Here is a 124,856-nt window from a genome sequence, read left to right on the forward strand (position 1 = left end):
ATGTAATCACTTCTTTAAATTTAAGAAGAATTCAGATTAACTTTGAAGTAGGGTAATATAGATAGGGTTTCAGTGTTTCCACTAGGAAAAGTTACCATAGTCTGTCATATTTGTATTAAAACCAAAGTAATCACAAGTTTAACCATTGACGGCTCTTCGTTACAATGGTTAGCTTGTACCATGTTGCTAAATATGAATGGCTATATAATGAAAAATAGCAGACTAAGCATTTGGAATCTATAAACTGGCATAGTTAGTAAAAATTAGTTTCTTTCACTAAAATATTCTTTAATGTCATTTCTATTAAACCTTGCATGTCATTTATTGGAATATATTTGTAATGATGGATTTGTAATCAAGTTACAGTTTAGTAGGCCAACATTTAAAATACATTAACTTCAAATGTAAATGCTAAATCTTTAAAGCTTGACAAAGATTATTAAAACATAATTATTTAAAATGCACTTTAAAATAGATAATTGAACATTGTTACAAAGTGCACTTTTTTAAAAGTGTACTTAAGTGTGTAAATAAACAGTAATTAAAGTACACTTAAGTGGCTTTTTAATTCATTAATATTATATTATTTAAAAGTACAGTTGTTGGATAATTTTTTAATAGCCTTTTGAGAAATAAAGTACACTATACAAATGCACATTCAAAACAAATAACCGCTCTTCTTTTCACAAAGGAGCTCAATCCAGTTGAGAAATTAGATTTATGGTTTGGTAGTAGAAAAGTGAGATTTTAGAAGAGTTTTTTTATTTATTTATGTACTGAGGTAATGAGGATCTCTGGCCAAGGAGGTCCGCAAGTTCCTCGTTTCTAGAGGAAGCTTCTTCACCCAGTTCCGGTTTCTGGGACTTTCTATGGGGGCTTAGTAAAGGTCTTGGGGACAGATGCCGCAAGTTAAGCAGCTCTTGACTACTCCTTGCACATTTCCTCCCTGCCTCCTTCGGATTTCCCCAATCATGAGAGTTTTGTTTTGTAAGTTTTATATAGGCCTGATCTTTTCCGTTCTTCACTGTTCTGTTTAACAATCTCATGAATATTTATGACATCTCATCGACGCAGCAAAATCAGCTGAGCTCCTACTGCATACGTTATTCTGTGATTCACGAATTTACATCTGTCAGTCCTTGCACTGTTATCCCACACCCGCAGTTTATTGGAACATCTCAGTTCCTTTAAATCATCTAAATTCTGTCATGGCCAAATGGTGAGAGGGAGACCAGCGTTGGACTGTGGAAAAAAGAGCAGATGTGACAAATGTCAATAACTGCTGCTGGTGGGTTACACATGCATATCCTCCAGTTGGCAACACCGTGTGAACCATAAGGGCTCTCTCTCTCTCTCTCTCTCTCTCTCTCTCTCTCTCTAGATATTGGGTTAAAATGCTAATTTGGGTTAAAATGTTGATTTTTAAATGATCCTTCGTGTGACATGCACAACTATTTAATATTCAGTCTCAAGAATGGGCGGCCAGAGACTGTTTATAAAAACAGATAGAAATGTTTTAATGGAGTATGGCTTGACACTTAACAGGAAACTTCTGAAACTGTTTTATATTTTACATATACTGCCTACATCTGATGTTACGGCCATTACGTTAGTTTTTCCAGTGTTTGCAGAAGCCTCTGGAATGTCCTGTAGGGGTTGGCATGGTCTATTTTTGGAAGTACATGAATGTGAGACAGAATTAGACTCAGGGTGTTCTGATGAAAAGCAAACTGAGTAAGACTTTTGAACTGTCCCACTTGAAATATGTAAAATGTAACTTATCTGTATAAGTAATCTATAGTTATCTATATTACCCCCCCCCCCCAAATAGAATTTGGAGAGACTGCTATTAAAAGTATTTGCATAGTTCTCTTTTGAAACTTGAATTAAATGCTAATTCTATCAAATAAACTTTATAAATATGTATTTTTCTTGATCTTATTACTGGACGGGAGACCGAGATGTCACAAGACTGGTCTCAAGATGCAGTAAATATCCTCCTTCTTGGGATTCGTGTAGAGGGTGAAGAAGGCTCATGTGAGATCACAGACATCAGCAATATAGATGGCGAGGCCTCTATCAACAACCGCAAAGGGAAACTCATCTACTTCTACAAGTGGGTTGTTAAGGCCAATTGGACTGGTGAAAGTTCTGTTTGCACACTCAACATAATAACTGAATGAAAGATGTGTTGTTGTTGCTGTTTTCTTATAGGAACAAATAAAATGGGAATCAAATATGAAGGCACTGTGGAAATACCAAATCTCTTTGATGAAAATGACATGGATGACTTAGACGTAACTGAACCTTTCTCCCAATAAAAGACTCTTTCTATAAGAGAGAGCATGTTGAATAAAAACCTAACTTATGTTTGTTTGTACAGATTTGTGTTACATTTTGTAAAGACCTGCCAAGCACACCAAGCCAAGCACACCGCTGACTTTACCAACAGAAAAAGCATTCAACAAACAGAATCAGGAGGCACAAGCCAAGGTCAATGATTATGAAAGACACAATAATGATATTCAAGTTACTTTCCTTACCTGAAGAGTTGTGTTGTGTTTTGTTCTTAATAAAGAGGTAGGTTTGATTCTAACTTATTTTTTTTTTTGTCCATACAAATGCAATTAAAGCAATAAATGTGTATACTGTATATCCTGGTGTTCTCTTTTATGCATAGATTATTTGATGTTGAACTCACTTGCTCTTTGTCTTTTCATCTGTGTAGATGTTAAAGGCATTTACACACCTTGCTGCTTTTATGGATGGGTCCTCGGGTGGAAAATTCAGACTACTGGAAGGACATGTTTATGGGCAGTTTGCAGAACTGGTGAGAATGAACTTTTTATAATAATTTTAATTTGGTTTGATTGATTTCTCTGGTGAGAATTTCACTTGATTCTTATAGTATATTTCTGTAATGAGTTTTTAAAAAATGTCCTTTTCCCTTTAGATTCCAGACCTTGAAAATGGAGGTTTTCAAGTTGGCCAGCTAGTATGGTTTATTTATTGTATATATTCATGTAGTATTAAAATTTCTTTATGAACTCACATGCCATTTTAATGTTAGTAATCATAATAAATGACATTTTACTTTTCTGTATTATTTGTTTTGTATATGTTAAGGAAATTCTATGAAATGTGTTGCTCATTGTTGATTGTTTATAGCCAATGTTCATTACTATCACTGGATCTCTTTGCTTTAATCTGAGTAATGATTTCTTTCTAATTCTCATTCAGGACATGCAGCAACTGTCACTTTAAACTTTGTGAATCAAGGCAGCGAGACAGAGCTGATTCTGGAGGCCAGAGGAGTTCCCAGCAATGAGGAGGAAAGAATGAAAGAGGGCTGGCAGAGATACTATTTTAATGCCATTAAACAGACGTTTGGTTATGGAGCACGACTCTGCTAAGCCAAAGCTCATGTCATGCTGTGCCAGGAACTCGGGACATAATACAAACAGATGAAAAAAAGACATCTGTGTACATGAAACACTTGTTGTATACCCTGCCTGCACCAGTTAATTGCTGGATGCCCACAAACATCTGTGCCTTTACAGTGAAAAATAGGTGGCTGGATTCTTTTTTTTTTTTTTGCATTTGCATTTGCATTAGAGAGCTTATGTCATGTTTGAAAAAAGTATGTATGTTTGAATGTTATGTTAAAATACATTGTCAAATCTGTGTTGTAATAAAACAAGAAATAAATGTTATAACTTACAAGAGCCTCAGAACCTGCTCTCGAACCATTATATCTCTTATGAGTGTGGATTATTTTGGACTATTTAAAATATTTATTTCTAGTATTTAGAATAATAATAATATAATATTTGATATTTCCCATATTGTTTATTTCACACACAGCTGAGAGAGAGTCAGCTGTCCCCCCAAGGCGTTCCCACATCCTGCAAACTGTCGTGTACACTTCTGCTCCGTTCGCGTACTCTTGTGTGTGCACATCTGATTGGTCAACTGACTCTTGGAGGGCAGCGATTGGCTAATTTCTCCGATTCCGTTTCCTGATTGGTGAAGCCGCGGCGGATTAGGAAATAGGGGGTCAGTCAGTGAACAGAAATACGCTGAAACACGAGAAACGCTATCGACGGCTGAACTGTTAACTTATTGTGTTGCTGAATTTAATCAAATTTGCATTTGCCTTGGGAAGGTTATTCCGGGAATCGTCTTGGAATATTTTCATGGTCCGCGACAGACACGGCATTAGTCTCTGAGAAGTGTTATTTGTTTAGCTGTGCTAGCTGTGTGCAGAGGCTGTCACCGAGTTAGTTAACGTTACATTATTGAGCTGCTATCTGAAAATGCTTTGATAAAGGTGTTAATGTCCAGTTTATGCGAATGGGTTGGTTTATTATAATCCATTTTTGCTCTTGGGAGAAGTTTCTGGTTGGTTGGCTCGCTGGTCAAGTTCTATAGCTAGGCGGTTATGCAGTCAGGTGCAGTTCACTGACAGATTTATATCTAAATGGCTAGCTAGTACAACAGATAGTTAGTGTGCAGATTTAACTAAGTCAGATTTTTAGGCGTCCACTGCGTTTTGCACACTCTGGCAACATGAATCCCACAAAGAAGTCTTGTCTGCTCCTTATTTTGGTTTTAGCAGTGACTTTGGAAGTGATAGCTGGTGGTGAGTCAGAGGCTCTTCTTGAATTATGAGGAAAATGTGTGTTTATTTAGACGTTAACCAAAATGTAAAGCTATTTAACATTTACATTCAATATATTATCATGTGCTGTAAAGTGTATATGAGCTGTAAAATTGACTGTTTGGCATCTTGATTGCAGAAGTACTAACAGATGATGAAGTTGCAGAGGGTGGTGAGTCTAAGGTAAGCATTAAAACATAATGACATATTATCAGAGCCATGTAACTTGCACTTGGGTAGCAGTGTTTTGTGTTATTAACAGAAATTAAACTCCATGTTCTCAATGTAACGTTTATGGATTTAAAAGATTACTGTATACACTATATATATATATATATATATATATATATATATATATATATATATATATATATATATATATATATTGTTTATACAGTAATATTTTAAATCCATACACGCACATATGCGTTCAACTGTCGTACTAATGTTTTCTGTTTATGGATTCGTCAAAATCAGAGCAAAGATGGTAATGATGGCTCCAAATTTGTGGTGGGGCAAGCGTATGTCCCTAAAGATACCCAGGCTGACAGCAGTACAACAGACAATGAAGTGGAGAATGAGGTTGAGGGGATTGAACAGGAAGACCTTCCGAGTCAGCCTCCTCCACAAGAGGAGCGTCATAAAGAAGGTGAGTAGATCCAGATGGGGTCTGCAGGTGCTTCCTGAATAAGATGTAGTATTCTGGTTTTGTCGGTAGATTTCTCTGTTCATTTAGCATAATTTTTATTCATCTCTCTTTACTACTCAGCTAATATTTTGCTCCCAGATTCAAGGTTTTGATATTGTTTGTGTCATACGTCACTTATCTTTAGGTTTTTATGGCATAAGATCTTTCTTTGTTGTTCGCCATCTCACAGCTTGCAATGTTTGTTAAGAAAAGAAACCTGCTCACCCATGCGTTCACGTATGTAGTTGGTTTCCTGTGAAAGTGTTTGGTTATTGTGTCATTTTCTCATTGGTGTTTATCATAGTTCCAGTGGTGATTGGTGGAACGGCCTCCGGGGAGCCCTGCGTGTTTCCTTTCCTTTTCCAAGATAAAGAGTTTTCGGAGTGTACTACTGAAGGCAGAGTAGATGGGAGGCTGTGGTGTGCCACAACGTACGACTACAACACTGATAAGAAATGGGGCTTCTGTGAAAGTGAGTGAGCTGTTATTGGTAGTGTACTTTATATAATAAAAATGAGTGATATTGTTTCATATTGTGAATCTACAGCCTACATGAAAAATGATATTACTTTAGTTGAAAGTTCTTGGCATGTTAGTATAAAGCTATGCTTACTCATCTGTATAATTAGCCTAGATATGAAGAGATCAGTGCTAACTTTGCTGACCTTTATTAATCAATTGTGATTCGTAGCACTTGCAGTTTTTATACCAAATGCATGTGTAATTGTGTCCATCTGTCCTCACAGCGGAGGAACAGGCTGAGCAGAGGAGGTTGGTGGAAGAGGCTGAAGAACAGTACCAGGACACAATTAAGATGATTAACAGCACAAACCGAAGGAGCCAGAAGAAAGAGTGAGTGCTGTGCAGCCATATATATATTTTTTTTTTTCTTGCAGTGCACTTTCAACAGTTTTCTTATTTGTATGTCTTTAACCTACACTGTCTGAAAAATTGTGCAAAAACTGTATTTTAAGACCCAATTCAATTCTAAGGGAAATTGATCATACCTCTTCATTTGAAGTGAGGTTCCCGAAAAATCTTCGTTTGAAGGGTTATCTGGCCCTTCCCCCTACCCCTACCCCTCCAGCCAAAATAGAATTGAGACACCCCACCCCTTCACATGAATGCGCGAAAAGAAGTGAAGGGGTAAGGGGTAGAATTGGGATTGGGCCTAAGCCCGTAGCCTGTGCAGTACCCTCAAAGATACACCTTTGTAGCTTACTTACTCTTAAAGAGTGAGTATTTGTACCTTAAAGGCACGGTATGTAATTTCCATCGCTAGAGGGTGCATATTCAAATCAAACAAAGGCGTAGTTTGATGACGCCATGATTAAGTGTGGAATCATGGGAGCTGCATCTTCATCTCCACAAGTGATGCAATCTGACAGGACTCGGGCAGAAATCATGTTCATGGATGAACTAATATATTAAAGATTTATTAACGTCACTGTAGTATGAAACAGGATGGGGCTGAAAGCTGTGGAAGCGAAACGAACCCACTGGAGCGATTGCTAATGAGAGACTAGTGCGACACATGACTCGAAAGCAGCAGAGCTTTTATAATGCCACAGTCGACTGCTTCTGCTCTTTCCGGTCATGTGTATGTAGGGTAAAGCTGCACTGTTTTATCGTAATAGCTGCATTAGAGTTCTGTTATAATGCTACTCTGTGCATTTACACGGCGGCTGCTGTGTATATAACAGAGATTATATTTCTGTCTATACGTGTATCTAAACAGTTCCTCACCTGTCTAATAAAGCACATAACATATAAAAGCATTTGCTAAATGATTATTAAGTATTGATGGATTGTGATTTTATGTTTGTGTTTTTGTAATTTTTTTTTTGTTTTAATTTGTTTTTTGTGTAGTTTTGGTTTCAGTATTGGTGTCAAAAGTATCAACATAAACTTTAATCACACTAAATTCAAAAGTTTAGGGTCAATAAGATATACTTGTGTTTTAAATTAATCAAATTTAATTCAGCAAGGATGCGTTAAACTGATCAAAAGTGACAATGATATTTAAAATGTTGCAAAAGATTTCTTTTGAACTTTGTATTCATTAAAACATCTTGAATGTATCCGCAAACTGTTTCTACAAAAATATTACAGTACTGTATTGAATCCTGAGCATCAAATCAGCATATTAGAATGGTTTCTGAAGAATCGTGTGACACTGGAGTAATGGCTGCTGAAAATTCAGCTTTTCCATCACAGGAATAAATTACACTTTGAAATGTATATTAAAATAGAAATTTAAATTCTGACAATATTTTACAATATTACTGTGTTTACAGTATTTTTTTCAAATAAATGCTCCCTTGGTGAGCATGAGAGACTTCTTTCAAAAGCATAAAAAAGTCTTAACAACCACAAACTTTTGAATGGCAGTGTATATTCTTTATGTTGATTTTTGTATTAAAGGTTGTATGACAGACTCCTGAAAGTTGCAGAGATGGGTCATGCCAAGGCCATGGAGAAGGTGGCATATGCCATGCTGTTTGGAGACTACTTACCCCAGAGCATTCCTCAGGCAAAGGAGATCTTTGAGGAACTGGCACTGGAGGGCTCCCCTAAAGCCCAGACTGTAATAGCAACTGTTTATTAACTAAATGTCATCTTTGTATGTTTATACTGATGCTTTTTTTTGTCCCGTGACTCATTTCAAGCCATTTTGTTTGGTTTTTTTTTTTTTTGTGTGGTTGTTGTATCACTGCTGTGCTATTGCATCAGGAAAACTTGATTTATAAATAAATATATATAATTTTTTTTTTTTTACATTGAGGACCCATTCAATTTGTGTTCAAACAGGCACTTGGTTTCCTATATGCTGCAGGATTAGGGGTGAACTCAAGTCAAGCGAAGGTATTCTCTAATTACATTTATCTAGAAAGCACAGCATCCTTATTTTAAATGTAAATGTTTAATTTAAATGCTTTATTTCATCTAATTGCAGGCATTGGTGTACTACACCTTTGGAGCTTTGGGTGGAAACTTAGTAGCACAGATGGTTCTGGTAAGAATGATTCTCTGTCCTGTATTTCAAACAAGGGAGGATCTTGTTCCAGCTAGGAAAGTAGACTTGATGACTTGCTTATCGTATGTGTCAAGTCTTCATTTGACTTTGCATATATCAAGTTTAGTGTCTAAACAAACCTTCAGATCTATTGAAATTGTGACCGACATGTTGGCTCTGTTACATGAAGCAAAACTGAAACCACAGATCCTGTTGCACCATAATTTATCCATGACTACTTTCTCAATTAATTGGTGCTGCGTAGGCTTGTGTGGCCTGCATTTCCTGGCTGTGCCCTCTACTATATGCCATTCTTATTTTTTTTTTTCTTTTCTCAGGGCTACAGATATTGGGGAGGTGTTGGGGTTCCTCAGAGCTGTGAATCTGCTCTCACTTATTACAGACTAGTGGCCAATTACGGTAAGTCTTGTCACATTTCTATGCAGTCCTCATACATGTCTAAACACGTCTAATTTCAGCACATCATTAAAAAGTTGTTATCTGGATCCATGGTGGCCACTTGAAAAGATGATATCTTGTTTACTAACTATAATCATGGTCTCTATGCTTTTTTTGTTCCCCAGTCCAAAAAAACTATGTTTGAGACTTTTCTCAGCAGTGTGAACATAAAAAAAACTGTAAAATGTCTGACGTCATTTATTTTTAGTTTGAATTTTGCTCCTTCTGCTCACCTGTAATCACTGGTACTGCTCAGTTGTTCTCACTCATTCCAGATCTGAATTAAGTGATTAAGTCTTTTAATATCAAAGTAACCTAAAGCAACTTTTTTTTTTTTTTTTTTTTTTTTAGTGGCCAGCGATGTGTCCCTGACAGGTGGCAGTGCAGTACAACGGATCCGGCTCTTAGATGAAGTGGAGAATCCTGGTTCTAGCAGTGGAATGCTGGAGGAGGATTTAATCCAGTACTACCAGTTCTTGGCTGAGAAAGGAGATGTACAGGCACAGGTTAATAAAACCATTTTGATTGGTCTAAGAAGAATTTCACCCTGTTACATTATTTGAAGTTGAACATAGACTGTATCACTGCAGCTATTTTATCTTTTTCATATTTGGTGTTAATGGCCTTGTGTTGTACTTGTATTTTTGATTATTACCATCACATTTTAAATTTTTTGTCTAGGTGGGTCTGGGCCAGTTGCACTTACATGGAGGACGAGGTGTGGAACAGAATCATCAGGTAATTTTTCATGGGCTCTGCCAACTTATGTGCATTTCGTCTAATGATTTTATAGTTACTTTCTATTTGTCATTATTTTCAGCGAGCATATGAGTACTTTAACCAAGCAGCAAATGCAGGGAACACGCATGCAATGGCATTCCTTGGAAAGGTATAGACTTAAGCCTTTTTTTAGTTTTCCTAGACTGTAACTGAATGTTGAACCTCACATTCATTGAATGGTGAATCTCACTCTTGTATTAACTCTAACTCTGATTCTGTTGTCTCAGATGTACTCTGAAGGCAGTGAGTATGTGCCTCAGAACAATGACACGGCTCTGCATTATTTCAAAAAGGCTGCTGACTTGGTGAGAATTTTTTTTGATTCAGAAGCTGTTTATTTTCAAATGTTCTCCTCTAATCTGTCATTTTTATTGGCGTCTTTAGGAAATCCGGTTGGCCAGAGTGGCCTTGGTATGGCTTACCTGTATGGAAGGGGTGTTCCTGTGGTGAGTTTCCTGGATGAGTTTAACTGAACATTGTGCGATCACTGAAAGACCTTTTGAGTTATTTTTTCTTCTCAATCCTGCAGAACTATGACCTGGCACTGAAGTATTTTCAGAAGGCTGCAGAGCAAGGATGGGTGGATGGACAGTTACAGCTGGGAACCATGTACTACAGTAAGTGTGTAAAGGGATTGCATGTGAATAATTGTGTGGACAGTTTTTGCTTTCTTTTTTTTTCCCTTCACTTCTGCGTCTTTACCTTTCCTGCTGTTACAGCAAAAGGAAAAATAGTCAGCCATTTATGACACTAAGGAACAGGTTTTATTGAGCCAGTAAAGGCCATGGAATATGTTCATTCATGAGGTTCTTTACCTTTCTTTCATCTTGAATGTTAAATTTGATATATAAATCATGCATTAATTTACCCAAAAAGTTTAATACTCGTATTTTCATAGCAAATACAGAAGTGTGCATATTCCCAACAATTGCTCAGCCCATGCCTCAGAATATAGAACAGTACGAAGTGTTATTGTTATTATTGTTGTTATATTAAATCATTTTAAAATAATTTTATCAGACATTCAAGTAATTTTACCAGACATGAAAATTTTCAAATGATAATAGTAATAACAACAACAAATATTGCTGATAATTTTTTATATTTAATAGACTTTTGTAAAATAAAATTGAAAACAAATAGAAAAGCCATTTAAATTTATATTATGAATTTTTCAAGTGTTGCTCTGCTCTAAAAATGCTGCTTCAGAACGTTTCTGTTTTTCTATTCCCTCTTTCTACCTGCTTGTCTAGCTCACTGTTCCACCACTTCAATAGCGATTTGTCTCATTTTTATCTTAAATCACAGCTGACTCCTTTTAGTTTGGTTGCCTAGGTGATTGTTGCCATGACAAACTCCTACCTGCATTCTGCTTTGACATGATCTTGACAAACATTGAGGACCGAGAAGTGTGTTAGTCATTTCAGCTGGTAGGTGTTGAGAGTATTAAAAGTGCATTCATGACTATCATTTTCTTCATATTTTAGATGGAATCGGGGTGAAACGTGATTATAAACAGGCTCTTAAATTCTTCAACCTGGCTTCTCAAGCAGGTCACATCCTAGCCTTCTATAATCTAGCCCAGATGCATGCCACAGGGACTGGGGTCATGCGCTCCTGCCACACTGCAGTTGAGGTGAGGCATTATTTCATCATGCATAGCCATGTTTCAAAAAACTTTTCTGATAGTTGACGATATTTGTATGTTTGTGAGACCAGCTCTTCAAGAATGTGTGTGAGCGCGGCCGATGGTCTGAGAGACTCATGGCAGCATACGGAAGCTTTAAGGAGGGCGACATGGACTCTGCTCTAGTACAGTATCTACTGCTGGCTGAACAGGGCTATGAGGTCGCCCAGAGCAATGTGGCCTTCATCCTCGATCAAAGTGAGTCAGTGCTCTGCCACTACCACCAGAGGGCACCTACATCCATATTATTTGTGATATTTTGTCACTTGGTCTGAGCCAGCACCAATGTTTTTCTCATCCTTTAAATCTGCCCCTGACCATAATCTAAATTTTGTAATAAAGCACAGATTTCCCTTAGTTATGATTTAATTTAAAATTGGTTATTTTTAGGCTTGGAAAAGTCCTGGATGTATGGCTTTTATATTTTATATAGAATATACTTTTCCAAGGAGAATATAATTATTATTATTTTATGTTCTGTTCTAAAATATTTTAAATATAAATGTGTTCTGAAATGTTTTGCTAGATAATCAGCTAGATGTTACTTTTAAGAAATTATTACAATTAAAATGTCATTGAGATGCTAATGAAAAACTGCCCTGGAAATCTCTATATTATGATTTTTTTTATTTTTTTAAAATCATAATTATTAGTCATCGTAAGTGACTGGAAAATAAGTTATGGAAATTCATGTGTAAACATGTAGCAACACTTAAAGTACACAGAATCTTTGTGAAGGTAAAGCAGTCTGCACAGAAAGCCTTCATGTTTACTGTTCCTTGGTAAATTAAAACCCAGCTAAATTAAGCCATTTCACGTTTGTAAAAATAAATCTTGCTCTGTGTCTGTGTGTGTCTTTCAGAGGGGTCACAGATTTTCAATGAAAATGAAACGTACCCACGGGCTTTGCTCCACTGGACCAGAGCAGCTTCTCAAGGTTAGACTGTTTTCTTCAACCCACAGTCACTCTAGCAAAATGCCAAAGTGCTTTGATGACCTTATAATAATTATAGTGAGACAAATATAAGTGCTTACTACATGGCTCTCTCAAATACTTGATTCTGATTGGAGAGTCGCAGCATCCTGCTGTCTCACATTTCAGTATCATTGCTGTCACACTGTGACAGTTTTTTCATACTCCTATTACTTTCATATTATTCTTTGAATAAGTTGATTAAATATTGATAAAATAATTTCACTATATCGCGCCCATTTATTTACTTGGTACACAGCTACGTAATAAGCAGGATAATGTAAAGTCATACAATTGTTGCAAAGTAAGCTAAATTTTATATATATATATATTATAGAAATTATATGTATTATATTTATTTGGCTCTATGAAGCTGTTGAATACCCAGGACCTCTGTAACATTATCAGTTTTATCTTATGTTTTGTTCACAGGCTACACAGTGGCCAGAATCAAGCTGGGTGACTATCATTTCTACGGCTATGGCACTGATGTGGACTATGAGACTGCAGTCATTCATTATCGTCTGGCCTCTGAGCAACAGCACAGTGCACAGGCCATGTTCAACCTAGGCTATATGCATGAGAAGGGCCTTGGTATTAAACAGGTGAAATATCTGTGCATATTTAATTGTAAGATGTGCACTATCATTCAAAAGTTTGGAGTCTGTGAGATGTTTTTGAAAGAGGTCTTAATGCACACCAAGGTTGCATTTATTTGATCAACAACAGTAAAATGGTGACATTATTTATTAAAAATGTAACATTCCTGTGATGGCGAAGTCTCTAGTGTCTAAGTGTTGAAACCAATTATGCTTCTTAGCATTTTTCCGCAAACCGAGATGCATTTTTCAGGATAATTTGATGAATTAAGTTAAAAAGAACAGCAGTTATTTGAATTGGAAAACTTTTGTAACATCATAAATGTCTTCTCTGTCACTTTTGATCAGTTTAATGAGCCCTTGCTAAATAAAAGTATTAATTTCTTTCTAAAAATTTTTTTACTAACCACATTTGATCTGTAACACAATTTTTATTTTTTTTTATTTTTTTATTGTTCCCCCACAGGACATTCATCTGGCTAAACGGTTCTATGATATGGCTGCAGAAGCCAGTCCTGATGCCCAAGTTCCTGTGTTCCTGGCCCTCTGCAAACTGGGCTTCGTTTATGCACTACAGTACCTGCAGGATCTCAATGTAAGTCACATCTGTCAGTGAGCATCCTCCTGAAATCTGATTAGTCTCTAGTCAAGGAATAACCAATAACATGAATCTTTTTTTCTTCAGCTGAAGGAGCTTCTATCTCAGGTGGATCTTGACCAGTTACTGGGTCCAGAGTGGGATCTCTACCTCATGACTGTCATTGCTCTGCTCTTGGGCACAGTGATTGCATATCGGCAGAGACAGCACCAAGCCTTACCCAGAGCCCCTCCAGTGCCTCCTAGACCTCCGGGCCAGCCTGAGCAGCCTGCAGGAGAGCCTGAGGAACAGTGAGAGATCAGGGTGGAGGTGACCGAACAGGACTAGGATACGGGAGAACAAATTGAGGCCCATTAGCATCTCTCTCTCGGGACAGCCGCTGACACCTACACCCTGCTTTTGGGTTTATAATCCTATAAACCCCAGAAGAGCTTTCAGGACTCTCGTTGCCCTGTCCATTCCCTCTTTAGTCTTTTAACTGTGGCTTGGAGAAAAACTAGACGAACTTCTACAATATCTTAAATGTGCGCCTCAGGGTTTTGCCAGGTGAAATAACATTCGTGCAAATCAACGCTCACTATGTGGGGGGAAAAAGACAATGCTGAATGAACTCCATTAGTTGTTTCTGCTTTTTGCTTGCCACTGTGCTAAAAGCCAAGGATCGAACCTATTTTGTGCAAAAGGACAAAAGTAGTTTTCACTAGCACATGATGTAGATTTCACTGTCTTGATTACAATGTGCACAGTTACAGATGAATAAACTACACAGTAAGTAGTATAAGGTTAGCAATCTTTCAAAAGGTTTTTTTATTGCCATAAACACTCACCTTGCCAAATGTTGAATCATTGAGATGACTACAGCCCTTGATCTCCTTTTATTGTTCCAAAAGTGTGTCTGTAGGGTGTTTTTTGGTAAAGATTCAGTGCAATTATGGCTGGTGCACAGTGTTTCAGATTTTTGAAGCTCTAGTTACCTCAAACCTGATTTTTCAGCAGTCACTCAGCCTTTCCAAAAGTTTCCAAAATGGGTCTTAAATTCCTCTGCATACACAACAAATATTTTAATTGATGAATGGGTTGCTGTACGGCTATAATGTTCAGTTTTTGGTATTACAAGACACCTTTTTCCTTTTTTATTTTAAGATCAATACATTGCTCTCCGAACTATTTTTGATTTTCGTGTAAGATCTGTAGCTCTGTGCAATCTAACATCAACGTCCTGAAGCTGATTCATTTGTTTTGGGACGTGGCTACTTGTGTGCTAAATCTCAGTTTTAGGTTCTTTTTCAGAGGAAAAATATTTCGGATCATTTAAATTGTGAGCATGTCTAGAATGTTTGAGTATTTGGCGATGGTGTCTGCTGTTTCAGGTAAAATAGCAATACCACAACGTGAAAAAGTCTGCAATGTAAATGTATGTATGTGTATAGGACGTAAAGATCTGTTGTTCTTACAAAGATTCACCAGAGCATTAGATTGTTTTTGCAGAGTTCTCACAATTCAGCAATGGTTTGAAGCTATGAAAGTGATATATCAGATTCTTCTATGTTCCATGTCAGTCAAATCACACATAATACTGAGATAACAACGGATGAGTCTTAAAAAGGGAATAATTACAGTTTCAAATAGCAATGTTTCTAAATAACTAATAAAAATCAATGGGTTCACATCTGAATGTAATTTCCTATCTTAATATAATTAAACCTACAAATGCTATTCAGTCCAAACAAACATCCAGTGCGCACAACATCTCTTATTTCTCTCTGAAAGGGTTCCTGGTCCTCCTGATCTGCATTGAGCTGTGGGTCTGTTGCTCCCAGGCCCCAGTGCAACATGGTTTCCATTAAAGCTCTCTAAAGTTGTGAATGGTCACCAGTCCTCTGGCAGTTGCATGTGCGCCTGGATCATGCTTTATGTTGGTGGGCATGAACTTCGTCACTCAGCTGTTTTGGGTGGGGGAGATAAAGGGGCACTGATATAATGGCCCCGTTCTCTCTGCACGCACATCCATTGTGCTAACCCGCTTGGAAACGCTCCACCATGGAGTGGCTTTTCATTGCCGTGGCAACCTGCTTGCTAGTCCTCTGTCCTGTCAAAGGTAAGTGCTAGAAGCATCCTGACCTGGGAAGATAAGCTGGAGCGCAGGGCCCACGTTACATGTGTGAGACTGATTTAGGATGAAGGAAGGAGATGTTTGCGTGGAGCCATGTTGAAGGCCTTTGTGCTTGTCAGTGGAGGCCAGACTGTCATATTTTGACTTTTTTTAAGCCCAAACTGCTCATGGATCTTAACATTTTTTCCGGTGACGAGTGGAGGCTGGAATATGAGGAAGGACTCCGTCACTACAGTGAGGAAGCGCTTAGAACGGTGCGTTTGTGTATTGTGATGGAAATGTTGAAATGTTACATGAGGTCATAAATACAACCTTCCGATTGATTTATCTGTTATAAATCATAATGTAAACATCTTTTTTGGTTTATGGTGTGGTCCGTGGCCTGAATGATGTTTTAGTTGTGACATCACAGAAACAAGCTTGTTATTTTGTTACAGGAGTTTCCTGAGAAGACCAGGCCAATCAGTTTCAAACACCCACCTTTCATGTGTCCTGACATGAGCCCCTCCTCTTCTGTGCCCACCTCAGGTAGGCTGGTCTAGGGTCAGTGTTTTGTCCACATTGTGTAATCAGTAGTGTATCAGACTATATGGTCAAAGTTGTTCATACAAGCTTCCAGTGCTAGTCATGAATAGGACAGTTTATAATTGCATTTCTCACATTTATTTTGAGGCTGTTTGGTCATTTTTACCCAGGTCCTGATGTTTATCATTGTTGATGAATGTTAGCTCTTGTTGTACCACAGGCAAACTTCATCACATTATAATTTTTAGATAATGTTTTGGTGCCTGATCTTCTGATTCACTGTATCTCTATTGCAGTTGAGCTGGTGAAGGCAGCGGATATTAAAGTGATCGCTGCCCTTGGGGATTCATTGACAGTGAGTGATTATTTACTCTTTCCTTTATTCAGTTTAGTGCACTGTTGATGGACACTATTCATTAGTTAGCTGACAACAGAATTAATTCTACACTATCTTTAATCACATTCATTCATAGGTCAAAGATGAAGTAAACAACTAGGGATAATTCACCCAAAAATGTCAATTCTGTCATCAACACATGTAGTTCCAAACCTGTATGATTGTCTTTCTTCTGTCGAATACAAAAGAACATATGAAGAATGCTGGTAACCAAGCAGTTTTGGTTACCATTGACTTTCATTGTTTGGACAAACAAAAAACAAAACAAAACATAGATTTCTCAAAATCACACAGGTTTGAAACAACATGATGGTGTGTAAATGATAATGGAATTTGTATTTTTGTGTGAACTATTCCTTTAAGTAAAATAAGAACAAAATAATTAGTAACTGATGCAGTTACTGATGATACAGGTGTGTAGCGAATAAAGTAATAATAATAATCTCTAATAATAGTAATTGTCTCACTTGTAGACAGCCATTGGTGCAAATGCAACCACAGTTCTTGGCATACCTATTGAATTTCGTCACGTGTCTTGGAGGTATTACTAATACTTTTTATTTCTGTATTGCTTCTACTTTTAGAAATAATGTGACTTCTATTTGCCAATAAAATGCTCTTTTTATTGTGATTATTCCATATTTAAACAGCATTGGTGGCTATGGATCCTTTCAAGATGTCATTACACTGGCAAGTACGTCCTTTTGCCTTTATATCAGTCATATTTTGAATTAATAATCAGAAATCTTCATAGTTTGGCTGTGAAATTCTTTATAAAAGGGCTAACTGTTCTGTGCTTATGATTTAGACATCATTCGACTCTTCAACCCCCACTTAGTGGGACCTGCCCCAACCAAGACGGTCCATGGGACCCCAGCTCCCCTCTGCGAGACTGGATTTAACCTGGCTGTAACCGGACACAACACCTTGTAAATGCCAGTACATCATTAGTCATTCTTCATAAATGGTTGTTAAAGATAAAGCACTTGAAAATATGCCATCAAGATGTTTTTACTTTAACTGTATTTTTAATTTTGCTGTGGTGTTTTATCAGTTAATGATATTAATTTTGTTGTCTTCCTAGTAATCTTCCTGAACAAGTCAGGCATTTGATTGATACATTGAAAACATATGAGGTATGTGCATTATTTTGTTACAGTGCATTTGAATATGCTGTTTCCAAAACTACAAATACAGATGGTGAAATCTTGCCATTATTGTGATATTTCCATCTTTTGCTACAGGATATTGACTTTGATGAGGACTGGAAACTGTTGACCATTCTAATTGGGATGAATGACATCTGTGATTACTGCAAAGACAAGGCATTGCTTACAAAGCTGTTTCTTTGGCAAACTACAGACAGAAGATTCTTCTACAGTATTGACAAATTTTGTTCACAATGTCAAAGCGGAAACTAGAGCAAGCTTAAAATAAATGTTAAATTGATTGTGAACACATAGATGCTTGTAAAGATGATCATTAACAGCATGTCTCATAGTAGTTGTACTAGTGCTTTGAAATGTGTTTGCTTTTTTAACAAACAGTAGTTCTAGCCTATAGTCAAAGTGCTGAAGTGACCTTTAAAGATTCTGTATTCAGATATATTGTCCTGTAGGAGTGTGTTTTTGGAGCCTCTAAATTAATGTTCTCCGTTTATACACACAGTCCCTGTTTTCAGTGGAGAACTTTGTCCATTACATGACTGTGTCCTTGGAAATGCTGATGAATGAGGTAATTTTTGAGATTTGGGCAGAATCTTTTTTTTTTTCTATCAATGATAGATTGAACTGAATGTACTGTACCATATATCTAAAATTGGTCAAAAGTGAAAGTAAGACTTTTACATTGTTATAAAAAAAAAATCAAATAAATGCTGTTCTTTTGAACTTTTTATTCATCAAAGAATCTTGAAAAAAGTTTTCACAAAAATACTAAGCAGCACAAAAGTTTCCATCATTAATGATAATCATAAGAAATGTTTCTTGAGCACCAGATTAGCGTATTAGAACAATTTCTAAAGGATCATGTGACACTAAAGACAGGAATAATGACAGTTATTTTGCCTTGTAGCAATAATTAACACAATTACTGTTTGTACTGTATTTTTGATCAAATAAATAAAGCCTTGGTAGTATATTTTTGAACATTTTCTGCAGGTGTGCTGGTGTGTTGGTTGATGTTGTACGTGTTCTGGATATTGAGGATGTGGGGGATGAGGGAAGTACAGAAACCCACGCCAGGATGTCTGCTCCAAAGGTACAGGAAATTAAATCAAGCTTTCAAAATTGAGAAAAGAGAGAAAATGGTGTCATGGATGATGACTGCACATGAAAAATGCTAGTCATTCTTTAACTGTCTTTAAATGTTGATGTGTAAGTGCTACAGGATCATTTCTCTCCTATCCAATGCTCTGATCTCTCCAGGTCATTCTGCTCCTGTCTGATAAATCCAGCTGCGGGATCTGCTGATCTGAAGGAGCTGGTTGGAGTCAACCTAGAATTCCAAGTGTGTTTGCTTTCACAGTTATCGATACAGTTATATAATGAATCTGTAATTTGCTGATATGATGCTGAAGGACATATCTTTCATCTCAGAAAGCACTGGAGCAGCTCTTGTACACTGACCGCTTCTTTAAGAATGACTTTGCTGTAGTTTTGCAGCCGTTCCTGAAACACGCAGATCCTCCAAGACTCCCTGTGAGTAGTGACCACTGACTGTTTACTAATTACTATAATTTATAGCACTTTGCTGCTAGTTTTACATTAAGGTTTAAATGGTAAAGTTTCCATTAAAATAGGAATCTGCTGTTCAGAATTTGTGCTTTATATTTTTCTCTGATTAGAACGGGAAGATTGACATGAGCTTTTTTACTCCGGACTGTTTCCAGTTTGCCTTTAAAGTTCATGATGAGTTGGCAATGGGGATTTGGAAAAGGGTGGTAACAACTTTAACTCTGAACAAAATCACAAAGCTCCAAAAAAAAAAGAATAAATAAAATAAAATAAAAACATAATTTAAAACATTTAGGATGTAAATAATATAAAATTAAGAAAATATTAAATGAAACAATTTAAAATATAAATATTATAAAATTAAGAAAATATATAATATAAAATAAAATGGAAAAGAAAACTGATTAAATAAAATAGTATAGAAAAAAATTAAACATCATTTTGATGAGCAGTGCAGCGCATTTAAGGCACAACAACTGATTATGTGTCATTGTCATACAGGCACAGAATGTCAGTCTAAAATCTTTTCTCTCATTTCTTGTGTGCCAAGTTTCAACTTGAGGGGGAAAAGTTCATGGTGGAGAGCTTTTCAAACCCTATTGAGCTCATTTGCCCCCCTGTGGTAAGACATGATTATAAGTGTAATCTTATTATGCCATTATGTCACTGTAATTACATGATGTGTTGGATTTTCTTGCTAATTCCAATGTTACATGCTTTAAATGTCTTTCATGCTCAAACGGACAAATCCCAGAGTCATCCGTACATTTACACCAGACCCAGTGCTGTAAAATCAGGCCCATCACTTCCCGTAATGCCCCAGTCAGCTGGCATCAGACTAACTGTTCTCTACCTCATCTTGGCTTTCCTTCCACTGTGGTTGGCTGTTAATCTGGCCTCCTTGTAGGACATCCATATGGAGTATCGTGGTACATCATGTCTGCCCACCCGATGTTCTACTTTGGCTGGATATCATTGCTTTGATGGTCTCTGAAGCACTGAGGATCTATTCTGTGACTTGAGCCACTGCAGGATGCTCCATGGTAAAACTGATAATGAGGGAGTAAAAGATAAATAAGTTATCAAAGATGAGCAGGAAATTGGAGTTGGCAAAATATGAAGGCTTGGTTACAGTCAATATCATATTTAATTGCTCTATAGAGTTGCAGTGGAAATGGGAATATTGAAACCTCAGAATAGAAAAATATATGCTAATGTGATGACCTTTTTTGATATACCCAACCAAAATAGCACAAGAGCAGGTGCAAAGCCACTTTTAGCTCAGCGTAATGTTGCTATAATAAATTTAGGTATGAAAGGTAACTGTGTAAGCTAATTCCGGATGGTTTGAATAAAATGGCCAGAGGTTATCCTGTAAACTCATTAATTAAGCCTGTGCAGATAAAAGAATTGATTGTTGAGTGAGAACAACTGTTTTGCTTCGAGAGCATGGTGAAAGTAAACTGTTTGAGAGCTTCTTAATGCCCGCAGTAATAAGATAATTGCTTTGGATGCTGCAACATGAGAAGTGCTTTTGGTCTTCTCAAATAAAGCTTTCAGTAGGGGCACTTACCTGTTTTCCTTCCTTTTTTTTTTTCTTTGAAAGTACGTTTTTACTTAAGATATGCTCTTTCTATACAGCTGAAAGTTCTTCATTACCAATCAAAGAACCCGTCTTTATAGTTGTACTTAAAGGTGTTTAGCAGCTCCTAAAGTTTTTTGGAAACAAACAAATAATTATAGCAATGGAATTATATTGGTGGTTTCTTCACATTTATGTAATAAATATGTTCATGTTTTGTCAGTCTGATTGTCTGCATTTGACCAAATTTAGCTGAGTGCTGCATAAATATTATTATCATTCAAAGCAGATGTGTTTTGATCCACTTTATACCTCAGAACTGTCAGTGTCTAGGATTGCTAATATTAGCCTGTGTTTCTGTTTAAAAGCCTTTTAAAAGAAGTACACAACAAAGAAACTATCTGCAGATGTTATATTTTGCCACAGGGAGTAATGTCTGTCATTAATGCTTAAAATATAATCTCATTCGGTTGATTATTTGCTATCCCTAAGATCACAAAAGTGAATTTAAGGCTTATTTGTGAATGTCCTGCTTCGCATATCAATTTACCTTTAATCAATTTATAGTTATGGACTGTTGTTTAGGAAGAGTAATATTTGAAATGCTTTTGGGGCTTTGTATTGTACATATATATTGATTTGCTCTCCTGTATTGACAGCTAATGCAAAACTATTGCCTTGATAAATATTAATAATGAAGATGTCTAAGAATATGTGGTAATGCTAATGGCGACAGTCTTCTCTCAGTAGTAAACCATAATGGGAGAGTTTTTTTTTTTTTTTTTTTTTAATTTTTTTTTAACTACATAATACATAAAATGTAATCTTGTCATTTCTAGAAAAGTAGTTATGCAAATTACTTATTTTGTTCAACCATGTACATTATAAAATATATCTGGTTGAATAAAACAGCAACGTTAAGTTTTAAATTTTTCCACAGGGAAAAAGTAGAGTTTATGCATTTTAATATAACTTAATATAAATTATTGCAAACCTCAGGAGCAAATGTGACATATGGTATTTTTTTTTTCTTTTTCAAACTGATGCAAACAGGAAGCAATACATTGTTTCCTCTCTGAAGGATATTAGATGCAATACAGCACAAGCACGTACTCATACTCCTACTGACTGTTCGATTTTCATTCAATTTTAGTGTGTCCAGAATAGAGAAATTGCATTATCTTCTCATTACAAATCAATGGTCAACATGTCTGCTGCCTTGAATTTCTTGCCTTTCTGCAATGTATCTGTTTAACTCAATATCATTTTCCCCAACAGGGGTAAAATGTGTAAACAACTGCTTCTAATGTGCACATTATCAGAGCCCACTAAGGTAGCCTATGAATAATATCATAAATGAAGTCTGATTGGCTCGTTTAGATGCACATTGAGTGGCTGATATATTATTTTCATGAGCCACAAGGACATTTATTCATGTATTGCAATTAACAAAGAAAACTTATTTCAATCAAAGCAACCTATTAAACATTAAAGAATGAGTGGTAAACAAATAATTAAGCTGAAACATTTTATCAGATCTGCACGTGAGGAGCTATAGCTAATGCTGTATAAGTAATTGCATGACGCTCTCCCGTATCTAATAATCTGCTTCCTGCTCACATGTACTCTCTTTCATCCCCTGCCACTCTCTTTCTAATGCATCTTTACTGTACTCAATAAATTAGTTGGTGAGGAAATCACATATGGTTCCCCTGAGGTCCATCATTTACTGTATGCCCATGTTTAATGCAGTCCCTTTTCTAATTGAATTACTTTCTGTATTAAATAGCAGGCGCTACTGACTGACTTCTGTTTGGTATTCAGCAAAACGATTCATGCCAAACAGCCAGCTTCATTAGGGAACAAATGACTACAATGTGATGTTTTTTACTTTATTTTAGTGGAAATCATGATCTTGATGTGCTCAAAGCCATTTTATTTGAGTAATGCTTGGGATCTTGATGAACTTCAAATAATAAGACATCTGTGTGGGTGATATATCTGATTGACATCAGTTTCCTAAAGCAGTTTTGACCCAAATTATATTTTGGGCCCTTCCTTGATTATAAATTTTGATTTAAAAAAATAAAATAAAAATTAAGCTACAGCCTTGTTTTGAAATGCCTAGATTTGGAGTTTCAGGTAAGGGTGATGTTGTAATAAGAAGATGCTTATGCTTTTGCTTGCCTTTAGTCTCAAGCAGAATATTAATAGGTTAAAAATCAGATAAAGCTTAATGATGTGATGCATTTTAAATTGAGAAAAATGGGGGGGGGGGTTAATGGGGGGGGGGGGGGGTATTTATTCAGACGACCCAACACACCCTTCTACAAAATATGGGACCCCAAATATTGAAAAGCATTGTGTATATTGTGAATTATTACAAAGTATAAATAATACATTTAAATAATTCAGCAAAATGTATGAAATTAGAGTAAAAGCAGTTGTTTGCATCCGTATATGCATATAATAATAATTAATATTATTGTAAACTTTTTGCCTATACTATTTAGTGGATGGTGAACTAAGCAGCTGTATTTCATACTGATGTCATTTCCTCTCCATCAAGTCTCCTATATAAAGGCGGCATCGCTGCGGTAGTGAGTAGTGACATTGAGGCGTTGTGATCCGGCGAAACAAATAATAGCAGGCGCCTTTTGCGCATAATGCATCCATAAATCAGCCAGTGTTTTCATTCACTCCGAGGGAAGGAAAGTACTAACGTTAATTCGCTTTCCTCTTTCACGACGGTTCATCACTTTTAAACAGAACGGTTGCCTGCACTTCGCAATACGAAAATGATCGCACGAGGATGCGCTGGTCTCGTGTTGCTGGTGAATTTTGGTAAGTGTGCAAGATGTACAAATAACCACGTAACGTGTTAAGTTATTGTGGGAATACTTAGTGGCATTTTGGATGATGTATTGATTCTGTTGACTGTACATTTAATACATGTGAGCTGTGCAATGTCTCTGTCAGCACCAAGGACAGCGGATTAAACACTTGTGAGGAGCACAAAAGGCTTTTCACATTTGACAACGAAATCGTGGTTTATCTTGTTACATGCTTTACTGTGGCAATACTTCGTCTTTAGTAATTAATCATCTTAGAGATTTCGCATTGTAAACCCGGGGTTAACGTTCTTATTTACATAGGCTATCTATAAAGTCATTAACATTAATTAGACAATACAGCAAGCGACCAGTTTTGATAACCCGCATGTCTACTGTATCTGTGTAAATCTCCCCACGTAGATCCACACTAGTTGATTTCTAACCTACCGTTTACCGTCGTTGTTAGCAGCGCGTGAAAGTTTACATGAATTTTAATGAGATGAGCTCTGAAGCAGTTTATGATTGGTTGTCTGTTGCTAAACGACTTGCCTACCTTTGTTACTTACCCAAAAGATTAAAACTAGATTTCACCCAGGGTTAAAAAAAGAAGACATTTAGTTAACCCAGGTTAAGTATAGGTTGATTTGTTATATAATAATAATAATAATTATTATTATTATTATTATAGCATTGTGTTTTTGCTTATCAAAGCTATCTGTCTATTTCTAGTCTTCTCGGTACCTGTCTCTCCAGGTCACATGGATGATAAGGATGTGAAGGTATGAGTTTATAAATCACTGTCTTAATAAACAAAATGTTTGAGTTTAGCTTCACTACTGTACAGTATTATTTTAATGTGTATTTGGAGCAGCCTTTTGGACCATAAGGATGCACAGAATGGCAGCAGCCATAGTCCATGTTGTCAGGAAGTGTGGAGGAAAGCAGCATAAGTGAGACAGTGACTCAACAACACGATTTCAATTTAGTGACAGCTGGTGCCATGTGTGCTTACTCAGATGAGGCTACCAACTACAGATGACTGCAAACTGTGCTTTTTAACTACTCTATGATGAACTGAATTTAAACTTAAATTGAAGTTGGGTTGCGCTCATTTAACTTAGCTGAGCTGGTCACATGTTTCTTTCTTGTCCTTGCTGATGAGAAACGCCTTAAGAGAGGGTCTGTTTTGACACTAGAAAATTCAGAAATGTGTGCAAATCTGAAGTATTGGGGCCATGTCAAGTTGCAAACAGATGCAGTTCTTCTCTGTAAAATTATAATGCCATTTCAGCAACACTTTGGCCTTACTGAGAGAGGCTGTTTTTCCCTGACAGCAGAGAAATGTTTGACTTTGGGGCAATATGGCGCCAAACAATACACAGAGACAGGCGAGAGAGTTGAAAGCACTGAGGAGGAAATGACATTGATTGAAAGTGAAATGTAAGACAGTAAGGATGGCTAGATATGGGGGGTTTGAGATATTGTTGGCATGCTGCATCTCTGTCCTCTGTCACATTGATCTCATGAGTGTGTGGAGTCCATATATACACACTACCGTTCAGGATGCATTACATTTATTAAACACATATTTGAAAGGATCATGTGACACTGAAGACTGGAGAAATGGCTTTTAAAAATTCAGCTTTGCCATTGCATGAATAAATTACATTTAAAAAAATATTCAAATAGAAATATTATTTTAAATTTTAATAATATTTTACAGTATTACTTTTTACTGTATTTTTAATAAAATAAATGCAGCCTTGATGAAAATAAGAGACTTCTTTCAAAAACATTTAAATAAGTCACCAACACCTAATTTACAAAATAGTTTAAAAATGTCCAGCCATTTCCTGTCCTGATCTTTCTCTGTCTTTGTTTAGGTGATGAAGTGTATTGTGGAAGTAATTGCAGATGCTCTGTCCAAGCCTCATCCCATCCCAGTGTCCCAGGACTGCCTTGAAACCCTCAGCGCTGGTGAGTGCCTGTATTAGTGACACCTGGACTACTATTATTTCCATATATTAATCTGCACTTGGGTGCACTTATTCCTTATCATCAGCAGTGCCTTTTCCGATATGATCAATATATGCCATCATTGCTGGTGTGAATACACGTTTCTTATAGTCGAAAGTTAAAGGGAGAGTTCACCCAAAAGAAAATTGTTATTAATTACTCACCCTCATGTAGTTCCAAACCCGTAAGACCTTAGTTCATCTTTGGAACACAGTTTATGGTTGGAGGAATCATAGTGTGAAGTTTTGGCGTGCACTGTTCAGTGACATTTCAGGGTCTTTTTCCTTAATACTTTAATAGTTAGAAAATCAATCATTCTATTAGCAAGCCAGGTATTGTTTCTGAGATGACGCGTACAACAGTGAAATCAAACACCCTGTGAGAGGCTTACACAATGAGTCTAGTGAAGGACAGAGACTGACAGAAGGAGGAGGAGGACCGATAATTTGAGAAAAGCAGAATTTAATTAACACACTGTCAAATATTATTATTATATTATTTATTATTTAAAAATAAATATTTTTAACAGGAAAAGTATATAAAATTGTGATACTAAAAAAAATTACTTAACTGTTAGTTACCTTATCAAATACAGTAAAATTATGTTATATTATAGATAATAATAACAACAACAACAATAATAAGATAATTATTATTATAACATTAATTTTAAAAAAGTTAAAAAAAAAGTTGATTTAATTTGAATCTTAACAAAATATTGTTACAATTATAATTATTATATTTAAAAAAATAAAAAGTATTAATCACCTTATATAGAATTAACCACTTTATGATTCATAGGGAAACGGACATTCTCAAGATTCACTGTTTAAACCCACCTTTTTATTATTAATACAGTAAGAAAAATAATTAAATGGTTCAAATAAGTTAGTGTATTAAAATTGTATTATTAAAAAGACATCACAGTTAACTAAAACTAAAACTGAAAAAACATAAAAATTAATACTTGAAATAAAATAAATGTTAATTGAAATAAAATGTGTATATATATATATATATATATATATAATTGTTTGTTTTTATTTTAGCCAGTTGCCAAGGCAACATTTCTCATTTAGTTTAACTTGATGCACTAAAATAACTAATGATAAAATAAGACTGATATACGGACACCAAAATGCCATCCCCTAATGCTTGTCCATTATATGTCAATTCTGTATTTTTTTGCAGTAATATTCTGGCTACCACAGCTGTCAGTTTTCTATCCTAATTTTAACAGATTGTGAAGAAGTTTGGCAGAGAAATAAGGCGACAGACATTTTGAGAGAGAGTAAGGAGTCGAGTGAATAGCATAGCCACAGAGTGAGCAGCCGACTCTGCATTCACTCTTTGTCGGTCAGCAGAAAAGGAAAAGCATGACTCAACGTTAATTCAACGCAAATCTCTCCTCTCCCCTTTTTTATTGCTTTCACTTTCTTTCTTCTCTCTCAGTGGGCCTGATGATTAATAGTGCTGCTCAGGAGAAGGCTGTACATTTCAGGGCAATTAATGCAAATAATGTAAAAATAAAGTAAAGTGCTGACTGCAAAAAGTAGGGTTTGGAGTTTGGAACTGTCCGTGAGGTGTACTGTGTATTTTCCAGATGAGAGGCTTGTGAGCATCCTGCGCCACCGCAGCTTTCTTCAAGAGCTGCAAGATATCGCTGTGGAAGGTAAGAGGCAGATGCTTCAGATCCGATTGGGACAGCATGAACCAACTCTCTTTCCTATGGAGAAATGCTAATGGCAGCAGAATGATAGTTGGCTGCTAATGGCTTTTTTGGCAGCAGTAGGTCATTTGAAATGTAGAGCAGATAATTGTATACCACTGCTGATGAACTCTGATAGAGAATCCATAGATTCTGTTTTATTGCCAAGAAGCTGCTATGTCCACTTGTGACTGTGTTTCAACCAAATTGCTTCTCAGGAGCCAGTGAAAGAGCACAGAAACACCTAGGAGACACACCTGATCATGTGACCAGCCTCTCCAGAGACATGAAGAAAACTGCAGGTGAGATGAATCCACTTCTTAATTGCTACATGACTCTATGCTAGTTCGTTACATCTTTCTTTATATTCCCATACAGAAATGTCATATATGCCATATATGTTACCTATAAGGTGATTTGTATGGTATAGATAAATGTTAATATATTGTTCCAATTTCTAATAGGTGTCACGTTTTTACTTCTTATGACAATATATGGTCATTTAATATATATGACCCTGGACATCAAAACCAGTCTTAGGTGTCAATTTTTCGAAATTGAGATTTATACATAATCTGAAAGCTGAATAAATAAGCTTTCCATTGATGTATAGTTTGACAATATTTGGCCGAGGTACAACTATTTGAAAATCTGGAATCTGAGGGTGCAGAAAAATCAAAATACTGCGAAAATCGCCTTTAAAGTTGTCCTAATGAAGTTCTTAGCAATGCATATTACTAATCAAAAATTAAGTTTTGATATATTTACGGTAGGAAATGTAAAAAAATATCTTCATGGAAAATTATCTTAACTTAATATCCTAATAATTTTTGGCATAAAAGAAAAATCAATCATTTTGACCCAAACGATGTTTTTGGGCTATTGCTAAAAATATACCCCAGTGACTTAAGGCATATATATATATATATATATATATATATATATATATATATATATATATATATATATATATATATATATATATATATATATATATATATATATATATATATTACATTTGCATATGGGTTGTTGTGTGTATTTATTTATTTATTTGTGACCCTGAACCACAAAACCAGTCTTAAGTCGCTGGAGTATATTCCATTTTCCATGAAGATATTTTGTAAATTTCCTACCGTAAATATATATATAAAAAATTGATTAGTAATATGCATTGCTAAGAATTCATTTAAACAACAAGCGATTTTCTCAGTATTTTGATTTTTCTGCACCCTCAGATTCCAGATTTTCAAATAGTTGTATTTCGGCCAAATATTGTCAGATCCTAATGAAACATACATCAATGGAAAGCTTATTTATTCAGTTTTCAGATGATGTATAAATCTAAATTTTGAGAAATTTACCCTTATGACTGGTTTTGTGGTCCAAGGTCACATTTATTAACTTTTATGTGCAGACTTATACATACTTTGCATATACGCGAAAAAAGAAAACATGCTAGCATTGCTTTTCACCCTTCGAAGTACAGTAGACAGTCATCCAGTACTCTCAAAGAACATTTTAGTGTGAATCACTGTGTTCTGCTCTATAGAGCTGCACTTTGCAGCATTCTGACAGAATCAGGGCAGAGGGCACATCTGTCTCTTTAGTATGAATTGTTTTTTGTTTGTGAAATTGCACACTACCAGTGGTATGATCCTGAGCTTGTAAAACTTCTTATGCCCACCACACAGGACTTCTGTTTAAGTATGTCATAGCTCAAGTCTGTGGGCACAAATGTGTGGGTGCTAAATATCATTTGCTAGTGTCAGACTCAAGTAAAACACTGATTATGTTTTAAACTACCCCTTAATTTGTGAGTGGGTTGTTGTCAGTGTACTTTTCATTTGACCGCATCCAAAAGTGCTGACCTTGAAAATTGTGTCATCTGTTTCTATCATTTGTTTGCATTAAAAATACATTTTCATCCTAAGCAGTGCATCCAACTCGACTCATATAAAGCCATGTAACTCTCCTTATTCAGGGAGGTAAGCAGTCAGTGGTCACAATGTGACCTTTTTCCTGAGGTTAACATATTGGGAACACACCATCTATATGTTCTTTTGCAAGTACTGCACTGCTGAGGTCAGACAGATTGATCCAAAGAAAAAACATTTAAACAGTCTGTTCCACTTCCATTAAAAGGCAGTGTAGCAGAATTCATCACAAATGAATCAAACCTAAAGGCTTAGAACATCAAGACCTGAAAGAAACAGAAACCAATCTCAATAAAAGAATAACACACATTATTTAATAAATGCTGAAATTAACATTAGCTAAGATTAATAAATGCTGTAGGAGTATTGTTCATGCTTAGTTCATGTTAATTAAAGTAGTTAACTAATGTTAACTAATGAACCTTATTGTAAAATGTTACTGAGGAATCAAAGTTTCCTAAAAGAAAAAAAATCTTAAAATATATCACATTATATTTCATATATGAATCAAACCTGAAGGCTCTGACCTGAACCAAATCCAGTCTGAATAAAAGAATGTCACACACTATATTTTTCACAATTATTTATTTATTTGTTTGTTTGTTTTCATATATGAATATATTAATTTATTATAATATATGAATGCACCAGAAAGCTTTGAACGAACACAAATCTGAATAAAAGAATAACACTATATAATTAACGCTTTACCATCCTACAGATGATCAGTCAATGTTGGTTGCCATGGATAAACCAGAAGAAGATGCACAGAAGAGAGGAGCAGGAGAGAAGAGCTCCAGAGAGATGGAGGAGACAGAGCAGGAGTCTCAAAAACTGAACCAGATTGCTGAGGAAGAGGAGCGTGAAGAAGAAGATGAGAGTCTTGGCAAACACATTTCCAACATAAACTCGGAGCAGAAGAGAGAGTCACAGGAGGAGGAGAAACAAGAGGAGAAGAAACACTCCAGCTTGGAAAAGGAGAAGGAAAATGATCCGGTTTACCATAAAGATGGTAATGATGAATGCGATATGTGGCATGCTATATGTACTACTTTCTGAGTTTATCTTTGAGTTGAAAGCCTTATTCATTATGATATGATGTAACAAGCAATATTCTGACTGTAGATTAGGTGTAATGGTAACGCATGACCGGCCTGGGACCTCTCAAATTCAGGGACCTTCTGCTGAGAAGCTTGTGATGGCTCGACACCTGGAAACAAGCCACTGCAGATGTACAACTGATGGATGAATAGTGCTTGAATGTGTGCCAGAAAATTCTACCACAATGTGAAATACACAAAGAAATGAGAAATGTCACTTGTTCCAGACTCCTCCACAGAGCCAGCAGAACACAATGATGTTCAATACTACTAGATTTTCTGATTTATTCCGAATCTGACACTCTTGATTAAATTAATTTTCAATTAATTTCATTCCAGTTTGATTCATTTGGGTGTATTCCAGCTATAATGTCCACTTTGCTTAAACATGAAAAAAAAAAAAGATCTCTCTGCTAATGCTGTAAATAACACAAGGCAGTGTTTCAAACTGATAGCTTTTTAAAATGTTTAAATATTTATTAAAAGAACTGACTCAAAAGAGCCATTAATTTCAAGAATCAGACTACACTGATTGTGCTGTATGTTTTTGATTCACTACCAGCTCATAAGAGTCATTATGAGCATCAAACATCTCAAAATTGTTATTTGGCCAGTACATTTGTGACATGGCCTCAAAGTCCATGATCAGGTGTGAACAGCTTTAAGCCCAGCAGATAGTGCTCCCACTAACGATTTGTCACTCGCCTACATGATCAATAGCAACATATTCACTACTCCTTGAAAAGTGTGACTATGAGTAACAGGGATGTCCATTCAGTTCATTTAACAGACACTAACTTATTTCGCTGAAGAGGTTGGGAATAACAGCAGGACACCACAAGGTTAAAAAGAGTCAGGAGGGATGGGGAATGAGGATTGATAGTGGAATTTAGCAGTGTTTCATGAACAGGACGGTGTGACAGTGACTTCTTCTATGAAATGAAATCCATGCTGCACTGTGGCCTGCTGAATTGATTCAGTAATTGATGCTGGAGGCCATCCAGATCAGCCAGCTGCCTGTGGCTTGTTAAAAGTGGCCCTCAGATCTCAGAGGAACTTGGTGAAAAACATTTTAGGTTAATTTGTTTTAGTGTGTTTGTTAATAGAAGCAATGATTTGGGAAACTGTGTTCATTAGTACAGATAGAAGGACAGGACAGGGGCTTATATTTCAGGATAAGAGGCATCAAGCAGTGAGCCGTGAGCTGGCAAGAGTAAGCTTTTCATTTAGAAGAGTGCTGGGTTCGCTGATGCTGCACTGAAGTAAATGTGTGTGTGTGTGTGTAGAATAATGAAAGAGAAGACACTGAGATAGAGAAAATAGAGAAGATACAACATAAAAATGATAACTTTGTTCCATTTCCACACTTTGTTCCAGCCACAGATGATCATGAAGCGAATCCCGACGTGAAACAGTCCATCATGGAGGACAGCAAGGAGCACAAGGGAGCTGAAACGGAGAGAACACATTCAAAAGAAGAGCAGGAAGAAGAGGAGGAGAAGAAAAGAGAGGTTGGAGTGAAGCGCTGGAGTCGTGTGAGAAAATTGTCCCATAAGAGAGTAGAGGCAAGCCCAAAACTGGATGAGCACCGGGAAGCACCACACCACTCTAAGGAGAGAGAAGATCAAGAGGGGGAGCTGTGGAGGAGCCCAGAGGAGCAGGAGCTGCAGCTCATGGCACAAACTCAAGCACAGGACAAACGAGATGAAGAGGGCAGCGGCAGCAGAAAGACAGGGGTATGAAACTTAGTTGCTCTAACCTGTTTTCTTAAAGGTTAAAAAGGTTGTGGAGCACAAAAGTAGAATTTTCTGAAAATTCTTCACACGGCTCTTTCAGTGAATCCATGGTTCATTGTGACCATGTTGGTCAAGCTCCAAAAAGGACAAAAACAAAAACCATCATGAACATTAAAATAGTCCATATGACTCTAAATCATCTGAACTCATACTATAGTTTTGTATAGATATTTTAAATTTAAACTGTTTTAAACTGCAATGTAAAACTACATTTTAACAGTTTCAAATAAGTTTAAGGCATCACATATTGTACAGTATGAAAAACTATTATTCATTTTGATAGTCAACAGTTTGATCATTTTTTTTTCTTTTTAAGTATTAACTTTGAGTGATGACAAAGGTAATCTAAATGTAAAAATAGGGGTAATGAACATGCATAATCGAATGACCAACATCGGCCAGTATATTTATTTGTAATTCTTTAATATCGGCAGATTTTTAGAGAATTATTCCTTGATGCTCAGAAAATGGGGTCAGAATGTTTTTGTGTGTGTATGTGTGTGTGTGTTTAAAGAAATTACTGAAAGTTAGAAGTTAGAAGAATGCTTAAATTCATCAAAACTTATCATAAAGACATTTACAATGTTAGAAAATATTTCAAATAAATGCTGTTCTTTCAAACTTTCTGATGATTAACGAATCTTGAAAAAAGGCATCACAATGTCCACAAAAATATTAAGCAGTAGAACTAGTTTCAGAAGTGATAAGAAATGTAAAAATCAGCATATCAGAATGATTTCTGAAGAATCATGTGACACTGAAGACAGGAGTAATGGTTGCTGAAAATTCAGCTTTGCCAGCATAGGAATAAATTACATTTTAAAATGTATTAAAACAGAAAACAGTTATTTTAAACAATTAATTTTACAATATTATACATGCAAATAAGAAACTTATTTAAAACAATTTTACTGACCCCAAACTTTTTATTATGTATGTATACGTGTAAATGTTCATAAAGCATTTAAAAACTCATTAATGGCCTGAATTTCTCTCTTTTGTCATCAGGATGCTGAGATTGAAAGTCTGGCTGCCATTGAGTCTGAACTGGAGAGTGTGGCTCAGAAACTTCATGATCTGAGACGAGGCTGAGCCGCTCCAGCTCTTCTCTTTCCACTTTGCCCTTCATCTCTCCTTCAGTAGAAAGGCATGTTAACTGGAGATGAGGCTCTCACCCTCTTGCTCAGTCCACAGCAGTGCAAGCTCTTATCTCAGCGCCGCAGATTCTCAGCTCATTCCCTCCATGTGTAAAATGAAACCTCAAAGTAACTCCTCTGATGTCAAACATTCAGAGGTCCCTTCACTTTTTCTCCCAGCTCCTCCGCTTTGCTTTATTGTGCTTGTTTCCTGATGAAATTTGGGCATTGGAGTACACTTAATGTAAAACATATGCCACTGTGAATTATCACACTAGGTTGAAATTTTAATATACATAAGGCTACAAATCTGAAAGGTTGCTCCTGATATTATGGAGTCTTATGATCCGTAGGCAATAATGTTTTTATTAGATATGGTGACACTGTTATTAAATGCTTTTTGGGATTCAAGAAAATAAATAAAGATCAAAAACAAGTGTTTCGAACTGATTCCACGCAATGTGCAACGTGTGCTTCTGAACTAAAGCTCAAAGCGTCCCATACAGCAGAGAAACAATCAGTCAAAGAATTCTCATAGCTTAAGTTTGGTTTTATTGTCCGTTTCATTCTTTAATGTTTTTAGAGGCTTTTTTTCTGTCTCCAAAAGAAAGAAAATTAACATATTTACAAAGTATACATCATGTTCAAGTATAACGTAATTGGCAAAAAACAGACTAACAAACAAATTACACTGTCAGAACGGCAAGTTTAACATTTATCAATCATACTGCAAAGATAATTCACCCAAAATGCAAATTCTGTTATCATTTGCTCACCTTCATGTCTTTCCAAACCTGTGTGAATTTAGTTTCTCTGTGAAACATAAAAAATGATATTGAAAAATGACTTTCATTGTCAACAAAAACAACTGAAACATTTTTCATATCTTCTTTAGTGTTCCACAGAAGAAAGATTGTCATACAGATTTCTAAAGACATGAATTTAATTTTTGGGTTAACTTTTATTGGGTGAAGTTTGTTAATTTTCTTTTTCAATCAATGCAATGCATAACCCCATACAATCTCATAAGCACCTGCCAGATGCTTACAAGGTTTTCAGACCATTCAGATATGAAATGATAAGCCTTAAAAAATCTTACTCTTCAGTCTTTTTAAAAAAGCAAGCAGAGCTGCCCTTGCTATGTTTTAAGAGATTAAATACCAGCAGATTGCTTCAGACAGCATTAAAGGTCTTCAAGCTCTCTCATTCAGCCAGTATTTATGATACGCGGCAAGCAGAGAGGCCTTAGTGCCAGCTGGACACTTATTTAAATAGTGCAATGTCTTACACCCAAATCATGACACCTATTTTCCTTTCAAGTAACTCATCAGTATATTAATATCAACAATATTTTTAGTTCCTCCCATGAACCCCTTGTTCTGCGAATCAAGTTCAGTCCAACATTCATAAAAAAAATCTAATCATGTACATTTCCAAGATCAGGTCACCCTTTCCAAATAGGAAATTAAATAAATGAGTACACAATCAATACACATTCAATCATATTCTACACAATTCACATTTGGCACAAAGGAATTTTCTACACACCTACCCTTTGATAAGCGTTCATTTGTTTTGTGAACAGTAATGAAATATTCTATTGCATTGGCTCTCTGTGTCACTGCGAGGATGTCTCCGCTGCTAAACTGGATCTGCTGTGGTGGTGAAAGTTTGGAGCCATGCAAGTGCCGCCACAACTCAGTCCCTGATGGGGACCCTTCTTTATCCCCTCGCTGTCCATCAACCAACTGCTTTCGCTTCCCAGCATGCCACAGTGCATCCCGCAGGCCACAGATGGGCTCTGTGCTATCCCATTCACTCTCGGATGACCGCACGCCGCTCCGTTTGAAACCTGACCTTGCAGGACGCTGGTGATATGACTCAACAGGCCATCGAAAAACTCTGGGACTCCCTCATAACCTGGGCGAAAAATAAAGGTGGTTTTAGAAAACAGTAGTTAATGGGTTTCTTGTGACTGGTGCTGAGAGGCAGATTTATAAAAGGAAGATATCATCTGTTGTCTTACTCCTGCAGTGTCATGGGACTCACTGGATGTACCACTGAGAGATATGAAAGTGCTGTTCCCTGCTAGATACACAAGATCACCATGGCAACAAGCAGAGAGAAAGCCAGGTGGCTTTTAAACATACTGAGAAAACACAGCTGTGTCTGCAGATACTATTAGAGTCTTGAAATCATGGGCTTCAAATGTACTTTTTTCCATCCTTCTACAATGTTTTACACCTCCTTTTGGGACTTAAGCTGAACAATGATGTAGAGCTGAACCAAAATACCTTTATAGAGTGAGCAGAGTCTATTTAGTGTGATGGAGAGCCACAAAATGTTCTACTATATAACACAAAGGCTATATATATATATATATATATATATATATATATATATATATATATATATATATATATATATAATATATATATATATATATATATTAGGAGTTAATAGAACTTGTGTAGACTACAGTGAAAGAAAAGACAAATGCTGTGATTATCTTTTATTTATACCTTCATTGTCTATATTCTCTAGTTTGTTAATCAGTGTAGTATATGTTGTGTTCGGAGTGTTTGGTAAAAGCGTTCAGTGAAATGGCTGATTTGTCAGACTTCCAAAAAGAACAAATCTTGCTGAAGCATCTTTAACAGCTTGACAGCCCAGTCTTTGGTGTTTTAAGAATAATAGTCTGTATGATTATGACTGTATAATCAATCGTGTCAGCGAAGAAGAATAGTAAGTGAAAACCCAAAGTAAATAATAGGGGAAAACACAACAGAAAACAACTGGACAGTTGAAGAATCAAGGTGAACTTTAACGTCTGCTATGGCCAAATAAATCAGCTGACTTAAATACCATCAAACCACAGTGGATAGTTTTAGAAAGAAAAGTGAGAAGCAGATTTCCGCCAACATCATAGAAGCAAATGACAGATGTTTCTGTAGATGACATTCCACCAGAGTTTTAATGGCAAATGTTAGTAAAACACCTTTATACATCAAAATTGTATTTAAGCAATACAATCACAAAAAAATACCTCTTCATTACTCTACACTGACACCATGTGGTTTGTTGGCATTACTGCACTTACTGTTTTTTTGTTTGTTTGTTTTTTTAGAGTTCAGTGCATAAAGATAAGATAAAAATATTGCCCAGTCAAAGGATTATGAGGAACTGCACATGCCTGGGAATGCGTTGATGTCGATGACGGCGTGCTGGCCGGTCTGGTTGTTGATGATGATGTCAATCCCAAACAGAGAAATACCAAGGGCCTGTCGTAACCTTCTGGAAATTTTCTGAATGACATCATTGCTGGGCTCCCGGTACTGGCCCTCCATGCTGTCCCTCTAAAGGAAACCAGAAAAGGGACAAAAAATATGAAATGTTTGTTGAACATGTACAGCTATTCATTGTGAATGCCAATGTTTCTTATTATTCTAAATGAATTGAAACAATTTAAGAATTTCATGTGAAAGATGACACATACATTTAATAAGGTTAGTGTAAAAATGTCCATATATAATGACAACCGTTTTTTTTATATATACAGCAACTCATTTCTACCTCTTTCCAGTCACAGAGCACTTTATTTTGAAAGAGTTGTTTAAGTGGGAGAACATCTGTAACTTAGTCCAGATTGGGGGAAATTGTAATGTTTAATAATTGATTTTATTATGTATTTTTTTTTTTTTTTTTTTGATTAAAAAAGTAGATTTTTGTTTGTATATGCTGTCAATTATAGTTCTTAGAAAGAAATCAGAATTGGCAGGTCAAACTTAAAAAAAAAAACAAAAAAAAAAAAAACTATCGGCTAAGAAAATGGCAATCGGTGCATCTCTACTTTTTAGTTATACACAAACATTTGATACATTAATTTAGATATGAACAGGGCTGTATTTTAGATTAAAAATAAAATAAATGTCTAAACATTAAACAATGTCTAAACATTGGGTTTTGTTAATGTTTCCAGGTATTTAAGCCAAACAGTGTAATTTTTCTTGGCTTGGAGAGGTTAAAGCAGTAGTTGAGTTATATGATGCATGTTGACTTACGCAGGTCAGGTCAGAAGAGGACTCTGGTTTGGACACATGATGACTGTTGAAAGATATTGCTCTCCTGTCTAGAAGATGAACAACACAACTTGTTCAGTTTTCAAAGAAATATTTACACTTCTTTCCAGAAATTTGGGGTTTAGCAAGATAAAAATAAATAAATAAATAAAAACTTTTGTCAGCAAGGACGCAATAAATTGATCAAAATATTAAACAGAGAGCACAACAGTTTTCAACATTGAAAATAATAAGAAATGTTTCTTGAGCAGCAAATCAGCATATTATAATGATTGTGTGATACTGAAGACTGGAGTAATGACTGCTGAAAATTCAGCTTTGCTAACACAGGAATAATTTACGTTACGTTATATTGAAACAGAAATATTCAAATAGATATTGTAATAGTGTTTGACAATATTACTGTTTTTACTGTAATTTTTATCAAATAAATACTGCCTTTAAAAAAAATCCTAACCCAAACTGCTGAACAGTAGTGTATACATAATAAATGTTATTTTTTTTTTTTTAATTCTTTTTTTTGTTTTTTTGATATATTTTTTTTGTGTGGAGAAATATCCAAATTTTTGTTTTTGTCTTTTTGTAGTTTTTGTGAAAAAAATGTGACAACTCTCCAACAGTGAGTGTGATTGGCCTTCGGGTTGCATACAATTCACCAAACCACACTGGCATCTGAGACCAAAATCTTTGAGATGCTTATTTAATAAATACCAAGTCAAAGACAAAATAAACCATTCCTCTGTAAGAGAAGGAAAGGGTCTAAACATCAGCAACATGTGTTGACAGAATGGTCTAGAAGGCTGGGAGGCCCTCGCCATCACACGGACTTGCTCACGAGTGCCATTAATGTCAATCTCACTTTGTTTCTGATACAGCTTTCAAACATAAGGTAACCTTATAAAAAGTTCCAGACTTAGTGTGTTTGTTAGGATATATGCTTGTGTGGATGGTTAAAACTAGCCGAAAGAGTCCTGACATCTACGTTTCTCACCTGGCACCCTATAAAGTGTTTTTATTGGCTTTGATGCCGCCTGGGGAACTAGTGTCCCATGTGTGACGCACACAGAGTGCAATTTACAGATTTGTCTTTATTTCTACATGAACGTAAACCTTGATGAATGCAAAGTAGTGCATAAAAAACTATAGCCTATTCACTATCCTTCAAAAGTATGTCGTTGAAAGAAGTCTCTTATGCTCACAAAGACTACATTTATTTGATACAGTAATATTGTAAAATAATATATTAAAAAATGTAATTTATTCCTGTGATGGCAAAGCTAAATTTTCAGCAGTCAGTGTTCCAGTCTTCAATGTCACATGATCCTCCAGAAATCATTCTAATGTGCTGATTTGCTCAACGATGCTCAAAGTTACAGTATATCAATGTTGAAAATGCTGCTTAATATGTTTGAGGAAACATGATCATTTTTCAGGATTCTCTGAAGAACAGAAAAACAACAGCATTTATTTGATATCAAAATCTTTTTTGTCTTTACTTGCACTTTTGATCAACTTAATGCATCCTTGCTGAATAAAATTATGATAAAAAGTGTTTTTGTGACTATAATTTTTTGCAGTAGTGTATTTAGCACTAAGGAAAATCTATGGAAACCATTTTACTTTGATTTATGATTCAAATGTAAAGCACAATATTTCTAAACAAATTCCATTCATCAGATACTTTGAACCATCTATCATAGGGATGTTGTGTGACTCAACTGACCTGTGGGTCCAGATGGGAAATTTCTAATAGAGGGCCGCTGCACCACACTGTATGCCTCTCCCACTACAAAAACCTTATACAGCACTGCGTTATGGTTGATAAAGCTCTGGATGACACATGGGGGCTTGATGTCGTTCAGATCTTCCTCACTGAAGATGATGGCCATCTATTGAGCAGAAACCAAATCAACATCAGGTTAATAATTAACATGAAATACACAGATACTTATTGTGATCTTGAAATGTGAAGGTGCAAATGAGAAAAGTCAAATACAATGTATGGACTGTACTTTCATGACACTAACACTTCCACACCAAAACCCCCTCAATCCATGTATGTTCCTTGTCTTTCCTTTAGCTAAGTAAACCAGTGTGCTCACAGTCATAAAACACATGACCATCAACATGTTTGCACAAACACAGTCGTGTAGCAGTCTGTAGTGACACATTAATCTAGTACGCCCCTCATTGTCAACACTGTAAAACAGAGTTACTAATGTCTTCAAGCAGTATTCTGAAGGAATGTGAGTGATCGGAGACTTTGCCTTTACATTAGTTACAGAGAATCAAAGATATGGTCACCACAGCAACGGAGGCTGCACCCCTGTTAATCATCCACAAGGATAGCAGGGTTACGTGTGATTCAGAACAATGAGAGCTTCACATTCACTCTCTCTTTATGCGATACGTGTCAAAATACTGTGCAATTGATGTGGTTTTTATTTATTTTTTTAGCTTTTTTTTTAGTATCACACTTTCAAGGCAACTGAAATGAATCACTGTGGCCTTTATGAAGCAAAAGTGGCCACAGCATGGTTGAAATATCAAAGAAATATAATGTGTCTGTTTTTATTAATACTACTACTACTGCTACAACTAATTACACCTTTCAGTTCCCTAGCTTTACTAAAATAGAAATCCTGCATGAAAAATGTTGATACTCAAGCCCAAAAGTAATAATTCTAATGAGACACCACTTAACATAAGACATTATTGACTAACATCACGTAGCACCTCTTATGTAATGGATCTATATAGCACTGTGTTCTACAGCACTTATCTCCTGCTCATTATGTAAGATATGAAAAATTGCACAGGTTACAGAAGAGTAAAGTCTCTTACCTCATGGGAGTTGATGCCATGTGCTACCTGGGTTTTGCAGACTGCAATCAAACAAAAATAGCGTGAAATGTGGAAATATGAGAGAAAATATATAAGAAAAAGCTTTTTTGAAATCTGAAACCCCTTTTCTGAATTAGATGAGCCGAATCTATGTATGTAAATGGTCATGAAGATTACTGGTGATTTTAAATGACATGAACTTACTGAAGGGAAATGTGATTCCATGTTTCTGAAGCTGCTCCAGAGTCTCAGTGCCACATTCACTCTTGAGGACCATGAACGGAGGTGAGCAGATTCTGTCATCTACAGAAAACACACATGAGCAGATGCGGATCTATTAAATTATTTAATAATTCATAAAAAAATGCATTTCATACATATAATGACTTGAATATACTTCTTTAGTGTTGAGAATGTTTTTCATTTCTGGATTAAAATGTAGTTTGATAAAGTCAGTGTGATATAACTGCACTGATATCATAATGAAGAAAAACAGACAAATTAAAAGAGTGAAAATCTTGAAAATAAATAAAAACAAAAAAAAAAGCTCTTTTTTTTTGAAAACCCTCTCTAGGACAATTCAAAGTTAAAAAAAATATCAGATAATTTGACAAAGCAAGGTGCAATTTTCTAAACACTTAATGATAAATAAATAATTAAATAATTAAATAAATAGCACTTTTACCTTGAAATTATATTTAAAAAATGAAAATGATTATTAGGATTAAGTTAGCTGTTAATGATTCTCTAAATACTAAAAAAAAAAAAGGATTATTAGGATTAAATATTTAGGAGTTAATGATTCATGATATAAGAAATAAATAAATAAAAAAAATACTATGGAGATTATTATTATTATTACTATTATTATGAGATATGAGAAAGATTATTAGGATAAAGTTGGTTGCTTTTTTTAAATATTAAAATTTAAGATTAGATTTAATAAGATTTAAACATCTAAACTCTATGTCAATGTCAAGAAAACATTGATACTGTAACTGTCTTCTTTACTCTTATGGATCTGATCATGATTGCCCACTCTGATTCTAAATCTTGTTTGTAAAGGTCTGGGAGAAATAAAATATACTAATAGTATATTTCTTGGATGTGTTTTGATTTCATCTTACCTTCTCTGGTAACACTTTAGAATAGGGAACACTTATTCACTATTAACTATGACTTTCCCTCAATAAATTCATAATTTGCTGCTTATTAATAGTTAGTAATGTGGTTGTTAAGTTTTGGTATTGGGTAGGATTAGGGATGTAGAATAAGGTCATGTAGAATAAGGCATTAATATGTGCTTAATTACTACTAATAAATGGCTAATATTCTAGTAATATGCATGCTAATAAGCAACTAGTTAAGAGACCCTAAAATAAAGTGTTACCCCTTCTCTCTTTATCTTCCTAACTAGCATTTCTTTCTTTCTCTTTCTTTCTTTCTTTCTTTCTTTCTTTCTTTCTTTTTACTATCTTTTCTCAAACCTACACACACAAATGAAAACCTAACAGGCCAGATGACACATCTTGACAAGATTAACTAGCACACCCTGAGCATAACTCCTTGAAGACACCAAGTTTGGATGGGGGTCTTGATGATGTGTGGCCTGCACACATTTTAATTGATGACTACACTTTATACAGGATAATATTACTACTGGATCCATGGAAACATTTAAAACTAAACCATTGAGGTATCTGTGAATTTTCAGCTTGCTTTTGATCTGCAACCATCAATTAAATCTTATAAACAGCTTCTTTTCCAAGACTGAAAGCAAAGTCTATTTATAGCCGCTTTTCTTTGTTGGGCAGCTCAGCGTATTAAAGCATCACATTTTACATTAGAGAAGGAGCATGAATCCATTTGATCAAACAAGCAGTAACCTTTAAAGTAGCCACAAACACTGAATACAGCAATGTGATGTGTAACATTCAACAATTTACATTTAAACACTTCAGTTCACATGGACTCGACATTGCAGTTGATTAGCTCATGGAAAAAATGTGTGTCATTTAACAAAATCAATCACTATTTGCACTTGTTTATAGAGACAAACATGCATGTATTGGGCAAGTGAGTTATTTTAAAAAGGATCTTGTGTAATACCGAGGGTATATGAGCTGTGTTATCTTTCTTTTCCCAGAATCCCTTGCAGTGTTGTTTTATAAGCTAATAGCCATAGAGGCAGTTGCCTGGTGAGTGGGCCCGAGAAAATAGTCACTCCCTTTGTATCCTAAACAGAGTCGTCTCTTTCTTAGAGACTGGGGAAACACCAAGGCAGATGGTTAACTTCACGCTAACCCTCAGCTGACACTCCTGTACCCACACGACCCTCTGGAGAACATTGATGTTCTGATAAGGTTTTGATTGGACAACGGCTTCTCTGATCTGATTGCAAGAGATTTCTCTGTGAACAATTTTGAAAGCATGGTAATTTTCGCATTTAAAAATCTTTTATATAATAAACTTCATATCTAATGGGGTCCAAAAGGCCACACTGTCACATTGACCACACAAGATCAAAAACCTCATCAGGTTTTAAACTTGTGGAGTTTATGCAGCTTGAGCGTGTCTGTCTTTAAAGCAAAAGAGGGACAAATCAAAGAAGATATTATATAATTCATGTAAATTTTAATCTGAGCAACTGCTTGACTCAACTTTGTATCCGGGACATTAAAAATGCTAATAAAAATGTTTGTACTATATTATAAAAGAATGCAAATTGGAACAGTCCCAGACATTAAAGGATTAGTTCAGCCAAAATTGAAAATTCTGTCATTTATTACTCACCCTCATGTCTTTCCAAACCTGTAAGACCTTCGTTCATCTTCGGAATACAAATTAAGATATTTTTGATGAAATCTGAGAGCTTTCTACCCTGCATAGACAGCAACACAACTACCACATTCAAGGCCCGGAAAGGTAGTAAGGACATCATTAAAATAATCCACGCATCAGTGGTTCAACCGTAAAATGAAGCTACGAGAATACTTTTTTGCACAAGGAAAACAAAAATAACATTATTCAACAATTTTTTTTTTTCGTGTCAGTCTTTGACACGCGTTCATAAGAGTACCATGACACATGCTTGAAAGACTGTTTTATGAAGACTGTTTTATGTACATTGTGCATCTTCCTCCGCTTGTAAAAAAGGTGCAGTGCATTTGGGTTCTACGTCAGAACGGCGGCTCCTGCGTCAGCAGCATCGTCACACACATGCCGCATGGTACTCTCGTGAACGCATGCCAGAGAATGACACGGAAGAGAAGAAATTGTTGAATAGACTAGTTATTTTTGTCTTCTTTGCGCAAAAAGTAGTATTCTTGTAGCTTCATAAAATTATGGTTGAACCACTGATGTCACATGGACTATTTTAATGATGCCTTATTACCTTTCTGGGGCTTGAACATGGTAGTTCCCTTGCTGTCTCTGCAGGATCAGAAAGCTCTTAGTCTCACGTAGCCAGACCTTCAGACTGACAGCAGAAGGTCTGGAAACCTTGGCTGCTTTGAATGGCAAGGCCCACCCAAGAGGCCATATGACTGACAGATAAAACAACCAATCACGTTTTGTTTTGTGCCGCGTCACGTTTAGGGGCGTGGAAATGTCCCCATAATAACAGACCATGTGTAAAACTCTTGGATGTATTTTAAAGATTCTATGTTGCGAACTTTAAATGTTTCACATACTTTTGAAAATCCAGTGTTTAGTTGATCCTGATAACCGATCATTATTTGTAAACATGACGGCTTGCTTCTAACATGAGGGGCTTTGGCGCCACGGCATATTTGTTTTCAGGTGGAACATTAAAGAACGCAACATGCACGTCTACCAGAAATCCTGCATAATTCAACCAATCTGATGACAACTTCGAAACTCCCGAAGTGTTTCCAATTTTGTGTGCCATATGCATCAGACGTTCTGCCAACGGTCTGTAGGCGTGACATCTGAGGCTGAGACTAAAAAGCTTTCGGATTTCATCAAAAATATCTTAATTTGTGTTCCGAAGATGAGTGAAGGTCTTACAGTTTTGGAACAACATGAGGGTGAGTAATAAATGACAGAATTTTCATTTTAGGTGAATCTTTATCCCTTTAAGACCCCTCTTTACACTACAGTTCAAAAGTTTTTTTATAGAATACTTTTATTCAGTAAGGAAGCATTAAGTTAATTAAAAGGGACATAAAAACATTTATAACATTACAAGACAGAATTCTATCTCAAATAAATGTTGTTATTTTGAACTTCATCAAAGGATCTTGAAACAATACTTTTTTAGTAATAAATTTGATTTAAAAATATATTAAAATAGAATGTGGTTATTTTAAATTGTAATAATATTTCACAGTGTTGTTCTTGCTGTATTTTAAACATAAAAGACTTATTTCAAAAACATATAAAAAACTGTACCAACCTCAAACTTTTGAACTGTAGTGTATGTGTAGATACTTATGTGTGGAAATCGAGCGGCAACCTCGCGCTCTCTCTCGTGAAGCCAATAAGGAAGTGACTAAAACTGTAATTCATCGACTGTCCGCTTGAGGCTGGCTGCAAAAGGGAGTCAGTCCCATAGACTCCCTATGTTAAAATGCCGAACTTTACAGCAGAAAAAAACATGTTTACAGCCTGGTGCAAAAAATGATTTTGGTCTACATTGCTAATTTTGCCCTTTGTGACAACTGTGAGGGGGGTGAATTTTTTTTATAACTCATCCGTTTAAATTATATTAAGCCTTAAAGTTCTGCATAATTAAGGGCGTGGCCACTTGAGTGACAGGTGGATTGCCGCTGTTGAGAATGCCGTCGAGCTAGGTGGGCGTGGCTTTAGCAACCAGCTCCCGCCTTTTTGCCCATTTTCGATTATCCGGGAGAGTCGCGCGGCAACGCGCTGCCAAGATGGCGACAGCCCGCTCGGCACACTTTGAGCTTCAAAACCGCTATTGAGGAGTCTATGGGGGACGTCACGGACACTACGTCCATATTTTTTTTACAGTCTATGGTGGAAATGTTAGGGCTGTATATTTTGATGGAAATCCTTAGGCACTACACTATTCACACAGCTGGTGATTCTGTTGGCTTGTAGTGAGCCAGCAGGCCTCTTGTTCTTTCTGTGACCAGTGAATGCAGCTTGCAAGCAGCACAAAGAATTAACGACTCAGCAGCTATAGGACATAAGCCCTCCATAAGCCTCACACTACCCCGGTGGAAAGGCAAAACCTTCCCTCCTCATGTTAGTCCACCCATGAAGAACAAAGGAGTATCTAAAGACCTGGTTTCCAGAACCATTTACAACATTTAGAATTAGTGGAAATTCTGTAAACGGTCTGGTCTACATTCCAGCTTAGCACGTCTAACTCAACCAACCACAGTTTGTTTTCTCTTTACGTGCCATTTAGTGGTGAGCTTAAATAAAATATATAGTTGGATTGCCCATTATTAATAAATGTATTTAGCACAGCTGTATTTTGTGTGATTAAATCACACACGTGTATAACCATGTATTAGTGATGCAGACAGACCTTGCATGCATTCTTCAAGTTTATGGATTAGCTTGCATGACTTGCAGCGGTCCAGCAGGGTACGAATGGCTGGAAGAGGGTCAAGAATCACTGTTTCAGGATGAGCATCTATGTAGTCCTGAAGAGAGGTCAAAACACACAATTCATGAGTTCTTGCTTTGTATACACAGCAAAATGAAAGAACAATGTTTTAAATGTTTAAATGTTTAAATATTTATAATAATATATATTGTTGATTTATATTAATATTAAAATATTATTATTAATAATGAACAAACTATTCAAATATATACTATTCTATGTTTTGTTTATTTTGTATTAAAATATAAGAAGTGAAGAGCAGAAAAATGTATGACCACTTGAGCTGATTTATCTATTTACCTGGACACGCTGAACAAGTAGCAGAGACTCTGTGACATTTTGGTCAGCATCAACAATGTGGTCAGTCAGCTTGTGGATGATGACATCAAATGGACCCTGCTTCTCTATTGGTTGGCTCAGATCCAGCTAGACCCGGAGAACAAGACCAAGAGCTCAGTAAACATCCACAAAACATTTTTAGCAATAACCCTCAGAGAGATTTCTAATGTCAAAATATGAATAGGCAGAGAATGTCTTTTTTTCTCAAAATGCACCTGTGTGTATTATCCGTATAATGAGTATCAGCAAATTAAATTTAATAGGTTGACAAAATAAACATCATGCCTACATTTTGAAATTCCACTTTTGCCACAAAGTTCTGTTTGCTCAAAGGGGACAATTCAAGAACAGATAATTATGACGTGATGCTAATTGTGAGGTGTGATCTGTGCTGCCACTCATTACACTCATTCACTCATCCATATAAAGAAAAGGACATGACTCTCAGGTCAACAATTCACAACAAGGAAAGGGGAAAGGGGCCATGTTTCTAAAAAATCTATTTCTGTATAGCTAGGAAATGTACATTCGCAGTAATTTGTATTTATAAATATAGTGGTAAATAGTATAGAAATGGTCGACCATCCAGTGTATGACAGATAGTGCAATGTATTCTGAAGGTTTTACATGCCATCCAGTATGGAAAATTGCTACTTAGGGTACGCAGAACGTGTGGTCACTTTGGGTTTAACCTTTGGGGATGAGAGCATATTTCTCTTGGATCAGACCACAAAGGTTTGTGGCAAACATCAGAGTCATTTGTATATGCCCTAGGCAGTTAAAAGGGGATGGGGGGATCCCTAAGTGCACTTTTATTTAAAATGCTTAGACCTAGTCCAGAGTCTCTCTTTTAAAAGCAGCACCAAATAAATTTAGTATGGCCCACCAGAGGTAATCCTAACGGGCTTATTATCTTATTCCCTAAATGGCCCTGTTTCAGATGACAATGTCCTGAAATATTCTCATAGCCAGTGCAGATATGTGACAAGCTATTTGCAAAAACACACAGATGACACACAGATTCCACACAGACACCACATGACACTTCAGTGAAAAGACACCTCCACTTCCTTTTTGTAGAGGATATTCAGCTGATACACATCATCTGATATAAAGCATGAGACAGCCATGTGTTACATCACATTAATGTTGTTGCACCATTTAATTAGCTTTTTAAATAACTATCAGGCAAAGAGCTTCACTGCTTTCTGGATATATTGAGGCCTTATGTGCTTTAATAGAGTATTGCTCTTCCATCTAACACACTTCTTCCTGAAAAACAGAATTACATTTCTAACTTGCTGTTACTTCTGTTGCACATTTGATTGTTGATCAAATAAAACATTATTTTGTTTATATATTGCTTTTATTTCTGTTGAGATTTGATATATAAGATGCCAATTGTTATTGTTATTTTGGCTTTATAAGAATATGTGGTCACTCCCATTACACTCAGGTTATTATATTTGTGAAAAGATTGTGGGTAAGTTCTTGAGAAAGTGTAATTATCTTATCTCTATGGTGGTGACATGATGAAACTGCAGTTTTTAAACTATATGTAAATGTACTATGAACCTATACAATTATTTAATAAGCAAAGTAGGACAGCCTGACCAGAGAAGGCAGAGTGTGACAAATAGTTTTTAACAGTTTATACCCACAAACATTACACTCGCTAAATATTCAAAGCATTATTTTTTTAAAAACATGATGAGATTAAACCCTTGATTGATTTTAGTGGATTAATGATTAAATAGTCACATTATCTTAATCAAATTAATGAGACTCCCCTGTCTAAAATGATCAGCCCATGGACTGATTGCTAGATAGTTAAGTAGTTTAGAGACCATATAAAATCTATGACTGGGTGCAGCTGGGTAGATTATTGTATGAGGTGTAAACAGGTCAAAGTCTATCCTTTACTCTCTTCGGTTTCAACGGCCTACATGCTGTGGATAGCAAAGACGTGTGCATCCTGGGAGTGTAGAAAAGCCCTCAGCGTTTCACTCAGCCAGACAGCTTCACTGATAAATGTGTGACTCATAGTAAAGGCCCAGAATGAGGGAACAAGGGCCTTGGTTTAGTCTACCAGCCTTCACACCCAAGTCCCAAAACAAAGCAAGGTGACTCTGCTCCAATAATTCCCTTCACTTTCCATGGCAAAACAGTAAAGACTGATGTTTGTCCCTAAACATACATTTATTTTATTTATTTTTGAACCAAAGCTATGCCTTGAATTCTACACTTGCAAGCAAATCTACACCTCATTTCCACTGCAACCTGCTTGGTTTGTTATAAAAGGGCCCTTTACGGATCTCAGGGCCATCTCAGTTCCTCTTTAACTTAACACAATACAAGGGCATATCCTGCTTGAATGTGCAAATACTGTCTTCATACAGTATGTTCACTGAAAACATTACCACAAAGAGCCAGTCATTTACAAGTCACTAGATTCAGCAGGTTTTAAAAATCTTAAAACATATCTTAAATATTACATATTTATTCTAACTGTAAGACTCTTTTTTTAGATTTTCAAAGTGGTCTCAGAGTTTCGCAAGAACAGTTCATGTTCTGATCACCACTAAAACAGTTTTTGTAGGTATAAGAAACTAAGGACATCTGTAGAAGACAAAAACACTCTTGACCCTGAACAAGCCAGTGTTCCTTACTAGGACAAAATGCACACATTGCACGTGAATCTATTTACAGCACCATTGTTATCAATAAGGACAGGTTGGGTTTAACCTACTCTCCAAAAAATCATCCTCTTGAATTGGACGCTTAAACACCTATGTGCACCATGCTGTCCCACTGCACTAATGTCCTCAGCTTGACCTTACAGAAATACTTGATAAGAGGAAAAATAACAAAGTATAATCTATCAAGACAATGCTTCAGCTTAGACTATAAATGTGGTTTATATCAGCCTGATACGAAGAAGGCTAATCAGTGCAATTTCCATGCAATTTTGTAGAAGCAAACTTATGTTTTGTTCTGTTAGGGCTATATTAGGCTCTGGGCGAGAACAGTTTTGAAGCAAAAAAAGAAAAAAAAGTCTCTATAAACTGTTTTTACTGGCATTATTCAATGGCAAAGTAAAAAAGCTACAAAAAGTTCATGCATAACAGTACGAACATTAATAATATAGCATTACAGTAAGCAACACCAACCCTGTTAAACAATGCACTCATTGTTATGCAATACATACCTCAAAATGCACAATTCCAACTGCATGCAAAAGTGATTAACTGTGTAGTAATGCAGTAATAGTACGTAACACTCTCATGGTGAAATTTTGAATTTAAGTGTCCCCAGGCACACTAACTTCATTTTCATTTGAAATGAAAGGCATGTTTGTAACGTTTTGGGCAGATAATGACAAGCATATTGTTATGATACTGTGGAAACTGCCTCACATTAATAGACAGGCTTTTTGTGTCATGGAAAAGCCATTAAAAAAAATTGTCATAAGGGTTTCTTACCTGGATCATCTCTATGCCTTGTTTCCTGGAAAACAAAAAAGTGGAAAAACAAACTATGAATATTTTATATTGATTCCATATGAGTCAAATAATGTTCAACATGGACTTGAACTTGGAATTATGAGAAATTCACAACAAGACAAATTATTAGGTTTTTATAAGTTCAAATAGAACAGGGAAAAATCCTGTTATTTGGCAACCCAAAGGGGGCTTTGTCACCTAAAGCTATCCCAGTTTAGCTTTGGACTGCTGTCTCTCACACAAATAGGACAGAATTCTCCAAATTCCCTCTCATAATCACAGGCAAAAAGCAACAAACACATGCTTAAAATTAAGTATCATTACTGTCCGTTTCCAGACAAGGCATTTATGCTATTGATAAAGCAAACTAAACACTCTTTAATCATATAATGATCAGTGTGTCTGATTAGTTCTTGTGCTGTGAGAACATCTGTATCTTTCCAAATTCATGTGTTGGGCAACTTTAAGTATTCTAGTTTAAAAGTCCCTGAAATAACAATAAGCACATCTTTTTCAACAGCTGACAAACCTGCTGTGATTTAACAAATGTAGCACTGTGTGGCAGTTTATCAGTAGTGCTGAGTCAGTAGTTTGTTTCTAAAGCCTCAGAACTAGGTGAAAATATCTTAGCATTTCATCAAAGGTCCCAAGACAAATATGCCAGCCAGTATAACAACAAGACTAGGTAAAATTCCTTTGAAAACCGGTTATCTGTAGGCTAGAACATGCTCATGAAAGAAAGGTGAGCACATTACATTAACTCCGAAATGTCAAGTAGCCCACACACGGTACTTCATCCGCACAGATACCCATCTAAGGCATGTTCAGTGCTTCCCTCCACAAACACAACATTTAAAGCTTTATAGCCATATTAATGACAATGCAATGTAAACTTGAATAACTAAGTAACATGGCTCAGCTTTGAATCAGTAAAGTAACAGGCACAGTCTTGCTGCAGGAATGCAGGGACTCAAAAAGAGATATGCAAGCAATGTTACTCTAAATCTGTGAAATCAAAGACTGCCTGCCTGCCTGGTGCTTATCCAGGTAACTGGTGAACTTTGTCCAGGCCTTTGTCTTTTTTTTATGGACAAAAATTCCACAGATGGTTTTATGGCCATCTAATTATAAGAATCCCAGGACAGTGTTACAAGTTGTAGTTTTTTATAAGCAATCTAGGACAGTTCATAAGGGACTCCCTCGAATAGTAAATGCTTAGATACTTGACAGGTAGATTGACTATGGTGACAAAGGATATCCATGGTTTCATGATTGGTTTCATATCGCACACCCCTAATATGATGGATGCAATGAGAGTGTATAAATCTATAATGACTTGCATAAGAGTAGTGGTTTATTGGGGATCAGGAAGAGAGTTAGAGTCACATTTTTAGAGAAGAGTGTTCAGAAAATACTAACTGCAGAGATAACAGTGAGAAATAGTGAAGAAATAGCTTTTTATTACACTTTGATTGGAATCAAATATGGACTAACCCAACTTTTGGGTTAAAAAATTTAATTTATAATTTTTACCCAACAGCTGGGTTAGTCCATATTTGACCAAAGGTTGGACTGAAACAACCCAGCATTTTTTAGAGTGAAGATGAGGCAATAGGACATGAGAAGGTGTGATGAATCATGTTTCCTGTATCGTAAAACACTAATTAACACTAAGGGCCACTTCAATTCCCTATTATTAATCTGAATTACACATTCAAGTTTTGACACCTCAGCTCCTTTCAAAAATAAATATCTAATTTTCTTAATATTAAATGGCAAGAAGGCTATTTTTTATTCCATAAAACAAACTAGAATACATTTATTTTTAAATTAGTAGTTAGCAATCTAAACAGTGACTCTTTTTCAGTGTCACTAGCAACTATTTATTGTCACTCTAACAGTGTCAGATAACTGTAATACTAAAATATAACTCTCCAATTGTATCAAATAGCTCCAATAGTGTAAAAATACTGTGAAATAATTATTCCATTGTTATACGTTTTTGTCTATATGTGGAGAAGATGACAATGGAATAGGTGCTAGGAGCTATTTAATAAACATTTGTATATTCTATACTAACTATTCCGATTGTTTACATTTTACTCTTAAGTAGCCATTGAAATATGACAAGTAAAAACACTTACATGCACTTAAGTATACAAAATAGTATTTAATAAATAAGTACTAGTACCTAATTAATAGTGACTAGTAGGTACCAGCAACAAATGGAAAAGTCTGAAGTGAATAGTATTAATAGCTAAACAATCACTAGTCAAATAAAAAAAAAACACTGCCAACTAGTCACTAAAGGATAACTTTAATTTAAAATGACCACTAGTAACATAAGCAGAGTCTCGTTTAAAACTTGCTGTGATTATGACCGGCTCTTGTCTCGCGCTTACGCACCTGCACATTTCCACGAAGGTCTGGAAACTGAGTTTTTTAATCTTCTTCTCGCTGAGCCAGTATCCAACTCTTTTTCCTTTCACGAACGTCTGCATCTCTGGAGAGACATATGTCAGTCCAAATGTAGAGTTTATTAATAAAGAAATCGACCAGCAGTTTAAATATTGTAAACCAGTTGTGTAGTTGTGTGGTTAATGTCAAAAGATAGCCGAAGGTTTCTTGAACGCTTGTTTGAACTTACCTCAATGTGTTCTGATCAGTTACGAGTCTCTCTCCTTTAGGTCTTGTAAAGTCCAAGTTACTGGTTCAGACTGTCGTCAGTAGTCCATCCAGGATTGCTCGTGTCCTCCAGAAATCGAGTCCCCTCTGTCTAAACACTGTTCGATTTTATGACAACTTCGTCATATTATTTATATGACACTAACACATATCTACATAACAAACACATCATGACACACTACAGAATGAAACCGGTGTCCCTGGTCTAACCTCACATATGAAAGCTTGTATATCCAAATGGTCCGTCCATTTCTCGGCAAACCTGTTGATTAACAATGTAATGTTTATTGGCCATTTGGACAGCAGCGAAACTTATTTGCCAGGCAGGCACACCCTCTTTCAGAGGCGGGCTTTCTTCACTGGTAAAACTTGCGTGGTGTTTGCGAGGTATCTGCTCCTCGAAAGTTATTTCATTCATTCATTCGTGTTTTCTTGTGTCAGAGTTTAAATCTTTCACAATAAGAAATGAGAGGGATATAAAACAAGAGGCGCAGTGGCTTGTTAGAATCTATATCATGTAGCCTATGTTATTTGGTGAAATACCTAAATTCTTTGCGATTTTGCATTGAGAAATGTGATTTTTGATTTGTTTGACACTTCTCTCATGAAATTTGTCACAAAGTGAAGAGCCATAATCCAGCTTTGCTTGCAAATACTGAGAAGCTCATTTTATACCCAAGCATGATACCCTCATCTATTACCAATTCACCTGCTTACTGTAAACTGTTTCAAAACAGTTTAATTGGGATAATCTATAACCTTTTCACTTTTATTTCGCCTCTGTCACAACATTTTTGGAGTGTGTTGCAGCCATCAAAATCAAAATGTATTTATGTTTACAAAATACAAGTAGCCTAAGTATAAGTTGGTCAGTGAAAACTTTGGAAATCTTTTCCAAATTAAATAAAGGTTAAAGAGAATTAACAAATCACATATTCTTGATTTTATTGCATTTTTGCAATTTGTTGTTAAAGTTGCTTTTCTAATAAATTAGTTATTAATGGCCAGTATGTGTATGTAATGTACCGTTAAGTGTAATATAAATATATATAATATAATATAAATATAATAATAATGTAATATAAATATAAAAACATAAAAAGCATGTGTGGGGTCACTGTGGAGACCAAATGTCCCAACAAGTATAGTAAAAAAAAAAATGCTGACCTTGTGGGATTTATTTATTTATTTTTGATCCCCATGAGAAAAACAGCTTTAAAATCTCAAAATTATATATATATATATATAAATAATTTTGTCATCATAAATTTGTTTTGGTCCTTTAAATCTCTTGTAATTGTACAGCAGTCTTACAACTGCTGCTGCCATGGATGATAGTGATTTGACCTCTGTATTGAGTGTGCTTGGTTAAACTCACCCGTGCTACAGCACACAGGTGTGACTGAGATGCTCTGGGGGGCAGTACAGTCCTTTGCGAGGTCAATAATCAAGGCGCCGAAGATTCACGGGAAGTTCCCGGATGTTGCTCTTCCAGGAAGTGTGTCTTATGACAACAATCCTATGATAACGTTGTGTGTTTTGACTTGAGAAACATATTGTCTTGAAAACCGAGCAAAATGGATTGATCGTGTGATCAAAGTAAGTAACTCATGTGTCAAAATCATGTGTTTGGTCGATATAATGTGGGCGTGTCGCTTTGTAATGACACAACAGTACGTTACTAATCAAACAGCTTTGAGAAATCTCCAGATGGTGAGGTTTCTTGTGTTTCAAGGACTTCCTCTTTGTTTATTTGTTAATGTTTCTTGTTAGAGTTTTATAATTAGTTTAGGGTTGTGTTTCGTACAACATCAGGGAAGCTTATTTGTTTTGGAAAATGTTTTAAAAATGAAAATATTTTACTTTATTTTGCATATGAGCTAGTATATTTAAGAATTATTTAATAACAATAATTGTTTATTTTTTCAGCGATGGTTTAAATTTGAGCTGTTTTAATGTCTATTTCCTGAACCTTTAGCAGGGATCACATGATTTCAATTCATGTAAGTGTTTGGTTTCTTGTCAGCATTTGCATTTTCTATCTTTGTTTGTCTAGAGAAGAGCATGGAGAATGATGAATTTCCGTCAGCGGATGGGGTGGATAGGCGTCGGACTGTACTTGTTGGCCAGTGTCGCTGCAGTGTATTATATATTTGAGATCAGCCAAACATACAACCGATTTGCACTGGCACAAAAAGAAGGGGAGGCTGGAGCGCAGACGAAATGGTCCGGAGATGCTTCTTCCTCTTCCCCATCTTCAGCCTCATGGATCGTGACTCTGAAAACGAGACTTCTCCTCCTGCCCTTCTGGGTGTGGGCCACCATTTTCCTCATTCCGTACCTCCAGGTGTTCCTCTTTCTTTACTCCTGCACAAGGGCGGACCCCAAGACTGTAGGATACTGTATTCTGCCCATCTGCCTTGCTGTTCTCTGCAACCGTCACCAAACCTTTGCCAAGGCCTCCAATCAGATCAGCAGACTGCAGCTGATTGACACTTGAAGTGATTGTTAAAGAAGAGGGGGCAGATTTTGGTCACACAGTTTAGTGTCCTTGGGGTTGGGTAATACAAAAGTGCATTCATAAATAAAATTATTTTTTAAGGCTTGGTCCTTTTTTTTTTTTTTTTTTTTTTTTTTTTTTTTTTTGGTGTAGGAATTAAAAGGGGAATGTGTTTAGGAGTCTTTTCTTTGTAATGTTTGTTTTTCTTTAACAACTAATTGTTTGAGTCACTTGCAATTCCCCACCAGTTTTTATTGTGTATTTTTAGCACAAAAAACTGGACTATAAGTGATGTTTCATACTCTTTCAAGCTGAATGGCAAAATTGGTCCGCATTTTAAGTAAAAAAGATTTATAAAGGGATCTAGAAGTATTTTCCATGTCAGCTCAGCACAGAAGTTTTTTAGAAGCTTTGTCTTTAATTAACTGAAAAAAAAATAAAACTTTTATATTTGAAATAAAATTTGATAAATGAAATCTAAGAAACCTAAATGGAGTCAAGTAAGCCATTGTCCAAGATGTGGAGGATGTTGATGGGGCTGCGTACTGAACTCTGTGTGCTACTTGAATTACACGTCTAATGGTGAATAGATTTACTATAAATCAAGATGAACAAAGATGTGGACAGCTGTAAATGTTTCCGTACTATGAGGCTAATGGATTTGTAGTGTCACTTTAATGCTCCAGGCTTTTGTTCTCAACTCCAGTGGACATTTTATTAAATAAGAAAATGCTTACAAGTAGTGCCACATATGTATTTTCCAGTTGTTTATAACAGTGTCTGTCTTTTCATTTGTTTTGAATAAACTGCACTCAAGGCAGGGACAAAGAAAGGAGTTGTTATAAGGAAACTTTTGTATTAAAAACGATCTGTGATGAATTCACTTTAATATCAGTATTTTTGTTGAAGGATGATTTTTTTGTCAGCTCTAGACATGGAGTCATTTTTCCTATTCTTTAATTTGTGTTTATTTGACAAATACTAATTTCCATGATTATAGTGATAATCAAGTATCCTCAGAGAAAAGACATCTGTGTTTCAGAAAACAAGTTGTTCGTATCCATGCCTGTGTGGAATAGTTGTTGAGGGACATAAGCATCATTTTACAGTGTGAATAATCTTATCTTGCATAAGAAATGCAAAGGTTATTTAGACTTGTTGGGTGTGGTAGGGTGTCTGGCACAAGACACTGGGTATCAAACTTCTCGACTTCAACCTGTGATGCAGATCCAAGTGTTTAATTTTTTAAAATCACTTCTTTTGTGGCGATAGTGTCTTTGATCATATGTGGATGATTTAATGCATTTGTTGAAATGTTCAAATAAGGCAAATCATTTTTGTCTAAAAGGGCTTGACTGTGAATTTATAATGTTTAATTGGTATTATAACTTTCCATTGCAATCTTAATACACTGTGGTTTGAAACAACTCTGGATTCTGAACAAAAATCAATAAAGAAATGTAATGTGCACTGTGTATTCTTTTGAAGTGTTACACTGATTTTCCAGACAGTTTGAATCCAGTTTATTGCACAGTGGTTTATTACATGCTGAAGAAACCGAAGTACTGATAACAACTGTCAATTTATAACTTTTTATAACAGGAAAAATTTATTGATAAAACAGTTTTCCCTTTTGCCTTTTAGAGTAACCTGAAGTTATGAAAAATAATTAAGAAATACATAAACAAAATAAGGCAAAATTCCAACATCAAGGTTTTTCATGTGCTGGAGGGTACTGATATAACAACACTCCTTTATAAAGGCCATAACAATACAATGACAGCTCTGAAGATCATGACCGCAAAGTCTTTATCCGCTTCTTTGGAGGTTCTGACTTTGACTTTTTGGTGGCCGTTTCTGTGGTACTATCCTCTTCATCACTGTCCTCATCCTCTTCATCTATAACATGGATTTCAAAAATAGAAAGAAATTACGAAATTAGATAAAATATAATGAATAAAATACTAACTAATCTTAATTGTAATAAGAATATGGAAATAATAAAGTATTCTAAAGTAAGTAAATAGAAGCCAGTTGTGTCATTGCTTAACATATTTGCTTGGCAAAGTACAGAAGACAGTATCGGTCAAGTTAAGCAGCTCGCTGTCATCTGCACTGAAGGGCTCTGTGGTGCAGTGCAGTCATTACATAACTAAGCAATAACGCACTAAAAGCCAGATCAAAGGGTTGGTAGCTAAAACTAAGAGGAGAGACTTTTAGCCACCGTCAAAGTCTTTATTGTATGATTTTACAATAAAGTCCATCTTTTTGATTTAAGTCTGTTGCTTTCCCATCAGAGGTGTAAAAAGTACTCAAAAATTTTACTCAAGTGAAAGTACAAGTACTCAGTGAAAATTTTACTCAATTAAAAGTACAAGTATCTGGTCAAAAACATACTTGAGGAAAAGTAAAAAACTACAACTTTAAATTGTACTCAAGTATTAAAAAAGTAGAAGTACTTTTTTTTTCTGACAGACATACAGAAGAATGGTTAAAGGGAGAGAACGAAAAAAAAATGCAATGGCACAGGCCAAACATGTATATTTAGTTCAACAACAACAATTAAAATGAAACACAGCCGAACACCAAAAAAAAAAAAAAAAAAGAAAAATACAGGGAAAGGGATTAAAAGGAAACTCCATCCTTTCCACCCTCATGCCATCCTATATGACTTTCATTTATCAGATGAACACAAACTAAGAGTTTTAGAAAAAAAAAAATTCTCTTTCTATAATGCAAGTGTATGGGACATCCAAAAATGACACTTCAAAAACTATACACAAAGTGAATGACAGTAACTCATGCAACCCCTGTTAATGAATCACTGTCTTCGTAAGTGAAAGGATAGGCATATGTAAGAAAAATACAAGTACCAATATTTTAATCTTGACCGTCATGTTCACTTTGTGTGCTTTCTGAAGTGGTCCTGTACCCTTGCATTATATGGACTAAAAATCTTTGCTTGTGTTCATGTGAAGAAAGAAAGTCATAAACATCTGGGATGACAGAGGTTCAGTAAATGTTGAGAGAATTTTCATTTTTGGGTGAACTATCCCTTTGAAGAGCAAGATGTGATGGAGAGGCTAGAAATATATTCCAGACAGAAAACAAGAATGTGTTGAATTAATGAGGAGAGTCATATAATTAAAACATACAACGTTAACGTTTTTAAAGGCCACTTTATTTGTGTTGTCTATTCAACGTCACTGTCTAAAAGGACAATTAATCTTTTAAATGTTTATTTGGGGCATTTAGTGTTTTTTTTTTTTCTTAGCAAATATTGATAAATAATTATTTGTGACTAATTAGATTAATTAATGAGAAAAGCATGTAATTATTAAGATTAAAAAAATATTCACTGACAGTCCTAATTCCTACTTAATGTTTCATATAATGACATATTGTAAATACAACTTATCCACCACCTGCTAAGAACATCACTAAACATGAATTACAATTAATTTAGCATACAATGATTATTTAAACACTTTTTTGGAGATTTGTAACATTTAGCAAAAAAAAATCCCACAAAAATATTAATTGTATTTAAATTCTCATCACTGATTTTATTTGCACTCAATTTTGTACATTCAGCTAATATATTACATAGCTAATAGCTCTATCAAAACAGAACAAATAATGAATGAACTTTTTTTTGGGGGGGGGGGGGGCCGCAACTGCTACCTCAATATGCTTCCTCAGATTTGATGGTGAACTTTTGAAGGCAGACATTTACCTGATGAAAGTCATAATTGAAGTAGAAATGTGTGTGTTTGATGCATGAAAACAATGATCATTAGTTCTCACGTCAGGCACACACGTTTGAGCTTCTGTTTACCATATTTAATGTGCAAAAGATAAAATAAAAATATAATATACTTTTCAAGATGAAATAAAATTGTAAGGAGTAAAAAGTACTGTTTTTTCTTCAGAAATGTAATCAAGTAAAAGTACAAGGAGTCAGTTTAAATTGTACTTGAGTAAAGTACAAATCCCCCAAAATAATACTCAAGTACAGTAATCAAGTAAAATTACTCAAGTATTTTACACCTCTGTTTCCCATTTAAACAACCCAGTCTTCATTTTAACAGCTTACCATCTACATCTGCTGTGTTGTTTACCGCTGAGCCCCTTTCTTGTTCAACAAGAGCCGTCAAAACTTCAGATATATCAGCATTTAATTTCTTAATGCCAGTTATCATTGATTTCAAATTGCCATCTACTTGTACTGTAAACTGGTTTGTCTGTCCATCTCGGTACTTCAGCTCTCCCTTCAGCTCGCACGCTGCCATATTTGCAGGAACACACTGTAACGCGGTTGCCAGATCCCACAAGAAAACCACTCAACATGGGCTAAAAAATGGAGCATCTAAAAAATTATTTATAAAATAGAATGGAATAGAGTACATTACAGGTTTACATTAATTAACTTCAAAAATCTTTAAAATATTATTATCAGTAATTACATAATTTTACAAAAAATAGCTCAAATATTTCAATATACAACTGGTCATCTAAATAAATGCAAAAGACAACAAAAAGGCAAACATAGGCATAAACATGAACAGAACTATATAAAAATGTAACAATGGAAGAATTTATATATATATATGTATATATATATATATATATATATATATATAGGCTATATATAGGTAATATATAGGTATGCTTTAAAAATTTATTCTGTTATAGTTGCAAATTACTTAATGAAAAAAGTATTCAGTAAAGTAATGCAAGCACCACAATATATAAGTAATGTAAATCTGATTACGTTTGGATTCCTTCAAGGTCGCATATGTAAATATAGTCAAGTTAAAGCAATATCATAAAAAATACTTCTATTTATTATTATAATATTATATTTTTATTATTTATAATTGTTACATTATATCATCCTGACTATCAGAAGAACAAAAAAGATGAATTTCAATATGTTTTTCATGTCATCACATTGTTTAGAGCATAAGAAAAAATGAAGGAAAAAAAAACACTTTTTTGAAAAATGATATTTTATTCATATGTTATGCTATGTCCTCTGTAGAGGACATCAGGACTTTTTTTTACAAAAAGTCCCATTTTTTAAATAAATTAAAAGACATGAATAGACATGAAAAGGCAAAAACTATGATTTTTTTTTAATTCCCCAATCCATTTAAATTGTTTATACCAAACTTTGAATAAAAATGATTCTCAACTATGTTATGAAAGATATAACAGAATGATTTGATATACCATTTTCATTCATGCAACATGTGAGTAAAATGGCCATTAACGGGTTGTCCCATTATGTACAATGTATCTATAAACTGTATGTTATTTGCATATTAATTTGTTTTTGGGGCAACATCTAATGAAAAAGAAGTGTAATAATGGGAGTAACAATTGGCAAAATTTTCATAATAATATCTTATATTTCATAGGAATATGAGATAGGAATATTGAAATATAATTTCTTTCACTATTCATTTGAGGTGTCTCAAAATGTGTAATAAACATGCATTTAGTCCTGGTGTCCTCTACAGTGGACATGCATGAAACCAATGTCCTGTTTGATAACAGAAAGTCATATTTTGATTCAAAAATGTTGATTTATGACAAACAATTGGAAAATTAGTCCGATTTAAATGATCATTACAAAATATGATTATATTTCCATAAGTGTGTTGATTTTTATCACTAAATTATCACTAATCGGTATAATAAGTGGACATGGCAACACTGATCTACCCTTTGAACTCTGACCTATCGAGTTGGTTTTGCGAAAATCATATTTTTTCTGTTCATCCGGAATCATTGACCTAATGTGGGTGTGATGTAATAATAAACGTCAGTCAGAAAAAAATAGCTCTGAAATAATAAATTCTATTTACAACTCTCGCAACTCTCCCGCCAAAACATCTTATATTTGCATAAACCGGAAGCAGCATTGGTTTTGTTATTGTCAAGCCCGAAAAATTGTTCGGGTAAGTTAATGTCAAACTGCATGACACTTTCCCACATCTTCCCTTTAGTTCTGTTACAGAGGACCCGCTGTCTCCAGTCAAACGGGATCTCGTTGACAGCTGAGTTCGTTCGTGACTCGTTTCGTGCCCTGGAACAGGAACTAGAAATATTTTTTTTTTGCGCTCGTCTCTTCAAGGATGGCGGCAAATGATGGAGAGGAGGAGGCTACTGTATCTCTGGTGGACGTCTTGGAGGAGGATGAAGAGCTGGAGAACGAAGCCTCCGCTGTTCTTGGAGGCAGTGATTCAGAGAAATGCTCGTATCCAGAGGTTTGACGTCTTTATGTAAACGCAGACCTTTCATAATATCAGTTTTTAGCATGCGGATTAAACATTGACACAGACTGTTTCATCTCGGTTTTCAACATATATCTTGCAAATTGTTTGTAGGATTGTTTTGATTTGGGTTTAGCATAAAATATTATTAATGCGTCGATGCTGCGTCTGTATGTTGGAAATAAACGTTATTGCATTAACAGATAATAGCAGGATGCCTTTTCAGTGCGTTTAACAGTAACGTAGTTGCCAGCACATGCAGAATGCACATCATATTATTAAATGAAAATGTTATATGTCCTGAAAACAAGTGGATTTATTGTTGTGACAGGGATATGTGAAGCGTCAGGCGCTGTATGCCTGTAACACCTGCACGCCAAAAGGAGGAGAGCCAGCTGGCATCTGTCTGGCATGTTCCTACAAGTGCCATGAAGGCCATGACCTTTTTGAGCTCTATACCAAGAGGTGAATATTCCCACAAACCATCTAAAATAACCACTCAAGCTGTGAAGCTATGTTAGAAAGTACATTTGCTGTTGCTTTAACCCATTTAGCAGAGTCTGATTGACTGACATTTATTGAACATGGTCTGCTGATGAGGTTCTGTCTACATTTTGCATATTTTTTTTTAATCTAATTTGTATTAATATTCTTGTCACTATGATAGTAAGATTATTGAGGTGTTTTTTCCTTTACATATTTGTTACTGGCTGCACTCATTATTTAAACCTTATTGATAATCCAGGAATTTCCGATGTGATTGTGGGAATGATAAGTTTGGGGAAATGGAGTGCAAGCTATTTGCGGTAAGTTATGTTTTACTGTTAGTTTGAATGTGTGTCTTTCAGTTTTAATTGTATGGATTTCTGTCACACAGGATAAAGAAAAAGTGAATTCAGGGAACAAATACAGCCACAATTTTTTTGGCTTGTATTGCACATGTGACAGACCCTACCCAGATCCAGAGGATGAGGTAACGTGTGGTTTAATTTCAGATGCATTCTATAATATTCTTTCTATCTATAATTCTGTTTTCATATATTGTATTGAATATTCTATTTTTAATTATTAACCCCTACTCTGATTTGAATTGTATTTTATAAGAAGCTACTGAATATTTGGAATGCTTATATTATATTACATGGGCTTCAAACATATATGGACCATGTTTTGTCTTCAGGTTCCTGATGAGATGATCCAGTGTATTGTGTGTGAAGACTGGTTCCATGGTCGGGTTAGTTTCAGATCTGACTGCAGTCAGGCAGGACATGAACATGATTTAGCGTTCTTTGTCTGTGTAGATAAGCCAAGTAATGTATTCAGGTTGAAATGGTTGAGAACATTAAGTGTGTTTCTCTCAGCATTTAGGCTGCGTAGTGCCAGACTGTGTGGAGCTGCAAGAGATGATCTGTGAGTCGTGCATGAATAAAACACCTTTCCTTTGGAACTATGCTGCACATATTGCAGGTAATATAATATATTTTTTTCTGCTTCCGTTTTGCATTTACAGATATGTAATATGAAAATTAGTGCAACGTTAACTTTAAAAAGAGCGAAAGGCATCAAAAGTAACAGTGTTTACAACATATATACATTTGTGAAGGTTTATTTTGTCTTGTTTGCTTCAGTGCCAGCCATAACAAAAGTAAGTCAATGCAAAGGAGAGGAGGATGTGAAGGTTGAGGTAGAAAATGATGAAGAGGAGAAGAAGATTAAAAATGAGAACCCGAAGAGCCCTGTAGAGGAGAAGGTACTTACTGTCGACTTTAATGTGTCTCTAAATGGGAGGATGATTCATGGCATTTTATTTCATTCATTCCTGTTCAGTTTTTTTTTTTTTTGCGGACAGCCAAACTTAAATCTGCTACTTGTATTCATTGAATAAGTGTTTGAAGACATTAGATGCACTGATGATTTAAAGCCGTTTTAGACACAGATTTGCCTTTGTTTTGAAGTCTCACCACAAGGTGGCAGTAGTTCTGTTAAATGATGCATGTCTGAAAGAGTTTTCATGGGGGAATTGGTTCATCTCACGTGCGTCATCGGTCTCGATAAAGCCTGAATTTGAAAGAATCGAGTTATAAATTTGCACCACATTGTTTTTTGCTGTTAGCAAGAATGCCAACTCCGCTGTATGCCTGAGAAATTTTAAATGATTTTAACAATTAACACCGGAAGAGAGGAATTAGTGATCAAGATTTGGTGACCTTCTCTCTGATGTCAGGTGCAGGTCAATGGGACGTCCGCCTGTAAGCGGAAACACCAGGAAGAAACCGAAGGTTCCTCAGAGGAGGGTTCGTGCTCTGGTTGCAGGCTGAGAGAGATGAAGTCCTCGGGGAAGAGCCGGACTCTGCAGGGTGCTGTGTTCTGGCCCTCTGCCTGGCGCACAAAGCTCTGCACTTGCACCGACTGCAAGGTACAGATCAAAAACACACATTACAGAGGAGATTTACTTGATAATAGGCACTGCTTTCATCCTTGATTAACTGATGCAATTCTAGAACATAAAAAAAAAAAAAAAAATGTTCCTAGTCTCATGTTTTGCTTTCTTTGGTTAGGTCCTCTATGCAGATGCAGGAGTGTCTTTCCTCACGGATGAGATGGACACTGTCCTGGCGTATGAAAACAAGGGTAAGTCCACAGAGCAGGCTGAACAAGCAGGTGGAGCCGAGGGTCGCGACCCCTTGATGTCAGCTCTAAACAACTTAAATCGGGTTCAGCAGCTGGAGATCATCCATGGTTAGTGGAGTTTAGTGGTACTAATATCCTTATGTGTGAAAGCAAAACTAATTAGTTTCTGATTGACATTGGATTTCAAATGTAACTACTTGTATCAACTGTGAAGCTGACATTTAATTTTTCCTCAGAATATAATGACATGAAGACAGAACTGAAGGACTACCTGCAGCGATTTGCAGCAGAAGGAAAGGTAGGTTTTCAATGTGTTTTGTTGTTATTTTATTTTTTTAAATGTGTGGTGTAGTTGAAGGTAAAGCTTGTAGTGTCTAGTGTTTATTTTCTCCTCCTCTCCTTCCCTGTTTAGGTGGTGACACCTGAGGACATCCGTCAATTCTTTGAACAGCAGCAAAGCCGCAAGAGACGACGAGCCAACGCAGGCCAGTACTACTGCAGTTAAACAGCCTTTCACTCTGCCACTTCAAGCATACCAGCCCCATGCAATCCTTCATTTCCCCCCCCCCAGTCTGTTCATTTCAAGGCCACCCATGGATTTGTAAAATAAATAAATATGCAGTTCAAATTCAGGCCCTCATAACCTTGTATGATTTTGACCTTGCATAGTGATGTTTCCAAACCTGCCAGGGCTTGATTTTGAGATGACGTTCTGTTCAACTTGTGCTGATTGGCTCTCAGTGTCCAGATGCATTATGGAAAGATAAAAACAATGGATTTATGGAAAAGCACTTCTATAATGTCACAGAAATGTGACATATGATTTTGTCAATCCTCAGGAGCTCTCTGTTTTAAGCTATTTAAAACATGGCTTGTTATTTACAGAGGGCTATTAGGGAAGTCACAATCACATGACTGCAGTCAGTATTCATTCTGTTCTGATGAGATGGCAGATATTCACATTCATGTATGCTGGGTAAATAGTTCTATTGGAAATATCTGTTTAGTTAAACCCATGCAAGCGCTTTTTCAGGTTGTTGAGGTACAATTGTGAATTGTCTAGTAACGCTTTACTCATTTGATCTTGTTTTAACCTGTTTTGTTTGTAGATTCTGTTACTTTTTAATGTTCTATCTTTGAGAAATAAACATGGTAATACATTTGGGCCCTGTGATGCGTCTCAGTTTATCCCAGGAACACTTCTTGAATGATTCTTCATTGTCACGGTCTTGCTGCTGTTCTTACTGCTGCCAAAAAGGTTATCCTGAAACTGTGGTTGGATCCATTTACCCCAGTTATGTTTACTGGGATGTCCTACTTGCCGGACGTTGCCCTTTTGGAGTGTACCACAGCCAGAGTACATGAGGAAATACACACGCCACCAGAAAGATGAGGACAATTTTGGTTGAACTTTGAGACTTTATCAGACCTCTTGAGATGTACTCGTTTTCCCTCTAATATTGGTTTGGTTAGTTTTTTTGGCTTTCAATCTTTTACAATTCTTTTCCTTTTTATCTTATGAATATGGGTGGTTCTGCTGTTAATAGTTATACATCTAAAATGTTTAATAAAGAACTAAAAAAAAAAAAAATTCTGTATGATTTCATTCCCAACTTAACTGTCAGGTATGCTCAGACATGTCACGGGAAAACTGTTTTAAATACTACTGAAGCCAGATCAGTCTGAGGGAATGAGTGCCTGTAGCTTGTAATTTACATAAACAGGCTCAAACAATATCCATAAGTACTTTGATATATATATATATATATATATATATATATATATATTAAATAGATTACATTTATTAAGGCCTCCAGGCTTGTGATAGTGCATACAAGTGGTTTCAGTTAGTTTTAAATTCAATTCAAAATTTAATTGTACATTTCAGTGTGAACCGAATCATGATTTCTGTATGAAAGTGTTTCTATGCAGATTGTGTGGTTAGTGAGCGAGACCCGCTGTGTTCCCCCCGCCATTTCCCACTAATGGCAAGGTGTTACTCACTGCTCACCTGGCGAACAAACAACAAAACACACTCATTATAACTCAAAACTATTTATTTCCAAGACATTAGTCACCTAATTGCAGAGTAAAGTTCATAACTACACCGGCCAAAGAAAAGAATAGAAAAATAGACACTTTCCACAACTCCACAAAAGAATGCTTTTTTGTTGTGTGTGTGTATGTGTGTGTGTGTATATATATACACACACACACACACACACACACAAATATATGCACACGCACACAAAGTCTCAAATAGATATCGCATGTTTTATATATTTTTATAAAAAAAAAACTTTACATTTTACATACAACAAAACACCATATTTCTGAGGCCTGTGATCAAAGGTACCAAAAATCTTGAAAAATATCTTTTGAAGAAAAAAAAAAAAGACAAATTAAACATTATGCACACTATGCGTTGGCTACAGTATTACAAAGAGACGGTTTAACAGAGGTTTGTAGAAAGGGCTTGCATAAGACAAAAGGGGTGTGGAGGAAGCCCAGCCTCAGGCAGGGAAGGCACTAAATCGTCTCAGTAAGAGAGATAGCACAAGAGAGAACCTGGAGATCTCGACTTATAAGTCTACAAACAACTTCCCTTGCCCCTCAGACATCCAATACACAAGCCTTCAGTTCAGCCTTGCGGCACTTTGGAGATAAATAATGCAATGCCATGCAAATATACTAAAAGGATTAGGAATGAATGTTTAAGACAAATGACTCAGCTGTGAATCTAAAACTGAATAAACAGATGTTTCAGTCAAAATAAATCAATAGAGCCAACAGAGGGCGCCATCCAAGACAAACGTTACACATATCACCATCAAAAATTTAGTGCAATGGGTACCTTCATCAGTTCTAGCTTTTTTCTTTCTCGGTTTAAGATGATGTCAAGTATAGTAGCCAAATTCATTCCTCCCAAAACGAACCCAGTATTCTTAAGCAATGGAAAATTAACATCAAACAATGTGCCAGTTGAGTTCTACAGGACAGACTAAACAATGATTCAAGCTCCTTGTCTGGGAGCTCAAATGCATTTCCAATTCATTCCCTAACAGTCTCTCAGGGAAGCAACCCACAAATCTGACAAAACCCAAATGACCACAAATAGCATCTGTGATAGAAATGTATTAATTATGAGGTCAGTGTGCATCTCAAATACAAAATAATACCTTCAAATTGTGCATTGGCTTCTGCAGCAATCAAAACACACCCTCAAAATGATCTGATTGGTGTTTTGTAACATGAAATAAATGACTTAGCAGTTCAAAATGGCCTGAGTATAGCAGAGGCGAAGGCGATCCAAGGAGTTTTCCTAACCTCCCTCTTAAGATTAAGGCATGGCTGGGTCTACATGGGACAGGATCGCTGGGATCGGCATTGACGTCAAGAAATAATGTTCTCAGCTGGCAGGAAAATCTTTGAGTAGCAGCAGTAGGCCTAAATATCCATCTGTCGATATTGGGTCATGGTTACGCAGAGAGTGTGATTCTCTAGAATGACATGACAGACCTCAGATCTCCTCTTGGCTGCCTCGAAGCGAAGTGCTGATGCCAATTACTCAGTGCTCGGAGTTGCAGGTAACAGTCGCTTGGAAAATCAGAACTAACATGCAACTGTTACATAAAAACAGGAAATAAAAAATACAAGGGAAAAAAAACATGAAAATTATCACTGAAAGGTCTTTGCTCGTCAGACCACAGATGACCCAATTCAAAATGGCATTGGTACAGAGGGATGGACCCACAGCTCAAAAATAGAAAGTTGGAAAGTCAACAGAATTTAAATAACTGCGCTTTTGACAAGCTTCTGACACATCAAAAGGAGAACATGTGAGCTGGTGACAGGTAGATTGAGATGTCGTCGTCACGCTGACAAGAAACCTGGAGGATCCACAAGGTAAAATGAAGTTTATGAGTGAGACACTTGCTCTGTGAAACAAATCCGTGGTAAAATATCTTTATTCTAAATAATTGTGTTTAGTAAATCGGTTCACTCATCCTCTTTTTGCTGTGGAATGAGGTCAGGGAAGATAGCCTTAAGTAGGCTGCGATGCATTGCATTTTAAAAGAACCACAGATACTTTACTGAAAGCTCAATCTCATATATTATGAAGTTTGTTATACGCCAATGAAAAGGTTTAACCATTTTCAACAGGGACTGAAGATCTTCATGTATCTGATAAGCCTGGCACAGAGAGAACTGCAGAGCTACGTCCTTGAGATTCAGAAAAGACAAATAGCCTCCTACCAATCTCAGTCCGATTCAGATGACTTCAACTCTCTGAGGAGATCACTTGCACCCCAGCCAGGGTCTACGTTGGATCTATTTTTGGATCTGACTCTCTGAAGCTTTGCAGGATGGTGAACTGGAGCTCTCCCACCCAGGGTTCATGACACTTTCAGGCTTGACTCAAGAGGTGGGCTACAGTAGGAGTCCAGGAGGACCCGTTCATTGCACTGCAACTGCATCAGGCAGCTAACATTTCTGAAAAAACGACAAAGGCTAGATGGACAATGCTTACTGCCAAAATAACACCTGTGATAATGGTAGATTGAGTTAATTATCGTGCAAGATTATACCATCCTCACTTTCTGCTCAAACATCTTAACTGTGCTGTTCTGTTGAATCTAATAAAACAGCAAGTGTAAGGAAAGAAGATGAGGAACCTTACAAACATATGTGAGAAAGTGAAGAAAATCTGATTTCCAGCTGTTGGTTCTGGTCCCTCAATGATAAATGCTCAAGGTGAGGCTCAAGAGGTCTGAATAAGTTGATAAGAATATAAAGAAGGAAAATCGAAATTTGACTGAAATATGTTAAGAGAAGCTGGTCAGAGGTAGAGTCTCTCTGGCACAGAAGACCTTAGGTGATTTAAGACGGAGAACTGCGTTACCCAAGGTAAGGTCTTAAGTCCGTAACTACAGATACAGCAGTAACCCTACAACTCTTAAGGCCAACTCAGTAAGTCAAAGTGCCTGCGGAAAGATCGATAAAATCAATCGATGATAAATTTTCCTTTTATGGTCACAGTCACCAAAGAGTCTGTGTAATAAACATGAATCTCAACCCAAGGGTTTCAGTTTAATTTGCGGAAAGCCCCCACTCCGGTAGATAAAATAAAATGCTTCAGAGATTCACCAAGCAACACAAACATCCTCCCAAACTCATCTTTGGTCTAACGGTGGGTTCTTTAAAAAAAAAACAAAAAAAACTGAAAACTGAAACTCAAGCCTTTTACCAGCGTATAAATGGTCTGAGCACTTTTATCTGACAAGATATAAAATGACATTCTTCGTATTTCTCAGTACGTTGTGCTTTCAACCAATAAAACGCTTCTTGTGCTCCAAAGAAAGAAGCACTCAAAGTGAAAAATGTGGGCTGAATATAGCTGAGGATCATTTGGATATTCAACAGAGATTCCATCCAGTCTAACAGAACGAGAGATTCTTATATAATAATTTTTGAGCGTGTGAGAATACTGTACCTTCATCACTTGCGGGGAAAGGCTATTATTGATTATCTTAAAGGGATAGTTCACCCAAAATGCAAATTCTTTCATCATTCACTAACCCTGATGTCGTTTCAAATCTGTGTGATATATTTTCTCTCTACACAACACAAAATATATTTTGAACAATGTCTCAAGTTTTTTGGTCCAAACAATGAAAGCCAATGGGGTGCAATCCAATGTTGATGTTTTTGGACCCCACTGACTTTGACTGTATGGACAAAAACATTTGTTCAAAATATCTTCTTTTGTGTTCTATAGAGAGAAAAAAGTCACACAGGTTTGGAACAGCATGAGGATGAGTAAATGACAACAGAATTTGCATTTTTGGGTGAACTAGCCTGCATATTTGCTGTGTCAGTATAATCTGAGAAAGGTTATAAGGAGAAGAAAGCAAAATGAATATTTAAAATGAAAAATCTGCACTATTGCACAATTATTTAAGAATACAGGTATTTCAGATGTTAAAAAAGCTTAAAATAAGTCACTTCATCTATAGGTATGGTGCGCAGCAGTGTGTATGATGTTGTTTCTGAAAGTGTTGTGTAACAAATCAAAAGTCCATACTCTTAAATCCTTGTGTCCATGACACTTCCAAGAATTATCTTTTTTGCAAAGCCTGTTCATGACATCATAATTGTTGGTCATCTGCTGACAGAAGCAGCACAGAAAAGCTAATGAACTCCCAGCCATGGACTGCTGCCATCCTACTGAACCAGAGGACAGAGGATGTGGTGTGAGGTTGGTTTGGTTGAGCGTCCTGTACAGTTCTAGAGAACGAGGCTGATAATGATCAACCCATATTTGCATTTCTCTGTAATGCCACCAACTGCAGCCATGGAAAGAGATACTGAATGCAAAAGAGGATGCCAAATGTTTGTTTGAGAGGACAGATAGTTTTTAAAGTTAAATACACTGGAAATGAATCTGAAGATCTGAGTTGTGGAACACGCTAAAACAAAGCCCCATTCACATTTAATGGTGCATCTGTGCCACTGTAATGCCTGATAAGTTGCCTCATAGGAGACAGGGGATTTCATTTGTTTTCTCTTTTGTGTTCCATCTTGGCTTTTAAATTGCACAGGCTAATGTAAAAGCCGGCATATGCAGCAGATTACACGAGCTATTACTGCCACTCTGCCCTCAAAAGAAGAAAGAGCCGTTTGTCAAGGACTAGACAAAATAATGAGTTTGCAACTTGGTGCCTTCATATTTTTTTCACTTTACTCCTAAGGAATGAAATCTGTGCATCTAGATGAATGTGTATTTCTCCAGTCATTAAGGTCTGTTCAGGGAAATGAAAGTTAAAGAAATATACTGTGATATCTGTACATTAATATGCAGCATGTGAGGGAAATCTGAGAACCTGGATATACAGATCAATGAAAGAAATTTCAGGGCTGTTGAATGAAGTCCTTGGACCTCTCAGATTAAAATATTTTGCATTTTTGACCTCTTTCCAGGGTGCACACAACCAAACCAAGCTCTCCTTCCTCCCTACTGGGTTTCAAACCTATCCAGAGCAGTTTACACAACATCTCCCTCTAGCTTTCAGAAAAGCAGCCACTCATGTAGCTTATGGGTGTTCATCACTTCAAGATACTGTCGGCCCTCGAAAGAACACAAAGTGCAGGACTGCTGGTGCCTCACCTGTTAGCTTACACTTAGCATTTAAATCAGTCCTCAGTCTCTTTTTAATCAGGGGTCAGAGAGCAGACTTTCTGTAGGGATATTCAGGTTTGCTGGGTGACCTGCGGTCTCGGGTACCCAACCCTCCCTCGTCCCCAGACCCAACGTTCGCTCCTAAGCTCAGCCCCATTCCTTCTGGAGCAGGCCGGCGTCCCATGGGCCATTCCTCATACTGTTCTGTGGAGGGGCCAAGCCCACAGGTGAGGTCTGTCTCATTTACGGGCCATGGCCTCTGCACGGCTTGTGCAACGCCCCCTTGTGAGACGACTGCCAAGCCTAGTCTCTGCGGAGGCTGTTCCAGCACATCCAGGCGAAGGGATTCTGAAGCCTCGGAGTAGGATGGAGGTGGTGCTCCACCACCTGCCTGACGGCCGTGGATATAGAGGTCCGGTCCACTGTAGGGAGGCACGTGACGGCCTGGGAACTCGTAGAGATCTGGGAAGTCAGGCTGTGGGCCCTCAGGCTTGGGTTCGGCTGCGTGCCGCTTACGGGAAGAGTGCGGGTGACGACTAGAGTAGCTCTGGGAGATGGGAGGAGCTGTAGAAAGGTGAGGGTGGGCTTCGTGACTCTCCACCTCCATGGAGACCTCCAGAAGGCGCCGCTCCTTCAGGCTCATTGCCGAAACACCCATGGCGATGTCCGGCATAAACTCGTTGATAACAGGCTCCATGTTCTGCTAGAACAGAGTATAAATGAGATAATTAGCATTTACATTAAATGTATTCTTTAGCAAAATTCAAAATGAAAACCCATTTTTCATACTGTCCATAATAATGTTGCAATGCCTAAATTCACTTGAATTTATTTAGACAAAATAATATAGAATAGCTTCTCAGTGCAGTTCATAACCAAATCCTACATAAATCTACACATTTCACATGAACAAAAAAAAAAAAAAAAAAATTATACAATATAAAATAAATTAATTAGATAATATAAATGAGTATAATATATTGGTATTAATCACCATTTGCTTGTCAGGATGAAGATTCCTCCCCCCCTGTGCATTAGTGCAGTCTGGGGGCAGGGGCTTGGCTCCTGGTGGGTAGACTGGGCTGCCCATCTTGGAAGAGGGCTGTCTGTGGAGGAGTGCATGATTGCAGGGGTAGGAGAAAGATCTGGAGGGAGGTTGGGTGGGGACCCGAGGTCTCCAACCCGTTTTATACTGCTGCTGGCTATGGCCCGGGGTGGCCGGGGGATGGTAGGGTGGAGGAGGAGGGGGCAGAGGGGGGCGGAAGCCCACCAGAGCCTCCAGGTCAGTGAACATGCTCTCCACAGCTGGTGTACTGTTGACCCGGCAGCGACCTGATTGGCGTAAGGCCAGGACGGGACTCTCGTCTCCAAAACGCTCCTCGGGAAAGAATTTGTGCGGATTCTGAAACACAGTACATGTACAGGGTTTCTGCAGGATTTTTAAGCTCAAATTTAAGAAATTTTAAGACCTGCACAAATAAAACTGATACCATATGAGCGGGGTACGGCAATGTCTATAGTAACATATTGAACTGTAAAATGACTATAAAAAGCATATTTACAGCTCCGTGTGTTTGCAGGGTAAAAACATGGATCGATTTTCACATTGGTCAGAACAAAAACAACCCCAATACGGTGTTTCTGCCATACCGCAGTTTCAGGACCGCATTTCTACTAGGACCCTGTTTTGTGACAGTGCCATTTAGCCAATTCTACTCCAACAGAGGAGACCTGATTCAAACATCAAACAAACATATGTAAAGACTAGATCAATGGAAACGATTAATTTTTTATCTTTCCATCTTATTTTTGATGAAAGAGCTGGCGTGAACTTGAGTGTGTGAGGTGATGTCAGCAATCTCCATTTAGCCTATTTAGCTGTGCAAAACAGTTCACTGTGCTGCTAGATGTTGTAAACTAGTATTTGTATTCAAATTATTTTAAATGTATTAATGTACTAATAAACACATTAATTTGTACCGCAATTGTTTTACCGTTTACTGTACTTTGTTAAGTGGGTCACACATCAGACGTGAATTGCTGCGGCTAATGAATACATTAGGACAATAATTAAATGAAGGACAATAATTCAGTGTATACAATTAAACAACTACATAATTAATAAAAATAATAATATACAGAATTGAATAGCAAGTGCTATAAAACAGTATGAACTGCTAATACATAAATACATACATACAATAAATAAATAATAATTAAAAAAACTAAAAACTAAAGGGTCCTAGAAATGAGGTGCTGAAACTGCAGACATCGGTGTTGCAGGAAAACCCTACTCCAATAAAACAGGCTTATTGAAAATAATCTTTCATTCCCATGACAGATTTCATCAAGGTAAAGTAAAATATAATAAATGTAATACAATGCTTCTCTCTAGAGTTTTTATTTTTTATAGCTGACTATCAAATTTATGTACAATGAATGTCTTTCCTGAGGTAATTGTGACTTTGTTACATTTTGTCTTTTACTGTCTTTCTGTGGCTGAAAAAACACGTTTATAGTTTGTATTTTGTGATAAAATGCACAGAATTTGAAAGCTGATCATTTATTTCTGATTAAAAGTAACAAAGCACAAAACTTATTGTGATTACACTGCGTTCCAAATTATTATGCAAGTGACATATCTACTTGATTTTGGTACAATAAAGAGTCAGACTTTTGTTTGTGTTGTTTTTCACATCTTTTTAGATAACTGTGCAGGTTTCTCTTTGTGAGGTTTGATTAGCAGTGACTGAAACGCAGCTTCAGTCTGCATGGAGAGGATCTTGAGACTCCAGTATCTTCAAACACCTGTCTGCTGCTCAGCAGTGTCTTTTTTACAGCTGGAATTACAATACAGTTCATTTGTTTGACAGAAACTTTCCTTAATAAATCTTTATCTGACCAGGATCTTCTGTGCTCTACGTCACTCACAAATCTTTTGACAGTTCAATAATTTCTATTAGCTTTTCATGAAATATTGTTTGTTTTGATGCCTTTTGCAAGACATTGCATTGTTTCATACTTTTCATCTTGAAAAGATCTTTTTTCCCCATCATATTTCATGAGAACTGTGACTTGCTTAATAATGTGGAACAACCTCTTTAAGTAGGGTTTCCATTTACCCAAGAAGACCTGGCAAACTATTGACCAAACCTGTCTGAGATTTATACCAGTTATATAAAAAGATGTGAAAAACAACACAAACAAAAATCTGACTCTTTATTGTACCGAAATCCAATTAATATGTCACTTGCATAATAATTTGGAACGCAGTGTATTGGATGGCAGGCACGCTACAAATAATGAATGGAATTAAAGACGTGAAATATTTCCAAGCATTTACACTGTCCTTCAAAGCAAGATGTCAAATGGTTCAGTTTCTTTTAATAATCCCAGTTCATATGTAATCATCACATTTAGCCATATCGCAATTCTGGTCTTTCTGTCCCCAAATTGAAGACCTCCTGAAATCATAATTAAGACTTTCTTGTACAATTTAAGCCTTTTAAGACTTTTTAAGGACCTGCGGGCATGTTTGTGCTAGACATGCTTCAAAAATGAGACTTAATAGGTTGTCTGGTATGCTGAAGAGGTTTTGACTCCTTCCAAGCTATCCAGCTTAAGTTCACTGGTCACTTAATGGTGAGAACAAGAAGATATCACAGCAGTTCAAGAGCTCAGGGAATTTCTAAACCAAGGGCATAGTAATTGGAGAAACATGCTAGTCAAAACAACATGGTGTGATGCAGAGGTATATGAATGCAGTTGTTCCCATCCAAAATTAGTCAGACTGCAAGTACACACTGCACTCTCAGTAAACTATAGTTGACATTCTTGTAAAAGGAAGGTCTTTTAATTTTTTTTATTTGCATGTGAAGTGACAAGTCAGTTTTGACGTGAAATAATTACAGTAGAAATGTGAGTGTATTCTCCTGCCATCACAAGAATAAATTACGTTAAAATATATTAAAATAGAAAGTTATTTAAAATAGTTTTTAAAATAGTTTTTACTGTATTTTTATCAAATAAATGCAGAAGAGACCGGACTGTTGTATGTTAAGAGTATATACACATACACACACATTTATACAGATATTTGCAATGCATTAAAGCAGTGTTGAAATCTGAATAACAAAATTCTCTATTTTTAATATTTTTTTTTTATTTGAACAAAATCAGTATGGGTGCCTGCAATCACTGGAAAATAAATTGTATTCATCAAAGGCAGAGGTAATACTAACTGACACGAATGTCAGAGACATTCACGGTAGCCATGGCAACACTTGTCAGTTTCCACGCAAACAGGATGTGCTGGGTTACCTGTAGGAGTTCTGCACCCCCGTCAGGTAGGCCAAACTCTCGAAGCACACGGATCTGCAGCTCGTAGCTGACTGTGGCGCCCTCACCACAGTTCAGAGCATATGCTCGCTGCACTTGGTCTGTGTGACGCAGCTCCTGCAGCCTACGGATCATTTCCTTCACTACTGCCAACCTGGGCACTGAAAGACAGGGTGATGAAAGGAAAACAGATGACTTATTTAATGTGCAAATACAGATGAATAAGCCCATCAGTTTACAATATTACATAGTTGATAAATAACATTAATACAAGATGTTCATAATAAGAGGTCTTTTTTTTTTCAAACTGGTGTTGAATTGTTTTACATAACACCCACAGGATCACAAAGCTTGCCAACATACAAGGCCAAGGTTCCCACTCACATAATATAGACCTTAAAAAACACTGAATTGCTTCTTGTAATAGAATAGCTATTAACTTGAGAAAACCATGTCTCATGGTTTGATTTATGGGATTCGCGACTACATCTAGATTAGGACATGATCTACTTGGCCTCTGCGAACTAAAAATGACTTAATAAAATGAGCCAGATTCACAAACATGTATAAACGATATAGTGCCTAGTTTTGAAGACTGGCTTAACCCACCTGGTATCTCATTAGCAACCACAGATGGCGGAGCTGTCTGGCTGCCAGCCATTTGCTGGTGGTTGATCATGTGACAACACTGGGGGACGGCATTGTTTACCATGTAGAGTGTGTCGGGTACATTGGACATGCGAACCATGCGCAGCCTAACCAGGTCAGTCTGCTCAACCATCATCTCCTCCAAAACCACCTGGAGCAAAACAGAGATAAATGCAAGTCATAAAATAAAAAGAGTGTAGCTAATAACTGCACTAAGGTTATTCTATAAACCAAGTGCCTTTTCAAAAAGATTTGATTCACATTCTACAAAATGTATAAAATTTAAAAAAGTATTTATTTTTTTTTAAGTTGTATTTGAAAGAATTTAGATACTTCGAGAAATTTAATTGACAGGTGTATCATTTAAGTGAATTTTTCTTTTAATCACCTTTTCTGCCTTCACTAGTGCGTTGTAATGTTACAGTTAACCACCCAGCTGTACGTGAGGTGAGGAAGAGCATCCTACCTTGGCCTCCTCCACATAAGGAGAAAATAACCGTGGGCGAACATAAATGCCAGCACTCTTCTGCCGGAGCCAGGCGTTGGCTTTGCCTCCTTCTGCTGTGGGCAGCATGTCAGAGGGAGGGGTGCTGATCAGACCCCTCTTCATCTGTTAAAAGCAGAGGAAAAGTCTTTAACGATTCTTGAAGAGAGCGGTCTAGAAGAACGATGGAAAGATGATGTAATTTGCTGGAGCATTTGCACATTGGGGTATCTGTTTTCTGACTCTCTAGCAAATTGTATCCTGAGCAGTAGTGAGAATCAGAATATGTACCCATTCAAACATCAATCAATTTTATTCAATATGCTGTACAGAAAAACAAAAGAAACATGTTACCCATTTGGCTTAATGCGGCATGACACATTTCTGTGCATTTTACAGACTAAAGGGGTACTTAAAGGTCAGTTTTATGTTCATTCATTAACATCCATATCTGGTATTTAAGCATGTTCACAGAATGATGCTGAACAGTTCATTTTAAGACTGGTTAAAAAGTAATAGAACAATTTAGGATTAAACACCACTCTTTTCTTTATTCTCTATGAGGCTTTGTCTTAATGAAACAGTAACACTGTGAAAAATTTTTACATTTTAAAATGGCCGTTTTCTATTTTAATATATTTCAAAATGTAATTCATTCCTGCAATGGCAAAGCTCAATTTTCAGCAGCCATTACTCTAGTATCAGTGTCATATGATCCTTCAGAAACCATTACGATTCTTATTATAATCAACAATGGAAACAGTCGTGCTGCTTAAAGGCCGTGTTGCATGGTTAATTTTTCAACGAATTTGTGCAATTTGCTTGTTGGTAATGAACATTTAAACTGTTATCCATTGTATTTTATGTTGTTGGGTATCACAAAATGGAATAAAATACGAAAAAGTAGGTACTATCTTACAGCGGTTTGCAACGATTCTCCTTTCCCCCTCAATGCATTGCATTACGTCACATTGGGGAGAGAATTTACCAAAGCCCGCCTTGAGAGCATTGAGAGTGACTAGAGAGACGAGTAGTAGACGAGAGTATTCAGATAGCGCAGATTATAGATAAATACATAGATATAGATAGATAGACAGACAGATAGATCGATAGATAGATAGATATCGACCAACAGCGACCAAACGCACTCACTTCCCTACAGCACCAGCTTTCCAACGCAGTTTCCACACAAGCACCAGCCAAACATAGCGACAGACACGCGGCTACGTTTGCAAACGTAGCCGTAGTTCACTGAGAAGCTACGCTATATCGAGTTCATTATTGAAGATGAATCGCCTTTGATAATGAACTCAATATAGCGTAGCTTGTCAATAAACTACGGCTCTGTGTATTAAATGCAGCTCCATTTGAAAGCAGGTGATGGGGATTTACCGCTAATCATGGAACCGGTGTAGTGCCGAAATTTGCACCCTGCCAGATTATGCACCCCCTGGTATTGGTAGGTTTAGGAGTAGGTGTGGGGGAGGGGTTAGGATTAGGGGTGGGGTTGGGATTAGGCAATCAGGTAGCGATTTCAACGAGGGGATGCAGAATCTGGCAGGGGTGAAGAATTCGGCACAACACCGGCTTTACTGACGAGATGCACATGGTCATATCGTTCGATATATTGTCGAGCCCTAGGCTACTGGTACTTATCTGAACTAACCTCATGATCACTGCCACTAGATATAAAGAAAACGTTTATTTTTCACTCGGTGCTATCCAATGACAATATGTATGTGTGTGTGTCGTTATTGTGCACTGCTGCTCGTAGACTAGCTCCAGTGCTCATTGCTGCATTGCTAAATGATAGCAACTCACCAGGACACTTCACCAACTCTCCACTCATTCTACTCGGACCATGCATTTAATTGGCTTTGACGGCCATCAGTTCTTGGCAATTCCTCATTTGTTCTCTCACGTCTGGCTGGTTCAAAGTTATAGGGCTGCGGGGCCATCATACATGTTGGCTCTTGCCACCTCTTCCTCATCCCAGTTTTTATCGCAACATTACATTGTCCTAAAATCGTTTTTTTTCACCGTGTACCACATGCATAAACACTGCGTCCGTAGGCAGTATTATCCGTAGGGGCTGTCATTGTTGTTTCGCGTCATGTGTGACGTCGGAACTCGGAGTACATTGATCTAGTACGAGTTCACGGGTGGGAAGTCACGGGTTTGACTGCCGTTCCAGTGCACTTTCACGGGTTTAAGGTTGGAAAAACACGGGTTAAGGGTTGCCTGGAACGCGCATCATACTAGGCTGAGGCTACCTTTCCTCCACTTCTCCCCAATGTGACGTCATCACCGAATTGCGTAAAAAAACCCGTTAATACCAAAAACATAAAAAACTGGTCTTTGAGGCCATTTTTGAGACATTTTAAAAATTATATACATATCTTGAGTGATTTATGTACCCATTAATCGACAGTGGTGGTTAACCTGCAACATGGGCTTTAATATTTGTTTGTGTAGCATTTAATTTTTTTTGGTGTTTTTTGTTGAACATGGGTTTTAATGGATGGCACTTAGTAAAAAAATATATATATATTTTGTATCATTATAAATGTCTTTACTGTCACTTTTCCAATTAATGAAATATTTAAAGACTTTAAAAAAATCTTTCTGACCCCGAATATTTCAAAAGAACTGCAAACTTCAATTAAGAGAAGCTGCGTGGAGTTAAAAAGCAAGTGTGACCGCCCCTTAATATTTCTGTTTAAACTGTACATACCAAAAGACATACACATTAAACAGAAGACACAAACACACTCACAGTGTCAGAGAGGACCTCACTGTTGGTTGGTAATATGTGCTCAGTTCTGACAAAAGGCAGCAGTGGAGAAAGTATCTCTTTAAGCTCTTCCAGGTCCAGATCCCTTCTTTTCACGCCACGTTTATTCACACTATGTGCAGTACCACTTAACAGGTTAGGCTCTGGGGGAAAAACACAGAAACACCATTTCAAGCACATACACACACAAGAATTTGAGTTAGAGGAAATGGTGGCCAAACTTTTCTAGCCCACAATATAGATTAGACAAAGATGGGTGGGAGGGTGTGTGCTTCCAGAGGATTAGTGGTATCACCATGCAGCTCCTGACTGCAGTCGTGCCCTTGAGCGAGAAATTTAAGCTCCTCTGCTCTAGGGATGCTGCCTGGCATTAGACCCTGAATTACTATCTACACCTCAGACAGCAAATCAGTATCATGTATAAAGATTGGTTAATGACAAAATGAAGGTGAATAGGTGCATTGCTGTTTCCCTTCACAATGTGTTCTGGGGAAAAGCAATCAGAAATCGTGTTTGCGGTTTGGCACCAGCTATAAACGTTCAAGATAGTGTTAGTCTGGGTATATTTAATTCTGTTGGATACACACAGCAACTGTAGACCCAGGTCTGAAGCTGGCAGCCATATGCTACGCTTCTGTATTGCAAAGCACTTGGCCTGATTTCTCAGAGCTGAGCCAGTCATAGTCATTACTACACATTAGAAGGATTGGGGAATAAATCATTAGACTGGCATAGTTCAGAACACCATCTATAGCAAGAGGTGGAAACGGACAAATTCAGCGGCACAGAAAAAAAGTTCAGCCCAGAGAAAGGTATGCATGTCTGTGAAGATGGAGGAATAGTTCAGGCAAAAATTTTAATCCAGACATTTCTTTGTCACCTTCATGTTGGTCCAAACCAGTATGACTTTCTTTCATCCGTGGAACACAAAAGTAGTAGTTTAGCAGAATATGTGAGCTGCTCCTTTCAATACAATGAAGGTGGGTGCTCCCAAAAGCACCATAAATATAATCAATATGACTTGTGCACTACAATTCAGGTTAAAATATAGCACAGTCAAATGGACCACATTTAAAATTTGTATATAAATTTTTTTTGTTTCATGAAAAAACAACATATAAGGTTTAGAAAATGTAAATAAATGACAGATTTTTTCTTTTTTGGATGAACTATTCCTTTAATGTGTATCTAGAGAGACATATCTGCATGTGATACCTCTATCGGCCATCCTCCTGATGAGCTGGTGTTCGCCCCACTTTACAACATACTTGAGGATGTCCTGTTCACTGGCCTGTGAAGAGCAGAGAAGAGCAGTACAAGTTTATGTTACTGAATTTAGTCAGTGCTGCAAGGCTGAAGAAGAGAAGCTTAAAGATGGCACATTTAATAGGACGATGTCGAATGGAAAAACAGGATATATAAAACCAATGTATTTCATAACAGCGGGTCCTGCAGGTGCCAGGTAAAACCTCAGCAAAATGATTTTTCTACTATCTTATCTTACTGAGAATATTGCACAGCCAAAATCTCATTTTATTCATCGTCAGAAGCTGATCCAGGTTTAATGGACACAGATTAACCCTCAAACTAAATTACATTTTTTTAATATCAAGGTGGCCACACTTTCTTAAACATGCCTTTTTTACATGACAGTAGTAGAGTGCAGACCTGAAACTAGGGGCGAGAGAGAGAGTAAACAGGATTTAGACATGACCAACAGCTCTTATGTATCTTGATAAGTCTTGACCAAGTCCAAATTGCAATAATAATAATAATAATAATTTTAATTCAGAAGGATTTACAAATGAATCATTCAGGCCTATTTGTTAACTGAAAATGGATGTCAAGTTTTACTCAAGCTCTAGACAATAGCTAATGAAATAATGCAGAAAAGAGCATAACTAGAAAAATCCCTGACCATGGCAATGAATCAATCAGTTAATGTCCCCCCTTTTTTTAGCATATATAAAAACAAAATTCTAGTCTCTGTTAATGTTTGTTTACAAATTGTCACTACAGGGATTAGATCATTTCAACAGGCTTGTCTCAGGCTAGAGTTAATGAAGACTTGTAAACAACGAAAAGCTAGCGCACACAGGGCTCCAGACAAAAAAAAATTTTAAATCAATTAAGGAGCCATTGGCTCCTATAAGAATCAAAATTAGGCACCAAATTATTTTTTAAGTGTCACAGAATAATATATATATTTTTTTTACATTTTAACATTTCAGTCATATTGTCATATGTTTATGTCTCATCTTTTCTTGTCTTTATCAGCATTTTAATCCATCTTGTAGATGTCCTGGGAACTGTTTATTACACAGAATCTGTGCCAATATCATGGACCATAACTATGTCAGCATCAATTGGCCACTGAGTAAAGTTTGGGCTCCTCCTCAATGCATCTGATAAATGTTGTGATATGTCTTGCACACATCCAGTCTGTTCTTCTTCATTAGTAGCATGCAAATATACAGGAGGTGTTGCATTTTATCTTTAGCTCTTTGAATTCTTAATTATGTAAACAACAGGTTAAGTAAAAATATGAATAAGCAATATAGCGCATAAATTTAGCAAAATGCGCTTCTTTTTTTCTTTCTTTTTTTTTCTCCTATAGTTATTTTTTCTAGCTGACTAATGAGCTTATGGACACCGAATTCTGAGGTAAATGTATTGTTAAGTGGCATTATTTACAAGCTTTACTCGTTTCCCGCAGTTTGAAACACTAAATGAGCAATTACATGACATTTCAGAAAGTTGTACTGCAGGCCACCTTATAATATACCTTTTGATATTCATTCATGTTTATTTCATACTATAGTAGTAAAGAAAGATATGATGGGTTTACATGCCACTTGAACTGAGGTGCTAAAGCGATCACTTATGCCACATTAAAGAGCACCAAAACGGTATTCATTGTTTGAATTTAGTTATGAATTGGGTTAAAATTTAAAGCTGAAACTTTGTTTATTAAAATGTAACAGAGCACAAAGCTTGTTGCGATTATAGGATGGCAAGGGCACTACAAATATTATGAAGTTCAAGCATTTACAGAACACAGCGAATTTTGATAACAAACCATATCAGTATCGATTAAAAACGAGAATTGTTAATGATATTGCTAATATCCACACAGCTGAAAGCTTTACCTGTTGTAGTTTGCTCAAGTTGCTATTTTACTTTGCACATCTCCATTTTCGCTCTCTCTCGTGCTGCCAGAACTGGAGCTGCTTTTAGCAGGTGTCGTCAACAGTGCTTTTATTCACTAAAACTTTGATGCGCAACTTCTCAGTTTATTACATTGACATAACAAAAAATGTGATCGCAAAACAAGTGGGAAAAAAGGCATGCAAATTTTCAAGTCATAACATTTAAATGTATATAGTTGCCAGTTGCGATCCTAGCAAAAACTTCACTTGCAAATTAATATTTAGACCATTTTAGGCACACTCTAGAGCCCTGCACACAGGAGTGTGAAGGCGCTAACAGACTGTGTGCCAGGCCAAATCCCAGATGGGGTTACAACTCTCTATACAAGCTCACAAAGGAGACTTAAGGGGGTCATCTGATACAGCTGACTCATTTGTCTAAAAACAAAAGCAGGTGACCTTTAAGAGAAGGGAGCCCGAATCAACAGAGATCGATAAACAGACTGATACTGACACTGCTGTCTGAAATGGATAGGCCTGAAGCCCTGCAATGATTTGTGGCCTGAAATCAACAAATTTCCCAACAGTGCAATATGATTCAGCTACCCTGAATTACCACTGTATGCTTCCAGAGAGAAAATGAGTTTGACCTTGACGAAACTGCACAAAAATCATGTGTAACAGACCTTACAGCTAAGTTGTTAGAAATACTGAGCTAGAAAATTTTATTCAGATTAACAATTGCCAACCTTTTTCTGAGTGAACCCCTTTTAACAACCCACATTTCATTAAAAAAGCACCTCATTTTTAGCACACATAAACATATTTTGTCAGAGTATCCAATAACGTCCTGTGTGAACAAAATCGAAATCTGAAAAGTACTCAAGGTGAATTGGTGTATGGTTATCACCTGCAGGTAATCAGACTGAATGGCCGCCAGCAGGTGCTCCTTGCTAAGCTCGTAGAGGACGTCAGAGGTCATGACCTGGCTGAACTCCTCACACAGGAAGTGCATGGCCTGCCGATGAACCCATTTGGAGCCGTAAGGCTGTGAGCTCCACTTCAGGATGGCCACCACAGAGTCCAGCGAGATGCTGTCTGCCACAATGTCTTCACAGCCTAAGATGAATAAACAATGACATCACATTTTATTTAGATATAAACAGGGCTTCAGCTGCTCTTAAACAAATATGTGCCCAAATGTAGTTAATCAAGACTTCAAACTAAAATGTGGGTGGTCTAAGAGCTAATGCTCTTAGAACAGAGCACCATCTCCATCTGCCCTCTATGCAGTTTTATTTATTTATGGAATAATTTTCTCATCACCGTGACTGTAATTTAACACTTCAAGTTACATTAAAGTGCCCCTATTATGCCATTTTGAATATTGCTTATAATTTCACGAGCATTCAAAATATGCAACTATGGAAATAGGCATATCGATTCCGACATGCGCTGTATGTGATAGACCAATCACAACCGATTGTGATATTAAATGTATATTTTGAGAAAACTAAAGTGTTTTTTGACCTTGCATGTATGCAAACCTATTGTAGGAAACTCCCAAAACAATATTAGGAACCTTAAAAATAGCATAATATGGGCACTTTAAGTTAAAACAGTGTCCTTAAATACAGCAGGAATATATTATACCACAATATATGCAGGTATGTCTAAAATATTAATGAAAATATATGCATTTAAATGTCACTGTGGGGAAAGATGAATAATTTACCCAGTTATTCACAACAAAAACACTGCTTTATGCTGCTTCAATCTGTGCCTTGAATTACTGATTTGAGCTGTTTTGTCTCTTCTATTCAATATTTTCGGTCTCCTTTTCCCGTCATCAAAGGTCAAAAGAGAGGCATTCAGTGCAGTTTAATCAGTAAATGCCAGTTTTTTTTTTCCCCACCCTGTGCTTGATACAAAGACCGCCGGAGCAGTGGAGAATTTCAACCTCAATGCAATCCAAGTCAAACATCTCTAGAGAGCAAGCTTGGTTTTCCCTTTCTAACAGGGATTAAGTGAAATTCAGTTCCAACAATAGTTTTTCTACAGAAATGTACAAATTTACTGTCTCATACCCAATAAAACACATTAAATTGATAAAAAAAGTGCTATGACTATTTTAAAATAAATGCAGTTCTTTAAGGATTCAAGAAAATCTGAATAAATAAATAAAAAAACAAAATACCAAAAATAAAAAATAAAAAAATGAGTGATTTAATACTTCAAAAAGTTATGTATGCTCAAAGTTTTAGGTCAATGCAGATGGTCTAGCATCTAGCACGTGGTTGTTAGTTGGGATATGCGTGCGTGTGCTCATGCTCTGATGCAAGACAATCAACAAGCCGTGATGTAAAATATGTAAATCCTAGGGATGTAACAATTCACTCAACTCACAATTCGATTCTATTCACGATTTTGATTTCACTATTCGATTCACACTTTTAAAACAAGCCCCAAATCAAATAAGTTAAACAAATATAATAAATCTCTTCATATAAACAAAATAAGGCTTTGTCTGTGCTCTTTTCCATTTAAATTAGAGGCAACCACTGCATTTTAATCATGATCCAAACAAAAATGCTGCATACATGCAACATGAGCAGTTTTTAATTTAAATAAGATTGTATAATTTTGAAAATTTTGATGCAAAAACAGAATGGTTTGACTATATATATATATATATATCTGCATGAAACAGCGGACAAGCTGAATGAGACGCAGATTCACTCTCTGCCAGCAAATGGCGCTTAAAGCGTTTCCTTGGTTTCTGCTGTAAACGAAGCAGCGCTGCACTTATGAACTTTAATATGCATTATACAGAGGCAAGATGAAAAGAAAAAATACCATCTAAACTTTTCTAAAGACTGTAAGTTCCCCTCAGACATGCATTCATATAAACTCCTTCCCCTAAATAAATCACAATTTATTTAGCATCTCAACCAATTTGAATCACATATTTGAATCGATTTTCAACCGTTGTATTGTATTGCATATCGAATATTCGAATATGGCATTTTTCTCCAATATCACACAGCCCTACTTCAAAATATCTTCTTCTGTGTTCAACAGAAGAAAGAAACTCATACAGGTTTGAAACAACTTGAGGGTGAGAAAATGATGAGAAGATTTTAATATTTGGGTGAACTATCCCTAATTGTTCAGGCACACAGTGCTGATCAGTACCATTAAAAATTCAACTGGATGGCAGCCTGCGTCAGAGCAGATGCCTCTCTCAAAACTCTGGAGACATAATTACGTTGTTAAATTACATTTTCTAAGTAAATAAGCTGTTCTTCATGACTCATAAGGATGACCTTGAAGATGTTAAGGATCTGAGGAAGTCAAATAAAGACAGCAAGCATTCGTAGGTTTTCATGCCATAACCCCTTACCTGTCGAAAACCACAACATGGACCTTTCATCTGCAAATATAAGGTCAGAGTTGCCATAAAATTACCTGGGACTGTTTTTAAAAAGCGTTTCATAAAACGTTTTTCAATACCCCAAAAGACTCTCTACATAATTTACTCCATTTGTGATGCTCTCAAAATCAATAATCACTCACAATTGTGCCATTCTTCTGACTATCAACCATGATTCCCCGTAGCCTTGTGCCTATAGACAAATCATAACCATACTGATATTCATCACAAGTATGATATTGTATAAATCGCCTTCTATATACTCTCTTATTGTCTGCAAAGTGCTAAGTTTAAGTCTGAGATCTAAAGACAATGTCTTCCCTTTTTTGATGGGTGACGTACAGCCTAAGGATGGCAGCTCACACATCTCCAGCCTGGAAAGCAGTGCAGTATTCCCTAATAAACCCATCCCAATTAATTATAATCTCTGCTCGCACAGCCATAAACTTGTCATTTTCAAAAAACAGTATCATATTAGCCTCTAGGGAGCGTATCACCCAGCATCCAAAAATCTCATCATTCATTATTGACTTTGTAATCAATGTGTAGCTTGTTCACATTGGGCATGAGCACAGAGCACCAAATCAATGCGAGTTAATGAAAGTTAATGATTTGGTGTGAGTCGAATTCAAACTGTAAGAATGGTTTCAGAACTTACACCAAGAAGTTAATAATTACTCAAACATGAGACGAGTGCCCTAACATGAGATCAGAAACAAAAGCAACACATGGCAGGAAGACTTTGCACAAACAACTTGGTGCTTTCCACTAAAAAAAAGCACTTGAATGTCAAGTGCAGAAGATTTGATGGTAAAGAGCCCAGAGCAAACACTCCAGATTTCATAAGTACTTCGATGTTATTTTTGTGTATCTCCTTACCATATCTTTAAAAACGTGGGAAATGCAGATAAATAGTGTTGTTTTTAAACAGCATCTCAATGTTTGTGCTTAAGAGCAACTTTACATTGAGAATAAAAACATCTCTCAAATTAACGGGACAAAATCTGCATTTACACTAGACTGCTAAAATTTAAATGGATGTAAATAAGGGTTTATTTAGAAATGTGAGAACTCCTACAGGGTGGGCTCTGCTCAACACAAAAAACAAGATGCAACTGAGAAGTGTTGGTGGGTGTGGACTGTGAAGCAAACATCTGCATTTATGTGTTCTGATTGGCCTCTTCTTGTTGCTGATCACTTGTCCGAAAAGCACAGATGTACTCCTCAGCAGTTAGTGTGGCCTCCTTATTAGTGGTTTGATCTTATGCCCACATTTGCTCCATAACCTACAGAGCTCCCCATGTAGGCAGCATTTTTAGACATCACATTCACACTCCTGACACAAACATCGTTCCAAAGTAATTATGCTATACTATTTAATACCAAAAATGATCAATAAAAAAAGGGTACAATATAATTAATACTTGAACTTTATATTCAGCAAAGATCCTGAAAATTTTTTATCACTGTTTACACAATAATTTTGAGCTGTAACGCAATCAATCATTATAAAAATAAGAAATGTTTCTTGATCACCAAATCTGCACATTAGAGTTATTATTTCTAAAGGATCATGTGATACAAACATTTATAGTAATGACTGCTGAAAATTAGCTTTGTCATTAAAAGAATAAATTACACTTTAAAATATATTAAAGAAATACTTATTTTAAATTGTAAAATTTCACAATACTATAGTTTTTACTGCATTTCTGATCAAATTAATTATCTTTCTGAAAAAATCTTCATGAACCATAATTTAGTGTATATACTCAGCAGGGCTCCAGACTGCGCTCTGTTCAGAAATAGTTGTATGGTAGCGCACTTTTCCAGACAAAGCTAATCATTGTTAGCTTAGCGCTATGCTAAGACCAAATTCTACTGGCATCTATCGTGAATGTCAAAAAAAAAAAAAAAACCTATTTGTGCTGCTCTTAAATTTCTCTTGGGATACAACTAGAAGCCAGCTGTATGGTGCATGGTGAGAAAGGAGGATGATGAGAATGCATAAGGAAGGCCGACTGATTTCAGCAATGTGGAGCTGCTAACAAATGAGTCATTTAAAACTCATTTCACTAGAAAACTCATAAAAAAACTCATTTCAAACTAAACCACAAGCAAGGTTACGTTTCATCATAACAGATTCAGTATACATTTAAAATATTCTTCCTCTGAAATAACACATTCTGTCAAGGACTTAAAGCTAACAAGGCCATGTGATGCGAAACACCTAATGGTAGTCTTGAGCTCATTTTACAGTTGAGTACACCTGATATTGGAGGAACACAACAACACAGGAAGAGAGCAGAGACAGTGAAGGACTAATCATTAGGGTATCTATTAGCCTTGAACAAGTGTGGTACCCCAATTAACTAGCCAGAGCCCCCGGGGCTTGGTATAAGGGATAGACAGGCTAATAGACAGAGAGGAGGAGAGATCGAGTGATTGAGCCAGTGAGAGAAACGGCGACATGCTTAGAGGAAGAAAAATGAGAGAAGGGGTAAAGATTAGGAGGGTAATGTCAAAAAAGACAGAGATAGAGGAAAATTAGCCCAGTCTGTATGACTGAATGTGAAAGACGGAAATTGCTGAAAGATACAGAAATGAAAATGAGAAGTGGAGAATAAAGGAGCCCCAGAGAGGTGTTGGGTTCAAATTCTCCATGACCTTTCAGACAAGCTGTAACAGACACAATCATTACAGAGCTGACAGTCTCTCATAGGCTTAATGGAAACACCACCAGCAATCTGTGTTAATACTAATAAGAATGGTGCCTTGGGGCCAGGAAAAGTTTCAGTTCTGAGTTTAAAACACACTCTAAAGGACGTCTGACTCAACCTCTTGCACAAGCATCAAAGCACTGTCGTTTCAAAAGGACTCTCTCTCCAAAGATATCAATATTAGACCTGTTCTCTCTAGGAACAGGAGGTGTTGAGGTGATCGTGTTTGTTACCCACAAGATGGGTTAAGTTGTTACTTCCTGCCTTTAAATTCAGTACAAAATGTGAATTTTTCATAAATAATGTAACAAGATAAAATTAAATCGTTAGGGATTCAGAATTTATCAGTATCATATTGACATTAGAGATTTAGTTAATTTGTGCCAGTCAATATTACATTTTTATTAGGCAACCTCATTCTCTCTTTTTACATGCAAATTAACTTTGCCATCATCTAATGGTCACTTAAAGTTCAACTTTAAAAAAAAATGCTATAAATCGTATTTGCAATACCCAATTTAACAAAAAATATTGATTTTAGTGTTCAGTGTTTTATTTTTTATGTATTTAGACAAAAAGCATAGAATCTTAATAATCTGCCATGTAAGTTAATAGCTATATCACAAAAAAATTAGCGACATGGGGGTAAGGGATTAATGACAAAATTTTCATTTTGGGATGGAGTAGCCTTTTAATGAACAGTGACACAAAACTTCAAGTGGAACAAAGAATGAAAAATACAAATGAACATACTGGAACACACAAAAGGTTTTCAGTTTATGAATAATTTCTCTCTTTATCCGCAAATGTATCTTTCTCAAATGAGAAGCAATACATTTTTTAAAGGTGCTGAGAACTAGAAGAAATGTGCACAGTACTCTGTAGCTTCCAGCCTCCAGGCCCATCGATGCAGCATTTCATTTGCACTACAGAACAGACTTATGGTACGCCACGCTGTCAGTTAATGTTATCGTCACAGGTGCAGTGTCATGCTCAGCCCTGTGTCAGTTCATTCACAGCACGAACCCCCACCAGAACTGTCTCCTTCAACTCCAATTCGGTCTATTTCCAGAGAATGGTCTCATGTGCCAAAGCTGGATATATAAATTTGCATTATCTCATCTACCCTGTGAGATACTGATTAGATGCAATTTTTCCCCCTGAGGTCCACTTTTAAAGTTAGCCAGGTTTCCTGCACCAAAAAGCCATCATTTAGTTTTACAGAAGCAATTACTACCCTCTCTCTAACCCTTAGAATTAATCAGGCTGTTTAATTTGCTAATGCACTTTAAGACTTCTATATGCAAATGATCACCGTTATTATTATGACAGTATTATGACGAGGTTATCCAATGTCATTCATTAGGTTGGGCCAAGTACCAAGTTACTGAATAACTCTTAAGGCAAATGTGGCCTTAATATGTTCATTTGCACATGCTTGTGACAACATAACCTTGCTGATTTCATAACCATGAGTGACTGAGTAAGTTTTTGCAACTTGCTATCAATAAATGGTTTGGCTGGACTAGGAAGGAAGCTTTGTGTTGTGAATACTGCATTAAAGAATCGTTCACCTAAACAATTCAGACATCAATTACATGCATAATTAAACTTTAGCTGATGATCACTAAGGTATCATAAAACAAAAATTATTTACTCTTTTCTGTGAGTCACATGAGTTGGCTTAATTAGTTTCGCAAATACAGATAACCAAGTCAATGATGCACTGGAAAGACTTTGTTACTTTCACTGCTGTTATCTGTTCAGAGTTTCTCTTGACGTCACAGTACAAACAGAGAGCAATCAGAAGGGTGTTTGGCACGACTTTCTTAAAAACTGGAGACTACAACATTTTATCAGTTATTATGTTACATTTAATGTTTTTTCATTACTGGGATAAATATATAATTTTATTGTGATGAAGATGATTGTGCTTTTATTTGACTGACACATACAGGCTGGGGAACATACGGCATTCTTGTGCACACATCAGAGGCTGATACAAGCGAGCATAAAGTGTGCTTTCTTGTGCATCCTCATTCTCGAAGGCAAGTCTGTTTGTTGTTTCTTTGTAAGTGTCTATTTTTCCCACTTTTAAACAGGAAAACATAATTTACAGCAATTAAACCAAACTTCTGAGAAAGGAAGGGCATTCATGGAAACTCAATACATAGGAACATTTTTCTTCATACACAACAGTTATTGGTGTCTGTGTATCCCTACCATGTGTCACCTTTAAGTTAACAGCTTAGGTTTAACAAAGAGGTTAACAAGATCCACGGCTGCAGGAGCGGATTTCCTGCAGTTAGTGTGAACAAGAGTTATTTTCCTCTGCGGAACAGAGTTGCTTCTAGACCAATGGGTGGCTTTTTATCTACGTGCGTCTGCCTGGTCAGCACATTCATTATCTTTGCCATGTACCAACCACTGGCCGGCTGCTGACTGGGTGTTAAATGACTATTGTGCCTCCATTTCCTAGAGGTCACTGCCACGTTTGTCTCCCAACGGAGGCCATCAACACACATGTACTGAAATGACCTCAATGATTGCCTGTGTTCAATGCTGAGTACTCCATCTAGGTCTTTTGTTGACTGACGGAGACCCTGAGTAGCCCTAACAAAGCAAACCAGCAAATACAATGATGTCAGTAATGTGAACTCATAAGATTTGTGTGTTGAAAATCGCGTGTAACACATTGTAACCACATTGTACCATACAAAAATAGCTGTTGAAAACTACCAGGAGGAGCAGCTGACAAGGTTTCTGAAAAGAATTAGTTAAGTTTGTCAAAAATGAATCAAATCGAATCAAAGTCAGGGTTGCACAAGCAATTTGTACTTAATTGCCATGTTTCATGTCAGTGGGAAAAAACAAGGGTTGACGTAGCAAGTGGCACAGCATGTTCTGGAAGAAAACAAGTCCTCCTGAGCTCATCATTGGGCTATGCTGACAGGACTGAATCGGATCGCCATCTGTTACAAACCACAGCTGACCAACGGGTCATAAGGATCAGCTGACACTGACGCTGCATACCTGTGCTATAGAGTGCAGGGTTTGATACTCCTATTCAGAGGAAGTTATCAGAAGGACGGGTGACTCTCTGAAAAACCCCTCTTAGCACAGCACAGCAGAAGCCAATCACGTTGTGCAGTAAATAGAGATAAACTGGCAAATTCACAATAGGGGCTGATGATACAAAGTAAACAAGCAAGGGGTGTACAAGTTAGTAAATGTGTAATGAAAAAAAAAAAAGACACCAGGATGCAAATTTTCTGCTGACAAAAAGCCCTTTTTTGAGACCTGACTCAATGTTGCAGTGATAAATTAGATGTACATTACTGTGAGGAACTACTTTAGATAACCACTCAAAGAAGTTATTTCTTCCTCCAGTGTGTAGGGCTAATTTTATAATACCAGTAGAATTTGATAACGAAATAAATTTCAAGTAACAGTGAATATCATTGTTTTAATGGCTTTTTATTTGATCATTAAGCTTCCCAGTTACTCATAAATGCTCAAATATGCTTGGTAAGGCTGCATTTATTTGACTCTTCAATGACAGAATTTTAAAAAGAACAATTTATTTTAAATAGAAACCATTAATATTATAAATGTCTTAGCTGATCAAATATTGATGAAAATAGTGAAAAAAAAAAATGCTGACCTCAAATGTTTGAGCATTGATAAAAATGATCTATGATGATATTCTTTCTAATATTGTGGTTCATTTACTTAAACATTATGTAGTAAAAATCCAGTTTTTCCACTTCTTACCTCTGTCATAAAACACTGAATGTACGTAAATCACTGAATAAACCATTTAAACAATGTAATTGAAAAACACGAATCAAATATCATTAAAAAAAAGATACAAAAAAAAAAAATAATAATATGCTTTAGCTATACAACCAACAAGTAATAATACCTTCTTGAAAAAAAAAAAGAAAAAAAAAAGGAACCGGTTCAATCAACAGTCATTTTCAGAAACTACAGACTCAGGGCATTAAATACAAATCAATATCCGTTATCCTGCAGCAAACATCGACAGTACGAAAAAGACATTTGAATCCAGAACGCAAACCACAACTTGAGAGGGGTGACCAATTCTTCTACCTTCTGCCATAATTACACAAAGGAAAGTTAACAGTGTTTAATGTAAGGCTGCTTCAAAAAAAGCTGACCCTGAAGCAGATTTATGTCACTTTGGTCATTAAGTATTCTACAGCCCTGTCTTTCTAAATAAAATAACTATAGGTGGAAATGAATAAGAGTATTAAGAAGAGAGCAAAGGTTGCAGTGCTTTGTTTTTGGGCACATATGGCAATCTCTCACAAACAATCCCTACGTGAGGCGAATAAATTAAAGCAACCCCACCCTGTTCCTCCGGTCTTCCCTTGACAGCTTGTGAATTAATCAGGCAGTAAACAAAGCTGGAGGAGCGAAAGAGAACGACTAGAAAAAAGGGATAAAAGAGATGTTAAGACTTACCCTGGGCCAGCATGCTGAACTCCAAGAAGAGGGCGATGTGGTAGAGCTCCATGGCCTCTTCGGCCCGACTCATGTACCCTCTCCCAGCCACCAGCGCCTGAACTTCACCCAGACTGCCTTCAGAAGGGCTCCCGCGCAGCACTAGTGAAAGGTCCACTGCATCGGTGTACATGCAGTGCAAGACCACACAGGCGTATTTCTTGGGAATGATGGATTCGTCGAGGATAATACGGGTAGGGGTTTGCAGAGTTCGCTCGGTGATCTCCTCCCCCGAGCGAATGCGTCGTTGCAGCAAGTTGCGGAAGAAGGGCGAGCGCGCCGAAAGCACAGCCTTGTGGGCCCTTAGCTCCTCTTCAGGCGAGCTGTGGTTCACCCCTGCGTTTCCACCTCCCATGGCACTAGGAGCAGGTCCACCTGCTCCGAAAGCCTCAACCAGCTCAGAGTCCGAGGAGAAGCTCAGCAGCGAGTCAAAATACGGCATGTGCTCACAGAGGTTTCGCATGTCAGCTTCTAAGGAGTTGGGCGTACCGAACTCCTCACTCAGTCTGACCAGCACATCCACATTCTGCAACCTCACGTCCTCCGAGCCCAGCTCACCTGTATAGAGGTAATGCAGCAACGAGGAGAACATGGGCGCATCCATGCCTGCCGTCCCAACATTCAACAACACCTCTGCCCCGTAACCTGGTGACGACGAAAGCAGGGTCTTGAAGAATGGGCAGCGGGCAGCTAGAATGGCTCGGTGTGCTGGGAAGCAGGAATCCTGGAAGATCAGGTCCACATCAGTGCAGTACTTGTGCTGATAAAGGGTGGCTAAATCACGCTGCAGGGTGCGAGCCTCGGGGCGGGCTAGGCCTGCCTGCAGACTGAGCTCTTTGAGGGCTGCCGTGCCCTCATACTCCTCCACCAGGGCATTGACGTCGCGCACGTCCCACCCCGAGAGGAGCTCACGCATCTGCCGTGCATGATCGGCAGACCGACTGGACTTGCGTCGCTTAATGAATCTCCTTTTGAGCGTGGCCAAACCGGAGCTCTTTTTCTTTTTGTCCTGAGGTTTTTCAGGGCCATTTTCTAGGCTGTAGAGCTTGGACTCGCCGCCATAACCCTGCGGTGCATAGGAGGCGCCTGGTGACAGAAAAAGAAACACGCTGTGTAAGAGTCTGGGAGCCTTCAAAGTTGTCAGCAGGAAAATATGCATTGTGATGTGTGCTGACATTATAACTAATGTTTATTCCAAATAAATGCAACACCACAGGGATTTGCTTTTTGCAAGTGCTTCAGAACAAATCTGAAATATATTTTACTTTTAATGACATTGGACTGATGGAATAAACTGAATGCAATGAGTACAAAAATTAAACTACAACTGGATTGAACTTAAGTTCACAGAATTGTCTCTCTATAACAGCTGTCAAAATGATGTGTGTGGACAAGATTTTACTTAATCTATAGACATTAAAATATGAATTCAAAATATTTAATTCCCTTTTTTATATTCATATATTCTGATCATCCCTTGAAGGAGTACTGCAAATAAACATTCACATTTCAAACAGTAAAGTATGCATCCCCAAACCATTTATTGTGCACTAAATCTGAACTAAACTTGAGTAGCTAAAATTGCTCTTCACATCAATTAGGCATAAAATAAGATGCGACTCTAAGAAATTTAGAAATGAATCCTTAGAGAAATTTAAGTGGTATTTTGGAATGAGATGTTTTTAAAAGAGTAGATTGACAATGCTTCAAATAATTGGAAATTAAAACAAATTCAAAAGGCTGGATTTTTTAAACAGTCCATGCAAAACATCATTTCTTGACGTAGCATTGCGTAAACAATTCCAATTTCAAAAAGGAAAGTATGTATCCCCAAACCACTTCAATGTGCACTTTTAACTTTCCCCCCCTCTAAATCTCTAAATTTTCACCTGCCAAAAAAGGAAACTATGAAGTCATCTAATGTCCTCCCCAGCATGGCTAACATCTCCCTGACGACACATTATGTCTCAATCCAACATTCCATTTCTTATTGTAGGCCCACTGTCATGCGTGGCCTAGCATTTTGAAAGCACCATTACTTTACTGATCTCAAAGACAGCAAAGTCATCAAAATTTTCACATCAGAATATGCCGTTAAAGCCAGACTCTGTGGGATACTGAAGGAAAAAAATTACGAAGCAACTGCTGACAGTTTCCAAGCCTTTAAATTAATGAATACAGACAAGATGTTACAGTGAAAGAATATGAAGACTGTCCCAGCTGGTTAAGTCCATAATTTAATGAGATTCTATTTCTCTGTGCTGTTGAACTACCTCTGAACATGAATACTGTTCTTTGTTTTTGGTTTGTTTGAAAAAAAAAAAAAAAAAAAAAAAAAAGTTGCAATAAACCCTATTTTATATTCTAGTCAAAAAGGAACTTCTGTTTTTGAGAGAGATTTCCTGTTCTTGTATTAGGAAAAAACATCATCATCATATTGCAATGTGGTGCAGAGAATTTGGGTCTGATATATGCCATCTGAAAGCGGAAAAATATGTAATAGTCCTAACCGTCAGCACTTCTCTATGGTTATCGATCACAATAGTTGCTAGAAATGGAACAACAAAAGTCTCTGTAATAGTATTGAAATTGGAGTTTACCTATGAAGGTCTGCGGGTTACCCCCGAATCGAGGGGAGCACGAGTGAGGGTAGCTGGAGGCATTCACACCCATCCTCTCCCCCCTTCTTCCTCCTCTTAGTCACCCTGCTGGATCATTCCATCCGAGCGTTGACGCACTGAGTAGCTCACGGCTCTGCTCAATCAGACCTATATGAATGTGGCGACACTGCAGCCATGTCCGTCATTCCTGGGAAAGAGAGAGAGGTGGGGGTAGAGAATACATTAAACATCAACAAGATGGAACGTCATGGAATCTGGACAAACAAAAGATTCATATAATAATATACTATTAAAATATAATAACTCAATATTATAATATTAATGAATATTATATAATTATTAGAATTATTCTAGTATTATAATATTTATTATCAAATGAATACTACAATTACTGTAATCAATCATAATTATTACCTAAAAATAGTTTTTAAATATTTATAATTATTAATATTTTTTTTTTTTTTTGCAATCAGCTGTGTAAAATGGCATTGAATTGTTCTTGTTCTAATCTGAAAGGAAGGCAAACGAAACGAACAATACGAGCAAACCAAACAGACTACATAAGCAGAGCTTTGATGTTTACTTCTGTTCTTGAAGACCATTACAATACTGCTGGAGGATTCTGACTTATTCAAATCCTCCCACTGATGTCATGGTAATGTAATCTGACAGAGGCACAACTGGCTTGTTTACTCAAGCTAAACAGTGTCTACAGTACTTCACATCTCTTTTTAGTTCTCTGTAATCTCCAAATTTTGGCCTGTGACTTTGCTTTGGCCTTCAGTACTCAAGGCTACACGTTCACTCCTTTGGCACAATGCATTATTTCTAGAAATCCAGAAATCTTCCTTTGAACTGACCTGGCTGGCAACAAATTGAATACTCTTAGTTCTTTGCCAAATATGTATTTTCTTAGGGAGGTGGAAGACTGGCTTTTGCTGTATCCAGATGAAGAGCTATTGCTCCATCCAGATATTTGTGTTTCATATTACATTCCAACCTTGCGCTGCTGGGAACTCCTCATACGGGGAGCCTATAACAGTGTGGGGAGACATAAATGCTTTACATCCCCCACTTGTGACACTGAAAGTGGGGTGAAAGGAGGAGAATTTTTCCAGGCTGAGCCAAAGCCTAAGGACACCAGACAGAGCCATCTTTAGCTTTACATACACTGCTAAACCTCAATTAGACGTCCACTGCATGTGTGTTAAAGCACAGAACCCTCGTTTGCTGGCTCAGAGGTTTTCCTCTGACAGGGTGCGAACGAAGCTGTCTACAGTGGAAACGTGTTGCAATGTGCATTCAGCTGATGGAAATCCCGTTCTTGTGTATGTTCAGTTGCACAGAGGCTCCAGAAATTTTATTTCCCGTTTTGCTAAAATACAGCCACTTGCTTCATTGTGACCACTATAATTTTATATTTTTTTTTACTTCAAGATATTCTGACAGCTGCTTCAAAAGCATCTTAAATATGTTAAGTTAATTAAAAAAAAATTATTGGATATTAAAATAAATTGTCAAATTTGTAAGAGTAATAAACATAAGCTTTTTTCCAAAACCTAGTCACCTGCCACACTGCCTAAATAGGCACCATCTTAACAGTCATAAATTAGAGCAAACTAACTTATATATATATTTGGTCACCATTTCTGTGCTTTGCAGTGACATCAGAGGGACAAGCATATGTAATCGCAGACTCGTGTTTGGCGTTTAGTCTCTTTCACGCTGTGTTTGAAATGTTCGCAACATCAAAGCAGCAGTTTTAATGCAAACAGCAGATTCTGTTGTTGGATCTTCAACATCAAAGCGCTGTGGCATTAACATAAAAAAAAAAAAAAAAAAAAAAAAAGTTAACTTGGCAAAAAAGGGCTATCATTTAACTTCTGACCTTTGTCCTTGAAATTATTCCAATTTTGTAGATATGATATGCAGGGTATGAAATTAAAACCTGCCACCATCTAATGTGGTATGTTTTGCAAAGTGGCAGGTAATTTTTTTTATCTGCCTGCCACTGTGGCAGGAGACCTGAACAACATCTCGGATTTGCACTGACAAGAAATGCCATTACAGCGGTTTCAGCTTAATGTCCACTGTGTGGATTATTATAACATGAGAATGGAGTGCTCTGCAGGTTCACTTTATTTTGATATTGCCTAATTTCAGATATTTGTGTCTTTTTTCACAATACTATACAAAGTAAATGGCATGAAATGATAGAAAATTATTATTATTAATATTACGACAATCATCGTTTTAATAATTGCCCCAGTGCTACTGTGTTTTTTTTAGCTTAATAATAAAAATAATACTAATAACAACAATGAGGCTATTATTATTATTATTATTATTATTATTATTATTATTATTATAATATAATATAGTTGTTATAGTTGCTACTTAGTTAATAATAATTATTATTATTGCTTTAGTTGCTATTAATTAATTAATAGCAACTAAATTAATTAATTACTATAAAATAATAATAATAATAATAATAAACAACTAAAGTACACCAATGAAGTTCAAAGTTAATGCTATTTAGGAAATGTTATGTACTTTACATATATTTTACCATCTATGTGTTGGGTGGTCTCTGACATTCCCAGTGGCCTTAATGCAGTGGTTCTCAATTCCAGTCCTCGCGCTCCCCTACTCTGCACATTTTGTATTTCTCTTATCGCTTCAGACGTTTGTTCTATTCGAACGTTAGTGCCCTGCGAAGTGGACATCACAGAATATTCCGCCATAATTTCACGTATATGTTCCATTCAAAGTGCACTGAAGTGTGCGAGATGTGAATTTAAATTGTATTTATTTACCGAGGTATATGATGTCGCACTTGCGCATCACAAATCCGTGAATGAATGTTCCGAAGAGAAGTAAACTTCAACAGATTTCCCCTGCTCAGGGAGTAGGGAGCAATGAACACTCTGTAGGGACAGTGTCAATGGTAACGGAAACACAGCTCATGCACGGAGCTCACTTCTAACGAGCTGATTATCTGAATCAGGCGTGCTAACTTAGAGAGACATACAAAATGTGCAGAGCAGGGGGGCACGAGGACTGGAATTGAGAACCGCTGCCTTAATGATAAAGACTTACAAGCTCTTGAAAAAAAGTTTTTGATGTGTTCACCTGTCCAGCAGCTTATTTCACGGGTACTGTAAGCAGAGGAAATGGAATGGAAATGACAATCTCCAGTCAAAATAAAATCTTTAGAGAATGAGGTGCAAAGCTAAGCAACAGTTTATCATATATTTCATAATTCCAGCAAAGCGTAAACAGATAGACTCAGCCTCTGGAGAACACATCAAATTTACAATTACAATTACTGTAAATTCCACCACTGTGAACTTGAAGAGTATTGCTGAATTTGTATTCACTCAGCAGTCAGCACAGCCGAACCCTCCATCAGGTGAAGTAGCTGTGCATTGTGCAGTGTTTAATAAAGTTGCTTTAAAGTACCAAAAATGATAGTCAAGGATAAGGCCTGCATTGAGGTATGCAGCAGGCTCATTATAAACACTGTCTCTCAATGTGAGTGACAGGAATGGAAAGGGGATAAATGAACAGTTCTTTAATGCTGCAGAGCTCCAGAGCAGGCGCTGACACAGACAGCAGTTATGTAAGCAAGCAGGAGAGTGGAGCAGCTTTGCCAGATTAGGCAAATCAATAGGGAGCCTCTGCACCGTTTCTGCAGAGGAAAGTATCAATAATGCACCTCAAGGTTTTCAAACAGTCTAGGTACGCTTCCACCCAAAACAACATTTAAAGCTTCAGAAAGACAGCGTTTTCTTTTATTCTGACTGCAAATCTAAAGGAAAGAGACCGCAGAGTGAAACATCAAGAAATGTGTGCCCTGTGCATCTGCAAACCTCAAACTGGGTCACATAAATCAGCCAGTATACACTCGTTCATCAATTGCAAGAGGTGGTTTTCCTTGTAGCTGCCTCTGACCAAGCTTCATTCCCATTCTTACATCAACTTCAGTGGAATAGGGAAATTGATCCTTGATCAATGTTTTTCCCTCTCTGGTTTAGAAAGATGAGAATTAGCTTGATAAAGAAAGGTCAGTGTTTAACAGGAGCATCTGTTTCAGACAGGCTGTCTGAATGGGCTCTTACTGTCTGAAACAGTCAAGCATTGCCTTTGAAACACTGTGATTTCTCTTCATCTCTGTGTATGCCTAAATGCTATGCAGAGAAAGGAGATTCCGCTGTTCTTCAGCTTTACTATATCAGATGACAGGGGTTTCTATGTGGATCCTTCCCTGAAAAAGCCTGTCATCACCACTCTGGCTGGGTGTGCCCCATATGGTGGGACTCAGATTAAATCAGGCCCTGTGGCTAGAAACGAAGCAGCACTGCAATGCTTATAAAAAGTATTTGTTCATACACCAAAACATCACATAAAGCAACTTAGCAAACCATAAAAAGGGCTTCACAACAGTGCCTTAAAGGAAAACAGGTTCAATAAAAGTTAAGCTCAATCAACAGTTTTTGTGGCACAATACCAGAAAAAATCATTTTGACTCATTCCTCTTTTTATAAGCAAAAATCAGGGTTACACTGAAGCACTTATAATGGCGCTAAACGGGATTAATCCATTAAACTTAAATTACTCACTTTTCCAATAGAACCGACATAAGATTTAAACAATATCTCTGTTAACATGATTAAAGCAGAGAACAGCAGAATCACTTACTAAACTTTTGCATGTTTGACATTTGACAACTGTAATGTACTTCAAACAACTGTAAAAATGACAAGTTTAAAAGATACCCAAATTTTAACAGAAGAACTAATGCACACTACCATTAAAAAGTCTGGGGTTGGTAAGATTTTTAGTAATAGTAATACTGTAAAATAACTCTTTTAAATATAACTCTTCAATATATTTTAAAATGCAATTTATTCCTGTAATAGCAAATCTGAATTTTCAGCAGCCATTACAGTCTTCAGCTCAAGAATCATTTCTTATTTTTAATGTTGAAAACAGTTGTGCTGCTTAATATTATTGTGGAAGCCATGATATTTTTTTTATATTCATCAGTATTTTTTTCAAACAGAAATCTATGGAACATTATGCCACCATTGTGACTTTTGATTAAATGCAACCTAGCAGAATAAAATAAAATTAATTTCTCTAAAAAAAAAAAAAATTTCTATAAAAAAGGACAAGAAATGAGTCAAAATAACTTTTTGCAGTGATTCACATTACGTAGACAACAAATGCTGTCAATTAAACTTAATTTTTATCGAACCCAGAATATTCCTTGAACCAAGCTGGCACAAGCTCTTACATCACTTTACTCTTCCAAATCACACAGCTGCATATCCATGACCCAATAACAGCAAACACACATTGTAGAATGTATTCCCAGTGTTCTACGTGCCGTTTTCCTTCTGTTGTATTTGGAGAGGGCCGGTTATATCCCATTAGATTTCAACATAAACATGCACCCAAATTCCACTGCCACACGTGAAAGCCAATGACATCCAGTTTGCATGGTAGCATGAGAGTAAGGAGCCTGTGAGAGAGAAAGTTAAATGTGTTTGGGGTACAACACTTCACCAGACCACTGAGCATAAGCAATGTCCATTGAAAATCCCTGGTATAAAGGGTTCTCTGTTCCAGGGTGTCTAGTTCTCTCTGAGGTGGGGAGACAGAGATGGGGGGCGGGGAGGGGAGGGGTCACGGGCACCCCATGGCAGTTTCCTGTGAGCGGTGGCGGTCTGGCTCGTGTGAAACTAATGAGGGTGGACAGAGCCAAGCCACACCAGGCCAGCTGCAGGTCGTCTGGTCCACCCTGTCCTGCTTTTCTACTGGAATTCCACAGAGATTCAACCATCAGAGTTGGGCAAAGAAGAGAAACAGAGTGAAAACACCACGCAATCAAATTTTAATCCCTCACATCCAACAATATTCATTGAGTGAAACATAAGGTGACCAGCACCCTTGAAGGACAGCATGCCACCCCCAACTGCTTCTTTTGATGATGAGGCGGCGTGACATTTCATCAGGAGACACGCTGCTATTACAGACAAGGCTCGCCCTTTTCCGGAGTGAGCTTGAGGCATGCTTCACACAACACTTGACCCACAACCCGCCCTCAAAATGGGAGATTCAGCAAATACAATTTCATAAAACATCTAATTAGGTCCTAAAAGGTCAGACTGGCACAAGACAATGAGATGTTTTCTAAGGAGACTGTCCATGTTCCAGTAGCCTTTATAGATGCCAGGACTGGCAAGTCTGCTTTGTTGCTATGCAAGGGGGAAAAAAAGTTCATAGGAGTACCGGGTCACTTTAATGTTTTCAGATTCAAGATGTTCCTCTTTTTAATAAAAGGCGTAACAGACCCAAGTAGTAAAGCAAAAGCACAGAATGATCTTGGAATCCTCAAGTTAATAAACAGGGTATATGAGAACTGTCTTAGGCATGAATTTCAAAGTAATTAATATGGATTTATCTCAACTGATGATGTTTATTATGTTTGGGTCACAGCGGTCATGGAGAGAATTGACAAACACATAAGCCATAGCTTTTCCCTGTCATCAGTCTTTGCATTCATTCATTCATTGTCCTAAATAATGCAGTGCTGTTCGCAGGCAAAGCATTGGTTTTTGTGTTTTGGTCAGATCTTGATAGATGATGATGACATGTAACTGGGTGAATCCCAAAGTCACATTTTACCCGCAAAATCGAAAGACAAAGAGAAAGAATAAATAAATCTAAAGATAAAACTATTAGGATCCTCAAGGATTTTCAGGATAATTAAAATTATTTTACCCCCAACTTCTTTATTGTAACTGTAAAGTCCATTATAAATTAGGTATCTGTGATACTGGTTCTTAATTCTTTAGTTTCTAAACCACAGAAGTTTATTTAAAAGTATTAGTACAGTAAAAAAGAGAGAGAGAGAGAGAGAGAGAGAATCATCAAAAATGAGAAAACAATACCATACACATTGCTGCACTGAGAATTGGGGTTAAATTGGAATTGGGTGTTTTAGAAAATAATGGAAAGTGTCAAAATAGCAGATAACATTTTCTTTATGCTAAGAATGGCTTCTGTTTTTTTTTTTTTTTTTTGGTGTTGTGGTGAAACTTTATCTGGGCATTACTTGGTAGGTTTCATGGGATTAGCTCTAGAAGATCATGCACAGTTTCAGGTTTAATGGACATAAAATATTTAAAATCCTTGGTCTTAAAATAATTACAGCCCGCAAGACAAAGAAAGACTATTCTCAATAGTATCATCCTAAGGACAGTTCCAATGACATGAGAACAGTTCACTAACTTTAACAACGTCTTGGTATCACACACACACATGGCAGAAGGACATTTATGCATGTTTTGTGCTTTCATTGGCAAATTGGCCTGCTTCTTGTTTGTGCTTATTTTCCCATTAATCTAAGCATCTTTATCAGTGTCCTTCCTTTGCAAAAGGGAAATACCACGCTGACTTCTTTAATTTCTCCAAACTCATATGGAAATATCGTCATGCTCATTTTGGTGTTCTATGCCAATTCAAAACAAATAAAAACTAGATAGCTTTTGATTGAATTTTGAAAATTATAGTAATTTATAGGTGTTTTTTCCCCATCTTTTCACTCCTTATTTGTTACACAGCCATCAAGGAAGAGTACTGGTCCTAGCTGAAGGGTGTTGGGATTTTCTAATCATGGTGATTGAGGTAAACAGTAGTGCTACACTTTTGGACAGATGAGAACAGGAGGACTGAATGAGAGGCCAACTGATCAATACCGCAATCTACCACCTCACCCACTCAAGCATTATAGCTAATACTTAAAAACCACCCCTTGCCATTTCAGCTGACAACATGAATGAGTCTGCTGAAATATCATTGTCAATATTAATTAGTCTAAATATCTGTTGTGTTACAGAGTGCAAAACCACAGTGCGTCACATAATTCAATTTCCGTTGTATATAAATATTTTCAATGATTTAAACCACTGTAATATAATAAATTATAAAGAAAAAGCAGAAATCTGAAAAACTGTACAGTTTGGTCCCCTTCCTTGGCAAGAGTCCATCACTGTTCAATTTTTAAAAGGACTTTCATCAGCTCGCACTCCCAGTAGACTCAGCCTATGACCCTTTCAGTAATGCATGAATGAATGTAGGAGGAGAATAAGGAAAGGAGGGGGAGAATGGTGTGGAATTCCTGGATCACACAAATGTTTGACTGAGCCACAAGATATGACGGTGGAAGATAGCTTGTCTGTGGTTAGAACACTGTTGGTCCTACGCATCAGTCAGACCTTGTGTGTGACAGACGTGCTTCCTTTAACACTGTAATAATTCTTATCCAAAAACCTATTCTACCTAAATTGAAATATTTGACTCATGAAACATGGTGCACTTGATTTCATTAACACCCTGAGACAGCAAGTCAGTTTACATGTGTAGTTATAATCAAGCTACTGCTGGGTTTTGCACAGTTAAGATACAGTCTTCATTCATCTGTTCAAATACACGACACAATGCATAAATCTAATATTTGAAGGATTAAAATGACTGGATGATGTCAAGCTACAGTTGCATTATCTAAATAGTTCAACTTTGCAAAAACCAGGCTGGTAGGATTTCAGTCAGACTAAAGCATATGGATGACATTTTAAATAGTTCAAATTATTGATTTAGTCTGAAATCAAACTTCTGAAGTGCATGTAAATGAACTTAATGTTAAACAAAACCAGGGCTGAATGAACCCTGTGTGGGATTCTTTTGCACTAGTTAAATCTAAACCAGATGTGAAACGCACAATATGAACTCTATCGAAATCCATTTTTCTCCTTCAACTCACATTCTTCACCAGAACACCAAGACAGAAAGAAATGCAAGCACTAGAGACAATTACCTTAATGAATGGTGTCCTTTCTATGTAATCACCTCTGCTTTCTGCTGCTGTTTCCACAATCAGCAGGACTAAATTTAGTAATATGGCCTTCATACATTTCTTTGGAAGCTCCATTCTGATAAAATAACGACTTTATTCAACAATTTCTTCTCTTCCACGTCAGTCTTCAACATACGTTCATGAGAGTACCATACATGGAGGTGGTGCTGCTGACGCAGGAGTTGCCGTTCTGACGTAGAACCCGGATGCACTGTGCCTTGTTTGCAAGCAGAGGAATGCACACGCATACGTCATGGTACTGTTGTGAATAGCTTTAAATACTTACAAAATTTGCACTGCTATTTAATTAAAGAGTAATATGTGAAATAACATTACAATTTAAAATAACTTAGTACTCACACATTTAAAACTGATCATTTAATTCATGTTTTAAAATGTAGTTGAATAAAATGAATTAATTAATGTTTTTAAAATTACATTTTATTCTCATTTTATTTTTAAAAGTCACTCCTAGTACTCCATTGTTCTGAACTGCTGACAGCTGAAGCTTGTAAAGTACCACTAATCAAAATGAATAAATAATTACTGGACTATCAGTCTTGGCAAAAGACTTCAGTTGTACACGAGACAAATGCATATATTAATTCAAACAATGCACCATGCTGTTTCTGAAGACTGCTCTACTGTACATAAGACTGTATAAATAGTACAGGACCTTGGCTATTCTTAAAAATGACAGAGAATTAGATCAACACAGGACTGACAAGCATGATAATGTATTTGACATCTGTGTCCACTAAGTCCACAGTTTATGAGCTTGATCCAAAAAGAGGGAAAACTGGGATGGCAGCTTTTTTGGTCTCTGTGCTACAGAAGCAGAGCAATTAATGGAAAAAAGCTCCAACCACAATGGACAATTAAAAGTGTGTCCAAAATGAGGTTGAAACTGGATCTTCCTCCTCCCTGTGGAGAGACTTTTGTAAGTATTTCTGTGCCGAGCGTGACCTGATATGCCAGTCCAGATACAGGTAGGCGTTCACTTTCTGAGAACAAACGGCTCAATCCAGATGAGGAAGCGAGGAGGCCTTTACTGGGCGAGTCGAGCGTTGTTCATATGATTTTCTTCTCATTAAGACGAGTCATTGGGACCATGATACCTCCTTACTATGAAGCAGAGGAGTGCTGGGGAGCTCTCTGACAACTAGAGTCAGGAAAATGGGCTAATCACGATGGACCTGATCTCTGTATGGGACTGGGGACTTCTGACTGTTCCTGTTGCACCTTTGAATGAATTACTTGACCACTGTATACATCCTCCAGCTACCTCTGAGCTTCTCACCTCTACCTGTCTGTGTGCCAGACAAATGCAGGAATACAACATCTAAACACATGCACAAACCAGGTAGACTTGGAGTAATAGAAGCCATCGATATAAAGCCTCTGTAAAATTAGTGTTTAATCAAAGTGAGTCTAAACGTGAAGGACATTCATTATTCCTTCTTTCATTGTGTAGTCAACGTCAACTGAACAAATGTGATTATGCACTACTGTAAACAAGTACAATCTGTTCCTCATAATGTACTCATAATCACAGTTCAGATATCAGAAAAGATATAGCCTGCGGTGTGAAGAATGACCAGGAGCCCCAGAGTGTCCCAGAGTCCAAGTATGCTTGACGGAGTATGGCTTCAATATCATCTCAGCAGCATGTGGAGTCTCAGTGAAGCCTGATGCAGGGCAGACTGCTAATGCATTATCAAAAATCTTAAATAGATCGCTGAGAGCCTCCTGTCAATGCCTTCAGAAAGCCAGTCAGTCAAAAATTACTGAAACTGAAATCCCTGCTAAGACTATTGCCTAGAATTAGCAATGCATTTTTAGATGGTCATGTGTATAGAACACTTAGAAAAGCAATTGAATGTATGTGCAAACCATTTCAAGCTAATAAAACAAGCAATTGGCTATTAAAAAAACAAAAAAAAACAATTGAGCATTAGCGATTTGCAAATCAGCATATTATCGAAATCAACTTGAGTCTGCAAACTGTCTGAATGACTATGCAACAGTTTAAAAGGAAGGCCTGTATCATCAGGATGATCTCGGACTAACACAGATTGGATGGGTTTCTTATGGAGGCATTTATAGAAGAGTGCAAAAAACAAAGTGAGATTCAATGCAATGGCCAAAGATGCCCATCTATTAGTGTTTTGCAGCTAAAATATTATATATATATATATATATATATATCTATATATATATATATATATATATATATATATATATATATATATATATATATATATATATATAAATAAAAAATTATAAAAACTTAAATTATCTTAATACAACATCATTAAGAGTAAAAACAAAGTTGAGTAAATGCAAATAACCCTCTGTCTGGGCCAAAGAAAGAGGGAAAAAAACTAAATACCCTGACCGCAACTCTCCAAGCAGGGCATTCCAGCAGTGAGTTGTGGTTTGTGAACACACACTCCACCAAACCACTTTTGCCTTTAAAATGAATGAATAAAAGCCTGCAAGATCTGAGGTCTCATACAAGAGTGATGTCAAGCCACAAAGCTATTGCTGAATGAGAGTTAAACTTCAAGAGACTGAATGATTGATACAACCCTTTGGCCTGGGAGGGATGCTCAATAATAGTCAAATAAAAAAAGGATATTTTTTCTTTTTATTTGGGGGGGGGGGTGATAAAAGTCCAGCTATGCTCTCTATTCTGTGTTTGTTTCAATGTGCAGCACGAAGGTTTCTGAACGCAAATGTTAATAATATTCCCATCTCTATGAATAATAGCTACATGTGATGTCATTGTCAACCTGCAACTTAAAGCGATAGTTCACCCAAAAATGAAAATTTTATGTTTATCTGCTTACCACCCAGGGCAGGGATCTCCAGCCCTGCTTCTGGAGAACTACCATCCTGCAGATTTCAGTTCCAACCCTGCTCAATCACACCTGTCTGTAATTATCAAGTAGCCCTGAACACCTTGATTAGCTGGTTCAGGTGTGTTTGATTGGGGTTGGAGCTGAAATCTGCAGGACAGTAGCTCTCCAGGAGCAGGGTTGGAGACCACTGCCCCAGGGCATCCAAGATGTAGGTGACTTTGTTTCTTCAGTAGAACACAAATTATGATTTTTTTAATTTCAGCCGATCAATTTTTTGTCTTTACACATCAATGTATCGTCACAAGCCGCAGGGTTTAATTTGGATTTTTCTGTGCATGTATTTTTTCTCTCATAGATTCTGTTACCATTGCCAAGCACTGTACTGCTGAGAGACTGCAAAGACTGGATCTAAACATCATAATTTGTGTTCTACTGAAGAAACAAAGTCACCTACATCTTGGATACCCTGGGGGTAAGCAGATAAACATCAAATTTTCATTTTTGGGTGAACTATCCCTTTAACAGGCACAGGAAGTGTCTCATATAGTAAACCCTCTCTGCGCTGCAATTTACCATTACTTTTTATGCTGCAACATTTTTCTTGTAAAATATGGCAGATCCCGAGAATGACATTTCTATGAGAAATGAGTGAAAACAGCATTAAAGCTCACTTCCAGCATTTGAAACAAATCCACTGCTGCAGTCTTGGTCTTGAACAGCACTGGGTTTCATTAGTGCATGATGATGAGGGCTAGACAAAAGAAGTGAGTACTTAAGTGTGTGTTTGTGCATGTGTGAAAGAGTGTGCAAAAAAAAAAAAAAAAAAAAAAAAAAAAAAACCGGAGAGAGAGAGAGAGTTTAATTGGGACCTGAGTCAGCCTGTCATTTTAAGAAAAAGGGGAAAAAGAAGTGGTTGCCAAGGACAACAAAGGGGAGTGGAAAATGAAAACATGTCCCACTTTCCTTTCCCCATCCAATTTCTCTCTCCAGTGACAGCAGCCAGAGGTCAAGCCAGTGTGCTTGTGGAACTACAGGAACCTTCAAAGACTGCACACTCAAAAAAAAAAAAAAAAAAATTATTCATATTTCTATATCCATGGCTTAATGTTGTAAAAAATAGCCAACCATTATAGCAATTATGTCAGCAAAGTCCAAATATATAAGGCTGCAGTCCTGGCTGCAGCAAATTTCTATGTTTCCTTGAAATACATAAGCCAAATGAGCTGAAACATCATTGTACTGAACATGAGGACATGAGCAATGTTATATAACATCATCATACTTTTGTTGTTGATAAGATTACTATAATATGATGAGTGTGCAGCAAACAAAAGCCCAATAAAACCTTATTTTTAAATCATAACTAGGGGTGGGCGCTATACCCGTATGAACATGACTACTTGTATTATGTTGTTCCATGATATGGATTTTTTGATAGAGTCGAGGCTGAACGTTTTGTCCTCCGTGTGCAACGGCTTACTACACAGGCATTAGTGATCAAACACAGAGCATCGTAACAGACCAAATTAATAGAGCGAAAATCACCTACTCCAGTGGTTCCCAAACTGGGGGGTGCGGCAAGGCTGAGGGATAGAGTACAGTCAGCAAAATATTTTGCAAAATAAACCTCTGCGGGGTGATAAAGACTACACTGCGTAATTTTCCTGCTTATCATGCGGCCACTTGCCTGACAGGTAAATAATTGAACGCAAAATATTAATTTGACATTTTAATTACCTCAACATGACTCGCAGTACCCGCCTGAACACTCCGTTATCAGTTGTAGAAGTTGTGGTTGTATTAATAACAGACCACTAGATGGCGTGATTGATGAATCTGAGTGGTATTTCAGGGAGTCATGTAGAAATATAAATGAGCGATGCATGGTTCTGCTCTAAGCATGAAAGTTACAGGTTTGTGAAAGGACATCCAGTGCCAGGTAAACGTAAAGCAGATTATGAATATACCTAAAGGGAAACGCCACCGTTTTTCCATATTCCACTACGTTCTTCCCTCAACTTAGCTAGTTGACACGTACCTCTCCCGTCTCAGTGCATGCACTCAATCACTGTAACGCGCGGCGCCACTATGCTAGCATTTAGCTTAGAACCATTAATTCCTTAGGATCCAAACAGGGATGAATTTAGAAGCTACCAAACACTACCATGTTTTCCCTATTTAAAGAAGGTTACATGAGTAGTTACACGAGTAAGTATGGTGACACAAAATCAAATACTGCACCGAGATCGAAGTACTGTAAAGTGCTCTTCTGCCATACATTAAAAATCACGCATCATATTTTGTTTTCCAAAAGAGCTTCTTGGCTCTCTGTAAGTTAATGTTACTAAAGCTACCATTGTCTCCGCCTGTTTTCACTAATGCTGCCTTCACATGCTACTAGAATGATCGCGACAAATCCATGACAGTAAATTCTATTTCTGAAAAAATCCAGCGCTCTAACACAAAGGATTATTTCAAATATACATAAGTTACACGAGTAAGTATGGTGACACAAAATCAAATACTGCACCGAGATCGAAGTACTGTAAAGTGCTCTTCTGCCATACATTAAATTTTTTTTTTATCTGCTTAGAAAACTGCCACGTTTTATTTTGTGTCACCATACTTACTCGTGTAACTACTCATGTAACCGCCTTTAAAAAGGGAAAACATGGTAGTGTTTGGTAGCTTCTAAATTCATCCCTGTTTGGATCCTAAGGAATGAATGGTGCTAGCATAGTGACGCCGCGCGCTACAGCGATTGAGTGCACGCACTGAGAAGGGAGAGGTACGTATCAACTCGTCTAAGTTGAGGGAAGAACATAGTGGAATATGGAAAAGCCGTGGCGTTTTCCTTTAATTGTGCCATAGAATGCAAAAATCACTTTTATAAGGTGTTTGAACAGTTGTGAAAACAGTGTGTGAAAACAACCAGCCTATAATGGTAAAAATCCACTCACTCATTGTTTAATAATCCCAAAAAATATTAAACAGTCTCTCCAGACTAGCAGTTCCAGATTTCTCACTAATATGACGTCATAGTCAGTGAAAGTCCAGCCCATTAGTGACACTCTCTGCCCTTTTAGCATATACAATGCCCTGAGTGAGACACAGCGGTCCGCCATTATGGTTTACTTGCTGTTGCTGCTGGAAGTACAATGTCAGCACCAAAGAGCCATTAAAAGTGTTGTGTGTTGGGATGCACCAATGAACACAGGAGTCTCCACAGACCACTGAGGACACGGTGGTTACATTTAATTTTCGTAGGGAATGTCCCGGGAAAAAAAATGGAAAAGTCCTATACTTTGTGCTAATCATTTTACTCCGGACTGCCTCACAAACGAGGGTCAGTTCAGTGCAGGAGTTGTGCAAAGATTGCTTCTGAAAGAGGGATCGATACCAGCGATTTGTTCGCAAACGTCCAGACTCCAGACAAAGTAAGCATCACGCATCATATTTTGTTTTCCAAAAGAGCTTCTTGGCTCTCTGTAAGTTAATGTTACTAAAGCTACCATTGTCTCCGCCTGTTTTCACTAATGCTGCCTTCACATGCTACTAGAATGATCGCGACAAATCCATGACAGTAAATTCTATTTCTGAAAAAATCCAGCGCTCTAACACAAAGGATTATTTCAAATATACATAAGAGAATCTTGAAAAGATTTTTTCCTCAAGAATCTTAAAGGGGTCCTATTATGCTCTTTTACAAAGTCTTGATACTAGGTTGTTTGAAAAACACATTATTTTCCACATATTTTACATTACAACACCTCTCTCCCAAGTTTGGCATGAACGGCTCGAATAGTTCGTATCAAATGAAGGCCTGCCTTCTGAAATATGAAATGTGCTGTGATTGGTTAGCTGGGCCAGTGTGTGTTGTGATTGGCACCGCTCGGCGCTTGGTTGGGAAATGTCATGCCCCTTACCATTGCCGCCTGCAAGCTTTGGTGTGAATATAACGTCAAAATCAAATCAATTTGAGCGTGATTTAAACCTGGATGATTGTAACCACTCTAAGTTCTTCTGCCTTGGGAAAGCGTGTCTCCGACAAAGTGATAACACTCGTTGCCTTCTCTAGTGCAGCTCAACCAGGTCTCGTCCCATTCGTTGATATTTGTGATATCACAAAATCAGGAAAATATACGTTGCAGTCCAAACGAGTCATTCGTTGTAGTTTTTAAAAAGTGGTTTCTGTTAAATAAAATATCTCCTTTTGAAGTGGACTTTGAGCTTTGTAACTCTGCAGATCTTTTTCATGCTCAAATATAGACCCCTTAATCACCTACGTCACTGTGACGTCACCGCTCTAGCTGGAGGCAAAACATAACGAAGAACTCATAGCAGGCGCGCTAAAAGTTTGAGGTTTTGACTTTAAAATGTCGTCTTGTTGTGTTTTTGGCTGCCAGAATAGAAGGAACAGCACTTTTGGTTCAAAACTAAAGTTTCACCGGATCCCGGCCGACATTCCTTCACAGAAATCAATTGTGGTTGAATGCAATACGGCGTACAGACTAGACAGAGACGATCATAAATAATGCTCGTGTTTGCAGTGCACACTTCATATTAGGTAAAATAATCTATGCATATGTACTGGTGTGTTGGTTTTATCTAGTACAAATCAGCAAGTTTGTTTTATAGGTGAAAAGTCGCCAACCTTCAGCGCACTTGCTATCTTAAATGTTAAACAAACATACAGCGATAGATGTGTGTGCCATCCTTTGAATGGCCTCTTAAAATAATCCACATTGCTAATCATAGTTAGCCCAGCGATAGGTTACATTAGACAATAAGCTTTGACAAAATTCCCCAAACCACCCGAAAGTAATTCATATGTTGTCTAGGAAATATCCAAAACCTGGTTAAAATGTTTTCAATGAGAACAAGATACAAGAACTACACCAGGCTTAGCTAAAAATAAATAAATAAATAAATAAATAAATTAGGCTACTGTAATGTTATCCACTCGTCATTATATTTTGGTCAGATAACCAGTTTGGTCAGTGAACTGAGTGATCAACTGAATTAATTGATAAATGTATGCTAACTCCCACTTTTTTATTATTATTTTTTTTGTCACGGTCCCGCAGAGTCAGTGACTGTACATATTCGGACAGTTCCGAACCTTCTTCAGCATCCATGTTTAATAAATCCCTCCTAAAACGTGCTAGTTTACGCTTGTCAACATTGCGTCCGCGCCTCTTTTTGTCTCCAGCTAAGCCCCGCCCACCCGGAGACGTTGCAATGTTTACAAACTTTTAAGGGGTCTATAGGGCTGGGCGATATATCGAATATTAGCGATAATATCACAATAATTTTGACGACGATGTAAAATGTGAAAATATTGTGAATATCGAATATTTCAAATTCGGTACAGAAGTGGTACTGCGTGGTGAGCTCGTCCGCCTTTTGAAAGCTGTGCGGACGCGGCTGTGCGCGATATGGAACAGAACGCGGTATGTGAAGTATACCCGGGTCTGGCCTTAAAGCAGCCTCCTTAACGCACACCTAAAATTTGAATGCAATGTTTTTGCATTTGAATGTGGATTTTTATTTTAAATTCGATTAATTTTTTAAATTCGATGAATATTCGAAATTCGAATTTTTTTTTGACAGCCCTAGTCTAGTTATATAAGGTTAAAATATTTTGCCTGTAATTTTTTTTTCTCATATCAAAATATAATATAGATATCATTTGGACAGTGTAAAATATCGTGATATGAATTTTTGCTCATATCGCTCACCCCTAATACCTAGGGCGCCATTAATCAATACAATCCGATTTGCACACAGTTGTTTGATACTTTTTTAAGGTTATACAATTGGCAAGCTACTCATGTTACATTGTACACAAGTACCATCAGTCTGCAAAACCCTGGCAAATCGCTTCAGAGAGACAGTGAACTTATTCATGATAGCAAAAGATTTCATAATGATTCTTGATGGACTGACTACTGTCAGCAGTGAAGCAGTTATCCCATAAACAGGTTCAATAAAGATAGCCTGATGGTCCACAGTGTGAGAATTTTGGGACAGCTGGCAGATCTGTCACTTGTCCTATCGGGTCAGTTACTGCGTTGGCACTTCTTTTTTTTCTTCTTTTTGTAAAGAAATTAATACATTCAAAACAGATGGATTGAATTATCAAAAGTTTGAGAAAAGACAGACATTATAATATAATGTTACAAAACTTTTATTTTATTTCAAATAAACTCTTTTCTTTTGAAAATCTTATTAAATAATCCTGAAAAAATGCACTACAGTTTCCACAAACATAAGCAGAATTTTTTTTTTCCAACACTGATAATAAGAAATGTTTCTTAAGCACAAAATCAGCATAGAGTGATTTCTGAAGGATCGTGTGACACTGAAGACCATACCTGCCCTCCCGTTTTTTCCATGATTCTCCTGTATTTTACCATTCTATCCCACTACCATCCCATTTAAATATTTTCCTGTATTTCTCCCGTATTTTCAATCTTTCTTAAAAAAAAAATCCCAGTGGGTGAATTTTATATGTTTGCTACATTCGCCTCTGATAAAACTCCCGTAATTTGTATGGCCCAAACAAAGAACTTATACTGACGTCTATTCTGGGCTTCTATACTCTTTGGCCCAAACCTCATTATTTGAATAATCACGTCAACATATTCCAAGGTTGTCCAGTTGCCAGGCCTTGTATGAAACGCATCCTTCTCACACAATCGACACATATAAATGTCAACCCATTTGTCCCCTCAACTTGGCAACCTACAACTCCGTGATGCTATTGATATCTGCGCAGGGAGTACCGTGGGAAGGAAACAAGGATCACTGGTAGAAATGGGAGGAGAAGAGTTAGGGGCATGCCCAAAGCATGAATCCTTATAATGGAAAACAACTAATGATTCCTAACACCGTGTCTACACTGGATACGAGCGGCACGGCTCGACAAAATACTATAGAACCACTGATCTATAATAGAGATTCATTATATTTAGATCAGTCAATAGAACTTATTATAATCAATGATGCTGTCTACATGGATGCAGCGCAGCTTGACACAACAAATCCCTGACAGTAAACTGCTGATGAGTCCTATTTATGACATGTTAATACAAATTTCAAATGATTTTCAATGTCGCTTTGTCACGTCCAGTGTAGACAGTCTTTAGCTGATGCGGCGCGGTGCCAGGCGACAATAGTGGCGTCCGGTGTAGACACTGTGTAAGGAGAGATGACTGGGGACGATGGCGAATGATTTGCAGATCCTCAGTACCACTGACAAACATAACCTTGTAAAATGTGTGGTAAAGTACTGCCGCTTTATTGTGCCATGTGGTGAAAATACTAGTAGGGCAAGTAGAAAATCTGAATAAGTGGCCTGAATGAGCCAGCAGAAAAGAAAAATCCTTACTCTTGAGCCCTGCTTATCATTTTCATCTAGTGTCTGTCTATGCACTATAGCCTACATCAGGGATAGGCAACTCCGGTCCTGGAGGGCCACTGTCCTGCAGAGTTTAGCTCCAACCCTAATTAAACACAACTGAACAAGGCAATCAGTGTTTTCGGGATTACTAGATAGATACAGGCAGCTGAGTTTTTATGAGGGCTGAAGCTAAACTCTGCAGGATAGTGGCCCTCCAGGACCGGAGTTGCCTATCCCTGGCCTACATGCTTTTTGCAATAAGAAGAAATATAGAAAGCACAAAGCAGTTCACAAAAACAAAAGCAAAAAAAATCTTACAATAAATAACCTTTCAAAAACTCTTTGCACAGTTCATTTCTGTACAAGGAAAGAACCAAAATCAATAATGGAAAAATGCACTGTATTCTATAAATACTATAAATGCACTAAATGCAGGTTATGCACTAAATTCCAGTCACACTGAAAGCTTTGAGGAACAGATCAAAAAGTCAAGCAAGCTGCAAACTCAAACTGCAGCAAAGACCACTGAGACTGTTAACTCAATTTAAGAAACGGATCGGTGAATAAAAGCTGGTTCTTTGCAATTACCAGTTCACAAATCAATGTATAATCTCACTGAGTGGCGAGATTATCAGTGAATAATCACATGACTTGTAATATAGAGCACAAGTCATATGGACTACTTTTGTGCTATTTAGAATTTATTAGCTGTGGTCACTGATTTGCATGAATATTCTTCAAAATATTTCATTAAAGGTTTTGGAATGTCATGAGGGTGAGTAAATGATGACAGAACTCACATTTTCAGGTCAACTATCCCTTTAACACAGAACTGCAGCACCATCAAACATAAATCTCACTTAACTGTTGGCACCAGCACATATTGCAGCACAGTAACAGAGGAAAGGACGGCCTACATCACAGGAAGATTAAAAAAAGAGGGGGAAACCCCTACACATCAACCACAGTCACAACATGTCTACAACATACTGCACGACCCAAACTGCACACTGCTCTCTTCACTCTAATATTTCTTGAATTACCCATGTTGATGAACAACAATGGTGCTTATTGAGCAATATTAAGGACGACACTCTCTCAACAGAGCAGCAACAGATAAAGCAGCACAGAATTGGTTTTGTTTTGTTTCATTAAAACATTTACCTTTGTTTCTCACAGGTAGAGGCGCTAGGCTATCAGTAAATCACACCAGCTCTAGTCTTGCTTGGGGGACATCTGATAACAAAGGCACTTGAAATCCCTGAATATTTCCTACAACACCAAATAATTATCACTGTGACCATCTCCATTATCACAGCACATTTTAAGGCTCCTGGGAACACAGAGTCAAAAGGGTCTGTGTGGGAAACTGAGAGATACTGTGGAGGTGAATGAACTCAAGGGGGGCAAACAGGATGGGACTTGATGTAAACCAATTTGGTCATCAGTTAAGACTTTGCCTTTAATTAGACCATGATGACTTCCAGAATTCCAGAGGAAATAAACAGTCAAGACAAAGACAGGGGAATATGTTCCTGTCCAGTAATTTTCCTAAACAATGCCCTGTCTAATTGCAGAGGTCCAAAATAAGGCACAGTGTACAAGCCTCTTTATATATATATATATATATATATATATATATATATATATATATATATATATATATAAAAGATTATATATATAAAAAAAAAGATTATATATATATATATATATATATATATATATATATATATATATATATATATATATATATATATATATATATATATACACACACATATACACACACATATACATACACACATACAAAGGCAGGTTAATGAGGAAGGACCTGTTAGATGAAGCAAAATAGCTCTCGTGGGGACTATACTGGCTTTTTACAAGCATAAACATCTCTAACATGCCAAGTATGCTTTTGAACTTATTAGTATCTATATGTTATGCTGGGCAACTTAAAGAGTATATCTTAAATCAAGTCAGTTACATATTTGAAAACTGGTTATAACATGCTGGTGGTTACTGACAGCTCAAACTGAACATGCATGTTTATTTCTAAGATGAATCTTCCTCTTTATCAAATGACGTGTCCGCGTACATGAATGCATTACATCTGTAATAACTGCACACTACGCATACTCAGCTAGCCTAGCTTTATGTGCATTTAGCATTCAGGTGGCTCTTTACAGCTTTTTTTTTTTTTAAGTGAAAAAGTTACCAAAATGTGGCATATCTAGTTGTTTCAACCTCTTTATGCAATAAACTAAAGAACTTACGTGATGTTAATGTTTTCTTTTGGTTTAGCATGTAAGCTAACCATAATAACTATGCTTTGCTTACTAATTCTATGTGGAAGAGTGAAATTGGTTACTATTTGAAGTTTATCCGGTTATAATAAACAACATTATGGATAAATAGTCAAGGGCTGTTGTGGTTTTTAAGATGCAAGCCACAACTGTAAATGTAGCTAATTCAGCAGCTCGCCATGGCAGATTAGCAAGCAAAGCAAAAAAAGGAGAAAAAATGCCTTTCAACCCTACCTGAGTCAAGTTTACTGCTCCTCTCTTCTCTTCTTGCTCATAAAACGAGCCTAAATCCAAGCCAGCGACTCCTGATATTTGCTTAGCCGAGTAAATTCTTTCGCACTTTTCTTTCGTAGTGTTGAGTAAAAAAGCCTCTGCGCGTCCTGGCTTCACACACACATACAAACACATATGTGAAGCGCTAGCAGGCTGCTAGTACTTTTACGTTACACCATCCGTCCTACATTACTCGGTTCGTTCAAAAACAAAACGGCTCAAATAGAGTCTGTGCTCTTCGCTTTCAGTTTGCTATGAGCAAATATAACATGTAGTGCTGTATCCTCCTCTTATTCAGTAAAACAATGAGGGGAGGGCTAAACGTCAGGATTCGGTTAGCAATGTCGCTACGCCATCTATCTGCTTGAGCTCAGATGAGGCATAGAGCAAAAAGGTCCAATCAGTCTTCTTCTATATCTATCTATATATATATATATATATATATATATATATATATATATATATTTAAGAAGTATTTATCTTTTGAAGTAAAATACGTTACACACTGATAAAAACATGTGGCTTCTGCTGTGGTTTAGACAAAACGGTATTTTTTTGTGATCAATGTTTAGGACAACTTTGATGATGTGTTTTTGTGTGTTTGTGTTTTTGTGTGTATATATATATATATATATATATATATATATATATATATATATATATATATATATATATATATATATATATATATATATATATATATAATTTAAAATTTAAACAATTATATCACATTTTTTATTAAATCACCTAACAGCTTTAATAATATTTTATGATATTAAAGTTCTATAATATTCTTATATCTTATATAATTCTTACAATTTTAATAATATAATATGATTGTTTCTTTCTTTAGTCATCTGTCTTTTCCCATAGGAGGGACATTGGACCACATTACGCCACATTATTGAACTGTTGTCCACTAGGTGGCTTCAAATGGATGGCCTGCAATTTCTTATAAATTTATATGACGTCATTCATAATCTATGCAAATCTGGATGAAGTTGGTTTAAAAAAAGAATAATAAAATGACTGAATTTAATTTCATACACATCCCTCACTATCACCAACAAAGGCTGGTAGAGGTTTATGCTTTCAAATAAAGCACAAATAAATCTTGGTTTCAGGATGGTTTTGTCCTACTTTTAAATATAGGTTTGAAAAAGAATATCCTCAGGTAAAATATCTCCTTTCCACCGAAGATATCAAAATAGCACAATAACAGTACACACAAAAAATTGCTCACACCCAGTACATAAACCAAACAATGAGTAGGGTGTAACCACTGTGGAAGTGTTGAATGGCAAAGCGGTATTCTAACGTGAAAAACCAGCCTCTTTAATGTGATCACCAACATGAAGGAAGTGCAATACCACAGGCTGTACTGACAGCTGACCGAACACACAGCCAGCCGCACCACTTCCTGCACTTTATCTCCCTTTAATCTGCTCCTTTAATCAGATCTCTTGTAATCTGTACCTCTTTGTACTGGACACAGCACTGAAAGCAGATGTAGCAGAGAGCCAGGTGTTTCTTGGCTACCTGAGTTTCTGTGAACTCGTGTGCAGTCAAACAGCATCTGCAAATAGCGTGTAAATCACACAAGACATTAATAGCAGAATAAAACACAGTTACGATCAGTGGGACTATTACATTATAAGCCAAAATGAGCTTTGCTTGTCCATCACCTGTGAGGTTAAGAAAAGTTCAACAGTTTTATAGATTAGTGGTTCAACATGAGTTGATGTATCTTTAAATCTAAATTGCATTGAATCAAAGATAATATGATGTTATATTCCGCTGTTTCATTTACATTTCATCAAAAGGGGCATTGAAGAAAAGTTAATGTACTGGGTGGGTGGTCAAACTGTCTATGCCCCTCCCAAAGAGTGGGCTGGTTTTGGGAAGTCTATAATATGACAGGAAACATCTATTTTCTCTTCAGCAGTCCTGAGGCAGGAAACCCAGGGGTTGGACCCACTGAACATCCCCCCTTTCGTTCTCCCTTAGCCTCTCTCTCTCAGACACATCCATACGTACTGGTGTTGACCCATACAGCTGGTGGGATGCTGAGCTTTCTGAGGGGAGCTGTGCAGCCTGTGACTGTCAGCAGGGCAAGGGATATTGTCCAGAAACGAAACTCCAGCATCTACAGCAAACCACCCAAAAACAAGATTGGACCTGGGGTGAGTGAAATGATTACAAAATCCTAAAAGGTTGCAAAGATTCATGGGATCAGCCAACGTTATAACTGAGGTTAATGGAGATAATGGGATTAACTTGGATGACACCTTGTATTGAAGAACATAATCCATGTGTTTAGACAAGAACAAAATTAGAAGCAAATCAATCAAAAAACCAAGGTTCACATAATTAGTAGTATAGTAGCAAATTTATAAGAAAATCAAGGTTCACATAATTAGTAGTATAGTAGTATAGTAGTAGTATATATATATATAAAAGTTTGGGGCAGTATTGTTTTTAAAGAAATTCATTATTTTATTCAGCAAGGACGAATTAAATTGCCATTTATAATTTTATAACTTTCTATTTAAAAAAAAAGCTGTTCTGTTGAAATTTCTATTTATCAAAGCTTCCACAAAAATTAGCAGAACAACTGTTTTAAACATGATAATAATGATAACAATGAGAAATGTTTCTTTAGCATGTAAGAAAGATTTCTGAAGGATCATGTGACACTGAATGCTGGAGTAGTTGAGATTTGCCATCACAGAATTAAATGAAAAAAAAAAATAAAAAAAAATATATATATATATATATATATATAGAGAGAGAGAGAGAGAGAGAGAGAGAGAGAGAGAGAGAGAGAGAGAGAGAGAGAGAGAGAGAGTACTAATTTAGTTATTTTAAATGTTAAAATTATTTCACATGTTATTGTTTTTATTTAAATAGCAGTGCAAATTATGTAAGCATTTAAAGCTGTTTAATTTCATGTGTGCGTTACATGTGTGTTTCTGCAGCAAAGTTTGTTCATCATGTCTGTGTTTGCCGTTGCCCTCCTGGCCCCTGCCGGGTGGATTCTGCACCACATCCCAGAATATCGTCAGAGAGCCAAACCACCACCTTCCTGAAGAACGCACACCTTCGTCATGGTCAACTTACCGGGTGTCGTGTACCACTGACAGACCTGACTGCCTCTAAAGCATCATCGCCTCCAGTGAACAATTTTTTTAAACTCAACATCATGAGCAATATCACAAGTAATAAAATAATAATAAAATAGATAATATACTGATACTAATAAAATGAATAATACATTAATAAAATTATCCAATAATAAAATTGTCCAATTGTTTATGGGAGGGAAAAATTGGCCCAATTTGAATCTAATAATAATTTCAATTCCATGGTGTTTAATGCCTTAGGACTGTGGCCCTTATTATATTACTGTATGCTTTCTCCTGTAATAAAGTTTCTTTTTATTCCATCTGTTTTTGTTGATAACTTTGTGCTTCACTGTGCTAATTGTTATTACATTGGGGTCATTGCTTAGAAGTAGACATAGAAATTAGATTTTTTGAGGAAAAATCACTTCAATAATGTCCCGTAAGTATGAACGGACACTGAATAAGGGAGCAGATTGATGCAGCTAATTCATAGGTGAAGGTTATTGGAAGGCCATTGGGCAAGTTTTGGCATGACACCAGGATTAAACAACTACCCTGCGATTGTTCATGTCCACAAAGAGTCAGAACCTCATTTCAACATCTCATCTGAATCTGCCTTTTTACAGTATCCCATGCAGTGACTATTCTGGAATCACTGGGACTCAAACAGATCATAGGGTGAGCACCCTCTGCTGGGCTAAATAACACCAGCAGCTACCCTTAGTTTACACAGGAGTCTCTCATCCAGATATCTATTCAGCTCTGCTTAGCGTCAGGAGAGTTGCAAGGTGATTGCTGCTAGCTAAATGGCAAGCTACCACCCTCACTGAGTATCTCAAGGTCTGTATACTTGAGGAAACTACACAGAACACTGATGTGCTTGATAACATCCAAAATACAAACATGAACGCTAAATTCAACAATTGCTAATACATTATTAAAATCAAAAGATGTCTTTGTTAGTATATATTATAGTATATAATGGACCTGAGCTAACTTGAACATCTGTATTTTTATTAACTAACATTAAAATAAATATAATAATAAAAATAAATACTCTAACAATTGTATTGCTTAGTCTGTGTTAGTTAATGCATTAACTAATGATAACTAACGGGACCTTATTGTAAAGTACGATGATAAGAGCAGGTCATTTGTAACTCTAAGGAGAGCAGTCTCAGTACTATGATACAGTCTAAATCCTGACTGGAAATCCTCACAGATACCATTTTTCTCTAAGAAGGAATTTAATTGTGAAGATACTACCTTTTCTGGTATCTTGGACAGAAAAGGGAGATTCAAGTTCGGTCTATAATTAACTAGTTCTTTGGGGTCAGGATGTGGTTTTTTGATGTGAGGCATAATAATAACAACAGCCAGTTTGAAGATTTTGGGGACATATCCTAATGACAATGAGGAATTAATAATAGTCAGAAGAGGATCTATGAGTTCTGGAAGCACCTCTTTTAGGAGCTTAGATGGAATAGGGTCTAACTTACATGTTGTTGGTTTAGATGATTTAACAAGTTTATACAATTCTTCCTCTCCTATAGTAGAGAATGAGTGGAACTGTTCCTCAGGGGATCTATAGTGCACTGTCTGATGCTATTCTGTAGCGGACGGCTGCATGGTTACAATTTTATATCTAATAGTATCGATCTTAGAAGTAAAGTAGTTCATAAAGTCATTACTGCTGTGATGTTGGGAAATCTCAACACTTGTTGATGCTTTATTTTTAGTTCATTTAGCCACTGCATTGAATAAATACCTGGGGTTATGTTTGTTTTCTTCTAAAAGAGAAAAAAAGTAATCAGATCTAGCAGTTTTTAATGCTTTTCTGTAGGATAGGTTACTTTCCCGCCAAGCAATACGAAATACCTCTAGTTTTGTTTTCCTTCAGCTGCGCTCCATTTTATGGGCTGCTCTCTTTAGGGTGCGAGTGTGCACATTATACCATGGTGTCAGACTGTTTTCCTTAACCTTCCTTAAGCGTAAAGGAGCAACTGTATTTAAAATGCTAGAAAAGAGAGAGTTCATAGTTTCTTTTACATCATCAAGTTGTTCTGAGGTTTTGGATATGCTAAGGAATTGGGATACATCAGAAAGATTACTTACAAAGTAGTCTTTTGTGGTAGAAGTGATGGTTCTACCATACTTGTAACAAGAAGTAGAATTTACAGTTTTAGCTATATGAAGTTTGCACAAAACTAAATAATGATCTGAAATATCATCACTTGGCTGAATAATTTCAACACCATCAACATCAATTCCATGTGACAGTATTAAATCTAGAGCATGACAGTATTAAATCTAGAGTATGAGAGTGACCCTGGACTCAAGCACTTCAGAATCCCCATTGTTTGTTTATTTTTCCAGAACAGCAGGAATGTTGAGATTCATCCTCATTGTGGTAACATGAATTTATTTCTGTTCTAACATTGTTTAAATAAGTTTCCTTAATCTTCATAAAGGAAACAAAATGAATTTATTGTCGAGCTGTTATCTTAACCTAAATATATGGTCCATTTTGCTGTTATATTACAATTTTTTACCATCATTTTGAGATCATTGCCCTGTGCCGTAGAACTGGGAATTAAGTAACTAAAACTAGTAACGTTTGTACATTTAATAGCAGCATGACAGCAGCCAGCTGTTATCATAATCTTTTCCGCTAATTTATCAACTGAGTTGTGGTGCAGCAAAACACTATATTGCCGTTTTAATGTTTAAGTTGAAGAAATAATCAAATGCCATCAGATAAAATACTCTCATATGTCTACTATAGCATTATCTGATTCATCCTACTGAGTCGGTTCACCTTAAACAGTCCTTTCTCTCATGAACATGCAGCTCTGGAAAGTCTGATTCAATCTAGAGAATCGGTTCATGATGAAAGGTCCTCTCTCCCACATGTAGCAACGGAAAGTCTGGTTCAGTCTAGTGAATCGGTTCATCCTAAATGGCCCATTCACTCACATTGCTTTGAAAAGTCTGGTACATTCGATGATTCATTTAAATGAATAGATTGACAAAACGATTCACCAATTCGAGCCCCAGTTGTTTTTGTTTTGGTAGGACTTACATGTTCAAGTTTGAATCTGTAACACTAATTGTTGTTAAATGAGCAAAAATATACATTAACGTATAGGCCTAAATTCTACAATTTTATTGCTTAGTAGTAATTATGAAAATATTACCCCCTTCATTTTATCTAATTTGCTAATATTTGTCAGTATCTTGTAATGCAGCTAACTACTTTTTCAAAGCAGCTGCTTGACAGTTTAACTACTTATATTATGATACTTTTAGCTTTCTGCAGGAATTTTAGTGATTCCCCTAGGTCAAATTCAATAGTGCGTCACTCGTCCCAGTGTCTCCAGTTATAAAAGATTTTTTTTAATATATATATTTTTTTATCCAGTATAATGAAACTCAAGATGACCCCTACAGTGAAACAGAACAAGCAGACCCCCCAAGTACTGTGAGTCCTGCAGCTAATTGAACGCAGTGGTTATTTTGTTAGGCTCTGTTGATTATGGAAAGACAAGCAGAGTTTTATTATCATTGTCAAAAGTAGATTATCCATCATTAACCCATGTGTTTCCTGTTGGTTTTCAGATAGTGTACAAATATAAAAAATTGTGACAAGTGATGCTATATTTAATTAATTTCAGAAAAAAATAATAATGTGCACCTGATCTGTATACTGAAAATAAAACAGAATTATGTCTGCTTCTCTTTCTGGCATGCTGCAGCTGATCTCTCAAAGATTAACATGTAAATAGCGGCAATACTGTCTCTAGAGCAAACATTGTTTCCTGATATTCCCACAACTCTCGGCACAGAATGTTCTTTCCCTCCTTCTAAATAAGACTGTGCTGGTGTCTGCTCTGCTTCAGACTAACAGCATATCTGTTTAACAAAAAAGAACTATGAGTGAAAGGGCTGGATTTATTTGATATGCATTATACTACATGAAATATGAAAAAGGGACAGTGATTAGGGTTAAATGTTACCACAGTGCTTAACACACACACAGTGCCTTAAGGCAAGGATGAGCAAGATAGAAGATACGTGACCACAGTCGTGTGAATGTGTGTGTGCAGTATGTGTGCATGATAAATAAGTGAGCTCTGGGCGAATTGGTCTCAGGGGTGTGTGTGTGTTTGTATCTGTTTGCTGTGAGGATGTACACACAGTTAAGGTGTCATAAGGCTCACGCTTTCCCACACTGTAGGAAATTTAATTTAAACTGAATTTTCA

The 124,856-nt window shown here is 36.8% G+C and overlaps 9 protein-coding genes, 1 long non-coding RNA gene and 1 pseudogene across 13 annotated transcripts; 8 read left to right on the forward strand and 3 right to left on the reverse strand.

The window, feature by feature from the left end:
* Window positions 1-1,208: 1,208 nt before the first annotated feature.
* On the forward strand, window positions 1,209-3,720 carry LOC122149057 (annotated as a pseudogene).
* Window positions 3,721-4,031: 311 nt separating this feature from the next.
* Window positions 4,032-14,246, forward strand: sel1l (SEL1L adaptor subunit of ERAD E3 ubiquitin ligase). Of its 2 annotated transcripts, XM_042777744.1 has the most exons (21): window positions 4,033-4,642; window positions 4,800-4,843; window positions 5,138-5,309; window positions 5,653-5,820; window positions 6,095-6,200; window positions 7,773-7,935; window positions 8,160-8,213; window positions 8,305-8,364; window positions 8,703-8,784; window positions 9,175-9,329; window positions 9,505-9,561; window positions 9,644-9,712; window positions 9,831-9,908; window positions 9,987-10,049; window positions 10,133-10,220; window positions 11,091-11,239; window positions 11,323-11,488; window positions 12,153-12,227; window positions 12,696-12,868; window positions 13,329-13,457; window positions 13,548-14,246. In XM_042777744.1, exons 1-21 carry the CDS (start codon window positions 4,570-4,572, stop codon window positions 13,752-13,754), a joined length of 2,331 nt encoding a protein of 776 aa, XP_042633678.1. In that variant the 5' UTR covers window positions 4,033-4,569; the 3' UTR covers window positions 13,755-14,246. The 2 variants fall into 2 exon arrangements, with proteins under 2 accessions (XP_042633677.1, XP_042633678.1); XM_042777743.1 differs by having other exon boundaries at window positions 4,032-4,642; window positions 9,831-10,049.
* A 150-nt stretch (window positions 14,247-14,396) lies between these two features.
* On the forward strand, window positions 14,397-18,247 carry LOC109045081 (phospholipase B1, membrane-associated-like). The gene is made up of 8 exons (XM_019062950.2): window positions 14,397-15,827; window positions 16,011-16,101; window positions 16,395-16,453; window positions 16,969-17,036; window positions 17,146-17,189; window positions 17,304-17,424; window positions 17,580-17,631; window positions 17,740-18,247. Exons 1-8 carry the CDS (start codon window positions 15,651-15,653, stop codon window positions 17,914-17,916), a joined length of 789 nt encoding a protein of 262 aa, XP_018918495.2. The 5' UTR covers window positions 14,397-15,650; the 3' UTR covers window positions 17,917-18,247.
* A 464-nt stretch (window positions 18,248-18,711) lies between these two features.
* Window positions 18,712-19,387, forward strand: LOC122149080. The gene is made up of 4 exons (XR_006162836.1): window positions 18,712-18,754; window positions 18,922-19,003; window positions 19,093-19,194; window positions 19,341-19,387. It is a non-coding gene; the product is annotated as an uncharacterized LOC122149080 (long non-coding RNA).
* Window positions 19,388-23,376: 3,989 nt separating this feature from the next.
* On the forward strand, window positions 23,377-33,775 carry LOC109113429 (chromogranin-A-like). The gene is made up of 8 exons (XM_019126221.2): window positions 23,377-23,656; window positions 24,376-24,425; window positions 25,530-25,623; window positions 27,266-27,334; window positions 27,589-27,672; window positions 30,029-30,319; window positions 31,785-32,143; window positions 33,212-33,775. The coding sequence occupies exons 1-8, from the start codon at window positions 23,611-23,613 to the stop codon at window positions 33,293-33,295; spliced, it is 1,077 nt and encodes a 358-aa protein (XP_018981766.2). The 5' UTR covers window positions 23,377-23,610; the 3' UTR covers window positions 33,296-33,775.
* A 93-nt stretch (window positions 33,776-33,868) lies between these two features.
* Window positions 33,869-52,805, reverse strand: LOC109044835 (inositol-tetrakisphosphate 1-kinase-like). Its single transcript, XM_042777745.1, has 11 exons — window positions 52,354-52,805; window positions 52,113-52,209; window positions 49,686-49,710; window positions 46,165-46,290; window positions 45,784-45,901; window positions 40,467-40,565; window positions 40,263-40,303; window positions 39,142-39,307; window positions 37,401-37,468; window positions 36,533-36,695; window positions 33,869-35,259 (listed from the first exon to the last, which is right to left on the reverse strand). The coding sequence occupies exons 2-11, from the start codon at window positions 52,205-52,207 to the stop codon at window positions 34,958-34,960; spliced, it is 1,203 nt and encodes a 400-aa protein (XP_042633679.1). The 5' UTR covers window positions 52,208-52,209; window positions 52,354-52,805; the 3' UTR covers window positions 33,869-34,957.
* Window positions 52,806-53,677: 872 nt separating this feature from the next.
* On the forward strand, window positions 53,678-56,366 carry LOC122148977 (transmembrane protein 251). The gene is made up of 2 exons (XM_042777747.1): window positions 53,678-53,990; window positions 54,448-56,366. The coding sequence occupies exon 2, from the start codon at window positions 54,463-54,465 to the stop codon at window positions 54,889-54,891; it is 429 nt and encodes a 142-aa protein (XP_042633681.1). The 5' UTR covers window positions 53,678-53,990; window positions 54,448-54,462; the 3' UTR covers window positions 54,892-56,366.
* Window positions 56,367-56,390: 24 nt separating this feature from the next.
* si:dkeyp-55f12.3 (uncharacterized protein LOC568418 homolog) lies at window positions 56,391-59,221 on the reverse strand. Its single transcript, XM_042777748.1, has 2 exons — window positions 58,988-59,221; window positions 56,391-56,790 (listed from the first exon to the last, which is right to left on the reverse strand). Exons 1-2 carry the CDS (start codon window positions 59,181-59,183, stop codon window positions 56,684-56,686), a joined length of 303 nt encoding a protein of 100 aa, XP_042633682.1. The 5' UTR covers window positions 59,184-59,221; the 3' UTR covers window positions 56,391-56,683.
* Window positions 59,222-60,710: 1,489 nt separating this feature from the next.
* Window positions 60,711-64,968, forward strand: ubr7 (ubiquitin protein ligase E3 component n-recognin 7). The gene is made up of 12 exons (XM_042777752.1): window positions 60,711-60,857; window positions 61,034-61,166; window positions 61,504-61,637; window positions 61,918-61,978; window positions 62,050-62,145; window positions 62,353-62,406; window positions 62,534-62,639; window positions 62,801-62,922; window positions 63,397-63,588; window positions 63,731-63,911; window positions 64,040-64,101; window positions 64,216-64,968. The coding sequence occupies exons 2-12, from the start codon at window positions 61,035-61,037 to the stop codon at window positions 64,306-64,308; spliced, it is 1,233 nt and encodes a 410-aa protein (XP_042633686.1). The 5' UTR covers window positions 60,711-60,857; window position 61,034; the 3' UTR covers window positions 64,309-64,968.
* An 874-nt stretch (window positions 64,969-65,842) lies between these two features.
* Window positions 65,843-117,845, reverse strand: btbd7 (BTB (POZ) domain containing 7). Of its 3 annotated transcripts, none has more exons than XM_042777751.1 (11): window positions 117,430-117,845; window positions 95,677-95,884; window positions 93,038-94,162; window positions 83,307-83,515; window positions 80,463-80,538; window positions 79,230-79,390; window positions 76,436-76,579; window positions 75,931-76,120; window positions 75,304-75,482; window positions 71,978-72,385; window positions 65,843-71,683 (listed from the first exon to the last, which is right to left on the reverse strand). In XM_042777751.1, the coding sequence occupies exons 2-11, from the start codon at window positions 95,747-95,749 to the stop codon at window positions 71,027-71,029; spliced, it is 3,222 nt and encodes a 1,073-aa protein (XP_042633685.1). In that variant the 5' UTR covers window positions 95,750-95,884; window positions 117,430-117,845; the 3' UTR covers window positions 65,843-71,026. The 3 variants fall into 3 exon arrangements, with proteins under 3 accessions (XP_042633685.1, XP_042633683.1, XP_042633684.1); XM_042777749.1 differs by having other exon boundaries at window positions 65,843-71,686; XM_042777750.1 differs by lacking the exon at window positions 117,430-117,845 and adding an exon at window positions 107,476-107,514 and having other exon boundaries at window positions 65,843-71,686.
* A 1,560-nt stretch (window positions 117,846-119,405) lies between these two features.
* LOC109110184 (cytochrome c oxidase subunit 8A, mitochondrial-like) lies at window positions 119,406-120,913 on the forward strand. The gene is made up of 2 exons (XM_019123228.2): window positions 119,406-119,651; window positions 120,447-120,913. Exons 1-2 carry the CDS (start codon window positions 119,532-119,534, stop codon window positions 120,555-120,557), a joined length of 231 nt encoding a protein of 76 aa, XP_018978773.1. The 5' UTR covers window positions 119,406-119,531; the 3' UTR covers window positions 120,558-120,913.
* The last annotated feature ends 3,943 nt before the right edge of the window (window positions 120,914-124,856 follow it).

Source organism: Cyprinus carpio, chromosome A20 (genome assembly GCF_018340385.1).
Source record: "Cyprinus carpio isolate SPL01 chromosome A20, ASM1834038v1, whole genome shotgun sequence".
Classification (NCBI taxonomy): Eukaryota; Metazoa; Chordata; class Actinopteri; order Cypriniformes; family Cyprinidae; genus Cyprinus; species Cyprinus carpio.

Excerpts from the sequence above, each read along its gene's own strand:
- LOC109045081 (XM_019062950.2), top strand. The coding sequence starts at position 15,651 with ATGTTTGCGTGGAGCCATGTTGAAGGCCTTTGTGCTTGTCAGTGGAGG. Across the intron at positions 15,828-16,010 it reads GTGAGGAAGCGCTTAGAACG|GAGTTTCCTGAGAAGACCAG; the intron begins GTGCGTTTGTGT and ends ATTTTGTTACAG. Across the intron at positions 16,454-16,968 it reads CCCTTGGGGATTCATTGACA|ACAGCCATTGGTGCAAATGC; the intron begins GTGAGTGATTAT and ends TCTCACTTGTAG.
- btbd7 (XM_042777749.1), bottom strand. The coding sequence starts at position 95,749 with ATGGGTGTGAATGCCTCCAGCTACCCTCACTCGTGCTCCCCTCGATTC. Across the intron at positions 76,580-79,229 it reads GTGAGGTCCTCTCTGACACT|ATGAAGAGGGGTCTGATCAG; the intron begins GTGAGTGTGTTT and ends TGCTTTTAACAG. Across the intron at positions 71,687-71,977 it reads TTCATCCTGACAAGCAAATG|CAGAACATGGAGCCTGTTAT; the intron begins GTGATTAATACC and ends ACTCTGTTCTAG.
- LOC109110184 (XM_019123228.2), top strand. The coding sequence starts at position 119,532 with ATGCTGAGCTTTCTGAGGGGAGCTGTGCAGCCTGTGACTGTCAGCAGG. Across the intron at positions 119,652-120,446 it reads AAAACAAGATTGGACCTGGG|CAAAGTTTGTTCATCATGTC; the intron begins GTGAGTGAAATG and ends GTGTTTCTGCAG.
- LOC122148977 (XM_042777747.1), top strand. The coding sequence starts at position 54,463 with ATGATGAATTTCCGTCAGCGGATGGGGTGGATAGGCGTCGGACTGTAC.
- ubr7 (XM_042777752.1), top strand. The coding sequence starts at position 61,035 with ATGGCGGCAAATGATGGAGAGGAGGAGGCTACTGTATCTCTGGTGGAC. Across the intron at positions 61,638-61,917 it reads TTTGAGCTCTATACCAAGAG|GAATTTCCGATGTGATTGTG; the intron begins GTGAATATTCCC and ends TTGATAATCCAG. Across the intron at positions 62,146-62,352 it reads ACCCAGATCCAGAGGATGAG|GTTCCTGATGAGATGATCCA; the intron begins GTAACGTGTGGT and ends TTTTGTCTTCAG.
- LOC109113429 (XM_019126221.2), top strand. The coding sequence starts at position 23,611 with ATGATCGCACGAGGATGCGCTGGTCTCGTGTTGCTGGTGAATTTTG. Across the intron at positions 24,426-25,529 it reads TGGATGATAAGGATGTGAAG|GTGATGAAGTGTATTGTGGA; the intron begins GTATGAGTTTAT and ends GTCTTTGTTTAG. Across the intron at positions 27,673-30,028 it reads AGACATGAAGAAAACTGCAG|ATGATCAGTCAATGTTGGTT; the intron begins GTGAGATGAATC and ends ACCATCCTACAG.
- si:dkeyp-55f12.3 (XM_042777748.1), bottom strand. The coding sequence starts at position 59,183 with ATGGCAGCGTGCGAGCTGAAGGGAGAGCTGAAGTACCGAGATGGACAG. Across the intron at positions 56,791-58,987 it reads CAACACAGCAGATGTAGATG|ATGAAGAGGATGAGGACAGT; the intron begins GTAAGCTGTTAA and ends TCCATGTTATAG.
- sel1l (XM_042777743.1), top strand. The coding sequence starts at position 4,570 with ATGAATCCCACAAAGAAGTCTTGTCTGCTCCTTATTTTGGTTTTAGCA. Across the intron at positions 4,643-4,799 it reads TTTGGAAGTGATAGCTGGTG|AAGTACTAACAGATGATGAA; the intron begins GTGAGTCAGAGG and ends TCTTGATTGCAG. Across the intron at positions 9,562-9,643 it reads GTGTGGAACAGAATCATCAG|CGAGCATATGAGTACTTTAA; the intron begins GTAATTTTTCAT and ends CATTATTTTCAG.
- LOC109044835 (XM_042777745.1), bottom strand. The coding sequence starts at position 52,207 with ATGCAGACGTTCGTGAAAGGAAAAAGAGTTGGATACTGGCTCAGCGAG. Across the intron at positions 46,291-49,685 it reads AAGGCATAGAGATGATCCAG|CTGGATCTGAGCCAACCAAT; the intron begins GTAAGAAACCCT and ends CTCCGGGTCTAG. Across the intron at positions 37,469-39,141 it reads TTTCCCATCTGGACCCACAG|ACAGGAGAGCAATATCTTTC; the intron begins GTCAGTTGAGTC and ends TTCATCTTCTAG.